The 116139-nt window shown below is 53.5% G+C and overlaps 5 protein-coding genes across 12 annotated transcripts; 4 read left to right on the forward strand and 1 right to left on the reverse strand.

Moving 5' to 3' along the window:
- Positions 1-10894: 10894 nt before the first annotated feature.
- Positions 10895-22059, forward strand: FLYWCH2 (FLYWCH family member 2). 5 transcript variants are annotated; one of them, XM_079781966.1, is made up of 5 exons: positions 10895-11097; positions 17943-18042; positions 18801-19233; positions 20132-20177; positions 21104-22059. In XM_079781966.1, exons 3-4 carry the CDS (start codon positions 18903-18905, stop codon positions 20164-20166), a joined length of 366 nt encoding a protein of 121 aa, XP_079638092.1. In that variant the 5' UTR covers positions 10895-11097; positions 17943-18042; positions 18801-18902; the 3' UTR covers positions 20167-20177; positions 21104-22059. The 5 variants fall into 5 exon arrangements, with proteins under 5 accessions (XP_079638092.1, XP_079638089.1, XP_079638090.1 ...); XM_079781965.1 differs by lacking the exon at positions 20132-20177 and adding an exon at positions 12411-12473 and having other exon boundaries at positions 10900-11097; positions 21104-22052; XM_079781963.1 differs by lacking the exon at positions 20132-20177 and having other exon boundaries at positions 10898-11097; positions 17943-18296; positions 21104-22052.
- A 5101-nt stretch (positions 22060-27160) lies between these two features.
- Positions 27161-61027, forward strand: FLYWCH1 (FLYWCH-type zinc finger 1). Of its 4 annotated transcripts, none has more exons than XM_079781787.1 (11): positions 27161-27487; positions 29361-29477; positions 45646-45745; positions 46514-46928; positions 47181-47621; positions 48838-49266; positions 49397-49660; positions 53120-53383; positions 54298-54570; positions 55444-55516; positions 59298-61027. In XM_079781787.1, exons 4-11 carry the CDS (start codon positions 46619-46621, stop codon positions 59308-59310), a joined length of 2067 nt encoding a protein of 688 aa, XP_079637913.1. In that variant the 5' UTR covers positions 27161-27487; positions 29361-29477; positions 45646-45745; positions 46514-46618; the 3' UTR covers positions 59311-61027. The 4 variants fall into 4 exon arrangements, with proteins under 4 accessions (XP_079637913.1, XP_079637916.1, XP_079637915.1 ...); XM_079781790.1 differs by having other exon boundaries at positions 47184-47621; XM_079781788.1 differs by lacking the exon at positions 27161-27487 and adding an exon at positions 27685-27813.
- Positions 61028-64679: 3652 nt separating this feature from the next.
- KREMEN2 (kringle containing transmembrane protein 2) lies at positions 64680-68017 on the forward strand (the record flags this gene model as incomplete). Its single annotated transcript, XM_079800063.1, has 9 exons — positions 64680-64776; positions 65026-65200; positions 65868-65959; positions 66057-66181; positions 66392-66545; positions 66820-67152; positions 67219-67344; positions 67429-67525; positions 67807-68017. The coding sequence occupies 9 exons, from the start codon at positions 64680-64682 to the stop codon at positions 68015-68017; spliced, it is 1410 nt and encodes a 469-aa protein (XP_079656189.1).
- A 1369-nt stretch (positions 68018-69386) lies between these two features.
- PAQR4 (progestin and adipoQ receptor family member 4) lies at positions 69387-72697 on the forward strand. Its single transcript, XM_079788085.1, has 3 exons — positions 69387-69855; positions 71234-71455; positions 71597-72697. Exons 1-3 carry the CDS (start codon positions 69690-69692, stop codon positions 72028-72030), a joined length of 822 nt encoding a protein of 273 aa, XP_079644211.1. The 5' UTR covers positions 69387-69689; the 3' UTR covers positions 72031-72697.
- A 181-nt stretch (positions 72698-72878) lies between these two features.
- PKMYT1 (protein kinase, membrane associated tyrosine/threonine 1) lies at positions 72879-84351 on the reverse strand. Its single transcript, XM_079788073.1, has 8 exons — positions 84132-84351; positions 77112-77615; positions 75725-76218; positions 74932-75038; positions 74615-74787; positions 74375-74532; positions 73205-73285; positions 72879-73119 (listed from the first exon to the last, which is right to left on the reverse strand). The coding sequence occupies exons 2-8, from the start codon at positions 77457-77459 to the stop codon at positions 73008-73010; spliced, it is 1473 nt and encodes a 490-aa protein (XP_079644199.1). The 5' UTR covers positions 77460-77615; positions 84132-84351; the 3' UTR covers positions 72879-73007.
- Between the last annotated feature and the right edge of the window lie 31788 nt (positions 84352-116139).

The raw sequence follows: 116139 nt of genomic DNA on the forward strand, positions 1-116139 counted from the left end.
CTCAGTGTCCCATGGCAATGGCTGCACTCACCTCTGAGAGAAAGCTGCCTTCGAGTTTTGCCTGCTGCCAGACAGTCCAGTTTCTCCCCGAATGAGTCTGAATACCCAAAGTCTCACCAGGAACTGGAGTACAGTGCAGTCGGGAGGTTTTGTTTCCCTCCTGAACAAGAAAGCCAGCCACGCGCTCAGCTGCCCGCCCTCTCCGTGAGCGCACGCGCCTCCTCCGCAGCTCCCCTGAGTCTCAGTGTGCTTCCTCCTGACAGTCCAGTTTCACCCCGTATGAGTCTGGGTTCCCCGAGTCTCACCCAAAACTGGAGTTCAGTGCAGTGGGGAGCCTTTGTCTCCCTCCCCATTTGAAAAAGCCAGCCGTGTATTCAGCCGCCCGCCCTTTCTGCACACGCGTGCATCTCCGCGTCTCCGCACCTCTGACCTCCGCAGCTCCTCTGAGTCTCAGTGTCCTTTTCTCTTTCCTTCTAGTTGTAGAATTTCCACTCAGCCAGCTTTCCGGTGGTTCTGGATGATGTCCGTTTTGTCTTGTAGTTGTAGTTTTGAAATTGTTGTGCGAGGTGTTTACCTATGCCGCCATCTTGGTTCCTCTCCTCCCAAGGTCATGACTTTTAAACACTTATACCCTCTGAAAAACAGCCACACCATGAACCTGGTGGCCTCTGCATCCAGTTGTTAACAATGTCAGGGGTTCTTGGGCATACCAGAGAAGGTAATCAAGAGAGTTCACCACTCACACACATAAAATATTGCCCTAGTTCAGTGGTCAGTGTCAGCCCAAGGACCGAAGGGTCGAGGGTTCGATTCCAGTCAAGGACACATACCTCAGTTGCAGGCTCTATCTCCAACCAATCAATATGTCTCTCTCACATCAATGTTTTTCTCTCTCTGTCTCTCCCCCTCCCTTCCACTCTCTCTAAAAATCAGTGGGAGTGAGGATTAACAACAACAAAAAGTAGTTCCCTGGGAGAGGTTTACTATAGCTGGTGTGCAGGAGGGAGTTAGTCCCGAGGGAAAGGAAGGATCAGCTGCTCCCAAACAAAGGCTGGGAAACAGTTTAAAAGAAGTTGAGGTGGGCCTGGCCGGCTTGGCTCAGTGGATAGAGCATCAGCCTGCGGACTGAAGGGTCCCAGGTTCGATTCTGGTCAAGGGCACATGCCTGGGTTGTGGGCTTGATCCCCAGTATGTGTGTGTGGGGGGGAGGGGTGGGGGGTGTAGGAGGCAGCCAATCAATGATTCTCTCTCATCATTGATGTTTCTCTCTCTCCTTCTCCCTTTCTCTCTGAAATCAATAAAGAAATATATTTAAAAATAAATAAAAGAAGTTGAGGTGTAAAAGATGAGGTCTAAGTATGTAGAGGGGAGGACTCTGACACTTGTGCAGTGGAACTACATGCTTTTTCTTGCATGGCATGTCTCATTAGCATGTTAGATCTCCACCCAGGGGTGTGTGTTTTAGCATTTAAATGAGGGAAGGTCAGCGAAAGGACAGTGTTTCTCGAAAGTGTGCATGTGTGAGCAAAGGGAACAACATTTAAGCTCAGGAAGTAAATCTTGCGGACAGCAGTGTTCTTCAGTCTAACTGCTAATTGCCTGTAAGAAGAAGGGAAATCACTGGGGCAAGTATGGGTTCCTGGCTTTGTGCCAGCTGGGCCCAGACGGTGACCTGACTATCTCACAATGAGGTCAGGGTCAACATTAAATATAGCTCAGTGATCTCTACAAGTATTGTTTAAACAATTAGTGATTTTAGTGTGAAAGTAGTTATGAGACTATGCAGGAAAATGCATGTCAGGGAGAATCAGGGAGCAAAAGATATTTTAGTTTCACATTTTGGTATTTAAAGTGAAATTATGTAAAATAAATGAAATTATGGATATACAAACAATTTATGAGGGGGCAACTGTAATATATCTGTCACTTTCTTGATCCTCCATAAAATTTACCATCTAAGAGTGTATACTTCTGTGTTTTTTAGTATATTTACAAGGTTGTACAACCATCATCATTATCTAATTCCAGAACATTTTCATCACCCCAAGCAGAAACACTGCACCTATTAACAGTCACTCTCCATTCCCCCCCAAACTTCCTGGGCCCTGGCAACCACTAACCTACTTTCTGTCTCTATGGATTTGACTAATCTGAACATGTCAAATAAATTGACTCATTAAATGTGGCCTTTTGTGTGTGTGTGTGTTACTGGCTTTTTTAAATTCCACATGTTTTCTGAACTCAGTACAGTTTTCTGAATGAAGTACAGATACCAGGGTGTATCTGTACTTCATTCCTTATTATGACTGAACTAGAGGCTTGGTATACAACATTCCTGCACTGGTGGGGCCGGGGGTGAGGGGATGGGGGTGGGTTCCTCAGCCTGGCCTGCACCCTCTCACAGTCTGGGACTTAGCCCTGCCCCAGGGGCAGGAGAGGCTCCCACCACTGATGCTGTGCTCACCAGCCAGAAGCCAGGCTCGCTGCTCCTTGGAGCTGCCTCAGAGGTGGGAGAGGCTCCTGCCACCACTGCTGGGCTTGCCAGCTGTGAGCCTGGCTTCTGGCTGAGCAGCGCACCCCCTGTGGAAGCACACTGATCACCAGGGGGCAGCTGCTGTGTCGAGCGTCTGCTCCCTGGTGGTCAGTGCCCGTCATAGCGACCAGTCATTCCACTGATCCACTGTTTGGTCGATTTGCCTATTAGGGTTTTATTACATAAGATAATATTGTATTGTAAGGACAGACCACATTTGTTTATCATTTGATGGGCATTTGAGTTACTTTACATTTGTTTCACTTATAAATTATTATTTTTACAAAAATGTTTTTATTGATTTTTTAGAGAGAGGAAGGGAGAGATAGAAACATTGATGATAGAGAAACATCACTGATCAGTGCCGGGGTTCTTGTTCCGGCATTAAGAAGGGTTCAGCAATCTGGAGAAAGGCTGTGTGTAACTTAAGTAAGAGTCCAGAGACGAAAGAAAATTTTGAAAGGCATTGGGGATCAGAGGAGTCTGGCTAAAGAAACCAAGTTCTCCTTGTCTCAGGACCCCTTGCTTTTTATTAACACAAATTGTCCTAAGGCAAGGTGGAGATAAACACTTCAAAGGGTAGGGTTTCATCTACAGAGTTCATTGTCAGAATGGGGAATAACCTACGGCTGTTCAGGTGTTTGGCCAGTAGGAGGCAATAACATGTAGATTAAGATGCCCTGAGCTGTCTGGCAGTAAACAATCATCCTTTTCAGGTTTGGGGAAATGCCTTTAGCTATTCCAGCATGTGATAACATATGTGACTCAGCCCTTGTTGAGTCCCCAAGTTCCATCAACCTTTCAATGAAACTCTTGCAATTATGACATGCTGGAACTGGCCTCCTCCAGGCTCACTTACTTGGGATTGAGGCTGCAGCCTGACCGGGAATTGAACTAGTGATCTCTTGGTTCCAGGGTAGAAGCTCAGTCACTGGAATCAAACCAGTGATCTCTTGGTTCCTGGGTGTAAGCTCAACTACTGAGCCATGCCAGCTGGGCTGCTATGAATTATTCAAAAGGCCTTGTGGCTAAATCCTTGTCACCTCAGGATGGGCCAAGTAGTGAAATTGAATAAAGCAAGAAGTCAGAGGATAAACAGGTCCAATTATTTAAAAAACTGGGGTGGTGTGGGGTGGGGTGGGAGGGCACAGGCGAGGACCAGGCAAACAAAACAATGTTTCACTCTTGTACACATTAGCTCTGTGCTTTTCCTGGTGGAGGTGAAGAGCAGGTCATGGTTTCACTCAGATTTCCCTCCGGAGACTTTGTGACAGATGTTCCTCCCATGCTCCTGGCAGCCAGCAGGGGGCGAGCGCGCCTGGCCCCTGTTCAATCATTCGCACCAAGGAGTCTCCTTTAGTAGAAAGTTCGCTTCCCCTCTCCCTTTCAAACGGATCTCCCTTTTGAACTCTTCATAGCTTTTGCTCTAAGTATATTTCACAGGCTTGAGAAAAGTACTGTAAGACACCTCCCTAAGACATCTGCCAGACTGTCTCCTGGAAAGCAAACTGTAACTTTTCAAGACAACCCCCCTGGTATCTGCTCACCTTCAACAGAATCCGCCTCCCTTCCTTGTCACTTAGCAACAGCAGGCCACTCTGTTCCCTTCCCCGTACTGACCAGCAGTACTGGGCCCCTTCCTCTCTGGGAAAGTAAAATAAGCTTCCTCTCTGCATCTCTTCTTTTAGTTGTGAATTCTTTCACAGCCCATGTCACCAGCCACACCCTAACAGGTAGCAATTACCTTGAAACAGACTATATAACTGAATTATTTATCATATCTATTATTTTTATGTCTCCATCACTGCTCCTAGAATATAGGCACTTAGAGGGCAGAATCTTTTTGTTCACAGAAGTTCCCAAGATCAGCGTAAATAACGATTGGACACTTGTTAAATAAATAAGTTCCCAAACATGAGACAATCAAATGGAAAAGGAGATACTTATCAAACCACTGGAAAAAGTAAAGGCAAATTGTGTTCCCTAAAAAAAAAAAAAAAAAAGTCCTGTGAATGTAACCTTATTTGGAAAAGGATCTTTGCAGATGATTATGTTAAGATGATGTCATTAGGGTGGACCTTAATCCAATATGACAAATGTCCTTATAAAAAAGGGGAAATTTAGCCTGGCCATTATGGCTCAGTGGTTGAATGTCAACCCATGAACCTGGAGGTCATGGTTCGATTCCAGGTCAGGGCACATGCCCGGGTTGCAGGCGCAATGATTCTCTTTCATCATTGATGTTTCCGTCTCTCTCCCTCTCCTTTCCTCTCTCTGAAATCAATAAAAACATATATTTTTTTAAAACATATTGTATTGATTTTTTACAGAGAGGAAGGGAGAGGGAGAGAGAGTTAGAAACATTGATGAGAGAGAAACATCAATCAGCTGCCTCCTGCACACCCACTACTGGGGATGTGCCCGCAACCAAGGTACATGCCCTTGACCGGAATTGAACCTGGGACCCTTGAGTCCGCAGGCCAACGCTCTATCCAAACCGGTTAGGGCAAAAAAAACATGTTTTTTAAAAAGGACAAATTTGGACACACACACACACAGGGAGAATGCCATGTGAGGATAAAAGTAGAGACGCCTGTATAAGCCAAGGATAGAGGCATGGAGCAGATGCAGCCCTCAGAAGGGACCAACCCTATAGACACCTTGATCTCAGTCTTCTGGTCTTCGCACTGAAAGACAATACATTTCTACAGTTTAAATCCCCTGTTTCTGGTACTTTGTTTGGCATCTTTAAAAAACGAATACAGAAAATGTCAAATATTTATCCAAGTCAGTATGGGAAGAATTTGCTAAGGATAATGTTTTTAAAAGAACAACTCTGCCCAGCAGGTGTGGCTCAGTGGTTGAGCGTCCATCTATGAAATAGGAGGTCACAGTTCAATTCCCATTGCACGGGTTGTGGGCTCAATCCCCAGTAGGGGGTGTGCAGGAGGCAGCCCATCAGTGAGTCCCTATCATCGTTGATATTTCTCTCTCTCTCTTCCTTTCTGAAATCAATAAAAATTATATTTTAAGAAAAGAAAAGAAAAAAGAAGAAACTCAAACTGGAAAAGACCATTAGATTCAACTCTAGAAACACGTTGTGGACCCTGAAAAAGAAAATACCTACTAAGAAGGGCTTCTGGTGGCTAACTGGGCTCAACTTTTAAAAACAGTGTCTAGCAGCCATTTCTACATAGTGGCCTCTCATGCAAACTGCCCTTCAGGGAGAAACCTGCACTGAACTACCTGCCTCTGAACTGAACGGCCTGCCTGTACTTCGTTTCTGCCATCTGAGCCAGCCCTTATAAAGGAGTTCCTGGAATCCTATTTCAACCAATAAGACTGAGGTTTTCCCCATCTAATCAGAGCTGCCCAGCTCTATCGTCATCAGCTTCTTCACTGACCAATCAGAATGGCTCCATTCTGACCAATCAGAACAATGCCTTTTGGACCAATCGAACTTTGAGGATTTGGAGTATCATTTGCATGAAGATGGACCAATCAGAGACCAGGGGCAGGACTTCTATCTATATAAACTAGAGGCCCGGTGCATGAAATTCATGCACGGGGGTGTGAGTCCCTCAGCCCAGCCTGCACCCTCTCCAATCTGGGACCCCTCGAGGGATGTCCGACTGCCCATTTAGGCCTGACATCCCTCTCATAATCCAGGACTGCTGGCTCCCAACTGCTCACCTGCTTGCCTTCCTGATTGCCCCTAACTGCTTCTGCCTGCCAGCCTGATCACCCCCTAACCACTCCCCTACCAGCCTGATTGATGCCTAATGCTCCCCTGCCAGCCTGTTTGCCCCTAACTGCCCTCCCCTGCAGGCCTGGTCACCCCTAACTGCCCTCCCCTGCAGGCCTGGTCCCCCACAACTGCTCTCCCCTGCAGGCCTGGGTCTCCCCCAACTGCCCTTCCCTGCAGGCCTGGTCACCCCCAACTTCCCTCCTCTGCCAGCCTGGTCACCCCTAACTGCCCTCCCCTATAGGCTTGATTGCCCCCAACTGCCCTCCCTTGCAGGCCTGGTCCCTCCCAACTGCCCTCCCCTGCTGGCCATCTTGTGGTGGCCATCTTGTGTCCACATGGGGGCAGCCATCTTTGACCACATGGGGCAGCCATCTTGTGTGTTGGAGTGATGGTCAATTTGCATATTACTCTTTTATTAGATAGAATTTGCTCCCCTCTAGTTCTGGGAGCACACTTTCTTTTTGTTGTTATTTTAAATTTTATTTTATTGTTTAAATTATTACAAATAGTAGTACATATGTCTCCTTTTTTTTCCCCATTGACCTTTCCCCGGCCTCCCCTACCCACATGCTCTACCAGGGAGCACACTTTCTTTTCCACTGGCCACTGCCTTTCCCTGGCTAGAGCTGAATAGGAGGTGAAACACTGAAGATGAAACATTGGATCTGGAGAGGGCCTGATCCCAGGGCCACCTTGCACCAGGGCCTCCAAACAGCTGTGCTATTTTTACAGCTGTGCTGTGTTATAATTGAGCTGTTTGCACTGAACAGATTTCTTCTTTGAAACACCTATTGGTGTTGAATTAATGCCAACGACCTTCATACATCTAATTCCATACCCCTCCACAAATGCAAATGCTATTTCCATCATATGTGGAATGGTAGGATTAATCTGAGTTGAATAAGAAAGATTTCTTAAATCCGTAAGAAACTGATCAACAACCTAGTAGAAAAATGGATAGCACAGAAGCTCTCAAAGTGTGGCCTAGTGACTCCTGGGGGCTCCCAAACCCCTTTCAGGAACTCCGTGATTATTATTATTGGTATAGTAAAAGGTGGAAATTTATTGAGAAACAAGCATAGACTCCCACGTGGGGAGAGGGAAAGAATCCCACTAAGTCCCTTTTTTTGTGGTTTATAAAGGCTGCAGTTTTTTGTGCCTTGATATCTCCTCTGATTGGTCACTATCCCCTTTGATTGGTCACTATAGCAACCTGAGCTCAACCTCACATGAGGTACCTGAGGTTCCCTCCTTCTTCTCTCTTATTGTTTTCCTATTCCCTTTGGGCTTTCCTCTTCTCTCTCTGAATGAGGGGCTTCCTTCCCTTTATTTTATAAATGTATACCTTCGCTGTTTCCAGCTCCCTTATTCTGTGGAAATGTGTACCTTCTGCAGCTCTCAGCTCCCCTATTCTATGGAAATATACCTTCTGCAGCTCTGTAGCCCTGTGCTTTTTCCATGGACCCCTTACATTTTTAAAATTTCCTAAACCTGCCTATTTTACCCCTAAAAACTCCTTTCAATCCCTCCTCCAGTTCGAAAACCCCAAATTCCATTGGGGACAGGGAACGCTGGTCTGTCTGTCTGCTTCCTGCTGGCAAATGGGTCATAGTTTGGGGGTGGAAGCCAGGGTCCCATTGGAAGTGGGTGATCTAAGGGCCCACGGAAGATGGATGTAGTGGCCTCCATCTGTGGTTCTTCCGTGATTATTTTTATAGTAATGCTGAGAAAACAACAGTTTGCCTTTTTCACGGTGTTGACATTGCACTGATGGTGCAAAAGCAATGGTGACTCTTAGTATGAACCAAGGTAGTGACACCAAATTCACTAGTTGTCTCTCTGTACTTCACCACCACATGCTGGGGGAAAACAACTCTTTCACTTAAGACGGTCCTTGGTGCCAGTACAAAATTATTAATTTTATTAAATCGTTGTCCTTAGGCACACATCTTTTTAATATTCTGTTAGTTGAAATGGGGGATGAGAAGTGCACATAAAACATTTTAATTGCATACCATTGTTTTCGCTGGGAAAAGGATGTGTGTGTAATTATTTGAGTTGCTAGACAAACTAGCTATTTTCATGAAACACTATTTTTACTTGGAAAAAAAAATGACCAATAGACAATCTGGCTATTCAGATTTTGGTAACTGGCAAACATTTTTTTAAAAATGAACAGTGTCTGTTACTTCAAGGAATACAATTATCAAGATTTGTTGCCAATGATAAAATTCTGCCTAGCCTTCTAGTCAGTGCGCATGTGTGAGACAACCAATCAATGTGTGTCTCTCTCACATCAATGTTTCTCTCTCTGTCTCTCCCTCTCCCTTCCACTCTCTATAAAAGTCAATGGAAAAATATCCTTGGGTGATGATTAACAACAAAACAAAATAACACAAAACAAATCAAAACAAAAAACAGGTGCACAGAGGGGAAGTAATTGCTCAAGTCATGCAGCTAGCAAATGCCAGGAGTGGGATTTGAACCCAGGCATCTGACCCCAAGCTTATGTACTTCCTTTGGCAACATGTTTTAAAAGCCTTTAAAATAGTTACCTTCTTTGACCTCTTTTCGGAATTTAAAGAAAGAGAAGTCAGAAATTTACATACAAAAATGCTTATGAGGTTCCTGGTGGTGTGGCTCAGTGGTTGAGCTTGGACCTATGAACCAGGAGGTCATGGTTTGATTCCTGCTCAGGGCACATGCCCGGGTTGTGGGCTTGATCCCCAGTGTGGGGCATGCAGGAGGCAGCAATTAGTCATTGATGTTTCTCTCTCTCCCTCTGCCTCCCTCTCTGAAATTAATAAAAATATTTTAAATGCTTATCCTATATAATAAAAGGCTAATATACACAAATTGTCCCCTCGACCAGGAGTTCAGCCAGGGGTGGGGCCCACCAGCCAACCTCCTGTGTGTCCCCCCAACCCTACCGAACCCCACCCATACACGAATTCGTGCACTGAGCCTCTAGTAAAGTAATAAAATTAGAAACAACCAGTAGTCGGTGGATGATTAGCAATGATAGGTAAATCCATGAAGGCCTTTGAGTGACACTGGAGAATGCCCAGGAAATTGTCGTGGCCCCAGAAGAAAGGACTTAGGAACCATGGAAGCCTTGCAGGCTGAACCTGGGTGGGAAGGAGCCATCTGCAGAGGCAGGGCCCAGGAGAAACAGGGAACCTCCCCGGGAGTGGGTGCGGGCTCTGCTGATATGTGCACACGGAAGAGAAAGATTGGGATTGGAAAGCGGGAGAACATGGGAGAACTGGAGGGTGCAGAGGAGACCGTGGGAGGAGCCGGAGGCCCAGCAGAATCGAACCTGGGACCTTTCAGTCCGCAGACCGATGCTCTATCCACTGAGCCAAACCGGTTTCGGCTCCTCAAACTTTTTAAACAGGGGGCCAGTTCACTGTCCCTCAGACGGTTGGAGGGCCGGACTATAGTTTAAAAAAACTATGAACAAATTCCTATGCACACTACACAGATCTTATTTTGAAGTAAAAAAACAAAACGGCAAAAACACCCGCATGTGGCCCGCGGGCCGCAGTTTGAGGACGCCTGGCTCAGGGGATGCTGAGACCGCTCCCCGCCACCTGCCGAGTGTCCGCGACAGCAGCGCTGAGGCCCCGCAGCTCCCTGCACCGGAGCAACCCTGTCCCCACCGCACCGGGCGGTTCGGAGAATGACAAGTGTGCGGTGGCTGGGCGAGGGGCGACGGCCCGACCCATGGGTGATGGCCGGACCGATGGGTGATGGCCGGACCGATGGGTGATGGCCGGACCGATGGGTGATGGCCGGACCGATGGGTGATGGCTGGACCGATGGGTGATGGCTGGACCGATGGGTGATGGCTGGACCAATGGACGAGGGCTGGGTGGATGGCGGAGGCCGGGCCGATGGGTGATGGCCGGACCGATGGGTGATGGCCGGACCGATGGGTGATGGCCGGACCGATGGGTGATGGCTGGACCGATGGGTGATGGCTGGACCAATGGACGAGGGCTGGGTGGATGGCGGAGGCCGGGCCGATGGGTGAGGGCTGGACCGATGGGTGATGGCCGGACCGATGGGTGATGGCTGGACCGATGGACGAGGGCTGGGCGGATGGCTGGGCCGATGGGTGATGGCTGGACCAATGGACGAGGGCTGGGTGGATGGTGGAGGCCGGGCCGATGGGTGATGGCTGGACCGATGGACGAGGGCCGGGCCGATGGGTGAGGCCGTACCTATCGGCTAGTGCCGGACCGATGGACAAAGGAGTGACTGGTGGGAGGGAGAGACCAACGTGCGAGGGCTTGACCCTGAGCGGGGCCGGACCCACGGGCGAGAGCGGGGCCCGCGGGCGAGGGAGGGACCAATCCGGGATGCTGCGCTGGGCGGAGCCGGTGGCTTCAATGCGCCGAACGGAGAGAGACTGGAGTAACGAGGCCTTTAAAAAAGCGCCCCCCGTCCTCCGCCGGGGTCCGGGGTCCCAGGCTGGGGGAGGCCCGGGGTCTCGGTGAAACCCGCCCGCCCGGTGCCGTGAGTGCGAGTCCGTCCGCGGACCCGAACCCAGGCCTCACGGCGCCGACGCCCCGCCCCGCGCGCCGATTGGCCAGGCGGCGCTGGTCGGGCGCCGCTCGGGGAAGACCCGGGAAAGCGGAGTTTGCCCGCGGAACGGGGCCCCGCGGCACGACTGCGCATGCCTGTGCCGTGACCCCAGCCTGAGGTGACGGCCGCTGCCGAGGCGGGGGCGCGGGGCACAGCAGCGGAGGGACCTGCAGCGCTCGGTCCCGGGAGAGGGCGGGTCCGGCACACACACGCCGGCCGGTGCCTGGTAAGGACGGGCCCCAGCGGGTCGGGGCGGGTCCCGGGTCCCAGGGCGTGGATGTCCCCCCCCCATCGCGGGGGGTCTTTCTGAGTTCCCAAGGACTGCCGATCCTGGGGGTCCCCCTGGCTCTGCATCCCAGCGCTCAGGCCACCTCCGTGCCCTTCACCAGCGATTCACCTCCTTTTCCTCACTCCTTCCCCCAACCCCACCGACCCCGGGACTGAGCCCAGATAGACACCCTACATCTGGGAGCCCCACATTAGCCTGCTTTCCTCGACCCCACCCAGTACTGCTCCCTCCCTGCACCCATCCTCATCCCGTCCCCCCCGCGTGGCGCTAGAAGTCCCCGCAGGGGTGGCAGGGTCCGAAAGTGTGAGGTCCTGGGACGGGGGACACACTCAGAGGCTCGGTCAGGAAGCGATGGACACGATGGGAGAGGACAGGAGCAGGGGCCATGGGGGCGCAGCAGAGATAGGGCTGATGTCAAATTACAATGGGGAAGGAGGAATAACAGTAACTAATACTCCGAGCCCTGGCGATTAGGGGAAAGGAAGGGCTATGACATGAAGTTCCCACTTTGGGGAAGCTCTTCCCTGCAAATACAGAGTAGCAGTTCTTGGACCATGTTGGGGTCATTGCTGCTTTGAAAACCTCCCTGTAAGGATATGTACCAGCACAGCTAAGTTGGCCCATCATCCCACCAGTGATCCAGTCACAGCCCTCCATGAAGCGCATAGGACAGTGATTGTGGGAGGTGGGGGCAGCTGTCAGTTTCACTGGGAACTTTTTTAAAAAACAACCACTTCACCCTTTCCCTATCTATTTTTTTTTTAAAAAATTTCTTTATTGATTTCTGAGAGGAAGGAAGAGGGAGAGAGATAGAAACATCAATGATGAGAGAGAATCATTGATTGGCTGCTTCCTGCACACCCCCTACTGGGGATGGAGCCCACAACCCAGGCATGTGCCCTTAGCCAGAATCGAACCTGGGACCCTTCAGTCCGCAGGCCTACGCTCTATCCACTGGGCAAAACTGGCTAGGGCAGTGGTCGGCAAACTGCGGCTCGCGAGCCGCATGCAGCTCTCTGGCCCCTTGACTGTGGCTCTTCCACAAAATACCATGGCCTGGGCGAGTCTATTTTGAAGAAATGGCGTTAGAAGAAGTTTAAGTTTTAAAAATTTGGCTCTCAAAAGAAATGTCAATCGTACTGTTGATATTTGGCTCTGTTGACTAATGAGTTTGCCGACCACTGGGCTAGGGCATCCCCCATCTATTTTTAAGAAGCCCTGCTAAATTCACCACTGTTCCCATTACACAGGTGTAACCAGCCCAGAGAGGTGTTGGTGGACATTGATGGTATTTCTCTTTCATATACATGCAGGTAATTCAGCTGATCCATCATCAGCCACCAGGCAGGGCTCCCAGCTTTCAGAATCTCACCCATAAGGGATTGGACCTCCCATTAGTTTCCTATTGCTTTCAGTAACAAATTAGCACCGATTTAGTGGCTGAAAACAACATAGCTTTGTAACAATCTTACAGTTCTGGAGTTCAGAAGTCTGATACACGTCTCAGTGGTTTCAAATCAAGGTGTGTGCGCAGGGCTGTATTACTTCCTGAGGACTCTAGAAGAGACCATCTATTTCTTTGTCTTTTCCAGTTTCTAGAGGCCTCCAGCATTCCTTGGCTCACGGCCCCCTCCCTCCATCTTTATAGCCAGCAATGTCGAATTTCTCTGACCCTGTTTCTATCAGCACATCTTTCTCTGACTCTCTTCTGCTTCCCTCTTTGGCTTTTTAGGGTCCTTGTGATTAGCCCCACCTGGATTATCCAAGCTAATCTACTTTAGTAACCTTAATTCCATCTGAAAACTTAATTCTTCTTTGCCATGTAAGGTAACACATTCATAGGTTCCAGGGGTTGGGACCTGGACATTGCTGGGGGCCATTATACTGCCTCCCAAAGACCTGATGATATCTCAGAGGCTCCTGCCAGTTTTTAACACTGTGTGAATTGGGCCTTACACCGGGTCATCTTTACACTTCTGGGGTTCCGTTGTGCAGACCAACGTCATGACAGCTGGTTGGGATAAGGGGGTGTCTGGAGGCCACAGCAATCTAAAACCACCAGGTTACACAATTAGGGGAAGGGTGTAAACCGAGCCAAGTAAGGTAACTATTAAGCTTTTTGATCTTTTTCATTCATTTCTACTTCACTTTTTAAAATTCTGTTTATTTCTTGAACCTGTACTGAGTAAAAATTTAATTTTCAAAACATACACATTTGGCTTAAAGTAGCTGCCTCTCAACCCTACCCTTTTTACACCTAGAAAATAAATTTCTAGAAGGGTGGGGATGAATCCAGAAAAGAGGCTGATGTGCATCCTAGAGGTGGTAAGTAGTATCTCATTGTGGTTTTGTTCTGCATTTCCCTTATGACTAATGATGTGGAACATTTCATGTGTTACTAACCATTTGTATATCTTCTTTGCAGAAAGGCCAATTCAGAGCCTTTGCCCATTATTAAATTGGGTTGCCTTTTTATTTCAGAGTTAGAGTTCTTTATAAATTCCACATACAAGACCCTTATCAAATATGTAATTTGCAAAATTTTTCTCTCATTCTATGGGTTATCTTTTAACTTTCTTTAAAAAAAATAATTTATTGATTTTCCTCCCCGCCCCCCCCCCCCCCCCCCCCCCCGCCACCCCTGGTGTTGATCAGTGGTTAGAAGGTTGACCTGCAGACCGAAGGGTCATGGGTTCAATTCCCAGTCAAGGGCGCATACCTGGATTGCAGATTTGATCCATCCCCAGCCCTGGTTGGGGCACATGTGGGAGGCAACCAGTTAATGTGTCTCTTTCACATTGCTCGCTCTCTCTCTTTCTCTTCCTCCCTCCTTCTCTGTCCCTCCCCCTTCCCCCCCTTCCATTCTCTAAAAATCAATGGAAAAAATATCCTCAGGTGAGGATTAACCAAAAAAATTTTTTAAATAAAAATAAAATAGTTTATTGATTTTTAAAAAAATATATTTTATTGATTTTTTACAGAGAGGAAGGGAGAAGGATAGAGAGTTAGAAACATTGATGAGAGAGAAACATCAATCAGCTGCCTCCTGCACACTCCCTACTGGGGATGTGCTTGCAACCAAGGTACATGCCCTTGACCAGAATCAAATCCGGGACCCTTCAGTCCGCAGGCTGACGCTCTATCCACTGAGCCAAACCGGTCAGGGCTCTTTTAACTTTCTTTGACTCACAAAAAGTTTTAAATTTTCTTCAATTTATCTGTTTCTTATTTGGTTGCCTGTACTTTTAGGTGTCATATTGAAAAAAGCTGCCAATCCAAGTTCATGAAGACTTACTGCTATCTTTTTTAAAAAGAGTTTTATAACTAGCTTTTATGATCTGTTTAGAGTTAATTTTTGTATATGCTGCGAGGAGGGGTTCATCGTCATTCCTTTGTATTGGACATCTAATTGTCCCAACATTCAACATTTGTGAAAAGTCTATTCTTTCCCCCGTATCAAGGGTCGGATTTAACCTTCACCTCCTAAAGGGGAAGTGTTTTTGAAATTCTTCAGAAGGATTTGTCCTTTCTCCCCCATTTATATCAGTGTGGGCTTATGGGTATGCATTCTATTCTTTGGGTTATATCCTGAGGACTTACATTGAAGTCCTGGATGCAGTTTCCTCTGTAACTGCGTTTTTCACTTTAAGCCAAAACTGCTCAGGGCAGACCATCCAGGCCTGGGTTCACATTTTGGCTCCTGGTAGCTCTGCTGTCCAGAGCCACTTACTTAAGTCCTGGAGTCTCAGTCTTCCCAGGGCAGAGTGGGGATGATGGTGACATTTAGAAGGAAGATTGTTCTGGAGTAATGGGCTGATGTCATAGGATTTTTGTTCCTGGCTCAGATCTCAGCTTGAGGACCAATAACATGGCTCTGGGGAGGTCACTTTAATGTTGGACACGGACAGGAGTGCTGGAGGGGCAGGGTGTGTGTTCTCTTCTTCTCTCTCTAGTTTAATTTTATTCATTTTAAATTCTAGTTGTTTATATTAATCTTCATTTTCTTATATGACATTATGGTGCATAGGAATGGATACCTTTTTTTCTAAGTAGTAGATTAAAAGGAAAATTACCATCTCAATAGGTGTATCTTATTTTTTAAATGTTAAATATTTTTCTTTTCTTTTTTTAAAAATATTTTATTGATTTTTACAGAGAGGAAGGGAGAGGGATAGAGAGTTAGAAACATCGATGAGATGAGAGAGAAACAGCGATCAGCTGCCTCCCGCATACCCCCTACTGGGGATGTGCCCGCAACCAAGGTACATGCCCCCGACCAGAATCGAATCTGGGACCCCTGAGTCCGCAGGCGGACGCTCCATCCACTGAGCCAAACCAGCGAGGGCTTAAATATTTTTCCATTGTAAAATTAGTTCATGCACATTACAATTTGGGGGAAATTATAAAAAAATAGAAAATGAGCAAAAATGAAATCCCTCATTCTCACCACTGCTAACATTTTGATAAATACGTCTTAGTTAGCTTTAGTGTAGCCATATAATAAAAGCCTAATATGCTAAGTGTCTGGTCGTCTGGTGACCAGTCAACTGTTCAACCAATCAAAGCGGAATGTGCTAATGATATGCTAAGGCCACTCAACCTCTCGCTATGACGTGCACTGACCACCATTGGGCAGGTGCTCCGACCGGTAGGTTAGCTTGCTGCTGTGATCCAGCCAATTGGGACTCAGCGAGATGGGCTGGACATGTCCTGGAGCCCTCCTGCGGTCCCTCCCCAGCTGGCCAACCTCTCGCGTCCCTCCCCAGCTGGCCAGCCCCAATTGGGACTGGGCGAGACAGGGCCAGACATGCCCTGTAGCCCTCCCGCGGTCCTTCCGCAGCCTGATCGTGCACTGGTGGGGTCCCTCCGCCTGGCCTGTGCCCTCTCGCAATCTGGGACCCCCTCAGGGGATGTCGGAGAGCCGGTTTCAGCCTGATCCTGAAGGCCATTCACCTCGGGAGGACGCCAGACACAGGGCTCACAGCTGGTGAGCGCTGCTGCAGCAGGGCAAGCCTCTCCTGATCGGGACTGATTTGGCGTGAGCCTGCAGCAGGCACAGTGGGACCGGGATGAGGTGCGGGTTTCGGCCCAGTCCCCGCAGGCCACCCAGAGGGGCCCCACCCCGTTCACAAATTTGTGCACCGGGCCTCTAGTTTTAATATAATTCTTTGAAAACAGACCAGAAAGCACCTGCTTTCTAAGATATGAATGGGTCAAATAAAATTAGTACATGATAAATATGACTGGAATGGAGAATAAATAAAAGGAAAGACAAGTGGAATGAGAGAAAGACACAAGACAGGGATCAAAGTTCTTGGTCTTTTTTTTTTTTTTTTTTTTGGAAAAATGCACAGTTGTTTAGCCTAGAAAAGATCATCTTTGCTAAATGTGTTCACTGGCCTTTCTAACAATGCTTTTTTGTAAACCGAATATAAACACTTTAAAACCTTCTTATATCCTTTTTTACCCCGGGTGTCCTTTTTTGTCCATCTTGGAAAAATGGTTCATTTTAAGGAGCAACATCGTTATCTTGTGGCCTTTTAGAATACTGTTGCTTAAAGTTTAAATCGAATTTTCTACAATTACAGGGTAAATTAAATTGTGTTCTGGCACTTTATAGGGGTCTTTCCATCTGGTCTCTAGGCGGGTGGTTTCTACCCTAATAAATGGAAAGAAAACAGAAATACGATTATTTGAAGGCTCTGCTTGTAGCTGTGAAAAAAATGTACATAGAAAACAGTGCAGAAATGAAAGCAGATTGTGATAGGGAGTGGGATTATGCAGATTTACTATTATTGTTTAATGAATTCAATATTACTTTTTCAATTAAATACTTCAAAATTTAAAAATAACTTCACTATAATCTATCTCATTGCTTTCCTTTGGTGAGAAAACTAAATCCGGGTAAATTAAGAGTGGTGTCAGCCGAGTAGAGGAGCTGTTTATTGTGCAGGAATATATTTTCAAATTGGTAGATCTTGGATGAAGGTGGTTTCTACAAGCATTTTTCATATTTTTAAAATTTGGATTGATGATGACCTAAAGGGGGAGAAAAAATCCATATAAGCCTATCTGGCTCCCCTGGATGGCAGGCAGAGCTTTTGGAACTGTGGTGGCATTTGTGCGAAGATCCAGCTGGCGTGAGGGCTCCTTACTGAGCAAATCGCCCCTAGTGTCATGCGCAGGCCCTGCGTGCTCCTGCCTTCCGGGAGCGTGCTCTCGGTTTGAATGTGCATGGAAGTCTGGGATCAGGACATAGAGCTACCACACGCTATGATTTATTAGGCACTTACCATGTTCTGTGCTGCTGCGGACTGAACTGTGCCTGCCCCCACACCCATGTGTCAAAGTTCTAACCCTCAGGACCTCAGAATGTGACTGTGTTAGAGATAGGGCCTTCCAAGAGGTAATTAAGGTTAAATCGTGTCATATTGGGTTGGCTTTGATCCAATCTGAGCAGAGTCTCTATATGAACATATTAGGATATGGACACACACAGGGAAGACCACGTGAGGACACCGGAGAAAGGAGACAGCGAGAACCGAGGGTGCAAGTAGGCATGTGTGGGCTTTGCCGCAGCCTGGTCCTGGGCAGGGCAGGCAAGATGTCTCCCCAGGCTGCAGCATTATTTCTGGGCTAATGCTGTAACTGGGAAGACCCGCCATCCGCTCACCACCTACTTGCCCCCAAAACAAAAAAAAAGGCCACCCCATGCTTATGCCCCCGGACCATGGTCTTCAGACCAGCCCGGTCCCCGTAATCTGTCCTTTCTGCTTCTCCAGGCTAGAAGCCAGGGAGCCCTCAGTGACCACGGATCCTCCGGACAGCTTCACAGCCTGACCCGCCCCGCTGCGGCAGCGCCAGCACCAGCTCAAGCACAAGGTCGCTGCCTTCATGGGGCCCTGGCACCTCCTGAGCGCTGGGTGCCCCCGGCCTCCCGCCTGGGGTGGGCACAGGATCTAGTCGCGAGTCCAGAGGGACACGCCTCTCAGGGCCAGGAACTCCGTGGTCTGCAGAGCGTCAGGGTGAAAGGGCGCTGGGAACTCTGGGAAGGTCAGTGACCTGAGCTCATGTCCCCAGTGCTTGTCACTGATGCTTGGTGCTCAGGAACACCAGTGACTGTCGTCCTGGACAAGGTGTGCCGGGCACCGTGGGGGGTGGGCTCCAGACCTTCCTCAGCTAGCCTCCCAGCTCTGCCGCTCCCTGGCTGTGCTGGTCGCCCTGGCAGGCTCAGTGTCCTCACCTGCAACCTGGGTCAGTGAGAATGGCGGGCTTTCATCACATGGGGCTGGAAGGTTAAATGGAAAAACCCATGAAACACATCGCTTCATGCTCAGCACCCAGGCACCTGGATTTGTAGTAACTCAGTTATCAGTATCTTAATCCCCAACAGCCTCCCCCACAGGTCGGGGCTTAATTGTAAAAGCACACTTACACGTGGGGAGGGGAGGTTTGGATGGAGGAGGTGACATGCTCACTGCTGCAAAGAGAGGAACTGGCCCAGCAGAAGCACCGGCCCAGGCGTCTCCAGCTCCATTCGTGTCCTTGCCCGTCTTGGTGCCCCATCTGCCCAAACTGCGCCCCAGATCCATTCTCCTTGAGCCCAGGCTTCACTGATGGGGGTTTGCTTTCTCCCTTAGGACAGAGCCCCAGGACTGCCAGGTTCCTTGCCAGGAATAAGGAGGAGAAATCCGTTTCCTGGAGCTTGAGTGCGGCCTGGGGGACAGGCGGTTGGTCCCAAAATGCCCCTGCCTGAGCCCAGCGAGCAGGAGGGCGAGATCGTGAAGGCTGGCCAGGAGCCGTCCCCACAGTCGCCTGAGCCGGGCACAGATGTCGTCCCTACAGCTCCCAGGAAGCCCAGGAAGTTCTCCAAGCTGGTCCTGCTGACAGCGTCCAAAGACAGTGACAAAGTGGCTGCAGCCAAGCGCAAAGGAGTGCACTGCATCATGTCTCTGGGGGTGCCCGGCCCCACCACCCTGGCCAAGGCCCTCCTCAAGATCCACCCCGAGGCCCAGCGTGCCATCGAGGCAGCCCCCCAGGAGCCTGAGCAGAAACGCAGGAAGCTGGACACAGGTGAGGCCCTCGTCCCAGCGAGCAAAACTGAGCAAGACCTCCCTGGGCTGCAAGTCCCCTGACACCTGCACAGCCGAGGGCACAGGCAGGCTAGGCTGGCTCTGGAAAGAGTTTGCCTGTGCTGTGAGCGTGTCTGATGTAGTCTCTCTCTCCACGCTACATCTGAGTAAATCTCTGCGTGTCTGTAGCCTCCATGCATGTGTGTCTAGGGTTCTGTGTCTACATATGTATTTGCCTGGGAAGATAGGTCTGTGTGTGTGTCTTTGTGTGTCCATGGCCTATTTTCTGTCTGCTCTTTTATTTTAATCCTCACCCTTTCCACTGATTTTTAGAGAATTGAAGGGAGGGAGGAGGGGGAGAGAGAGAGAGAAAAACAAGAGAGAGACACAGTGATTGGTTGCCTCCTGCACACACCCTGACCCGGACTAGGGATCAAGCCTGCAACCGAGGTATGTGCACTTGATGGGGGATCGAACCCACGGCCCTTCAGTCCAAGAGCCGATGCTCTAACCACTGAGAAACTGGCTAGGGCTGTCTTTTGTCTGCTCTTATGTATTTCTGTATTTATGTGTCGGGGGCGGGGGGCGGGGGCTGTGTGTGCATATGTCTGTGCCAAAGTCTATTTGGAGCCCCAGGCTTGGTGCCGGTGACAGTGGAACATGGGAACCTGAGGGATGCCTGGGGGAGGGGGTGCCTAGTAGGTGGGAAGGAGATGAGCTGAGGTTTCTTCCCAACCAGAAACAGGGTCTGCTGTGCCCTAAGAAGCTAGAGAAAAAAGCCACAGCAGCTGGCCCTATTTGCTGCCTGTGCACGGGCGGCCTCCTTGGAGTCAGTGAGGGCACTCGGCTTGGTAGCCAGTCCCGGGAAAGGGAAACCAAAGCGTCCTGGTTTCCGTCAGGTAGCTGGGCAGTGCCAGGGACCCCTCCTCACTGATGGAAACAGTGGTGAGTGCTCTGAAGTCAGGGGTGGGGGCCCTACTACTTCCCCAAGGTTGAGACATTAAGGCTCCTGAGACGGGGACACCCCAGCTACAGGCCTGAGGAACCCCTCACCCTCCACCCCCTGTTGGATAGGAGCTGTAATCAGGGAATTGGGGACCCTATCTCCCCAGAACCTGGAGGCCCCTCTGCAGTGTGCCCAGTATACCCTGTGAGCACTTCTACCAGCCAATTCTGGTTCAGGGCCTCCATGTGTATACCTGCTTCCTCCTGCCAGCCCAGCGGGTGGAGGGTGCTGTCCCATGACCTGTTGGGAAGCAGGATTCAGAGAGGCCAAGTGACTACCCTGAGGCCACCAGCTGATCCCTGCAGAGGGTGAAGGGGGACGTCTGGCTCAGAGACTGTCTTCCCATTCAACTCAGTGGGCTGGTCAGCTCCAGGGTCTTGTCCACCCTCTCTGAGACCTCAGCTTAGGCATCTGCCCAGGCTCTGCGGCCAGATAGGCTCTACCCCATACACGCTATTGTGAGAATTCGAACAAAAGCCACCCTTCCCCAGATGGAGAGATGGAGAGCAGAGCCGGGGCTGTCTCTCTGCCCCACAGGCTCCCTTGCAGGTGCTCCAGCAGGTCCACAACCCCCTCAGCTGCCATCCCACCTTCCTCCCCCTCTTGCTCCATCCCTGGCCAGGCACTGGGGATAGCAGCAGCTTCCTAGTCCTCAGCCCAGATTTGGCCCAGAGTTTCCTGGAAATGACTTTAGCAGCCTCTGTGGCCTTTGGGAGCGTATGTCTGGAGTTGGCAATCTTCTAAGTCGGCCGGTGGTGCCCAGACATCCCCTGGTGGGCTGAGAGCTCAGGGATTCGGGTCTGTGCCACACCCTCACCCCTCCCTTTTCCCCTGAACCCTCCTGACCCACCCCATTCTCTTCCAGAAGGAAAAGAAGACGGAAGGTTGGCAGGGGGGCCTGCTCCCAGTCCCACAGTGGGCGGGGAGGAGTCCTCTGTGGGGCCCAGCCAGGCTCCGTAACCCTGACAACTGCCGGCATGGCGTCCTTGATGGCTCAGTGAACTTGGCTGTGACTTCTTCTGCCTGGGGCCCAGCCCCAACTGATTTTCACTGACAACATTGTGTAATGTTTTTCAGCTCAAGCTCAAGTTACTTTTGTAAGAAGAACAAAAGATTAAAATAAAATAAAATAAAATATATGCTAGATCCTATCATGAACAGGTTGTAAGAATTCCAGGATTCTGGGTTCTTTGAGGCCCAACTCCAACCCCACCAGCCCTCACATGGTCCTTCCCCGGGGCTGCCTGGACTGGGCGATCTTTCACACTCAGGGGGGCTCTCGAGGGCCTCCATCCCCCAGACCCTCACACCCCGGGGCTCCTTCGATCTGGAAATCTAGCCCCTGGCCAAGAGACTAGGTGGGTCTCTGAGGTTCCCTTCCTTCTGCCATGGTCTGAAAGGGGCAGTGGGACCCCCAGCCCTGACCCCCTAGGAAGCTGATCCAGCCACCTCCCTGACTCCCTCCAGGGCGTGTCCCCTTGCTGGAGCCTCAGGAGGCTCACCTCCTCCAGGCAGCCGCACGGGACTGAGAGCCCCTTGCACAGGGGCTCTGCCATCACTGCAGCCCAGGGTTCTGCTGAGCGGGGGCTGCAGTCTGGGGGTGGGGTCCCTGGTAAGTGTGTGGTGCTCCCATCATGTTCCTTCTAGGTGGGTTGGGGGCTGAGAGAGATGACCAGGAGCCTGAACCCCTCCCTAGCCCCTGGGTGCTGCCTCTGCTGGAGGAGGGAGTGGAGGAACTCCAGTCTCCTCCAACCAGAGGTCAGGGTCCCCTGGAGGCCCCCAGCCTCAGTTGCTTCACCGCAAGTGGCCCTCATTATTTGAAAACTGCCACTGGGCACAAGGAAATGGCTTGTTTTTTAGAAAAATATATTTTTATTGATTTCAGAGAGAGATAGGAGCATCAGTGATGAGAGAATCATTGATTGGCTGCCTCCTGCATGCCCCCACACTGGACATTGAGCCTGAAACCCAGGCATGTGCCCTGACTGGGGATCCAACCGTGACCTCCTGGTTCATAGGTCGACGCTCAATCACTGAGCTACGCCGACTGGGCTTACTAGTATTTGTAAAATAGAGTTTAGAGACCTTATGTTTTAAAACACCATTTTCTAAATGTAATCAATAGCTATTGACATCATCTTAGGAGAGCTAGTTGCTCAGCACGTTTTCCTTGCCAGCTCTCCATTTCTCTATTTTATTTTTACAGCATGTTTGTCTGTAACATTTATATGCTGCAACCATAATTTGAGATGTTCTTTTGTCTTAATTCTAGATTTAAATAGGTTCCCCTTACCCACCAATTCCTCCTTTCCTCCGTTCTGAGTCATCCTTTAGGGGGGCAGGTTTTGTCTGATGGTAAGAACGTAGGAGGAGTTGCTCAGGATCTAACATCCGGGAGAAGGAGTGAAGAAGAGGAGGAAAGGCGAGGGGGCAGGCAGGGCGTGACTGCATCCCACTCAGCCTGGTGTCCAGGCAGTCCCAGCCTGGGCGGGTCAGAGAGGAATGACCCGGCCTGCCCTCTCCCCGAACTTCAGTGTGGCATTATTGACCCCTCCTGCTGCTGCCAGGGAGCTGCAGGCTGAGTGGACACTCATGTCCCCAGTGAGGGACCTGGCTGACTTGGGGGCCCCGGGAGGCTGTTTGAGGGCACAGCGAAGGCCCATCTCCCTCCTGAGTGGCCGTCATCTGCCTGGAAGGTGTTCAGTACCATGGGTCAGGAAGCCTCTGCTGAGCCAAGCCGGGGACACACACTAGGGCCAGCAGTGTCAAGATTTTCTTTAGTTTGAAACATTTCAAGTTCGTATACTAGTGTCAAAGCTAAAGGAGCAGTTCAGGGGACCTGGTATAATTCACCTAGGCTCCCCTCATTTCTACCCCCTTTCCTCTCTCCTGCCACTTTCTAACTCCTTCACTTCTTGAAGACCTTAAAGTCTGTCCAGGACAGGGTGCCTGGGATCTAGTGATAAACAAGTCACAGCGCTGGCCTCCCAGGGCTAGACAGGAAACACGGAACTTCCTGACTGGTAAGTCCACGAAAGCTGGGGCAAAGGGCTGCCCACGGTGTCTGACAGGGGCCTGGCTCCAGGGGCTCACGGAGGGCAGCCTGAGAAAGCCCCTAGAGGGAGTTGAAGGGTGAGGATAGTGGGTGGGAGGGTTGAGCCCAGGGCCCAGATGGAGCCAGGCAGGAAGACCAATAGGCAGGAATGGTGAGCAGATGTGGGTGGCTCAGGGCCTGGAGGCCATAGTGAGGGTTTCAGATTCATCACAGGTTGGGAGGTCGGGGACAGATTCATGAAGAGGAGGGACATGGTCAGCATCATTACACAAAACTCCCCCTGGGGCCATGAGGACGGACTGGTAGGGTCCAAAGTGGGGGCTGGAAAGCCATTGAGGAGGACAGGGCATGAGGGGGAGAGTACCAGCCTTCCCAGCTGAGGGATGACAGTGCCACCTACCAGGATGGGAATCCAAGGAGAAGGGTCAGGGGAAAGGGACCCATTCTGGTCACATGGGAGGCAACCGATGGCTGTTTCTTACAGGGGTATTTCTCTCTCCTGTACTCTCTGTCTATATCTCTATCTATCTATCTATCTATCTATCTTTCTATATCTACATCTATATCTCTATCTATATCTCTATATCTATATATCTATATCTATATCTATATGTATTTTAAATCCTCACCCAAGGATATTTTCCATTGACTTTTAGAGAGAGTGAAAGGAGAGGGAAAGACAGAGAGAAACATCAATGTGAGAGAAACACATCCATGGGTTGCCTCCTGCACGGCCCCCAAAGGGCCTTTGATCGTGTTAACGTAAAAACCATTCAACCCTGTAAAGAATTTTGTGAGTTTACTTGAGCCAATCTGTGGACAATTGCCAAGAAGAATCTCAACAGATTGGGATATGCTCCAGAGAATGGGGAGTTCATACTTTGTGTTTTTTGTTTTGTTTTGTTTTAATATATATTTTTATTGATTTTAGAGAGGAAGGGAGAGGGAGAGAGAAAGAAACATCAATGATGAGAGGGAATCATTGATTGGCTGCCTCCTCCACGCCCCCTGCTGGGGATTGAGCCCGAAACCCCAGGCATGTGCCCTTGGCGGGAATTGAACCTGGGAACCTTCTGTCCATAGGCCGAAGCTCTATCCACTGAGCCAAAAAACGGTTAGGGCCATACTATGTTTTTATAAATTACCATCAAAAGGAAAATACGTGAGGGAGTTACATGAAATTCATTGGTGATAGATTAGGGAGGTGGGAGAAAGCAAAGCGGGGGAACCTCTGGGATTGGGTAAAAAGTGAGATGATGGACATACACGCTTCTTTTACTTGGATGGATACAGGGTAGTTAACATAGTTAACAGTTGATGATTAACATGATAATAACAATGAGGGAGTGCCATTTGTTGTGCCCTGAGGGGTCCGGAAAAAGGGAAGTTACAAGTTACCCAGACATTTCACAGGTCTGTTATTATAGATGCAAAAAGACAAAAGGCTCAGCAAAGGATCTTTGTCAGGGAAAATACTGGCCTAGGACATGACGACCCACCATAACCTGCTTGTAGTTAAAGACTTAATTTTCAGACCATCCTTCCTGGTTATTTTAGGCCTTGAGTTTACACACCGCCATGCAGGCCTTCCCTGAACTAGTCAGGTTAGCATACGGCCCCTTTCGTGCACAACCAGAATCGAACCCGGGATCCTTTGGTTTGGTCCGCAGGCACAGGCTCTACTCATCGAGCAAACCCGGCTAGGGCTAAATTTTAGGCATATATATCCATTCTTCCTCGGGTGAGGATTAGAAAAACGGAAATAATAGCGCCCTCCACTTGTGTGCACAACTTATGCGTGTTTTCTCCTTGGGGTTGCATTTCCCTTGGTTGCTTCCCAGAGATGTCATGGGACCCCAGGTTCCCCATCCGCCGCGACTTTGCCGGGCAGCCCGGAGTGGGGGGAGCGGGCGGGAGGCGGGGAGGGCGCGCTGACTCAGCGGAGATCCAGGCGCCTCCCCAATACCCGGGCCGGGAGGACCGCTGTTCCGCAGTCTCAGTCCAAGACGCACACCCGCACCTTGAGGGTCGGGCAGCGGCTCTAAGGTGCCTTCTGCAGGGGGGGGGGGGGGGGGGGGGGGCGATGGCCCGGCAGATGGCCCAATACCGGGAGAATGAGGGCGAAATCCTAACTCCTTGTCATCTTACGACCTAAAGTCTAGCACAAATTGCAGCCACCCCTCCTCCCCGTTTTATTCCCCCCCCCCATAGCAATAAAACTATTAAATTTTTTTAATTTAAAATTTACCTTTCATTTACAGTTTACATTCAATAAGCACGTACTACTTCTAAGACAGACCATTAACCCAGTGTTTGTATCTCCTGCTTCCTGCCCCGCCCCCATAACAGAAGCTCAACGAACGTGTCCAAGGAGCGGAGCTTGGTGGATGGTGGTCTCTGAGGTGCGGGGTGTGGAGAACAGGGAGCGGGCGGACAGCGAGGTGCGTGGCGTGGAGGGGTGCAGGGCGCGAAGGACAGGTGGAGGGCAGCGATCGGAGTTGGGCGGAGCACAGGTGCGAGAGGAAGACCTGGAGGTGCGGGCGGGAGGCAGAGGGTTGGAAAGGGTGCGGGAGAACGCGGGGGAGAAAGGGGCGCCATAGAGCACGCGGAGGGTGCGGAGAATGTGGAAACCAGGAGCGCGCCGGAGACCCAGGGTCGGAGGGCCCCATGGGCCCTGGACCTCCACCTGCCGGCGGCCAGGGGGCGCTCCCAGCAGCTGCTTCCGAGCGACGCGAGCGAGGCGGAGGGAAGGGGTGTCTGAAGAGCGAGGAATTTCTTAGAGAGAAGCAGCGTCTTCAGTCTGCGAACTCCGAGGCCGAGGACGTGGTGCTGGAAGACTGGGGGTCCTGGCGGGCGAAGGGGAGCAGAGGGAGGGAGGGGTCCCAAGGGGCTGGGGAGGGTTGCGGTGAACGAGGGTCCGGGACACCGAGCCGGAGGGGAGGCGAGGCACGTTGGGACGACACGCAGGAGCTTCGAGTCTGGGGCCGCTCCTGCGGCCACTCGCCAGGTGCCCACGCAGCTCCCCACGCCGGGCCAGTCCCGGTCCCCACGGCACGGGGTGGTCGGAGAATGACAAGTGTCCGGTGGCTGTGCGAAGGGAGACCGCTGGACGGATGGACGAGGTCGGGACCAAAGGGCCAAGGCTGGACCGATGGGCGCGAGAGGGACCAATGCGGATTAGGTGCTTTCCTCCCCGGAATGTCAGAGGGGTGGATGTGTTTGTTTGTCTGACGTTTTATTTTGACATAATTCCACGCCTATAGAAAAGTTTCAAGAAGTGTACAAAGGATTCCCATGTATTCTTCACCAGGTTCCCCAAATGTTAGGAATGATGCCAGCCACAGCTGCAATATTTGTATAGATTTAGAAACAAAATGTCCAATAGGAAAATAAATTATATAGGCAATCACATGTAAAATAAGCTTATAGTATATATTTTAGTTGGCTACCTACTAAAGAAAGAGCTTTTCTTCTCCCCCATTACTTATTTACATCGGTATTGACTCATAGATTCTTACTTTATTCAAGGCTATAATCCATTATTATTATTCATTTTGAATCTCAAATTGGCCCAGCTTGGGGCGGGGTCATTTGAAGGTTCAAGGAGGAGCATGAGACACTTCCTTCTGCTCCCCCTTTGTAAGCGCGAAGTCCAGTCCCGGGGGAGGTCCGGGTTCCCAATTAACCCCGCACCCACTAGTCTGAGACCGGCGGGCTCAGGACCCCCAGTCGCAGCCACAAGTCCTACTGGGGCTCCGCCCGGACGCCGCCACCCAATCCTGGGCTTTCCCCGCCTCTTTCGCGAGCCCTGGCCCCGCCCCCCGCGCCGATTGGCTGGGCTGCCAGCTCCGCGCAGCGCACGGAAGACCCGGAGCAGCGGAATTCTTCTGCCCCGATGGGCTCCGCCGCCCGGGCTCCCCGGGAGCTCGCCTAGGCGTTCTCCGAGGCCGGCTCCCCCGCCGCCCCCCGACCGGGTGACGCGCGCTCCCCACCACCCGTGGGACGGCGCGCGGGCGCGGGCTCGCCCCCGAGAGGGCATGTGGGGGCGGGGATCCGGAGCTCGTGTTGCGCCGGCCTGAGGGGCCTGGGCCGCAAGGTGGACGCCGTGACTGCAGCGGCCGAGGCCAAAGGACCTGCCGCGGCTCGGTCCCGGAGCAAGAGGGCCCCGCTGCCTCGCCACCCGGCCGGTGCCCGGTGAGGACGCGTACCAGCGGGTCGGGGAGGGTCCCCGGTCCCATGGCGCGGACGCGCCTCTCCCCGCGGTCCCAAGGGTTGCTGCTGCTGGGAGGAGGGGGGTCCCCCAGGCTTTGGGTACCGGCGCTTAGGCCGCCTCCTTGGCCTTCGCCCGGGATTCGCCTCTTTACTCCTCGCCCTTCCTTCCCCAACACACCCCACCCTGGGACTGAGCCCTGACACCCCACATCAGGGAGCCCCACATTTGCCCGTCTCCCCCGGCGGTGTCCACCCCACCGCACACTGCCTCCATCCTGGCACCCATCTTTGCGGCTCTGGAGGTACCAGTGAGTGACCTTGCACTTTTGCTGTTGTTGCATCCCTCCTTCCACTTTTGGTTATGTAGATTGTCCACTGTGGCTTTCAACTTCTTTTCAACTTACACTGAGAAATATATTTTACATGCAGACCCTGTGCCTGTAGATGTAGACTACTGAAAGATTACTTTAAAGGGAGATATTACCCTAACTTCACATTCCATTCCGTTCTATTCTATTCTGTTCTATTCTTTCCATTCCAGAAAACTATTGCTAACCCATGAAATTGATTCTAGCACCTAATCCGTGTGACCGTGGTTCAAAATGCTTGTCTTAACCATCGGTCTTTCACTTCCGTTAGTCACTCCCTGCCTTTGGAGGACGCTGAGCTCCAATAATTAGAGAATCACGTGTAACCGTATTATTTTGACATTTCTGGTTCTCAAGGCCAAAACCATTTCCAGGACTTGGTTTGGATTTTCCGGCTTGATTCAATCAGGTTTCTCTTGTTCCTCTTCCAAAAGCCCTTAGTCAGACGGGGGGAAGAGATAGTGTGCGAGGTTGGTGCTAGATTGTGGAGCTATTAGAACAGAGACAGATGCTTTTTATTGGAGAGAGGAATGATTAAAGTTGAACTTTAGGAAGATTAACCAGTCAGCCCTGCATTGCGTAGGGAGAATTGGAAGGACCGGGAGCTGGAGGGGAAGACCATTAGGGCAGTGGTGGGGAAGGCATGGAAGGTGGCAGGCTCCGGTGTAGAGAGAATGAGATTTGAGGGCTCCTTAGGCCTGGTGAGGGAGGGGTAAAACTAGCTAAGATTCTGATGGGGGTTGGCTGTAATCTCTCTTTCTATAGGGCATCTCTAAGTTGTTTTGGAGCAGTGGTTCCCAGGGGACATTTACAATGCTGGTTGTTGGGACTTGGGAGGTGCTCTGGCATCTAGCAGGCCGAGGCCTGGATGCTTGTTAAATATCCTTCATTGCCCAGGACAGCTCCCACAACAAAGAATTATCTGGTGCAAAATACCAATGGTGCTGAGCTTGAGAAGCCCTGCCTTAGAATAGCACTTCTTAATCTTGAGCACTACCACCTTCAAGCTCTCCCGAGAATAATGCCCATATACTCCGAGAGTGGTGCATGTAGTCAGAGGAGGGCTCTTGGGCCAGCCGGTGTGCACCTGTAACCTTCATAGCTCATTAGCAGGGGAAGGTGGGAGGGCAGCAATTGGAATCATCCAGGAGCTTTTTAAAATAGTTGATTTTAGAGAGAGGAAAGGAAAGAGAGAGAAGCATCGATTCGTTGTCCCACTTATGTGTTCACTGGTTGATTCTTGTATGTGCCCTGACCTGGGATCGAACCCAAAACCTTGGCCTATCAGGCTGATGCTCTAACCAATTGAGCTACCTTACCAGGGCTCATCCAGGAGCTTCTTCAAACATCATTCTCTCTTCCCTTTCTACTCTTCAGGACCCCTATTGGGGCCTGTACAAAGAATTCCTTGTACTTGTGCGGTGGTTTACAGTTTATAGAAGAATTTGACATACACTATCTCATCTGCCACTTTTCCTGTTTCACAGGAGAAACCAGCTCAGAGAATTGGTGGGATTTGCCCCAGGTCTCCCACCCAGCAAGCCAGCGCCAAGGACCTGGGTGTTGGCACCTGAGGATGGTGGTTGTCGCTCTCTTGTATTAAGGTAATTCTGTTGATCCACCATCAACTGCTGAGCCAGGCTCTGCCTTTCAAGATCTTACTGATTAGGGCTTGGACCCAGGGATGTCTCCTAGGTGTTGGGTTTACACTGAGCCCTTTGTAACCACCAGCAGGACAGCATTATCAAAACAGGCAGTCTGAATACTGCCTTCAAATTGCTCTGTACCTCAGTTTTGGGGGAAGGGAAGAGAGGATAAGAGAGTGATCAACCATAAATTGTGAAGTTATAGCCCTAACTGGTTTGGTTCAGTGGATACAGCGTCGGCCTGCGGACTCAAGGGTCCCAGGTTCGATTCCAGTCAAGGGCATGTACCTTGGTTGTGGGCACATCCCCAGTGGGGAGTGTGCAGGAGGCAGCTGAATCGATGTTTCTCTCTAATCGATGTTTTTGGCTCTCGATCCCTCTCCTTTCCTCTCTGTAAAAAATCAATAAAATATATTTTCAAAAATAAAAATAAATAAATAAATAAATTGTGAAGCTCTTGAACTTTCCATTTACATCTGCCTGACTTAAAAACATTCCAGACACTCAAGAAATCCCTATTGAGTAAAAATTAAATACTACAAAGTAAACATTAGGGCCCAAGTATTTATCTAACACCATGACCATCCAAAGTAAAAAAAATGTGAGTCCACTAGGATAGATATACATATGTATAATAAATAAAGTTTTATATGATAATGCTCATTTTTATTACATGCAGTAGAGATTGGTATAGTCAATGTAATTTTTTAAATTGCTGACTGGAACCCAATGACCAGGGCAATGTGAAAAGCAGAGCCTTAGACCAAAACAAAGGAAATAAAACTCATAATTCCATACAGATATGAAATGAACACATGTGAAAGCTTTTACGCAACTCCTGAATCAAGGAACCAGTAAGATCTTACAACCAATTTGCAAGAGAACCCAAGGAAGATTCTAGAAGACTACAGATCAGGAATATTGAAATGAATGTGCAGATGGAGGCAAAACTGGTTTCTTCCACAGTCGGAAGAATCGTTTACGTGTCCATATTTATTTACGTGGAGAGAGGGGATTTGTTGTCTATAGACTATCAGTTCCTAGTTCTCATTATTCTCTATAATGTGCAGAGTTGTAAAAATAGCTCAAAGGTACTGAAAGGCTAGATTTATATAACCTGGAAGGGTGTGTTCTAGACAATGCATAGTTTTCCACTGAAGAACAAATTTTCCCTACAGTCTCATAATCTCAATGAAAGATATTTTTGATAATGAAACAAGGCTGGTCTCATTAGCTTTGGCTTGATTATTTGCCTAGGTGCAGTAAGTGTGTTAATTTACCATATAGGCTTTCTTGAGCTTGCTTTGCTGGAAATCTTCATAAGGAATCTCCGATTGAACGTTTAAAATCTGGTATTTGCTCTCCTGAGGTATGGAAGCCATTCCCAGGAAGCTCTACCCACCAGAATTTACCTGAACTACTTATAAATTTGCTCAAGTTCCTCTCCTCTTAAAGTTCACACAATACCCCAAAGTATCTGAAACTTGTTACATTGTTAAAGGATCATTTTTAAAAAGATGAAATCATGGCTCTCCCACTGATATAAAGTAAACACATTAATGAGGAAACCTGTAGAGTATGACATATTTTTTTATGTTTTTTATTGATTTTAGAGAGAGAGGAAGGGAGAGGGTTAGAGAGAGAAAAATTGATGAGAGAAACATTGATTGGCTGCTGCCTGCACACCCCCCACTGGGGAATTGAGCCCGCAACCTGGGCATGTGCCCTGACTGGGAATCAAACCACTGATCTCTTGGTTCATGGGCCGACACTCAACCACTGAGCCACACTGGCTGGGCCAGTGTGACAGATTTAAATGAGATAATATATGTAAAACATTTCCTGTGGTGTCCGGCAGAAAGAAAACCTCAGGTCTTTCTTAAGTTGGTCACTTAGCTGTAGACCACTTACTTCTCAAGGGCATCTATTCCATTGTGTCTGAAAGCACAGTCTACAATCTACTAGTACTTGTTCAAAATGCAGATTCTTGTTAAAAATCCAGATTCTTGAACCCCTCTCCAAAATTTTGGGTGTGGAATCTAGGCACCTGCATTTTTATTTTTATTTTTTTATTTTTGAGAGAGGAGCAGGAGAGAGAGAGAAACATCAGGTAGTTGCCTCCTGCACTCTTCCAACCTGGGATTGAATCCACAACCTGGGTATGTGTCTGGACCAGGAATTGAACCTGGGACCTTTTGGTATATGGGAAGATGCTCCAACCAACTGAGCCACACTGACCACCTGCACTTTTATCAAGAGCCCTGAGTAATTCTTATGGAGACAAGAATTACACATACAAATAATTAAAAGTTGTATGTAAACTATACTTAGCTTCATTATGTGGATGTTCTCTTTCTATTCTATTTCATTTTTAAAAAATTAAATCTTTATTGTTGAAAGTATTACATATGCCCCCCTTTTTCCTCCATTGACCCCTTCTAGCCTGCCCCCACCCCAGGCCTTCACCACCTTATTGTCTGTGTCCATGGGTTATGCATGTATGCATACAAGTTCTTTGGTTGATCTCTTCCCACCCACCCACCATCCCCCTTCTTCCCTCTGAGATTCCACAGTCTGTTCTATGCTTCTATGTCTTTGGATCTATTTTGTTCATCAGTTTATTTTGTTCATTAGATACCACACATGAGTGAGATCATGTGATACTTGTCTTTCTCTGACTGGCTTATTTTGCTTAGCATAATACTCTCCAGGTCCCTCCATGCTGTCTCAAAGGGTAAGAGATCCTTTCTTTTTTTTTTTTTTACTACTGCATAGTATTCCATGATGTAAATGTACCACAGCTTTTTTATCCACTCATCTACTGATGGGCAATTGGGCTGTTTCCAGATCTTAGCTATTATAAATTGCACTGCTGTAAACATAGAGGTGCATACATTCTTTCTGATTGGTGTTTCGGGTTTCTTAGGATATATTCCTAGAAGTGGGATCACTGGATCAATTGGCAGGGATTTTTTGAGAAAACTCCATACTGTTTTCCATAATGGCTGCACCAGTCTGCATTCCCACCAGCAGTGTACTAGGGTTCCCTTTTCTCCGCATCCTTGCCAGCACTTGTCATTTGTTGATGGTAGCCATTCTGATTGGTGTGAGGTGATACCTCATTGTCATTTTAATTTGCATATCTCTGATGATCAGTGACTTTGAGCATTTTTCCATATGCCTCTTGGCCATCTATATGTCCACTTTGGAGAAGTGTCTATTTAGGTCTTTTGCCCATTTTTTTGAAATACATCCTATCTAATAAAAGAGTAATATGCAAACTGACCGTCACTCCAACACACAAGATGGCTGCCCCCATGTGGTCAAAGATGGCCACCTCCATGTGGTCAAAGATGGCTGCCCCCATGTGGACACAAGATGGCCACCACAAGATGGCCGGCAGGGGAGGGCAGTTGTGGGAGACCAGGCCTGAAGGGAAGGACAGTTGGGGGGGGGGGGACTCAGGCCTTCAGGGGAGGGCAGTTGGGGGCAATCAGGCCTGCAGAGGAGAACAGTTAGGGGTGACCAGGCCATCAGGGGAGGGCAGTTAGGGGCAATCAGGCCGGGAGGGGAGGGCAGTTGGGGGCACCGGGCCAGCAGGGAAGGGCAGTTAGGCATCGATCAGGCTGGCAGGGGAGTGGTTAGGGGGTGATCAGGCGCAGGCAGAAGCGGTTAGGGGCAATCAGGCAGGCAGGTAGGAGAGTGGTTGGGAGCCAGCAGTCCTGAATTGTGAGAGGGATGTCCCACTGCCCTCGAGGATTCTCAGATTGGAGAGGGTGCAGGCTGGGCTGAGGGACACATACCCCCACCTGTGCATGAATTTCATGCACTGAGCCTCTAGTGTGTGTGTGTGTGTGTGTGTGTGTGTGTGTGTGTGTGTGTGTGTATCTTTTTAATTAAATTCAGAGAGGGAGAGGGAGAGCAATATAGAAACATCAATGATGAGATGCATGCCCCCTACTGGGGATCGAGCCCACCACCCAGGCATGTGATGTGCCCTTGACCAGAATTGAACCTGGGACCCTTCAGTTCACAGGTTGATGCTCTATCCACTGAGCCAAACCAGCTAGAGCTGTCCATTTTTTAATTGGATCGTTTGTTTTCCTTTTGTTAAGTTGTATAAGTTTCTTATATATTTTGGATATTAAACCTTTATCAGATGTATCATTGCCAAATATGTTCTCCTATACAATGGGTTCCCTTTTCGTTTTGTTGTTAAGAAGCTTTTTATTTTGATGTAGTCCCATGTGTTTATTTTCTCCTTAGTTTCCATTGCCCTAGGACCGTGCCCTTGGCAAACTGCGGCTCGTGAGCCACATGCGGCTCTTTGGCCCCTTGAGCGTGGCTCTTCCACAAAATACCACGGCCTGGGAGAGTCTATTTTGAAGAAGTGGCGCTAGAAGAAGTTTAAGTTTAAAAAATTTGGCTCTGAAAAGAAATTTCAATTGTTGTACTGTTGATATTTGGCTCTGTTGACTAATGAGTTTGCCGACCACGGCCCTAGGAGATGTTCTGCAAACATATTGCTACGAGAGATGTCTGAGATTTTGCTGCCTATGGTTTCTTCTAGGATTTTTCTGGTTTCACAATGTACATTTAAGTCTTTTATCCATTTTGAGTTTATTCTTGTGTATGGTGTAAGTTGGTGGTCTAGTTTCTTTTCTTTTATTCTCTTTTTCTTTCTTTCTTTCTTTTTTTTTTTGGCATGTATCTGTTCAATTTTTCCAACACCATTTATTGAAGAGACTGTCTTGACTCCATTGTATGTTCTTGCCTCCTTTATCAAATATTAATTGGGTCAATTTCTGGGGTCTCTGTTCTTTTCCATTGATTTATATGTCTGGTCTTGTGACAGTATCAGTGGCTTTGTAGTGTAACTTGATATCTGGTATTGTGATCCCTCCAACTTTGATCTTCTTTCTCAAGATTGCTGTGGCTATTAGAGGTCTTTTTTGGTTCCATATAAATTTTTGGAGTATTTGTTCTAGATCTGTGAAATATGCTGTTGGTATTTTAATGGGGAGTGCACTGAATCTGTAGATTGCCTTGGGTAGTATGGACATTTTAATGATGTTAATTCTACCAGTCCACAAACACGGTATATTCTTCCATTTGTTTATATCTTCCTCTATCTCTTTTTTCATCGTCCTGTAGTTTTCCAAGTACAAGTCTTTTACCTCCTTGGTTAAGTTTATATCTAAGTATCTTAAATTTTTTTTTATTACATTGGTAAATGGGATTGTTTGTTTAGTTTCTTTTTCTGAGAATTCATGATTGGTATATAAAAATGCCATAGATTTCTGGGTGTTAATTTTTTATCCTGCTACATTGCTGAATTCCTTTACTAAATCTAGTACTTTTTTGGTGGAGTCTTTAGGATTTTCTATGTATAGTATCATGTCATCTGCAAATAATGACAGTTTTACTTCCCCCTTTACATCAATTTGGATGCCTTTTATTTCTTCTTATCTGATTGCTGTGGCTAGGACTTCCAGTACTATATTGAATAAGAGTGGTGAAAGTAGACATCCCTGTCTTGTTCCTGTTCTTAGGGAAAATGGTTTTAGTTTTTGCCCATTGAGTATGATGTTCGCTGTAGGTTTGTCATATATAGCCTTTATCATGTTGAGATATGATCCCTCTATTTCCACTTTGCTGAGAGTTTTTATCAAAAATGGGTACTAGATTTTGTCTAATGCTTTTCTGCGTCTATTCATATGATCATGTGGTTTTTTCTTTCAGTTTGTTTACGTGATGTATCAAATTTATTGATTTGCGAATATTGTACCAGCCTTGCAATTTATCTGGAATAAATCCCACTTGGTAATGGTGTATGATTTTTTAATATATCTCTGGATCCGATTTGCTAATATTTTGCTGAGGATTTTAGCATCTATGTTCATCAGAGATATTGGCCTGTAATTCTCTTTCTTTGTAATGTGTTTTTAAAAAAAATTTAAAAAATATATTTAATTGATTTTTTACAGAGAGGAAAGGAGAGGGATAGAAAGTTAGAAACATCGATGAAAGGGAAACATCGATCAGCTGCCTCCTGCACACCTCCTACTGGGGATGTGCCCACAACCAAGGTACGTGCCCTTGATCAGAATGGAACCTGGGACCTTTCCGTCTGCAGGCTGACGCTCTGTCCACTGAGCCAAACCGGTTTTGGCATGTAATGTGTGGTTTTTTAAAAAATATTTTTATTGATTTCAGAGAGGAAGGGAGAGGGAGAGATAGAAATATCAATGATGAGAAAGAATCATTGATCAGCCGCCTCCTGCCCGCCCCCTACCAGGGATTGAGCCCACAACCTGGGCATGTGCCCTTGACTAGAATTGAACCCAGGACCCTTCAGTCCCCAGGCCAACACTCTATCCTCTGAGCCAAACAGGCTAGGACTTTGTAGTGTCTTTATCCGGAATTATGATAATGCTGGCCTCATAAAAAGAGCTTGGAAATGTTTCTTCCTCTTGGATTTTTTGGAATAGTTTGAGGAGTATAGGTGTTAATTCTTCTTTGAATGCTTGGTAAAACTCCCCTGTGAAGCTATCTGGACCATGGCTTTTGTTTGCTGGGAGGTATTATTATTATTATTATTATAATTATTACTACTACTTCCATTTTATCAGTTGTTATTAGCCTATTCAGGTTAAGTTTATATCTAAGTATCTTAAATTTTCTGATTCTTCCTGATTCAGTTTTGGGAGATTGTATTTTTCTAGGAATTTGTTCATTTCATCCATGTTGTCCAGCTGTTGGCATATAGTTAGTTGTTCATAGTATTTTCTTACAATCCTTTGTATTTCTGTGGTGTCAGTGATTACTTCTCCATTTTTGTGTCTGATTTTATTTATTTAGGTCCTCTCTCTTTGTTTCTGGATGAGTTTGGCTAATGGTTCATCAATCTTGTTTATCTTTTCAAAGAATCAGCTCTTGGTTTCATTGATTTGTTTTTAGTCTTTATGTCATTTATTTCTGCTCTAATCTTTATTATTTCTTCTACTTACTCTGGGCTTTTCTTGTTGTTCTCTTTCTAGTTCTTTAAGTTATAGGGTTAAAGAGTTTATTGTTAATTTTTCTTGTTTTTTTGAGGTAGGCCTGTTGCTATGAACTTTCCTCTCAGGACTGCTTTTGCTGTGTCCCAGAGGATTTGGGCTGTGTGTGTTCATTTTCACTTGTTTCCAGGAAGTTTTTTATTTATTTCTTGAGTTCATTGGTAACCCATTCATTGTTCAATAACATGCTATTTAGCCTCCATGTGTTTGAATGTTTTTGAGTGTTTTTACTGTAGTTGATTTCTAATTTCATTCCGCTGTGATCTGAGAAGATGCTTGATATGATTTCAATCTTCTTGAACTTGGAGAGACTTGTTTTGTGTCCTCACATGTGGTCTATCTTTGAGAATGACCCATGTGCACTAGAGAAATAGTATATTCTACAGCTTTGTGGTGAAATGTTCTATAAATATCAATTAAATATCTAGCTAATCCAGTGTGTAAATTAGATTCACACATTGTTATTTTTTTCTCTGGAATATCTATCTAGTGTTAAAGTCCCCTACTATGACTGTATTGTTGTCTGTCTTTCCCTTCAAGTCCTCTAGAAGTTTTTTTTATATATTTTTTTAATATAATTGGGTGCATATTTGTTTACCAGGGTTATATCCTCTTGTTGAATTGATCCCTTTAGTATTATGTAGTGGCCTTTGTTGTCTCTTGTGATGGCCTTCATTTTGAAGTCTTTTTTGTCAGATCTGAGTATAGCTACCACAGCTTTTTTTGGTTTCCATTTACATGGGAAGTTTTTTTTACATCTTTTCACTCTCATCCTTTGTGAGTCTTTTGTTTTGAGGTGGATCTCTTATAGACAGCATATAATTGAGTCATGTTTTTGTATTCATTCAGCTACCCTATGTCTTTTTAAAAAATATATTTTTTATTGATTTTTTTACAGAGAGGAAGGGAGAGGGATAGAGAGTTAGAAACATCAAGGAGAGAGAAACATCGATCAGCTGCCTCCTGCACACTCCCCACTAGGGATGTGCCCGCAACCAAGATACATGCCCTTGACCGGAATCGAACCTGGGACCCTTCAGTCCACAGGCCGACGCTTTATCCACTGAGCCAAACCGGTTTGGGCTACCCTATGTCTTTTGATTGGAGCATTTAATCCATTTACATTTAAGGTTATTATTAATAGGTACTTATTTATTGCCATTTTATTTTATTTATTTTATTTTTATTATTTTAATATTTATTTTATTGATTTTAGAGAGGAAGGGAGAGGGAGAGAGATATAGAAACATCAATGATGAGAGAGAATCATTGACTGACTGCCTCCCATACACCCTCTACTGGGGATTGAGCCCGCAACCCAGGCATGTGCCCTTGGTTGGAATCGAACCTGGGACCCTTCATTCCGCAGGTTAATGCTCTATCCACTGAGCCAAACCAGCCAGGGCTTTATTGCCATTTTAATTCTGTATGTTTATGTTTCTCTCTCTTCCTGTTTTTTCTCATTACAGCAGTCCTTTTAGCATTTCTTGAAGTGCTGGTTTGGTGGTGATAAACTCTTAGTAATCTTGGTTTTAGATCCTTGCTTTTCATTACTTTGAATACCTCATGACATTCCCTTCTGGCCTGTAGGGTTTCTGATGAGAAATCAGCTGACAGCCTTATGGGAGCTCCTTTGTAGGTAACAAATTGCTTTTCTCTTGCTGCCTTTAAGATTCTCTCTTTGTCTAATTTTTGGCATTTTAATTGTAATGTATCTGGTCATGGGCCTGTTTGGGTTCTTCTTCTTCTTCTTCTTCTTCTTTTTAATATATATTTTTATTGCTTTCAGAGAGGAAGGGAGAGGGAGAGAGAGAGATAGAAATATCAATGATGAGCCGAAACCGGTTTGGCTCAGTGGATAGAGCGTCGGTCTGCGGACTGGAAGGTCCCGGGTTCGATTCCGGTCGGGGGCATATACGTTGGTTGCGGGCACATCCCCCGAGGGGGATGTGCAGGAGGCAGCTGGTCGATGTCTCTCTCTCATCGATGTTTCTAGCTCTCTATCCCTCTCCCTTCCTCTCTGTGAAAAATCAATAAAATATATTAAAAAAAAAAAAAAGAAAGAAATATCAATGATGAGAGAGAATCATTGATTGACTGCCTCTTGCACGCCCCCTACTGGAGATAAAGCCCGCACCCCCAACATGTGCCCTTGACCGGAATCAAACTTGGGACCCTTCAGTCCGCAGGCCAATGCTCTATCCACTGAGCAAAATCGGCTAGGGCTGTTTGGGTTCTTCTTGCTTGGGACTCTCTGTGCCTCATTGGACTTGTGTGATTTTTTCCTTCACCAGGTTAGGGAACTTTTCTGCCATTATTTCTTCAAACATGTTCTCTATCCCTTGCTCACTTTGTTCCCCTTCTGGCACTCTCATTATGCGAATATTGTTACGTTTCATGTCCTACAGTTCCCTTAAGCTATCCTCCTATTTTTTCATTGTTTTTTCTTTTTGGTTTCTCTAGTTGAGTAATTTTTTTCTACCCTGTCTTCTAATTCACTGATCTGATCCTCGGTTTCCCCTAATTTGCTGTGCATTCCTTCCAATGTGTTCTTTTAAAAATATATATATATATTTTTTATTGATTTTAGAGAGGAAGGAAGAGGGAGAGAGAGAAAGAAACATCAATGATGAGAGAGAATCATTGATTGGCTGCCTCCTGCACACAAACCACTGGGGATTGAGCCCACAACCCGGGCATGTGCCCTTGACCGGAATCAAACCTGGGACCCTTCATTCTGCAGGCCGACACTCTATCCACCGAGCCAAACCAGCTAGGGCTCCAATGTGTTCTTTGTTAGTGCTGTGTCATTCTTTATTTCCAACTTGTCTGATAAATTTCTTATCTCCATTTTATTTAGCTCTTCTTCTGGAGAATTCTCTTGTTGTTTCATTTGGGGGTTGTTTTTTTTGTCTCCCCATTTTGGCTGCCTGTTTGGGTTTGTGTTTATGTATTAGGTATATCAGTTAGGACTCCTCATATCTGGTGCAGGACAATGTCAGATGCTATTTCTGACTGGCCCTGAATCCCCTGCTTGGAGCTATCAACAATCCACAGCTTGTGGTTTACTCTGCTGGTCTGGTTGTCTTTGGAAAGGACCAAGATGTGCCCCAGGGTCAGCTTTTCCTAGCCCTGGGCCCAGAAGGAGATCAGGCAAAGACTCAAAGCTTCCAGAGATCTGCCTCTGCCTGCAGTCTGATTGAATTCAGGTTTGATTAGCCTCAGGCTATTGATCGAAGGGTGGGGCAAGAGATCTTCCAACAGGGTGGGGCAACTGCCTTCCCCCCAGGCAAAAACTGCCTGAATAGCAAAGGTCCATGGAGAAAGATGTCTTCTGCAGCATGAGGGAATGACTCAGCACAAGAGACCGGGGTGGCTGCCTTACAAGCCCCAGCCCCAGAACCCCCAACCTGGACTCTCCTCACACAGCTCCAGTCCACTCTGCCCTCCCTCTGCCAAAGCCCAAGGTGAGTGGCTGCACACAAAATTTTGTGCATTGGCCCTTTAAGGGGGTGCCTGCATTTCCAGCCATCTCTGGATGGTGGACAGCAACCCTGCTGCTTTTCACAACCAGATGTTCTGTGGGCACCTTTCTCAGTTCTGGTGCTCTGGGCTGGGAAGCCCAGCTTGGGGTTTAGACCTCAGTGTTCTCAATGGGAACCCCCAACAGCTGAGATATCCCTCTGGACCTTCAGGTGCTGTCTGTGGAAGCCTGGCCAGCCCTTTTGCATCTCTGCGCTGCTACCAGTCTCTGTGTGGTTTCCACCTTACGCCCTTGGTTATCAGGGTTCTCTCCAGCTAGTCTTCAGTTGATTTTTCAGGGTGGTTTTTCTGTATTTTAGTTGTATTTCCAGTTTGGTCCTAGGAGTGTCAGTATAGCTTCCACTTACTCCACTGCCACTTTTAAGACCTCTATTTTATTTACTTATTTACTTTAAAAATGTATATTTTTATTGATTTCAGAGAAGAAGGGAGAGGGAGAGAGAGATAGAAACATCAATGATGAGAGAGAATCATTGATCAGCTGCCTCCTGCACGCCCCACACTGGGGTTCGAGCCCGAAGCCCAGGCATGTGTCCTGCCTGGAAATCGAACTGTGACCTCCTGGTTCATAGGTCGATGCTCAACCACTGAGCTACATCAGCTGGGCAGTCTTTATTTTCTTGTATTACATAGGAATGTTCCCTGTGAGTTATGGAGTTATAGAAAAAAATTACTAAGCAAGGAAATACAGCTTATCTTTAGAGCATTTAATATTTTTCCACTGTAAAAAGAGTTCATGTACATTGCAAACAATTTTGAAATTTAAGGAAAAATAAATCGCTATTCTTACTACTTTTAACATTTTGAGATATTTTTTCCAGTTATTTAAGGTGTGTGTTTTTTAAGTTATGAGTAAATAAACTAAAATTAGTCAATAAATAAAAAATATGACTGGAGTCAAGAAGAGATGGAAGAAAAGTGGGTTGAAAGCTAGATGTAATGTCGTCCAAATAATACTGTGGTCTTTTAAAAAAAAACACACACAAAAAAAAACCTTAGCTTGGAAAAAATAATTTTTGTTGAACTTATTAATTGGATTTTGCTTTCTAACTAGTAAGTTTTGTAAATTAAAAAAAAAAAACATTTTAGAAATTCTTCTTGAATTATTTTTGTAACACGTTGAAACTCCCAAATTCTTGTTTTGAAAACGCTGTGCCATGCATATAATTTTTATCAAGAATGTCATATACTACTTTCATTTTTAAGAGGTAACATTGCCATCTTGTGGTTTTCTAGAATATTGTTGTTGAGGATTTAGATTTTGTTTTCATAACTGTTATGGGCCTAGGTTACATAATACTTTGGGACTCCATCTGGTCTGCAGGAGGGGGCTTCCCATTCTAATGTGGAGTAAAATAGCAAACTACATGTAGAACACAATGTGTGTGCAACAGAAAATAAAGTGTTACAGGTACAAATACAAGAGTGTAAATAGCTGTGCATTCGAGTGGCAGGATTATGGGTGATTTACTACTGTTTTGTTCAGATATTAGCAACGTACAAAATATCTCAATACATAATTCAGACTGCCCCTCTCCTTTGATGAAGAAACCAAGCCCAGGAGTGAGAAATCTGTTTATGATGTATAAAACTGGTTTTTATTCAAGTGACTCTGGGGACCTGAGTCATACCTATAAGGATTTTTTTTTAAACAACTTTATTTGGATATGATTTATATACCATACAGTTCCCCCATCTAAAGTGTACAATTCAATATTTTGAGTGTATTCACAGTGGTGTGGAGGACAACCATCACTACAATCCATTTTACATTTTAATTACCCACAAAAGAACCCCCACACTCCTTAGCATCACTCCCTGATTCCTCCCCTATGTTCTATGAAACCACTAATCTGTTTTCTGTCTCTATGGATTTACCTTTTCTGGACATTTCATATGAATGAATCACACAATATGTGACCTTTTGTGCCTGGCTTTTTTCATGGAGCATCATGTTTTCAAGGTTCATCCACATTGTAATATGTGTCAGAACTATATTCCTTTATTGCTGAATAAATTCCACCGTACAGATAGACCACATACAGGCATGAGCAAGTGTTTCAGAGGGAGAACATGGTTTATGGATGGAGTGAGCCAGTGCTGATCCTGCATGGTGACCAAGAGGAGAATGGTGTCTGCAGAGTTCAGGGGCAGCTGCCAGATGATCGGGGTGAAAAGGAAGGGGTATGTGCTGTTCTTGCAAAATTAAATCATTAATTTTGGTTAATGTTTTAAGGAGGGGGTTTTGTTAGGTTTTGTTTTAGGACACAGGAGCCCTAAAAACCTTGATCATCCAAATGCAAAGAACCAGCAGAGACACAGAGATTTGGTGACCAGAGAGAGCAGGACATGAATGGTGGAGAAAGGGCCCCCTGGGGGGAGGGAGATGTGTCCAAGGAAATGGATGGAGATTGGAGACACTTCATTTTCTAAATCAGAATAAAATATGTGTGTCCTCTTTATCCAGAAAGTGAGGAGTGATAAGAGCTTGTGAAGATATCTATCCCAAATGGATAAATTGTGAAACAGATAAAAGTTGTAAAATTCTGAATCATGGAGGGATACCTTTATTTAATCAGATATTAGGTAAATGGGGCATTACTACATATAATTTGTTACAGATTTATTTATTTATTGGCGTGTGTGGTAAAATATACACAAAAAAACCCTACAACTTAAATCATTTAAAAGTGTACAGTTCAGTGGCATTAAGTACTTTCACAATGTTGTGCAACCATAACCACCATCCATCTTTTTATCATGCCAAACGTCATCCGCTATCCATTACACAACACTCCCATCCCCTATCCCCCCACCCCCTGTCAACCACCATTTGACTTTCTCTTTCTCTCTCTCTCTCTCTCTCTCTCTCTCTCTCTCTCTCTCTCTCTCTTTTTTTTTTAGTTGATGTATTTAATTTACCCAAATAAAATTATTTATCTTCTGGTTTGTTGAAGCAATAGGTCAGACAACATTTGCCACAATAATGTCTGTCAAAGCATCTGTCATAAAAACTCCTAGCAAAAGCGTCTGATTTTGCCATTCTTATCCACTGTGTAGTATTTCAGGGCAGCCAGCTTAACCTTCTTTTTCTTACACTTATTCTTCTTGGGGGTGGAGTAAGACTTCTTCCTTTTCTAAGCAGCACCACAAGGTGAAGAGTGGACTCTCTTTGAATGCTGTAGTCAGACAAAGAATGTCTGTATTCCAGTTGCTTGCCAGCAAAGATCAGTCTTTGCTGACCAGGAGGAATTCCTTCCTCATCCTAGTTCTTGGCCTTACATTTTCTGTTGTATCCAAGGGTTCAACCTCGACAGTGATGGTCTTACCCGTTAGGATTTTCACAAAAATCTGCATATTGGCGAGGATTCCACCACAGATAGCAGATCAGCATTTTATTTTCTGTCTCTATAAACTTTGATCACTCTAGCTACATCATATACTAGTAAGTGGAATCATATAATATTTTTCCTTTTTTGACTGGCTTATTTCATGTTAGGCTTTTTCAATATGTAATTCTCATTTGCTAACCTTTATACTTAATATTTCTGTTCCTTTCACTGGATTACCAGCCCTTTAATGCAATCATCTGAGGGATTTAACATCTGTGTAGCATGGCACCTGGAGTTCAAAAGCACTTTGATGTTAGATATTTCAGAACCATTAGTGTTATTCCATTCATCAAAAAGCTAAAATCCATGAGGGTCAGTCACTTGCCAAGAACTGCTGTGTAATAAATGATCTCTGATCTTACTAGCTTAGATAACAGTAGTTTATTGTTGATCAGGTAACAGATAGAGCTGTAAAATTCTGAATCATGGGGTGGCTGGGCTGGGCCTCTACTGGTGTTCTCAGGCACCTTCATGTGACTTTACCCAGCTGGAGGGTGGGCGAGGCTGAACAGTGCAAGATGGTCTTCCTCCCTTCCTGGCAGTGCCCCGACCCCTGCGTGTGGCCTCTCCTACAGCTTCCTTCCCCATTGGCCTCAGGGCCATGTCCCAGGAGGGCCGGGCTTTCCACCCCCACAGTGAGTTCCTGGCACGCTCAGGTTACACAGCGAGCATCAATCTGGGCTGGAGGCCAGTCCAGATTCAAGACCACAGTGCAAAGGGCCTGCATAACTTTACGGGAGAATTTGTGGTCATTAAACAGTCTACAATGTAAGGGCCTTTAATGGTTGAGAATGGGAACAGTCTATCAATCAAATTAAACTCTAGTCCATGGAGGCCTTTCCACAGCCGATGGTCAGCCATAGCTCAAGGTCTTTTGTTTTCCACTTCCTTTGAGACACAAGGTCCTGAATTTAAACCGCAGTTTGAGTTGAGAGGATCGCGGTGTCTCCTGGCCCGGGCTCCATGACAACGCGCACAGCTCCACGGGAGCGCGGGGTCTTTGCCATGCCGACCCCCGACCCCCGTAGGTCTTTGTTGGTCATGCCCACCCAGCTGGCCTGGAGGAGGCGGGGCTTCGGCGCCTGACCCTCTGAGGCCCAGGCGGTGGGTGAGGGTGGGTCCTGCAGCCTTCACCCCGCAGCGGGGCGGGGACCGCCCGCCCAGTCCTGTGGGAACGTGCCTGCTAGCTGGGCGGTGACTTTGGCCTGAGCGTCTGAAAGGCCTTGTGTGGAAGGGAGGGCCGGCTTCTCTGCGCTTTTTCATCCTGTCGGTGGAGGCCATAGGGAAGGCAGGACGGGAGGACTTGGCGTTGGGGACCTGCCACTTTGGTTCAGGGACCGTTCAGAGACCCGGGAGCTTGCGAGCCTTAGGGGCGGACTACGGGTGGAGGGACGCGCGCCGGAGCCAATCATACGCAGCGGGCGGCCTGTAGGCGGGGCCTCAACTGCTGCCCTTTCCTGCCCGGAGCTGCCCGGCCCAGGGACGTGCGGGCGGGTGGCTTGCTGCTGCCAGGCCGTGTTCCCCGGGTCCCCGCCTCCCCCCTCCCCTCCCCTCCCCTCCAGCGCTTTGTGGGGCAGGATGGACAGGGCGGGAAAGGCCCACATGGGAGGGAGAACCAGAGATTGGCTGGTCTGGGAGGAGCTGGACTGGGGAGAGGGATGACATCGCAGGAGGTTAGGCAGGGACTCCTACCAGATGTCCTGGTACCTGGAGGATTTGTTTTCCTGGGTCTCGCCCATACGGACCGGGCTTCGCTGCTGCCGAGGCTGGGCAAGCATGTAGCACAGGGGCTTTGAGGGAAGCCGGGGAATGCAGGGATCTGGGCCCCCGCACTTGGGTTGACCAGGGCTTGGGGAGCTCAATGTGGGCACCAGCCCAGGGAACTTCCTAGTAGGAAAGGGGAACCAGGAGGAATTGGAACCACAGAACTTGGGGTGGGGATGACCGCTCACAGTGGGGAAGCCGAAATGTGAGGCGAGGCAGCAGTCTTGTTTCTGGACTGAGAAATGGGAAAGACCCACAATGTGCCCCCCACCCCAGTCTCCCAAGAAGACAGATCACCCCACACTGATGTCCCTGCCCAGGTCTCCAGGACACCCTGGTCCCCACAGTCCATTCTTTCTGCTTCTCCAGGCCAGGAGCCAGGGAGCCCTCAGTGACCACGGATCCTCCGGACAGCTTCACAGCCTGACCCGCCCCGCTGCGGCAGCGCCAGCACCAGCTCAAGCACAAGGTCGCTGCCTTCATGGGGCCCTGGCACCTCCTGAGCGCTGGGTGCCCCCGGCCTCCCGCCTGGGGTGGGCACAGGATCTAGTTGTGAGTCCAGAGGGTCACGCCTCTCAGGGCCAGGAACTCTGTGGTCTGCAGAGCGTCAGGGTGAAAGGGCGCTGGGAACTCTGGGAAGGTCAGTGACCTGAGCTCATGTCCCCAGTGCTTGTCGCTGATGCTTGGTGCTCAGGAACACCAGTGACTGTCATCCTGGACAAGGTGTGCCGGGCGCCGTGGGGGGTGGGCTCCAGACCTTCCTCAGCTAGCCTCCCAGCTCTGCCGCTCCCTGGCTGTGCTGGTCGCCCTGGCAGGCTCAGTGTCCTCATCTGTGACCTGGGTCAGTGAGAATGGCGGGCTTTCATCACATGGGGCTGGAAGGTTAAGTGGAAAAACCCATGAAACGCGTCGCCCTGTGGGCCTCAGTTCATAGTAACTCACAGTTACCAGTATCTTAGTGCCCTGAGAGCCCCCCCCAACCCCCCCCTCCGCCCTCTCCCCTCCTAGAGCCTTGTATTTGGCACATTCACACGTGGAGAAAGTGAGGTTTGGATGAGGGAGCTGACATACTCACTGTTGCCAAGAGAGGAACTGGCCAAGCACAAGCACCAGCCTGGGTTTCTCCAGCTCCATTCGGGTCCTGGCCTAGCCTAGTGCCTCGCTGCCCCACCTGCCCCCCGGATCCATTCTCCTGAGCCCAGGCTTCTCCACTGATGGGGTTGGCCTCCTCCCTTAGGACAGACACCCTGGACTGCCAGCTTCCTTGCCTGGGAGGAGGAGGAGGAGAAATCCGACGACTCGGGCCTGAGTGTGGCCTGGGGGACAGGCCGTTGGTCCCAGAATGCCCCTGCCTGAGCCCAGCGAGCAGGAGAGCGAGAGTATGAAGACCGGCCAGGAGCCGTCCCCTGAGACTGGCACAGATGTGGTCCCCGCAGCCCCCACAGACCCCAACGAATACTTCAATCTGGTCCTGGTGACGATCTGCAGTGGGGACGGGGATGGCGTGGACTCCCTGCCCAAAGAAGTGCACTGCGCCACGTGCCCCGACACCCCGGGCAGAACCCTCCAGACGCTGCCAGCGGAGGAGCAGGGAGGGCCAGCCCAGCCGAGCCCCCAGCCCCTTGAGCAGAAATGCAGCCAGCCCGACACAGGTGAGCTCCCAGCCTGCTGACCCTGACCCTGCATGCTCAGACTTGGGCCTCCGTGCACGCCCCCCTTTCCAGTGGGGTGACTTTGTCCCATCCCTGCTCCAAGCCAAGCCTCCTTATCTCTAATTACAAACCTGTCCCAGGCTGGTATGTTCTTCATCCCTGTCCACCCTCGCTCCCCCCGACCCTCCCATCCATGTCCCTGGTGTCATGTTTACTCCATGTCAGCTAACCCAGGCCTCTCCTTGCCCTTAGCAGCCCCCAAGCCCCTGGAGTTCCTGAGGACCCCGTTCGGGGGCCGCCTCCTGGTGCTGGAGTCCTTCCTGTACAAGCAGGAGAAGGCCGTGGGGGACAAAGTGTACTGGAAGTGCCGCGAGCACACGGAGCTGGGCTGCCGCGGCAGGGCCATCACCCGAGGCCCGCGGGCCACTGTCATGCGGGGCCACTGTCACGCCCCTGACGAGGAGGGCCTGGAGGCCCGGCGCCGGAAACAGAAGCTGCTGCGCCTGCCGGAAGGCTTGGGGAGTCCCCAGGTTCCCGGAGGCCAGGTGGAGGAGCCACTCAAGGGGGTCGGCCCAAGGCTGTGCCCCGAGGAGCCAGAGCCCGCCCCAGAGCAGTACTTCCGGCGAAGCCTGTCCATGCTGACCTTGCCTCTCAGGAGCTTGCCCCTCAAGAAACGCCGATTACTGATGTTTGGTGAGTGTCTCCCCACCCCAACTCCACTCTGGGGCAGGCATGAGCCCGTGGGCCCTTTCTCATGCCCCAGTAGAAATGCGGGGTTCTACACATTTTATAGAATGTGTTCAAAGTTAAAACGACTTTTAAAAATATTACCGTGTCCCCGTAGTCATTAAGCCCATAGGATAGAAGCACAGCTTCTAACCCAGTGGTCGGCAAACGCGTTGGTCAACAGAGCCAAATGTCAACAGCACAACGATTGAAATTTCTTTTGAGAGCCAAATTTTTTAAACTTAAACTTCTTCTAACGCCACTTCTTCAAAATAGACTCGCCCAGGCCGTGGTATTTTGTGGAAGAGCCACACTCAAGGGGCCAAAGAGCCGCATGTGGCTCGCGAGCCGCGGTTTGCCAACCACTATCCTAAACCAAGGCGTCCCAAGTCCGTGCGGAATTTTCTGACCCCGCAGGGTCTGGTGTGGGGCCCAGAATCACGAGTTTTAATGGGCTCCATGTGAATCTGGCAACCCGGGCAGTTTGGGAAGGTCAGCCTGGCGGGAGAATGTTGAGCTATGGGTCCCAGGTTCAAGTCCCAGCCCCATCTCCTGTAGCTGGGTAGCCTCAGAACATTTGATGAATTTCTGCAGTTTGGGGGCTTTGTCCTAGGACGGATCATAGTCTAAATGTCAGGGCGATTAGGTGTCTGACATGTGGGCAGTGCTCAGCACGGGCCCAGCATGCGGTGGCTCTCAGGAACTTGTAGATGGAACTTTTGTGCAGTTTTTATTACCCACAACTGGGTGGTGGGCTTGGTCCCAAAGGCTGGGTGCCCCCTAACCTGGAAAGGAGTCAACTGCTGTTCAAACAACTGCTGTTCTGAGTCCCCGGGGCAGGGCGAGAGAGAGGGGCTTGTTTTACATTGTGTATCTTATGGTACCATTTGTATTTTATGGCATGTGCAAGTATAAATCAAAAATTAGGTAATATTTTCAAATAAACCCTAAGAAAAAGTATGGCCTGGAGTGAGCGAGGGCATAGGCTGTGGAGTCAGAGCCAGCGTGGACCACCTGGGCGTGTGATCTGGGGCGTGGCCGCCTCTCTGGCCCCCTTGAGTTGCTGGGTGGGGGTTCCGTGGGATGCATGTGGACAGAGCACGCCTGGCCACTCATTCCACTAGCAGCACGGCCTGACCGCCGCCCCTCTGACCCCTGTGACTGCTGGTTCCTTCTCCAACAGAGCGCCCGCCCTTCGAGTTCCTGAAGACCTGCTATGGGGGCAGCTTCCTGGTGCACAAGTCCTTCCTGTACAAGCGGGAGAAGGCTGTGGGAGACAAGGTGTACTGGACGTGCCGCGACCACGTCCTTCACGGCTGCCGCAGCCGGGCCATCACCCAGGGCCAGCGAGTGACCGTGATGCGCGGCCACTGCCATCCGCCCGACATGGAGGGCCTGCAGGCCCGGCGGCAGCAGGAGAAGACCATGGAGACACAGAGGGCCCGGCCAGGCGGCCCCGGGGGCCAAGTGGACAAGCTGCTCCAAGGCGTGGACAGCCTGCTGTACCACAGGGGGCCCAGCGCCCTGACTCTCACCAGGCCCCGGCCCAGAAAGCACGCGAAGCCACAGGCCCTGCAGGAGTCTCCCCCCCGGGACCAGGAAAGGGGCCTGGGTGAGTCCTTCATGCCCACTGGCCAGAGCCGGGGCCCCCTCAAGTCTGACACCCTGAGGGCTGGGAGGCGGGAGGGGGTGGCACAGGCCTGGCTCAGCCTTTGCTGACCGCCTACCCCATTTCTCATAAGGAGGCCCTGAGTTCCTGAGGACCCCTCTGGGGGGCAGCTTCCTGGTGCACGAGTCCTTCCTCTACAGGCGGGAGAAGGCCGCCGGCGACAAGGTGTACTGGACGTGCCGGGACCAGGCCCGCATGCGCTGCCGCAGCCGGGCCATCACCCAGGGCCAGCGGGTGACCGTGATGCGAGGCCACTGCCACCCCCCTGATCTGATGGGCCTGGAGACCCTGAGGCAGCGGGAGAAACGCCCTGGTGTCGGCCAGAGGGGGAATTCAGGTAAGCAGACGGGGAGCAGGCCTGGGGACGGGCAGGGGATCAGCCAGCCTTTCCTTTTTGACCCCCATGTCCCTCAGTGAGCACCCTCCGTACCTTCCCAGGAGCCCTCTGGAAGGAGTACGGCCCTCTCCTCTTGCTTTTCCCTTTCCTTGCCTCCACTCCTCCACCACCACCTCACCACATTCCCTGACCAGACTCGGGGTGACTCTAGGTAGTCCCACTCACTCAGGTGGTAGTCCTCACCCTCCTGCTTAGACCAGCCCAAGCTGCCCCCAAATCTCCACAGCACGTGATCAACCCAGGCTTCCTCTCCTCCTCCTCCTCCTCCCTTTTCTCTCTCAGGAATTCATAGAGGAGCCCTGGCTGGTTTGGCTCGGTGGATAGAGTGTCGGCCTGTGGACTGAAAGGTCCCGGGTTCGATTCCAGTCAAGGGCATGTGCCAAGGGTTGCGGGCACATCCCCAGTAGGGGACGTGCAGGTGGCAGCTGATCAATGATTCTCTCTCATCATTGATGTTTCTATCTCTCTCTCCCTCTCCCTTCCTCTCTGAAATCAATAAAAATATATTTTTAAAAAGAATTTATAGAGGAAGCTAATTGCACACCGCCAGTTTCTCACTTTTATAGTGTGATTGGATAATACAGTATTGAGTAACAAGCACATCCTACAGACCACGTGATTAAAGACGGACGGTGGTATTTTCATGTAATTAACCAACTACTCTCCTCCAGCTCTTCTCCATAAATATCTATCATCTGCCCTAAGGGAGCCATTGACGAGGGTCGCAGCCCCTCTCTTTCCATCTTTGTCCGCTGGGTCAGCCCCAAAGGGCCTGGGTTTTGGACTCTCGCAGGCATACACTGTAAACAACGTGAATGTTCCCGTCCTCACCTTGCTAAGAAGAGCAGCTTTGGTCCTGCCTCTCTCACTTACCCAGCTTTTCACTCGTGTGAGAGACACCTGCCTCTCTTTCAGAAGTTACCAGTTGTATCATTTCTGAATTAGGGACTTTTTGGCCCTAGAGTTCTCTCAGGTTTTCTGGGCAGTTGATATTTCTGATTGTATTTCTTTCTGACTCTTTTTCATGGCAGCCCCGCCCTACCCTCACTTCCAATTCCCACCCCAACTAATAATTCCGAGCTCTTTCCCTTGTTTCTTTTATATTTTATTATTTTTTAGAGAGAGAGAGAAAGTGAGAAACATCAATAGGCTGCCTCCCACTTGTGCCTGACTGGGGATCAAACCTGCGACCTGGGCATGGTATGCGCCCTGACTGGGAATCGAATCTGCCACCCCTTGTTGTATTGGACAACACTCCAACCACTGAACCACACCCACCAGGGCTACCCTATATCTTCTGCCATTATCAACTGCTTCTTGAATCTCTAGTTGATTTATTTTTTTATTTTTTATTGATTTTTTTACAGAGAGAAAGGGAGAGGGAGAAAGAGAAACATCAGTGAGAGAGAAACATTGATCAGCTGCCTCCTGCACACCCCCTACTGGGGATGTGCCCGCAACCAAGGTACATGCCCTTGACCGGAATCGAACCTGGGACCTTTCAGTCCACAGGCCGACGCTCTATCCACTGAGCCAAACTGGTTAGGGCTCTAGTTGATTTCTAAGGAGAGAAAGTGTTGGTAAAGATAGAGAAAGATTCAGCTGTTACCTGCTGCCCCCATCCTTTCAATGCAGTTACTGCAGTTTTTTGTTTTCGCTTTATTATATAAATCTGTTCGCACTGATCTGGGAATACATTGCGATTGTTTCTTCCTCACACAGCTCTTTGTTTTCTGGGCAGTTGAGCAGCTGCTTTATTTGTCCACCTAGTGTTCTGTGCGCCCCTCACTCCTCTTCCTCACTCATCTCTTCCTCACCCAGCAGCGGGCAGCTCACCAGGCTTTTTGCTCCAGTCTGGCTGGGACCTGCCACCCATCTCCCTGAGGTCCCCTAGCTGGACCCTCATCTCTAGGTCTCTCTCTCTTTCTCTTGCTTGGTTTTACCCCTTGTCTTTTAAAGTCCCTCCTCTAGTTACTAGCCTGGCAAGCGTCCCTGCAGGCCGCACTCTGAGACCATGTGTGTCTGAAGGTACTTGATGGAGAGTGTGGCTGCTGGCAGAGCCCCAGGCTGTAAATCCTCCCTTGGTTCTATGGTCTCTGGTACTGAGTGACCACAGCTTTCTGAAGTGATCCTACCGATGCAAGTGATGGGCCAGTGCCCACAGGGAGGAACCTCCCACAGTGGTCCGAGACTGGCTGCCCCATTCCGGGGCTGGGGCATGGAAAATGAGCAAGAAGGGTCATGGTCCCGATGCACTTCCTTTTTCCCCGCCCCGAAGCTTCTTCCTCCCCAGGCGCTGGCACCCTTATATCGTTGTTCTTCATACAAACAACCCACACCCAGGCCCCTGCGTGGCGCTGCCCTGGACCCACCTTCAGAGGGATCTCAGGCCGCCCAGACTTGGCCACTGGACTTCACGTTGTCAGTGGCTCCCCCTGCAGGCTGCTTTGCCAAGTCTGTGATCACAGGCCCCGGCCCCACCCCTCCCCCCAGCCTCTACCATTCTGTCGGTGTCTCTGCTCTGCGGCCCTCTCCTCCCCTCTCCCAGTTTCTGTCCAGGTGCTCCGTGCCTTCCCTCCTCAGGGCACATTTCCATCAGGTGCCAGAGGAACAGAAACATGCCCTGAGGTCACCTAGCTCCATGCCACATCCAGACACCCCCACCCTCTCCAGGGCGTTCTCGCCCCCCCTTGACTTCCTCTGTTCTCTGCGTGAGGAAACAGACTCCCGGTCTGTCTCCAGCTCCTCTGCGTGGTCCCTGTCCCTGGACAGAGGGAAGGGAGTTCTTTGGGCAGAAGGGTTTAGCTACCTCCGTCTCAACACATCCCACACATTCACACTATTGCTGGCCTCCTCCTGCTGCCCTAGCGTCAAATCTCCACCCAGCCTGGCTCCCTGGAGAGTCGATGTGCACTCCACACTATGCCTACTGTACTCGGATTACTTGTCCCCCAGAGTGGCCCTCCACTTCTCCCTCCCACTCAGCAGGGACTGCATGGCCAGTGTGCACCCCATTGCAGGCACCTGGGATAAGCTAGGAGAGGTAGCAGACGCCCCTTTCCCATAGGCACCATGAGATGGAGGGACAGCCCTCTGCCTCCAGGGGCCTCCACCTCACCAGCCTCTCATCTCCCCTCCCTGCCAGGCTTTGGAAAGGAGCCCCTGGGAGCTAAGGCTAGGCTGGGTTTGAAGCTGGTGGGGTGGGTGTCTGTGTCCTGGGCTCCAGGGCCCTCTAGCTGGGAGGAAGAGGTACAGCTTGGAGCGGAGCTTGTGGAGGTCACTCCGCGAACCATGTTGCTCTGGGTCTGAGAACAGGGCCCCTACCCACCTCATTGCTCTGTTCCAAGGCCTGGGCTCCGGGCTCTCCCTCCCCTGACTGCTTCCCCCATTTCTCCCCAGGAGACCCTGAGTTCCTGAGGACCCCTCTGGGGGGCAGCTTTCTGGTGCACGAGTCCTTCATCTACAGGCGGGAGAAGGCCACTGGCGACAAGGTGTACTGGACGTGCCGGGACCAGGCCCGCATGGGCTGCCGCAGCCGGGCCATCACCCAGGGCCAGCGGGTGATGGTAATGCGCAGGCACTGCCACCCGCCGGACCTGGGGGGCCTGGAGGCCCTGAAGCAGCGCGAGCCGTTCCCCACCCAAGCCCTGAGGGAAGGTTCAGGTGTGGGCGGGCGCTGGGCCCTGGTCTCCCTGCTGGCCTGGCAGCCCCTGGGGCCAACCCCAAAACACAGGCTGGAGCTGCCTGCTAGGACCTCCCACCCATGGCCCATGTCCAATGTGGTCCAGCCATGCATGTCAGTCTGTCCACCTGGCTGAGTTCCCTGAGGGCAGAGGCTACAGCTGGGTTCCCCACTCATGTTGGGCCCAGTCTGAGATGGGTTGTCAGTAAGAGAAACCAGCTCAGACCACCGGAGGAATGCGGGTGGGCCAGGGTGGCATTATTGTGCTTGGCACCCATGTATGAGGCAATGTGCCTGCACCTTGGGGACCCTTTGTCTCCACTCTCTGGGCCTCTTTTGTTTCTGTTTTCCTCTGTCTCTCCCTTCCTCCCACCTCCCGCCCCCTAGTTCTCTTTGGCCACCTCAACCTCAACATGCATGACCTTTCAGTTAAGGTTCTTAAAAGTCTTAAGAGAGTTGATTGGTTGCCAGCTGGCCAAAGGGAGGGTGGACAGGGAGCTGGGAGGGCTCTGGTGCACACGGTTCAGACCAGCCATGGGCCTCCCAGAATGTTCCAGCTCAGCCCCTGTCCTGGGGCACTTGCCATCAAGTGTGGAGTCCAAGCCAAGTCAGGAGAGGCTTGCAGGAAACTCGGGATTTGGATGGCTGCAGAGCCAACCTCCCCAGGCAGCACCAGAGCCCTTAGAGACAGCCAGTCTCCACTTGAAGGTGTCAGGGCTGGTGACCCGAGCTTCAGCCCAGGCCCCTGAGGCACAGACGGGGGTAGAGAGCAGGGACCAGAGTGGTCCTGCAGGGGGATGACAGTTTCCCAGGTGGCGCAGGCTGGTGGGAAAAAGGAACCAGCTTCCGTCTCTGGCACCCAGGCTCCCTACTCACAGCGTGATGTTCCTTCTAGGACCCCCCCAGCCTCTGGAGTTCCTGAAGACGTCCCTCGGGGGCAGGTTCCTGGTGCACGAGTGCTTCCTCTACAGGAAGGAGAAGGCTGCTGGTGAGAAGGTGTACTGGATGTGCCGGGACCAGGCCCGGCTGGGCTGCCGCAGCCGGGCCATCACCCAGGGCCAGCAGGTGACGGTGATGCGCGCCCACTGCCACATGCCTGATCTGGTTGGCCTGGAGGCCCTGAGGCGGCGCGAGCGGCTTCCCATTGCAGCCCAGCAGGAGGATCCAGGTACCAGCAGGGAGGGGTGGGGGGTGGGGGGGGAGGGGTGCAGAAGGGATTAAAAAGACCTGTGCGGTTTTGGTCTCTGCCAGCCCAAAGTTCAGACACCTTGAGGGATAGGCACTGTCTGCCAGGGCATTTCTGCCTTTCCAGAATTTTCTGTCTGTCCTCTCTGTTGGCTTCTTCTCCTGAACCTGAAAACACACCTAAATCTGTCCCGTCCTTACAAACTACAATTTTCTCTTTCTTTTATTGAAAGAGGTCTTAATTTTTTACTGATTGAAAATCTGGTGAAAAAATAGAGACCACCCAGAAGAATGTACTAATGTGTGTGCACATGCACACACAGGCATGTAAAGTTTTGCAAATAATGAACTGTGTGAACCGAAATGGGTTCTCTGTACATAAACAGAATGTAAACCCAGTCTCTAGAAAGCTGTGTGTGTCTCATATTAATTCATGTAAATATTATCTTATAAAAGACAGAAATGAATCCAAGTTCTATAAAATCACCAAAAGAAACTTGATTTCTACCTAAAACAAAAAAGGAGATTTCCAAGAGAAAGCCACTGCTTGGTTTAAACAGGAAGTAGACATTATGGCGTGCCTTTGGCATGGTAAGGGGTGGATCATCTTTGATATCTGGTTGATTCCCAATCTTTTTGATGAGGAGGGATGCAGCTTGACTCTGAGAATCTCAAATAGCTTAATTCACCAGGCACAGGTAATTTGGGGCTTCCCAATGACTCCCCAAATCAGCATCATTTTACCTGGTTTTCATTATCCTCAAGGCTTTATCATTACAAGGTGTGTATCATTGGCTCTAGCAGCTTCAACAAGAAAAAAAATTATTAACCTAGCTTTTCATTTTTTTTTCCTTAGAAAAGATAAAACTGCTGACTAAAGTTCAACTGTGCTTCAAGAGTTATTCTCCTGAAAGCCAGCAGATTAATGGGTAATTATACTCGTTATCTAACTCTGTGTCACAAATTAACCCCAAACTTAGAGGCTTAAAATGACAAATATTGACTATCTCCCACCGTTTCTGTGAGTCACGATTTCAGGAGTGGTTGGGCTGGGTGGTTCTGGATCAGGGTCTCTCCCAGGCTGAAGAAGAGGTGTCAGCCAGGGCTGCAGTCCTCCGAAGGCTCGAGTGGGGCGGGAGGAAATCGCTCCAAAATGGCCTGTTCACAGCTGTGGGCTGGAGGACTCAGTTTCTCACCATAAGGAGCCCTCTGGGGGCTACTTGAATGTCCTCAAACATGTCAGCTATCTTCCCCCAAAGTGAGTGAGAGAGCAGAACAACGATAGCAGAGTTCTTCTCAAACTCATATAGAACATTCTCCAGGATAGACCGTACCTGCGTCATAGAACAAGACTCCATAAATTTAAAAGGATTGAAATCATACAAAGTATATCATCTGACCACAGTGGAGTGAAACCAGAAATCACTAACTAGAAGGAAATGTGGAAAACTCACAAATATGTAAAAATTAAATAATACACTCCCAAATAACCAATGATTCAAAGAAGAAATCACAAGGAAAATTAGAAAATACTTAGAAATTAACAAAATGTAGACACAGCACACCAAAACTTATGGGATACAACCAAGCAATGCTTAGAGGGAAATTTATAGCTATAAAACTTATATTAAAAAAGGAAAGTCTCAACTCTATAACTTAAACTTACATGTTAAAACACTAGAAAAAGAACAAAGTAGCCTGGCCAGCATGGGTCAGTCAGTGGTTGAGCATCAACCTACAAACCAGGAGGTCACAGTTTGATTCGTGATCAGGGCACGTGCCCCGGTTACGGGCTCCATCCCCAGTGTGGGGCATGCAGGATCGATGATTCTCTCTCATCATTGATGTTTCTATCTCTCTCTCCCTCTCCCTTCCTCTCTGAAATCAATAAAAATATATTAAAAAACAAAAAAGAACAAAGTAAACTAAAGAAAATAGAAGGAAATAATAAAGATAAGAATAGACGCCGAAACCGGTTTGGCTCAGTGGATAGAGCGTCGGCTTGCGGACTGGAAGGTCCCAGGTTCGATTCCGGTCAAGGGCATGTACCTTGGTTGCGGGCACATCCCCGGTAGGGGGTGTGCAGGAGGCAGCTGGTCGATGTTTCTCTCTGATGTTTCTAGCTCTCTATCCCTCTCTCTTCCTCTGTGTAAAAAATCAATAAGATATTTAAAAAAAAAGATAAGAATAGAAATTAAATAGAGAAGAAAAAATTAACTAATCAAAACTTGGTTCTTTGAAAGGATCAACAAAATTGACAACCTTTATTTAAATTGACCCAAAAATATTTTTTAAAGGTAGAGAAAATTCAAATTCTTAAAATTATGAATGAAAGGTGGGACATTACTATCTATCTCAAAGAAAAAGGATTTTAAGGAAATACTATGAATGATGGCATGCCAACCAATTAGATAACAGATAAAATGAAAAAAATTCCTATAAAGACAAGCTATCAAAACTGACTCAAGGAAATCTAAATAGGCCTATAATAAGAGAATGAATTAGTCATTTTAAAACTTCCCATAAAGAAAAGCCCAGCCGAAACCGGTTTGGCTCAGTGGATAGAGCGTCGGCCTGCGGACTGAGGGGTCCCAGGTTCGATTCCGGTCAAGGGCATGTACCTTGGTTGCGGGCACATCCCCATTGTGGGGTGTGCAGGAGGCAGCTGATCGATGTCTCTCTCTCATCGATGTTTCTAACTCTCTGTCCCTCTCCCTTCCTCTCTGTAAAAAAAGCAATAAAATATATTTTTTTAAAAAAAGAAAAGAAAAGAAAAGCCCAGACTCAGATGAATGACTTCATTGGTGACTTCTAAAAACATTTAAAGAGCGCCGGCCAGTGTGGCTCAGTTGGTTGACCATTGTCCCATGCCAGTTCCGTTCCTGGTCAGGGCACATGTCGGGGTTGTGGACTTGCGGAGGGGTTGTTTCTCTCTTCCTCTCCCTTTCTCTAAAATAAAAACATATTTTAAGAAATAAAATAATATTGCCTTAAATAAATAAATAAAAACAGTTAAAGCCCTGGCCAGTCGTCCTGTGCACCAAAAGGCTGCTGGGTCAGTTCCCCGCCAGGGCACGGGCTGGGCTGTCCCTGCTGGGCTGTCCCTGGGCTGGGCATGCAGGAGGCAGCCCAGGACGCTGATGGATGTTCCACTTTCCCTTCCTCTCTAAAAAATCAACAAAAAATAATAATGTAAAAAAAAAACCAAACATTCAAAGAATTAACACCAATCCTTCACAAACTCTCCCCAAAAATAGAAGTGGAGGGAGAGGACTTTGGGGTAGTGAAAATGTCCTAAAATAATTATGATAAAGGCTGCACAACTCTGTGAATATGCTAAAACTGTCAGATTCTGTACTTAAAATGGGTGAACTATATGGTATGTGATTATAACTTAATAAAGCTGTTTGGAAAAAAAAAAAAAGAGCCCAGCTGGTGTGGCTCAGTGGTTGAGCATCAACTTATGAACCAGGAGGTCATGGTTCCATTCCCAATCAAGGCACATGCCCTGGTTGCAGGCTCCATCCCTAGTAGGGGGCATGCAGGAGGCAGCCAATCGATGATTCTCTCTCATCATTGATGTTTCTATCTCTCTCTCCCTCTCCCTCTCTTTGCAATCAATTTTTTTAAAAAAATAAACAACATATTTTAAAAAGCCAAAACTGCTAGGTCACTTAAAAAAAAAAAAGAAGAAGAAAAGAAAAAAGGAAGCCCTGGCTGAGTAGCTCAGTTGGATAGAGCATTGTCCTGATACGCCAAGGTTGCGGGTTTGATCCCCAGTCAGGGCACATACATACAAGAATCAATCAATGAATGCATAAATAAGTGGAACAACAAATAAATCTTTCTACCACCCCCCCCTTCTTCTCTCTCTCTCGAAATCAATAACATAAATAAATACAAATTTGACCAGTCAATTATATTTCCAATAGGCTACTTTCCTTTATTTTTATTTATTATTTATTTATTTAATATTTTTATTGACTTCAGAGAGGAAGGGAGAGGGAGAGTTAGAAGAAACATCAATAATGAGAGAGAACCATTGATTGGCTGCCTCCTGCACGCCCTGCTGGGGATCGAGCCTGCAACCTGTGCATGTGCCCTTGACTGGAATTGAACCCTGGACTTTTTGGTCCGCAGGCCGACACTCTATCCACTGAGCCAAACCAGCTAGGCGGGCTGTTTTCCTTTAAAAAAAAAAAACGGAAGGAAGGAAGCCACAGTGGCTTTATGACCAGTGTCACATCCCGTCACTCTTGCTTTACTCTGTTCATTAGAAGTCAGTCACCACACCCAAGGGAAAGGAATCACGCTCTTCCACTGGGAGTGAGGAATATCAAGGAATTTGCAAACATTTTCTAAAACTATCGCAGTAACAGAGGAAAACTGTCTTTCCTGACAGAACCTTGAAAAGGCCCAGAGACTCCAGAGCAGGACACGGGACTTCTTAGGCATGTTGGTGTTTCCTCCCAGGACACGCTAGTGTGGAAAGCCGGGGATTCCCAAGTTTTATGGCAATGGAGCAATCTCATGTTTTAAAGGAATTGATATGATGTGTGCATATATGTGTGTATAAAAATGGTCTAGTTGGTGGTTTTTCTCTAAGGAAAAGTATTACAGGAATCCTTAACTTTCTATGTTATCTGTTTCTGCAATGTTTGGGTTTTTATAATGAACATGTGTTTCTTTGTAATCACATAAACCCAACAGCGAGTCTCAGTGAGGCCAGTCTCCTTTCCCACCGGTGTCGCCAGCATCAAGGATGCTCCATGTCTATACAGGACCCTGGCATTTCCCACCAAATTAGCTGCTGCTGGAAAAAAGCTCTTTTTCACTCTTTCAAAGCATCAACAGCCATCACACTCCTCAAGAGGCCTCCCAGGAGGAACACTCTGATGGTGTCTTCATGCAGGCGAGAAGAGTGCCAGAGCTGGCAGCCTGAAGGTGTGCGTGATGTGGGGAGGCCTGGCCTCCCAAAGATCTGAAGAAGCATCTTTTTACAAAGTCTTCCCTGCTCTGCCGCCCCGAGCCACAAACACCCATCTGTTTTCAGAGCGCGAGACTTTGCCAAGGACTTTCTAGTTGGGTGTGGCCCTGCTTTGGCCAGGGCACGTTTGGGGAACTTCTTGATTTTTGGAGCTTAGCTGAACTGCCCTGCCGAGCTCCAGCCACTCAGGTGTTTTCTGGGCAGGTGCCACGTGGGCCTTGGTGCGCCGTGGCCACCTGCTGCTGGAGCGCAGCCATCCCTCACAGTTACAGAGCGGCCAAACCAGAGGCCCCACTACACACTGTCAGACTTCTTTCCCTCACTGTTTTCCAGTCTAAACCCAATGTCCATGATCCCCATGGCAGGGGTCGTTTCTGGCCGTGGGAGCCAGCCCGGATGTCCACGGGAAGTCAGCATGGAGCAGACTCCGTCTGGTGAGGCCGCGGTGCCCTGGGGCACCCACATTCATCTGGGGCAGGAGGAGAGGCAGAGCTGGATGGCGGAGGGTGCATCGCTTTCTCCAGCCTGGTCACGGCAGAGAGCGGGCCTAGCAGGTCCAGGGGAAGCAGGGGCTGCTGCTGGCTAATAAGGACTTGTCTTTGGCAGCAAGGCTCCTGGCCCTCATCCTCTAATTGCAGAGGGAGCTGGCCATGGAGCCCGCCACCCAGCCATGGGACAGTGACATCTCAGTGTCCCCCACTGTCCCTCTGCCTGTTCATTTCCCTCAATAAACCTTATTTAATAACTCACCATGTAGAGCTGGTGTGTATATCCACATCCCCTTTGCAACAACAGAGGCCATCAAAGCCACGCACTCCACGTATCTCAGTGGCACACGGTCGGAAAATGGAGTTTGGCCGGCACCTCACACAGGCCTGAGGTGCCTGGTGAGAAGCACTGAGCCACAGCCATTGCCACCTGCAGCGCCTGCACTGTGCCTCCAGTGGGGTCTGCGCCTTCCCTAGTCCTAAGCCCCACAGCTGTCACCTTGGCTGGGCTCTCTGCACCCAGAAGCTGGGGTGCAGTGTGAGAAGAATCTAAAGAGGATGCAGGCCTCTCCTCCTGGACGTTCACATTGATGGAGCCAGTACACCCTTACTCGTCGCCACACCTGCTTTGACCTCAGAGGACAGATGGATGGTCCATGTTGCTCAGACTAAGGATGCCAGATGGACATAAATTTGCACAGTCCCATCACCTTGGGTGGCCCCATGGCCACTTAGCTACTGAACTCCAGAAGTGTCTTCTAAGTCCACTTCCTCCATGGCTCTGAAGCCACAGAGATGTCCCTTGCTCCATCGCTGTCACAGAGCCAAGTGCATAGGGCGGACCCCTCTCTTGGAAGCTGGTGTCCCCTCTGCAGACAGCGGCATCTCAGAGGCATTGTGCTTTTCCTCCCTCTCCCACTCTGCTGCTAGTTTCCGCCAATAAACCTTATTCCATTATGGCTGCACCATGTGGTGTGGGTGGTGTCTCTGTGCCCCTTTGCATGACAGTCCACATCGACGTCTCAATTATAAAATTTAAAATAAAGTTCACGAGGATTAGTGAAATTATCAACAAGGAACTCAAATTTTAAAAGTGGGGAGCAGTGGCTGGCTGTAGGACAGTCGCTGTCCCCAAGGTTGTAAGGTGAGCATCATAGAAATGTTTCTCATAACCACACTCCCCCTTCTGGCCCCAGCCCAGCCTCCTGTCCCCATGTCCTCTGTCAGGAAGACTTCTGTGGGGTGGAGCTAAGGACCTCCTTTTCACTAAAGTCAGCAGATGCTTCTCAGCTCGCCCTCTGGCACTGACCACCTCCTCCTTGATCCCTCCTCTGGGCTCACCACCCCATCCCTGCATTCCCTCCCAGTCTCCCTCAAGGGATTCTCTGCCCCTCCACCCAACCTATAAGCCTGGAGGTTAGTGTTCTGGAAACTGGACCTCAACCACTTTCAAGGTTCATGGTTTGTCGGTCTGCAGCACCAGCTTGGCCCTCCTTTCTGCAACCAAACCTGTGTGTCCTGCTGCCTCCAGGGCTCTGGCCCTGGGTGTCCGGTGAGCACCAGAGGCAGGCAGCAAAAGGGAGTGTCTACCTGTTGTCCTCCTCACCTGAAGGCCCCAGGACACAAGTAGAACCCAGAGCCATCCTTGACATGATCCTGCCTGTCCCTAAATGTCCCATCAGTTGTGTCCACCAGTGCCATCCTGCCTAGTTCTTTTTTTTTAGTAAAAGCTTTATTGAAATACTAGAGGCCCAGTGTACAGATTCATGTACCCATGGGGCCCCTCAGCCTGGCCTGCACCCTCTTGCAATCCGGACCCCTCAGGGGATGTCGGACTGCTGGTGTAGGCCCTATCCCCGCAGGCCAGGCCCTGTGGGGATAGGCAGAAACCAGCAGTCCAACATCCCCCGAAGGATGTAGTAGTGCCGAAAGTGGCAGGTGGCCGTTGAGAAGCCCGAGCCCCGGCTGGGCGCTATGCCGCTCCCGCTCATCCAGGCCCCACTGCAGCTGCCACCCAGCGCCTGGCACCCGAAGGTCAGCTGAGCGGCGCTCCCACGGTGGGAGTGTACTGACCGCCAGGGGGCAGCTCCTGCATTGAGCGTCTGCCCCCTGGTGGTCAGTGCACGTCATAGCGACCAGTTATTTGGTCGCTCGGTCACTTAGGCTTTCAGATAGATAGATAGATAGATAGATAGATAGATAGATAGTCTACATACCATACAACTCAGCCATTAGGTCGTAGCAGTTGTAATTAGTTAAGATGAGGTCATCCTGGAGTAGTAAGAGCCCTAATCCAATGAGTGGCATCCTTATAAAAGGGGAAATTTGGGCACAGACGTGCACACAGCAAGAATGCCATGTGAAGATGAAGGCAGAGATCAGGGTTATTGATGCTTCTGAGAGCCCAGGAACAGCAACGATAGCCAGCAAACCACCAAAGCCAGTCCCGAGGAATGGAACAGGTTCTCCCTCACAGCTCTCAGAAGACTTCTAGCCTCCAGACTGTGAAACAATCAATTTCTGTTGTTTAATTGCCCGGTCTGTGGGTCCCCTCAGCAGGGTCAAGGGCCCTGACCTTCCTTCGTTGGAGGGTCCGTGAGCCTCCTCTCAGAGCCTGAGTCCTGGAACTGAGCACCCCCTTCCTCTCATCCCACCCACCCTTTGCAGGAGACTGAGGCAGGAGGGAGTGGAGTGGGCGATGGAAGAGCTGTGGACCAAATGGACAGTCTCTCTTGGTCCAAGCTCCCTTCAGGGAAGGGACCAGTTCCTCTAATCCCCCACTGGGCCCCATTCTTCACATGGGCACCTGGCTGTCCCATCCCACACTCACTCAGGCTGTGACAGTAGGTGGGAGGCTCTGAGTGCACCCCCATCACCCTGGCCCAGGCTGGCGGCCCTGGGATGCTCCCCGTGATGCCACCGAGCCTTTGCAGTGACGGTGCTCACAGGCAGGAAGGAGGAGAGGACCCAGGCCACGGGTGGCTGGCTACCAAGTCACCAGTTACCAAACTCCTAGTCAAGTGCCTGAAACTAGGAGGCGAGCCCTGGCCAGCCTGGCTGCTGACCCGGCTCCCGTGCCAGCCTTGCCCCTCGGCAAGCCCTCCTCCTCTGAATGCTCCCTGTGTGCCACCCCACCCACCCGCCCAAGAGCCTGCGTGGGAGGCACTAACTGTGAGGTCTTCTCCTGTCTCATCACAGACAGCTGCATCTTGGCCTTTCTAGAATCTTCCCTGCGCCCCCCATCTTGCGGGGGGGGGCTACTCACCTAGTGGAGACAGGTCCTCCCAGGATGGATAGCCTGGTGTGGACCCGGTGAGGGGCTGGGTGGCTAGACTGAGGGGCTAGGGTTCTGGGAGGGACGGATCCGTTCTGAGCCTCCAGCCACCACCCATCTCCTCCCTGTCCCCTCCCTCACCCTCCAACGCACCTGCGCTGGCCACCCCCCAAGCCCTGGGGGCAGCCGGCGGGCGGCGCTGGGAGATCAGAGAACTCAGAGGAGTTGGGCCCAGGGGGAGGGGGCGGGGAATTTCCCCCCACGCCTGCCCGGGCCTGTTAACCTCCCCCTCCCTCGCCGGGGGCAGGGGGTACAGCTGGGGAATTCCATCGCGCTGCGATGGCTCCGGCGAGCCTGGGCTGGGGGGTCTTAGGCGAAGAAGGGGGAGGAGAGAGAGGGACAGGCTGGGACGGGGCGCAGCTGCCTTCTTCCCCAGACACCAGCTGCCCCTGCCTGTCCAGGGCTGAGTGTCCACCATTCCCGCCTGTCTGGAGGGTGCCGGGCAGGGAGCGGCACTCCTCCGTCAGGGTCAGGCCGGAGGCGTGGGGCCCGGGGAAGCGAAGGGCGCGAGGATCTGAAAGCGGGTACGCGTGTGTCTGACCAGTGACTGGTGACTGAGTGGGAGGAGGGCGTGCATCTCATTTAAGGGGGCTTGTGAGCGGGTGTCCCGGGGCGTGCGGCCCGGGAGAGGGTCCTGTACCCCCCCCCCCCTTAGGGTCCGCCTCCACACACTCCCACTGGAACCTGCACTCACCCTGAGAGGGGGGGGAGGGGAGGGGAGGGGAGGGGGGAGGGGGAGGGGGAGGGGAAGGGGGAGGGGCGCGCTCCTGGACGCCGAGGGTCCCAGGGCAAGTGAGGAAGGCGTCCGGACCTGCTGTCTCCGCTCCAGTCTCGGGCGGGGCTTCCCGGCCGCGGGGATGGGGGGAGGAGGGAGGGACCCAGGAGGGAGGGACCCGCGGAGGGACACGAGGGGGGCGGGAGCAGCGCGTTGGTCCCTGGGCTGGGGAAACAGAGAGCGAGGTGCAGCGGGAGGCGGAAGGTGTGGAGGCCGAGGCAGGACCCTGCGCTCCCAGAGCCAGAGGCGGGGAAACCCTGGCCAGAGGTCCCCTGGGCGACCCCAGGAGGGACAGGGCAGAGAGAGGCCTCCAGGGGCAGAGACCCTGGGAGGCAACCCCCCCGGGAGCTATTTCCCCGCCCCAGACGGGAGTGCTGCCCAGAGTGGGACCAGGATTCAAGGTCAGAGGACAACGCCTCCCCCCAGGTCGCCTGGGAGACCCCGAAGCGACCCCGGGGGTGGCACAGGCCGTACGCAGGCCTGGGCGACCTCCCCTAGGTTGGGGGCGATGGGGACAGGAGCCCCGCAGAGCCTCCTCCTCCTCCTCCTCTTCCTCCCCACGCTGTTGCCACGCGGGGCCTCCGCGGGGAGCCTGCACAGCCCAGGTGAGTCGTGGCCAGATGACTGGGCCTTGGTCAACACTCCCTCCTTCGCCTCCCCGCCCGGACCCGGGTCCCGAGCCTGGGGAGGGGTCAGAGCAGGTGGCGGGGGCAGCTGAGCAGCCCCAGGGCCCCGGGGCCACCAGGGGCGCTGGCTGCGGAGCCAGGCAGGAGGTGGCCTCCGTGGGGAGAGAGGGACCCTCAGGATGTGGGGCGAGGCTCCGAACCTCCCAAGGCCCTGCCATCGCCGTGCAGGCCTGTCCGAGTGCTTCCAGGTGAACGGCGCCGACTACCGCGGCCGCCAGAACCACACGGGCCCGCGCGGGACCGGCCGCCCCTGCCTCTTCTGGGACCAGACGCAGCAGCACAGCTACAGCAGCGCCCGGGACCCCCAGGGCCGCTGGGGGCTGGGAGCGCACAACTTCTGCCGGTGAGGGGGCGGGGCGTGGTCTGTCGGGGGCGGGGCCTGCTGTGGGCGGGGCCTTGTTAGGGGGCGGGGCTGAGCCCACTCTTTCGGGCGTGGACCTGAGGCAGGGCCGGGGGCGGGGAGGGGGGCGAGGAGGCCTCCGTCGGACCGGCCCAGCGGAAGGGTTTGGGGACCGGCCTTGGCCTGCGCTGGGCGCTCCAAACATTTTCTGACGTGGGTCCGGCCTTGGTGCCCACTTCTGCACAGGCCTGGGTACTGAGGGGCCCGCGTGCACGGGGCCAGCAAGCAGTCTCTGGAGGGAGGGGCCGGGCACCCACTAGCGGGGACCGAGGGACCTGGGGTCAGAGACACAGCTGCTGTCTGGAGCAGCAGGGACCGAGCTGAGCGGGAGCACGCGTCTCTGCGGATACAAGTCACCACTTCTGCTTGAAAGCGGGGTTCTCAGGGAAGGCAGTGGCCGAGGCCCGCGGCGCGGCGGGGGGAACACTGCAAAGGCACAGACCTCAGCTGAACACCTGACATCTGCCCTCGGGGCCCTTTAATAGCTTCCCGCCCGCCGTCCACTTGGAAGACTACACGCAGGACGGGAGTTGCTGTACCACGGGGCGGGAGGCGGGGGGAGTTTGGGGTTTGCGGGGAGCAGGATCTGGACCCCCTCCCCCGCCCGCAGGAACCCAGACGGCGACGTGCAGCCGTGGTGCTACGTGGCCGAGACGGAGGAGGGCATCTACTGGCGCTACTGCGACATCCCCACCTGCCACAGTGAGCGGCCCGGCCGGGCACGGGGTGAGGGGCCGCCTGGGGGCCGGTCACGTCTGAGGGCACCAGGCAGACCGCGCCGGGTCCCCTGCCTCCGCAGTGCCCGGGTACCTGGGCTGCTTCGTGGACTCGGGAGCACCCCCGGCCCTCAGCGGCCCCAGCGGCACCTCGACGAAGCTCACGGTGCAGGTGTGCCTCCGCTTCTGCCGCATGAAGGGCTACCAGGTACTGCCCGCGGGCCCGGACCGGCGGCCCCTGACCTCGATTAAATCAGGACCAAAACCAACTCCCGACCCTGACACCAAACCTTGATACTGTCCTCCTCTCTGGGCCTCCCGTCCACTTCCCACTTCCCAGCCCGAGCCCTGCTCCCACCACCCCACCCGCGCCCCAGGCCCTGGCCCTGCCCCTGGCGTCACCCCATCTGCCTCCCAGCTGGCGGGCGTGGAGGCTGGCTACGCCTGCTTCTGCGGCTCCGAGGGCGACTTGGCGCGGGGTCGCCCAGCGCCGGCCACCGACTGTGACCAGATCTGCTTCGGCCACCCCGGCCAGCTGTGCGGCGGCGATGGGCGCCTGGGAGTCTACGAAGGTGGGGAGTGGGCGAAATGGGGGGGAATGTGGGGAGGGAGGGCTGGGGGCGGGGCCTGAGGGCGGGGCCTCAACTGGGGACTAGGCCGAGGGCGGGGTCTGGGACGGAGCCGGGTTGGAGGAGGGGATCGAGTAAACAGGGAAGGGGCCCGAGGACCCCCGGGGTCAGCCTGGGGGCGGGGCCTGGCTGGGAAGGGGCGGGGCTTTGGCGTAGAGCTCCGCCCCGTGACGTGGCCCGAGGGTCTCCGGGCTCTGACCGCCGGCCCCGCCCGCAGTGTCGGTGGGCTCCTGCCAGGGGAACTGGACGGCGCCTCAGGGCGTCATCTACTCCCCGGACTTCCCGGATGAGTACGGGCCGGACCAGAACTGCAGCTGGGCGCTCGGCCCGCCGGGCGCGGCTCTGGAGCTCACCTTCCGCCTCTTCGAGCTGGCAGACCCGCGCGACCGCCTGGAGCTGCGCGACGCGGCCTCGGGCAGCCTGCTCCGCGCCTTCGACGGCGCCCGCCCGCCGCCGACCGGGACGCTGCACCTGCGCGCCGCCGCGCTGCTTCTCACCTTCCGCAGCGACGCGCGTGGCCACGCGCAGGGCTTCGCGCTCACCTACCGCGGTGAGGCCCCGCCCATCCCCCCTGGGCCTGCCCCCCAGCCACGCGGCCTCACACCCTTCTCCACAGGCGTGCCGGATGCTTCGGAGAACCCGGTGCTCCCCAAGGGCTCGGCCCAGACCCCTGCGGTGCTCCCCTACGGGACCAACGTGAGCTGCAGCCCCCGGCCTGGGGCTCCGGAGGCCACAATGGGGGGTGAGGCAGGAGCTTGAGGAGGGCGGGAGTTTGGGAAGCAGCGCTCTTTGGAGCCCTGTCCTCACCGCACCTGTGTGCCCACAGCCCGGGTCTTCTCGACAGTGATGGCCATCTCAGTGTTGCTGCTGCTGTTGCTGCTGCTGTTGCTACTGCTGTCGCTGCTACGCCTGCTGCGCCGACGGTGCGCACGCTGGGGCAGGGCCTGAGGGTGACCCAGCTGGGCAGTCGGGCATCTGATGCTTGATGCCTCGGTGCCCAGGCGCGTGGTGGGGGACTGGAGGGGGGGTGAGGGGACGGTGGTCTGGTGGGAAGCTGGGACCCAGATGAGGAATGGAGCTGAAACTCCTAGGTTCTTGAGGGACCTTGGGTCTACACAGGAAATAGAGCCTGGGGTCACAGGCGAAGCAGGATGCTGGAGGTGAGACCGGTTGGGTCTCTGGCTGATGTCTGCTCCCTCTCTAGGAGCTGTCTACTGGCTCCGGGGAAAGGGCCCCCGCCCGTGAGGCCTTCCCAGGGCTCTGGGAGAAGTTGGGCCGTGTGGTACCGCCGTCCTGGAGGGGTGGCACTGCCCTGCCCTCCCGGGGACTCCCAGGCTGAGGGTCTAGCCTCGACTTACCGCCCCCTGAGCGCCTCCAGCCAGAGTTCCCTGCGTTCACTCATCTCTGCTCTCTGACTCAGGACCCCCAGGGTCCACTGGATCCTCCAACGGTGTGATGGACACCCGAGACTCTATGCCGCACTCTGCCTTGGCCTTCCACTTTCTTAAGGGCAGTTCTGCCTCTGTTCATCTCTCGGAGGTCAGATGTCGGACAAGAAGCATCTGGTACTATTATTGGGAACTTGGCCTAACTCTAGGTGTCCAGATGGTCCAGGCCAAATGGCAAGAGGAATCGGCTCCCCTCCTCATAGACCTTGCTAAGGAGCTCTCTGATTTCAGGGTCTTGGAGCCCCTCGGGGGGTAGTCCTGGACTGCTGCCCTAAGTGAAATGTGAGAGATCAACAAAAGTGGTCAAAAGACCAGACACAGACTCTGAATAAAGAACCTATTTTGGTATAGGGCTCTGCAAATTCTTAAGGGGTGGGAAATTATCTTGATGACACTGAAGCAAAGGGTTGGGTGAGTCCATGCAAATTAAGGGCGTTCCACGCAGTTTCTGGGCGCCAGCTGAAATGCAGAGGGCTGAGGAATCGCCCCGGCGGAAGGGTGGGTGGGCGGGGTCCTGGAGAAGGGCGGGGGAAAGGCCGGCTGTGAGGCTGTGAGCCAGATTAAGCGGAAGAAGAAATGCCTTCCTGGGCCCCACCTTAGTACGAACCGAGGCAGGGAGTGACCTTTCTTCCCTGGCTACTTGCCCTCTGTCTTCCCCTCCATTTCCGGCCTGTCTGGGCGGGCGGAAAGTGTACATTGTGGGCGGTAATAGAGAGTGAGTTTTGTTGAGCTCGAAGAAGACTGTCCAAAGGGTAGGGCCTCTCCCGATGGCGCCTGGAATGTCAGGAACACCCGCAGGGGCCTGGACATCCCGGCGCGCCTTGCTGCGCTCCAGGGGAGCCAGGCCTGTGGGTAGATCATCCCTGGAGTGGGGAGTGCCGGCTCTAGACCTGACCTGTCCGAACGGCCCGGGTTGGCAGCACCTTGGACAGAGCCCAGGCTGCGGGGGTGGCGTTGGGTGTGGGGCGGTGCTGGGGAGGGTGGGCGCCCAAGGGTGCGTTGACCTGGGAGTAGTTTGGAAAGCCCGGGCGCGCACTGCGGGGCGACGCAAGGCGCTGGGGTCACTCTAGCAAAGCCACCGGTTCCCAGAACGTTGGGTCCCAAGTCAACAGCCACTCCATGCAAATGAGACGGGCACCGCATATATTAAGCTAAGAGGGTGATGGCCTGGGAAGCCTCGGGGCGGGGCCTCCCCCACCAGCTGCACCTATTGGCTCTCACAGCGTCTAGATCTGGAAGCTCAGCGCGCGAAACGTTGGTGGGATGGAGCGGGTGGTTAGTTGGGGCGGAGCCTTGCGTCCCCTCCCGCGTCCGGCCGCACCCTTCCTCAGGGCTTCAGAGGACTACTGGTCGCTGCTGCAGCTGCGGGTGATCTGTCCCTGCCGGCGCCGGCACCGGCGGAGCGGGCCGCACTGCGCTCGGGAGGCCAGCGCGTTCCCAGCCTCCGCCCTGACGCGGGGGCGCAGGGCCCGCGCTTGCGCAGCGCAGGAGGGGCACGAGCAGGGACCCCCGGACCGGCGCGTGCGCGAACCGAGCACTGGACCGTGGGCCGGCGCAGGGATGAGCCTCGCGCCGCTGCAGCCCCACTGAAGAGGCCCAGGGTTCAGAGGTGCGCGGGCCGCCCGCGCTTGGCCAGGCCATGGCGTTCCTGGCCGGGCCGCGCCTGCTAGACTGGGCCAGCTCGCCGCCGCACCTGCAGTTCAACAAGTTCGTGTTGACCGGCTACCGGCCAGCCAGTAGCGGCTCAGGCTGCCTGCGCAGCCTCTTCTACCTGCACAACGAGCTGGGCAACATCTACACGCACGGTGAGCTGCGCCCGCATCCCGTACCCGCGGTAGCTCTGCCTGCGCCGGGCCGGTGGCCGGAAGGCCGAGGAGCGCCCCAGTGACCAGATCCTGGGCTGCCCCGGCCCTGGCACAGCCAGGAGCCGCGGTGACAAAGCTGCCATTGTCCCGGACGGCGCTACCTGCTTCCGCTACCCCGGCGGGGCCCCCGGGCAGGCAAGGGAAGCAGAGTGGGGGATCCAGTCCACTTAATCCCCCTGAGCCCCGGGGAGAAGCAGCCTGGTGTACAGCCCCTTCGTAATCCCGGCCCCCTGCGCATCTCCCGCCCCTTCCCACACTCCAGCCTGCACCGTCCGGACCTGGGTGCTGGGTGTCGACTTGGGACCTGGGTGTTGAGTTGGGTAAGAAGTAGTCCGGGAGCTAAAGCCAGGCCCCGGCCCCTCCCCGCGCAGCCGCCCTGCTACCCCATCAGAGCAGCCCAGTCTTGGGGCTCCGCCTGGTGGCAACACCTCCCCCCTCCCACCCCGCCCCACAGGCGTCAGGGCCCCTCCTCCGCGGCCCCGTGCTGACACAGCCTTGTACGTCCTTGGCCTGTCCTGGCCGAGAGGGCCCCTGAGCAGGCTGGGCCCAGCCTTGGTACCTATCCCACTGGGGGACTGTGGCCTGGCCAGACCCTGCCGATAGTGGGCAGTCAGCGGCCCCAGCCTGCAGTGCCCACCTTTGACCCCTGTGAGGGCAATGCTAGAGTGCCAGCAGGGAAAGGTAGGACGTCTGGGCTGGGAGGAATTGAGCTCCCAGAAGAGGTGCCTGGGGAGACGGAACCAACTCCTGTCCGCCCCCCTTTCCCTGCCTTGCCTGGCCCCTTCTGGAAGACAGAGGGCTCAAAGCCTTCATTCGTCTGGTCACTTATGGAGAGGACATGGGGTTGGGAGGAACAAGCTCAGTTGCCCTGGGATCTGGTATCATTGCCCACATGTTCTTTTCAGAACTCAGCTTGAATCACGCCTCCTTCTGGCTTCTGCTGACACCCAGGCCAGGTTGGGGGTTTGGGGCCGTTGCTTTCCGGGAGGTGATGTAATGTGGCTGCAGGGGTGAGAACAGCGTGGGAGTGAGTGCCTGGGCTCTCTCCTACTCACCTGGGACAGTTTACTCAGTTTTCTCACCTGCGAAGTGGGGATAATGATCTCTTCTACTTCCAGAACTGTTGTGAGCCTGCTGCGTAAGTAACGTTCCGAACACCCAGGGCCTGCCTGTCCCGGTCTGGCAATAGTTGTCTATCACTGTTGTCAAGACCTGTCTTGCTCTCATTCCTTTCATGTTGTAGACTGTGGACACCCTGAGGACATTACCTGTCCTCTCTGCTGAAGCTGTGTGATGGATAACTGTTTCCCTCCCCCAGGGCTGGCCCTGCTGGGCTTCCTGGTGCTGCTGCCAATGACCATGCCCTGGGGTCAGCTGGGCAAGGATGGCTGGCTGGGGGGCACACACTGTGTGGCCTGCCTGGCACCACCTGCAGGCTCTGTGCTCTATCATCTCTTCATGTGCCATCAAGGGGGCAGCCCTGTGTACACTCGGCTCCTTGCCCTGGATATGTGTGGGGTCTGCCTCGTCAACACCCTCGGTGAGCCAAAGGATGGGGCGGGGGGCTAGAAGAATGGAAGCTGGGGGGGCAACTGGGGAGGGGGCAGCAGGGGACACTCACATGGAAGGGCAGGCAGTCCCCAAACTGATGTGCCCTCTCCTGCCTCTCTCCTCTGTGCAGGGGCCCTGCCTATCATCCACTGCACCCTGGCCTGCAGGCCCTGGCTGCGCCCAGCTGCCCTGGTGGGCTACACCATGCTGTCGGGTGTGGCTGGCTGGAGGGCCCTCACCGCTCCCTCCACCAGTGCCCGTCTTCGAGCTTTTGGTTGGCAGGCCGGTGCCCGCCTCCTGGTGTTTGGGGCCCGGGGAGTGGGACTGGGCTCTGGAGCGCCAGGCTCCCTGCCCTGTTACCTGCGCATGGATGCCCTAGCGCTGCTTGGGGGGCTCGTGAACGTGGCCCGTCTGCCAGAGCGCTGGGGACCAGGCCGCTTCGACTACTGGGGCAATTCACACCAGATCATGCACCTGCTCAGTGTGGGCTCCATCCTGCAGCTGCACGCTGGCGTCGTGCCTGACCTGCTCTGGGCTGCCCACCACGCCTGTCCCCCAGACTGAGCCATGGCCCACACACAATGCCAGCCTGCCCAGTCTTCTAGGGCCAACACCACCAGGCTTCCCTCCTTCTGCTGGTCTGCAAGGGACTGGCTCCTTGGATGCCTCCCAGCTGTTCACCCATTCTTCCCTATGGACGAGCCTCTCCTCCTACCCACATCTCGGAGCTCCAGCTTCCTTCCCTGCCTTCTTCCAGGGCAGTGTCTTCCTGTGCAGCTAGAAGGAAACCGGTCCTTCTAAGGGCCTGTTTACCCTCTATGACCTGTGAGGGTTGGGCCAGAGGGACGTTGGGGTCTGTCTTGCTCTGATGGCTGGAGTCCTGCCAGCCCAGGGCCATAGCCCCATCCTGCCCCTTATCAGACCCTTACATAAGGTACCTCATAGGTGGCTGGCCCGGCCACCAGTCCATGATTCCTCCATCTTTTGGCCCTGCATGGCAGCCCATCCAGCAACCTAAGGCTCACCCACCCCTTCTTCCTTCTGTCCAGAATGGAGTGAGGGGTTTGGACAGCAGGACTATCCATTTATCCCAGGACCAAGGGGCAGGAGGACTGCTGCTGATTTTCCCAGGCAACTGGCACAGATGTAAGAGCTGAGTGGCCCTGGACCACTGGGCTAAGGGCCCACCCTCCACCTTGAGTGCCATGTTCTGAAGGCTCAGCCAGCCCACCGGGGACACGCCTGCTCAGGAAACCTCTGGTCCACACAGCATGGGGCTCCCAGCTGCCATGTGCTGGCCTGGAGCTCTGCAGCCAGCCTCAGCCTCAGCCCACCCCAGGGCCCTCAGACCCAGGGCGACGTCAATAAAATGGGCAGGAAGTGCTGTGTTGCCATGCAAGCAAGCTTGGGTGCTCCCAAGATTCAGATATCTTTTATTAGACATGGCCAGGCAGAAGGGACCACTGGATGCCCAGAGGGACCTCAGCCTCCAGGATGGGGGGAGGAGCTAAAAGGTTAAAAGCACCAAGGCTGCAATGGGCTCAGGTTGGGCCCAGTGAGTCCTCAAACAGGCTGAGGAGGTTCCGAGGCTCAAAGGAGGGGAAGGAGCCATGAGGGGACTCTGAGTCAATGTCACTTAGGTCCAGGTCATCCCTAGGAGGTAGGAAGAGAGAGAAATGACACTCAGGATTTGAAAGGACCCTCCCACCTCCCTACCTCTGACCCTGGGCCTACCCACCTCAGTGCTGGCCTGCTCTGGGGAGTGGAGGAGGAGCTCCTGGCAGCCCTGGCCAGAACGGCCTCTGGAGAGAACGAGGGTCTGCATGGGTGGGCGAGACAAGCAGGGTGTCAAAGCGGAGGTGAGTGCATGGGGAGGAGGCTGTGGGAACAGCACAATCAACCCTGTCCCTGTGCAGGTTCCTACCTGACAGGCAATGGAAGTGTGGTGCCCTTTAAAAGAATCATTCGCACAACTTTTAAAGTCTACCTGTCACACTCAGAGTCACCTAGGCCCTTTTCAGAACACAGGGCTTCAGTTGAGCTGGCTTTGATGTGAACCTGTGGTAAATGAAGCTTCTTTTGCACTGCACTTCTGCTATAAAGTGTCCCTCTGACAACAGGGTGACATTTTCTTTTTAATTCTCACCTGAGGATGTTTTCTTTATTGATTTTTTTTTTTTTTTGAGAGAGAGAGAAAGGGAAAGAGAAACTTCAGTGTGAGAGAAACACAAACAGATTGCCTCCCATAGGCACCCTGACAAGGGATGGAACCTGCAACCTATGTATCTGCCTTGACCAGAAATCAAAACCACGACCTTTTGGTATACAGGACAATGCTCCAACTAACTGAGCCAGCCAGCAGGACTACAATGTGATGACACTTTCATAAGGAAGGGGTTAATGGGGTGATTTCTCCGGAGAACTGTCTGCCCTGAGCATGTGGTTTCCCTTTGCCACAGTTTCTTAATTATAGCCTCTCACTTGGCCACCAGGCGTCTGGGACTAAGGAATTCCTCCCAGGGTGGGGGCTCGCCAGGCCCTGGGAACTTTGTCCCCTGAAAAGGACAACGCCTTGTCCTTGGGCACTGGCGGCCTGGACTGCGGTTGGAGCTGCACCACCTGCCTCTCCCTAGTGGGGCAGTGCCTAAGTGTGAAGTGGCCATTCCGCTGTGCTCTGCACAGCAGCCGTTCCACGTTCTGAGCTCAGAAGAAACAACTGCATTCAAACCAGGCCAGGCTGTACCCCCACCAGCCTTGGTGCCCTTCCCAGGGCATGATGGGGGCCAGGTTTATGGGAGAGGTCCCTATGCACCACTAATCCCCAAGGAGCCTGGCCTCTGTATGGGGTTTGGCCAAGCTGACAGCCCATCTCCCCACCCCCACCCATCAGTCCTGAGCTCTCACCCACCCTATGCTGTCGTCATCCCAGTTGCTGGAGTGGCTGCTGTCCAGGAGGAAGCTGCAGGGCGGCGAGCCAGGCGGGGTGGCTGGAGGCCTCAGGGGCTGTAGCCAGCTGGCAGGGTGAGCCAGCCCATGCCAGAGCCAGCACAGCAGGGCAAGCAGGGCCTGTGGGGACAGGGGGCCAAGGGAGGCTGGGCAGAATCCAGGGCCAGGAAGCAGGGTAGTCTGTTACCTTTACCAGGCTTACCTGCCAGAGGGCCCACCCTCGACTCAGGGCTTCAGCAGCCATGTACCACAGGACACTCCAGGGCTGTGGCTGCCTGAGCATAGGCAGGGCCAGCAGGGCCTCGGCTGTGGCCCGCAGCTTGGGATCAGGCTCCAGCATCATGATGAGGACAGACCGCAGCTCAGAAGACAGGCCTGTCCACAGGGTAGGATTATGTCAAGGGTGACTGGGCTCTGAGCCCAGCAGTCTCCTCACAGCCAACTGTTCCCTCACACAAGTCTGTAGCACCATGTCCCCTCTCATCCTTGACCCCCGCCCCCCCCCTCGCCACTACTCACCGGCAGTGAATTCAGGGGGCAGATAGCCCTGGCGCAGCTGCTGCCAGCCCTCTCCACCATGGGGCAGCTCCATGTTGCATGCCACTTCCAGGATGGTGAGACCCAGACTGGGGGTAGGGAGGGAGGGTGGGACAGAAGACAGAGAAGGTTAGCCTTGGGCCACAGATCCCAGAGCCCCAGGATGCCCCTCAGAAGAGGGTGGAAAAGAGCCGCTGTCTTCTACCATGAGCCAGGCAGGTGGGGAAGGAGTGGCTGGGGGCTCTGAGAAGGCCCCAGCAGAGCCAATGAGGGGAACACATTCATGAAGCATGGACCCAGTGTTCAGTGCAGCCCACAAACCACTGCGATGAGTCCTCCTGCACCCCCGCCAGACAGACACTATGGTTACTAGTGTAGATATGGCTGGATAGACTGTGAGAGGCAGAGCAATGGTTACTGACATGGACCATGGAACCCAGTGCCTGGTCCAGTCCCAGCTTCACCACCTGCTAACTGTGGACTCTGGGCAAGTCTCTTAACCCCACTGTGCCCATTCCCCTATAAATGGAGTAATAGTCCCTCCGTGGAGATGTGGCGAAGAGATGGGTGAATCTAGTAAAGTAACTCCAGATGATTTGCTGCTTAGACAGCCCGACTGTATACTACTCTCAACTAGAGGGTGGCGGCTTCACCCTCTCAGGGCCCTGTCTCCCAGCCTGAGGCCAAATCTCCCTGACTTTGGGCCAGGATGGCATTTCCCTCCCTCTGCTGACTGCGCCCAGCCATGAAGGGCCTCCCATGGCCCAGCCCTTACCTGAACACATCGGCTGCTGTCCCATAGGAGCCCTGCAGCAGCTCGGGGGCCATGTAGCGGGGGTCTCCCTCCTGGGCCTCACCAGCTCCAGATTCATCCAGCTCCACCAGCAGCCCAAAGTCACCCACTTTGCAGCGGCCCCGGGGCCCCAGGAAGATGTTGGCAGGCTTGATGTCAAGGTGGACCAGGCCTTGGCCATGCAGGTGAGCCAGAGCGAGGAGGGTATCCCGCAGGTAGCCCCAGACCTGGGCCTCAGGCAGGCCAGTGCCCCAGGCCTCACAGTGCTGCTGCAGGCTGGGCCCACACAGCTCTGTCTGCAGGTACAGGATGCCGCCCTCCTCCCAGGCTCGCTCCAGCCGCACACAGCATGGGTGCTGCCCCACCTTCTCATGGCCACTGACCTCAGCCAGCTTTCGGGCCCGGTCCTTGGGGCCCCGGAATGGTGACATGGAACGCTTTATTGCATAGAGCTGGCCATCTTCCTTGGAGCGCACCTGGAAGGGAGATAGTACCTGAGGTGGGATGGGAAGTAGCACACCATTTAGCAGAACGGCAGGTTCTATTAAGATTTCACACGTGCGGAAGGCGCAGCATGGCATCCACCTTAGAGACCCTTGCACATGCAATAGCAAGACCAGACAGACTCTACCCCAGGCTCTGGTTCACTGGAGACCCAAGCAAGGAAGAGACAGGGCAGACCTCTAGGTACTGATCTGGAGGGTCTCTCCAACTATTATGAAATAAAAAGCTGGCTTCAGAATACAGGCAGCGTGGTCCACTGTGTAGAATATTAATGGGTTTGTTTCTATATGGCCAATTCTAGAGATGTATAGAGAGAGTTCTGGAAGGAAGGATGCCCACCTGAGACGCCCAGTGGTTTCCTCAGGAAGAAGAGCTAATCTAGGGGCCCACGTTGTTTGTAGTACTTGTGTAAGGAATACTACCATTTTGAAGGAAATATAAATTATTGGAAAATATATTTTAAGAAAAAAAAAGGTGGTGTACAGGGTATAGCCTAAGTATCTGCAGCCTGGGGGGTGGCAGGGGGCAGGGTATGCTCTGCACTCTGGGGGCTGGCTCTGGGGACCAGGCAGAGCTTGCCAAGAACAGCTGGCTCCAGGGCGGGAGGAGATGGTGGCCAGGAGCCATTGCCAGGCTCTGGACAAAGGGAGAGTGTGCACCGAGGGGGCCCTCGAAGGGGCCTGTGTGGGGGTTTATGAGAAAGCAGCCAAATCAAACACTGAGGAGGGGTGTCTGTCAGCCCAGGAGAAGTGGGCTGTCGGGAGAGAAGGGGAGCAGGCTGCCCAGGATACTATCCCATCCAGGCAGAGGGAGGGAGGCAAGGGGGCACCCCCAGACAGGCCCATAGCACTGTCACTCCACTCACCTTGAAGACCTCTCCATAAGAGCCACGGCCCAGGCGGCCAAGCCTCTGGAAACTCTGTTGGAAGAAGGACTCCGGCCGGCTTGGGTCATAAGTGGGGCTCTGCAGGGTCCCAGAGGCTTTGCCTTGAAATGACACCTTCCGGGGTTGGGGCTGGTGCCAGCCTGGGGTCCGAGGGAAGAGGCGACTGATGGGGATGCTGCCCTTGGCAGGGGGCCGGGGCGGAAGGCTCTGACTAAGCCCCCTGGGCCTCTTGAGGGAAAAGCCAGGCTCTGCATGGCGGAAGTAGGCTGGGACTGGGGTGGGGGTGCCGCTCAGGGTTGGTGGGGTGCCCTCTGTGGGCACAGGCATGGCCAGCACAGGAGGCACCGAGAGGTCGAGTACAGAACAACGTGTCCACTCAAACAGTTCCTTGTCCTGTGGCCCCAGAGAGGCTGTGGAAGAAAGCCGCGTCTACTCCTCACACATGTTCTCCTTTAAACATGGAGGCTGTGGAGACACGAGCACCTGGTGGGACAAGGCAGAGGACAAATATATACACACCTGCACACAGCCAGTCGTCTGGACCTGGAGGTCCTAGAAACACAAACTGAAATGCATGGGACCATGTCCCAGAGGCTCCCACAGTTCAGCAGAGGTTAAGTCAAGGCAGGTTCTGGAGCCAGACCCCCTGCCCATACATCCCTGCCTTGTCACAGCTGCTACTTGACCTTAAGATACGCAATCTCCTCCAAGACGGTAAGGGGAAATATTCACACAGGCCCACACTCCCTTCTCTCTGATTTCAAAGTCTAAAAAGGTCTGATTCCAAAAGTTTCTTGCTCTCTTTTTCATAGTTGTGATCCTAAAACTCATGTAGTGGAGTTCCACTTTCCATGTTGCAAAGGCTAAATTCCAGCTGGCTGTAGCCGAGAGGCCAGGGCTCCCCCCTCTCACCAGCCCCTACGCAGAAGGCGAAAGCTCTGCCTTGGGTCCAGCAGGTGAGGAATACAGCCCAATCGCTCAAGCCCCAGCTCATTCCTAGGAAGGAGGATCCACACTGGGCGAGGCAAGCTGAGGCCACAGGCTGCCGCCCCCATCCTAAGGCAGCGGGGTCACTCAGGGAGATGGGCTTAACTGTCCCTGCCCGCAGCTCCAGAGCTGTAGCTCAGACATTCTGCCTTGGGGGGAGGTAGGTTATAAAACAGACAGCTCTGGCCGAAACCGGTTTGGCTCAATGGATAGAGCGTCGGTCTGCGGACTGAAAGGTCCCAGGTTCGATTCCGGTCAAGGGCATGTACATTGGCTGCGGGCACATCCCTGGTAGGGGGTGTGCAGGAGGCAGCTGGTCGATGATTCTCTCTCATCGATGTTTCTAGCTCTCTATCCCTCTCCCTTCCTCTCTGTAAAAAATCAATAAAATATATTAAAAACAAAACAAAACAAAAAAAAACAGACAGCTCTGAAGCTCTCCCTATAAACAAACAAACAGACTTTATTTGAAACAGAATATGGGAAGTTCAAGTTTAAAGGTGCTCTAAAAAATCAATAACAGAATGGCTACCATCAACAAATCAACAAATGACAAGTGCTGGAGAGGATATGGAGAAAAGGGAACCCTAGTGCACTGCTGGTGGGAATGTAGACTGGTGCAGCCATTATGGAAACCAGTATGAAGTTTTCTCAAAAAATTAAATATGGAACTGCCATTTGACCCAGTGATCCCACTTCTAGGAATATATCCTAAGAAACCCGAAACAACAATCAGAAAGAATGTATGCATCCCTTTGTTCATAACAGCACAATTTACAATAGCTAAGATCTGGAAATAGCCCAAGTGCCCATCAGCAGATGAGTGAATAAAAAAGCTGTGGTACATTCACACCATGGAATACTATGCAGCAGTAAAAAAAGAAGGATCTCTTACCCTTTGAGACAGCATGGAGGGACCTGGAGAGTATTATGCTAAGTGAAATAAGTCAGTCAGAGAAAGACAAGTATCACATGATCTCACTCATATGTGGAATCTAATGAACAAAATAAACTGATGAACAAAATAGATCTAGAGACATAGAAGCATAAAACACTGGGGAATCTCAGAGGAAAGGTGGGGGAGGATGGGTGGGTGGGAAGAGATCAACCAAAGAACTTGTATGCATACATGCATAACCCATGGACACAGACAACAGGGTGGTGAAGGCCTGGGGTGGGGGGCAGGGGTGGGCTAGAAGAGGTCAGTGGGGTGGGGCGGGGGGGAGGAGACATGCAATACTTTCAACAACAAAGATTTAATTTAAAAATCAATCAAGGTTTGGGTGGTACACAAATAGGCCGAGGCTGGTGCCTCCATTATTGCAACCAGGTAATTTACCAGAGAACCAGGTAAAGAGATAGATACAAAGAGCCTCCCTGGGGTCAGAACAAACCTCAGACACTGAACTCAGAAGCTATCCTGTTAAAGGAGCCTACATTTAATTGGACCAGTCAACGGAGCAACTGATGCTCCAGGACAAAAACAATAGAGAAGACAGCTGGCAATTGGGGGAGCCCAACAGGTGGATATGTTTAGGGAAAGCAGTCAAAGATAGCCCCCCTTAAAACCTCGGGGTCCCAGGTTGACTGTGTAGATGTTCCAGGTTGGGTCCTCTGAGGAGCCATGTCAGAGACTTCATACTGCAGAAAGACATGTCACTACAATGGTCCAGTCAGTCACTAAACAAATAGATAAGGAAAAAAAAAATATCACAAGCCCCGGGGGGTCGAGGAGCCAGTACACACAGTTGCTAAAATGTGTAAAAAAAAAAAAGTCCAGTTTTTGCTTGGTTGGCGTGGCTCAGTGACCTATGAACCAGGAGATCATGGTTGCAGGCTAGATCCCCAATGGGGGTGTGCAGGAGGCAGCCAATCAACGATTCTCTCTCATCATTGCTGTTTCTATCTCTCTCTCACTATCCCTTACTCTCTGAAATCAATAAAAACATATAAAAAGTAAAATGTCCAGTTTTGCCGGCCGGTGTGGTTCAGTGGTTGAGTGTCAACCCATAACCCAGGACGTCTCAGTTGGATTCCCCCTCTGGGCACATGTCCAGGTTGCAGGCTCAATCCCCAGCAGAGGGCATGTAGGAGGCAGCCAATCAATGATTCTCTCTCATCCTTGATGTTTCTATCTCCCTCTTCCTTCTAAATCAGTAAAAACATATTTGTTAAAACTTTACCAATCTTTAAAAAAAAACTCCAGTTTTCAACAAAAAATTACAAGATGTGCAAAACACAGGAAAGTGTGACCCCCACACAGGAAAGATAAAATAACATAAAAGGCAGCCCTGGCTGGCTGGCTGGTTTAGAGCTTCATCCTGATACACCAAGGTTGCAAGTTCCATTCCCAGCCAGGGAACATACAAACCAATGAACGCATAAATAAGTGAACAACAATTGATGTTTCTCCCCCTCTCTCTTTCTCTCTAAAATCAATAAATAAAATAATGTTTAAAAAAATAAAAGTAAAAATATCTTTAAAATTTAAATAAAAATAACAGGCCACAGAAACTACCTGTAAGGAGGACTAGATGTCAGATTTAACAAAGAAAGACTTCAAAGTAGTCTATAAATATGCTCAAAGAACTAAGCTAATAGTTCAGTTTGGCTCAGGGGATAGAGCGTCAACCTGTGGATTGAAGGGTCCTGGGTTCAATTCTGGTCAAGGGCATATGCCCGGGTTGTGGGCTCAATCCCCAGTGTGGGGCCTGCAGGAGGCAGCCAATCAATGATTCCCTCCCATAATTAACATTTCTCTCTCTCTCTCTCCCTCTCTCTTCCTCTCTGAAATCAATAAAAATATTTTAAAAAGCAATTGTATGAAACAATATGTGTAATTGTATTGTTAGGCATGTAACATAAAGAAATGTGATATACTTGCAAAAACAGCACAAAGGAGGTGGGAGAGAACAAAACTGTACTGGACTAGAAAATGACACCAAGTGGCAACTTGAACAAATGAAGAGAACCAGACATTGTAAGTAAGAATGTCAATAAAGCAAACATTATGCATATATACTTTCTTTCCTTTCTTCCCTCAGCTTCTTTAGGAAATTAAAGACAACCTAAATAGAGGGTGGGGCAAAAGTAAGTTTACAGTTGTGAGTATGCAAAATAGTTTATTCTTATATTATTATTTATGAATTATTGTATTATTTTCCATTCAAACTGTAATCCTATTTTTGCCCCACCTGTAAATGGAAAGATATTACATGTTCATAGATCCCAAGATTTAATATGGATAAAATGGCAATACTCTCCAAATTGATCTACAGATTCAGCACAATCCCTATCAGAATCCCAGCTGGATTCTTTGTAGAAATTGACAAGCTGATCCTAAAATTTATATGCAAATTCACTAGACCCAGAATAGTCAAAACATTCAAAATGAAGTTGGGAGGATTCTACTTCCCAATTTCAAAACTTACTACAAAGTTACAATAATCAAAACAGTATTGTATTTACATGAGGATAGACATATAGATCAATGGAATAGAATTGAAAATTCATAAATAAACCCTCACATTTATAGTCAATTGATTTTGACAGGGTGCCAAAACAATTCAGTGGGAATAGTTTTCTCAACAAATGAGACAATTAGGTATTTACGTAAAACTCATTTGGCAATAAATAATAAATACCTCATTTGGCAGAAAAATATGGTCTGACCTACCTTTCCTCTCTAAGTGTGAATATTCATATATTTCTTGACAAAAATATTGAAGTATTTGATTATTGAATGATGTCCCAGACCCATGGGTGGTGTTACATATAAATGTTACATGCACCCTATTAGCTTTCTAAAATCTGACACATTTTGAATTCCAAAACACTCCTGGCCTCAGGATTTGTGGACCTGTAATAATAATCTCAGGGAAGCTCAGCCTCGTGTCTGGCATGCAGATTCCTCAATAAATGCTGTTAAAAGACACACAAAGCTACGGAGGCCCCACAGGTATAAGTAGCTTTGTGTGTTGGGGCAGAGAAGGCTTTTTGTGTTGCTATAATGTTGTAATTGAAACAAAAACAAGAACACAAAAGGAGGGGAATTTAATTTAGAGAGGAAGCCACAGTGTATCAAAAGGTGCCATACCCACCATGGCCAGTGTGGCTCAGTTGCTTGGGCATCGCCCTCTGCACTGAAAGGTTGCTGGTTTGATTCAGGTCTGGGCACATACCGGGTGGTAGGGTTGATCCCCTGTAGGAGGCAGGCAGGAGGCAGCCAATCGATGTTTAGCTCTCATCTTGTTAGAGAGTAGGAATTTTTGAGCACTCCAGAGAGGCCGTGGACTATGCCCCAGATAGAGTTGTCAGTGCTGACACCAGGCCAGGCCTTGAGATATGGTCTCATGGCCCCTTCCCAGTTGCACCTCACAAAATAGCCTTGCAAGACAGAACACTGTCAGCTTTCTAAAGAACAGGATAACCCTGTAAATAACATGGTCGTCAATAGCATGGCCCTGACATTATTTGGGAAAAACTATTTTGTCTTGGGTTGCTTACTCTGCAAAAACAGGATGTGGTTAATGTGCTTAAAAGTGGTGTTGCACAAAGGGTCATGGCTGCTCTCTGAACTCCCTGCGTGGAGAGAGAACAGTCACCGGGCGGCAATTAAAGGCTCCCTAAATTTTAATTTGGTCTGGACTCCAGTGGTCATTTACTCGCGTTCGCTCCACAACAATCTCACATCGATGTGGTTTTTTTCTTCTCTCTCTCCCCCTCTCCCTTCCTCTCTCTAAAAAAAATAAAATAAAATAAAATAAATCCATTAAAAATATATATTTTTAAAAAGGATGCCATACCTAACAAGGGGGGAAAGGGGGCAGTTAGTAATTGAAACAAGAAATGTGCCCTCCAGCCGAAACCGGTTTGGCTCAGTGGATAGAGCGTCGGCCTGTGGACTCAAGGGTCCCAGGTTCGATTCCGGTCAAGGGCATGTACCTTGGTTGCGGGCACATCCCCAGTAGGGGGTATGCAGGAGGCAGCTGATTGATTTTTCTCTCTCATCGATGTTTCTAACTCTCTGTCCCTCTCTCTTCCTCTCTGTAAAAAATCAATAAAATATATTTTAAAAAAAGAAAAAGAAAAAGAAATGTGCCCTCCAGTCCCTGGGCGAGTGAGGACTGAGGGAGGGTCCCCCATGGCGCCTCCTAGAAGACTCACCCTACAGGTTGTGATAACCCTTCCTCTGCCTCTTTCACCCCAGGAAGCCCACTCCAGGGTTTCTCCAAGTGAAGAACTGGGATGCCAGGATCCCCCGGGCGCTGATTAGAAGTACGGCCTCCAGACCCAGCCCTGTCACATCCAGAGGCATGGACAGCCGCATCTTAAACCAGTTCTCGGACCATTCCAATGTCCCCTACATCCTAGCACCTCTGGCCTGGCCAAACAGCTGTTGGGGAGGGGCAGGGTGGGTAGAAGGAGCCAGGCGAACCCAGGGCGGCCGGCCTGGTTTCCGGGACGCCAGCCAGAGGCCTCCGCTCTCCTTGGGCGGACACATCTGCTGACGGGTCTACCGCGCTGCCTGCGCGCTCCCAGCAGGCGGGGCCGCAGCCATCCACCTCCGTGCGCGCGGGGAAACCCTGGCGCAGAGTCGAGTGGACCGGCTGTCAGGCAGGAGGGGCTGTAGCTGGAACGTGGCGGGGCTTTTCCCGAGGAAGGACAAGTAACCGGGGCGGGCCGTCGCCGTGGGGCGTGGTGCCCAGATGAAAGGGGACAGGCGCTGAGGAAGGACGCAGGAGCCGCAGGGCCGGCCCCCGGAGCGGCGGGAGCGGCGGGGGCGGGGCCGCCCGGGGCCGGGCCGCGGGGCAGGGCTACCGAAGGGTGAGCAGAGGGACGGGGACGGGGCGGGACCCAGCCCGACGAGGAGGGGAGCCGGTCGGAGGGCGATGGGGGGGAGGGGGAGGCTGACCCGGAGGAGCTCTCAGAGGGCTGGGGGCGCCGCAGCAAAGGGAAGCAGAGGGGAGGGAGGTCCGGCCGAAGAACGCGCAGGGCCCGGCCGGGGCTCACCTGGAGCAGGTGGGCGGGGCGCCGCTCCGCGAGGTCCCAGATTCCGGGTCCGCAGAGGCCGCGGGGAACCCTCGGAGCGGTCCGGAGGGCCGGGGCTGCCGTCGGCAGCTCTCTGCGCCGGGACGAGAGGACCCTCTGGCGGGGGAACGGCCCGTGAACGCCCGCGGAGCCAACTCGCGCCAAAAATTCCAAACCGGCCTCGAGTCCCCGCCCAAGAACTCCTCTTCCCCCGCCCCTTCCCCCGAGGAGCCCATCACAGGCTCCCAGCCTTCCGGGCTCCGCCGCTCACGTCCGCGGAAGCGCCGCCGCCCCGCCCCGCCCCGCCCCGCCCCCACCCGCCCCGCCCCCACCCGCCCCGCGCTCTCACTGCGCAGGCGCAGTGCCACCTGGCGCCGGCCTGGCGGAGGTGTCTCCGCCCTGCTTCCCGGGGGCTGCGGCGTTACAGCGGGTCTGAAGCCGACTTGGATCCCGCCCGCCTGGTTTCCCGGACGCCAGCCGACCTCCAGACCCCGGTCCCGTCTCCCGTGACCCGCGCTAGGCTGACTGTAAAGGGAGCAGTCACCGCGTTTTGCCCCAGACGTGCAGGCCCAGGAGGCGATCACCTCTGGGCAGGGCAGGAGTCCCTGCGTCCCCTGGGATCCCGGCGGGGCGATGGCAGACACGCATTCCTCAGACTCGCGGGACGCCTGGCTTTGGCTTGGGGAACCAGAAAATGCTAACCCTCCCTGCAGACACCTAGGCCGGAGCCTCCGGGCCTCAGCCTCCGCGGCAGCAGCCCTCCCCATTCATTGGATTTGAAACTTGAGCTCCGCTCACAGCTCCCTCAGCTCCTTCCGGGCTGAACGACCTTGGGAGCGCACCTGGGCCTTTCTGAGTCTGCTCTCCTCTGAAAATTGCGCTGACAAAGCCTTCCTCATGGAGCTGGAGTTTCAAGTGAGATGATCCCCTTAAAGTACTTCGCAGGAGGCTGGCTCAAAGCAAGTGCTGACTCCTAACATTAGTGCGGCCGGGGCTCCTTCACGGAGGGGACCTTTTATCCATTCAACAGAGTGGAGGGGAGTCACTCTTCCAGGCCACCCCCCTAGAATGCTCTGCATCCCATCACATATCCCCACCTCACTTTGGTATTGCACTTAACTCTGTCTAAAATTCTGTCCTTTCTGTTTATTGGGTTACTTGTTGACTGTCCCATTTCCCAAGACTCTGAAAGGTGTCATGGGCTTCAGGGCTCCCAACCCAATGCAGTGCTTGCCCTTCAGGGAACCTTCTCCAGTGCACCCCAGGTTAGGCCCAGAACTTCTCTGGGGGGGATTCAGCCCCCTCCCCACTCCTTGCTCTCTTCCTTTGCATTAGCATCTCTGGCAGCCACAGCCCCTATGACTCACCCTGGATCCATGTTAAAGACCCCAGGCTTGCCCCCAGGAGGCCGGGGAGCAAGCATGCCTCTCTCCAGCTGTCATCCCCTCTGCCAATCCCATCTCCAGGGGTCCTGGATTCAGGCCTCTTTCCAGCTGCTCATTCTTGGAAGTCTAATTCGCAGTGACTTAAAAAAAAAAAAAAAAAAAAGGGGGTTTTTTTATTTAAAAACATTCTTCCACCCAGCCAGCATGGCTCAGTGGTTGAGCATCAACCTATGAACCAGGAGGTCACTGTTTGATTCCCGGTCAGGGCACATGCCTGGGTTGCAGGCTCGATCCCCATTGTGGGGCCTGCAGGAGGCAGCCAATTGATGATTCTCTCTCATCATTGATGTTTCTACCTCTCTCTCCCTCTCTCTCTTTGAAATCAATAAAAATATTTTTAAAAAAAAATCAGTGAGTAAATAATAAAAACATTCTCCCAATGGACATTTCACTGTGTGGAAGGGATATAATGTAAAGTTAGGTAGAGGAGCAGGTAAGAGCCTGGGCCATGGAGTCAGGGAAATCGGGGCTCCTCTACCACACAGAAGTTGCTTTATGTCTCTGGGCCTGTTTTCACATTGGTAAAATGGGGATAATGATAATAGTTCCTACCTCCTGGGGGGTTATGAGCATTAAATGAGCAAATGCATGTGAAGTGCTTAGTACAGGGCCTAGCACACAGTAGGAGCTTACTCATTGTTTAATAACGGTAGCACTGCCTCGTTTGCACAGTGTTTCGCCGTTTTCAAAGCAGCCATCTGGGCCAAAAGGAGGAATCTGGAGGAGAGGGGTCAGGACCTCCACGCCCACCCGGCGTCACAGGGACAGAGGCCACAGGGTTTGAGACCAAAGCGCTTGGCTGTGGCTTGGTCCAGGAGCAAGCCCCCAAGCCCTGCTCAGCAGTGGGATTCCCAGCCCAATATCTAGGTGTGTCCCCGTTGTTGTCATCGTGTAACAGTGCCAGGCCCACTCAGATTTTCTCTGGAAAGTCTCCAATGTGGCCACAAAACAGGATAAAGTGAAGTAAAAAGGCAAGGAAACGGCCACAAGTGCAAATGTGGCTCCCCTGGCAGGAAAGAGGAGACTGTGAGGGGCGCTTCTGGGGAGCTAGCTGGCTGTGTTCTAGTTCTTGACCTCTGTGCCAGCTGCACAGGTGATTGCTTTACAGGTATTTGTTATATTGTACATTCCTCTGTTATGCACACTTCGGAGTGTACCCCTGTTTCACACTGGCATACGGTTTTAGTAAACTGACAGGTGAGTGAGGAGAGGGAGCTACTACAGTTCAGCTTTGCACAGAGCCAGTGCCTGGGGACGCCTGGGAAGGTGTCCCAGAGGCTCTGACTCAGAGATGGGGCTGAAGAGCCGCCACCAGAGGGTGGAGAGGGTGACCTGAGGAGGCGTTAGCACAGCTGCAGGTTCGGAAGGTGTCTGCCCTGCAGGCGCCTGGCCGCCCTTCAAGCTCTTCTCCCCAGATTCCCACCCTGGCAGGCGGCGCTTCCGTGAGCAGGTGGCTGGGAGTCCACGGGCACGGGCTGTGTCATTTTAGGTGATGCACTTCCTGGGCTTCTAGCTTCCACTGTTAACACTCCAGCTGTCCCCTTGCCCTGGGCTTCTAGCTCTGGCCCTCCAAGTTGCTCCTCTGTTCAGAGGCGGAGCTGTGTCCCCTCAAGCCTGGGGAGCAAAGGGTAGCCCAGGCCTGGGCTCCATCAAGAACTCTGTCAGCCCCCAAGTGGCCCATGTGCTCGCAGGCCCTCCCTGCTAGTGTGGGGCTGGGGGAGAGCTGAGGGGACTAGCTGTGCTGGGGGTAGGGGTGGTGGCAATGCAGGGGCTGCCTGGTCCTGAGCAGCATCAAGCTGGCCCGAGGCCCCCAGCTGGCTGGCATCTCCCACAGGCCCACGTCAGCACCCAGACAGCCTGGCAGAGGTGGTGGACATTGGCATTCCCTCTGGCAGTGACCAAGCAGGCACCTGGCCTTTACCTCCTGCATTGCCCCTCCTAGTCTCCCCGCCTGCCTCCTCCCGGGCCAAGCTTCCCTGGCGCCCTTCGGGGTGAGCTGAGTGTCTGTGTGTCTGGGTCTGTATAGGGGACCCTCAGCTACCCAGGTCTAAAGCAGGGCCCAGGCTGGTGTGGGGCAGGCAAAAAGCAATGCAGTGTCTCAAGTAACTGGGCCTGTTGCTGCCAAAAGTATGTGGAGTAGCGGAGAGTGGAGGACTGTGGACTGGGGTGGGGGTGGGGGTAGACTGCCTGGCTTCAAATTCCAGCCCCGCTGCTCAGGAGGTGTACAATCTGAGCCAGGTCCCTTCTCCACTCTGCCTCTGTTTCCCCATCTGTAAAACGGAGTATGAAGTAGCTCCCTCAATAGCCCCGACACCATAGCATCATCATTTTAGAGGAGAGTGAACAGACTCAGGGAGGTCAGGTACCTGCTCAAGCTCCCCAGCTGGCTAAAGCAGATGCTTACCCCAATCCGAATCTGAATCCAGTACCCAGCCTGCTAACCATGAGGCCACTCAGCTGCCCTCCATGAGGAGGCCAGTGAGCCGGTGCTTGTTGCCGTGGGGAGGAGCAGGGGGCAGGCAGGAGAGCCCTCCCCAGGGAGCCTGAGTGACCCATCCCAGCGATCCCAGGCTCCTGTGGGTGGCTGGAGCCTGGGGCCACCCCTGAGCCACTCCCAGCAGCCAGCGGAAGGTCCAGCCTCCAGGACTCCAGGTCACAGCCCTCTGCCAGGCAGGGCAGGAGGTGGGCATGTGGGATGCTGCGCCAGGGCACTGGACTGAAGGGACCCAGCAGGAGCCTTGTGCAAAGGTGGGTCTGTCGGGGGAGATGGGTGCCACAGGCGTGTGTGTGTGTGTGTGTGTGTGTGTGTGTGTTCGCGCCCAGGCATGCTCAGGTAAGCGTGATCCCTGGGTGCAGGCCCTCAGGTGTGAGGAGAGAGAGCAGCAAGGGGGGTGGGAGGGGAGATGCAGGTAAAGGGATACTTGGAGAAAGCCCTGCAGTCCACTGGAGACTGGAGCTGTCCTGTTAGGTGTTGTGGGCTCAAAGGCCTCACATAAGAAGCAAAACCCATCCCCCACTGCCCCCTCCTCCCTGTAGCTCCTCTCCAGGCCCTCGCTGCGCCAGCCTGCTTCGTTTGGCAGACGGACCCCTTAGCCACAGGTGCTGGGGAGGAAGGAGCTGACAGGGCAGGGGGCAAGCCAGCAGATAGACAGGGTGTGGGGCCTTCTGGACTAGGGTGTGGGGTCTGAGTCCCCGCTGTCCCCACAGCCCAGTGGGGTCCACAGACGCCCTGGAGGAGGTGAGGGCGGGTGTCCAGACCCTTGACTCCTGACATTTCCCAGGCCTGCCTCTCCTGTCCTCTCATACTCTCACCAAGCCCCCTTCACTGGCCCGATGCCATCTGCCCGCCCCCTAGGAATGGAGTGGTCACTAGCCCCCCAGGTACCCTCCTTGCAATCTTGCCCCCACCACACCCTAAGAAGTGGCCCCCTAAGAGTCTGTCCCCCAAAACTAGAGTCAGTGTTGCTGTGTTTCGGCTAGAGATGGAGGTGAAACTGGGAGGACCTCCGGCAGTGGGTGGGCCCTCGCAGAGCCTTCGACAGTGAGGCCTGGCCGGTGTGACTCAGCGGGTTGTGCTTCATCCCGTGCACCGAAAGGTTGCAGGCTCCATTTCCAGTTAGGGCACATGCCCGGGTTGCAGGCTCCAATCCCCAGTAGGGAACGTGCAGGAGGCATCGATGGATCGATCCGTGTTTCTCTCTCCCCCCCTCCCTTCCTCTCTCTTTAAAATCAAATTTTAAAATACTTTTATAGAGTTTTTCAAAACATATTTTTATTGATTTCAGAGAGGGAGGTAGAGGGAGAGAGATTGAAACATCTATGACGAGAGAGAATCATTGATCGGCTGCCTCCTGCATGCCCCCTACTGGGGATTGAGCCCGCAACCTGGGCATGTGCCCTTGACCGGAATCGAACCCAGGACCCTTCCGTCCACAGGCCGATGCTCTATCCACTGAGCCAAACCGGCGAGGACTAAAAATATTTTTACAAAAGAAACCCTTGGACCTTTGGACAGGATGAGCATGGGGTAACCCGTCCCTGTGATCACCATCCCTTGTGGAAAGGAGGCTCGGGCCCTGTGATCACCATCCCTTGTGGAAAGGAGGCTCAGGCCCACGCTTGCAAGCCCAGCCTCAGGTGGGGACAAAGGGCCATCTCCCAGTGTCACGCCTGCCGTCTTCCGGGTTAGATGGGATAACTTTACCTCGCTTCTTGTGGGCAAGTCTGCATGTCAGATACCGTGCACTACATTGTTCCCTGGCCATAGGCCTTTGTAACACTGTAGCCTCTGCCTCCTTCCTTCTCTCTATCTCTCCAAGTCACACAGTAACTCTTGCTGCGTCCCTCCTGTCAGCCACACCCACATTTCTGGGCCCGGCTCCCCCCTCTCCCCAGCTGTGTTTGGGCTGGGCCTGGGTGCCCACAGTGCCGGCCTGCTCCTCACCAGCTGCTGGGGTAGCATCTGAGCCCTCCAGGCCTGGCGCCAGGGTCCCAGACCCCGACAGGAGCAGAGGAGCCTCATGCGCCAGGTGGGGGCCTGTCCCAGCTGTCAGCACCCATGATGGATGAGGCGTGGGGCAGGGAGAAGGCCAAGGACTGGACTCCTGCTGCAGAGGGAGGTGGGGGTTGGCCCCCTGGGGTCTGCCAACGGAGCCTCTGTCACTCACAGCGGGGGGGCCTGGGTAAGGGCCTCCACCCAGCAGAGGTGTTTAAAGGCTCCAAGGGTGTGTGCCCTCCACTCTGCCAGGAATCATGGGCACCTGGGCCTTCCCCGCAGCCCTTTTCCTGCTCTGCCTGACTTCTGAAAGCCTACAAGGCGGTGAGGGCAGGCAGCAGCGGCAGCTACAGGGTCTGGGCAGCTGGGGTTGGAGCTGGGGGTGTAGGTAGAGCATCGGGTCAGAGGCTGGGGCCCCAGAGAGGGAGGATTGGGTGTGTGAAGTCTGGGTTTTGGGGGGCTGGGGTATATATGCATGGGTCCTGCCCCTCTCTGCCTCTGGGTCCCCACTCTGAGTCAGCACTCCCTGCTCCCCAGGGCTGCCTTCATTGTCTTCTGGCCTAGGAAAAGGTGAGTGGACCCTCCCGGCACTGGGGTTCAAGAAGAGGACCTGGTCTCTCCCCCCCGGGGGTCTTGGAGCTCTCTGGGGAAGAGCCCCAGATACTCCCCAGCTCTGGGGTCCAGACGTGGAGCCCAGGAGAGCACAGGGTCCCTCGCTGTCTTCCCGGCAGTCAGTCTTGTCCAGGGTCAGCTCAGGTGTGGAAGCACAGATCCGAGCCCTTAGAACAGAGTGAGATAGGGCAGAATTTCAACTCTGGGCATGAGCACGTTGGAGCCCAGAGGGGCTTGGAGCTGGTCTGTAAGGGAGGGGATCTGGGTTATAACAGGACAGGGGAAGGAAATCTCTGGAAGCAAGAGGGTCGAAGGCCTGGAGGTGGGACAGGAAGGGAGGAGAGGAGGCTGGAGCTTGGGGAGGGGAGTAGGGGGCTGAGTGTCACAAAAGGGTCTTCACTCCAGCAACCTGTGGCATCTTATGGGCGGGAGAAAGGGTTCCCTCCAGAGACCTAATGTGTCTAAGCTGCTGGGGAGAAACTTTGAGGGACAGGGGTGAGGAGGGGTCCCAAAGATGCTCCAGTAAGAGTGGAGGGAAGAGGTACACACATCCCTGAGGAAGAGGGCATAGGGGGCCTGCCCCCAGGCACAGCCCAGACACCCCCTCTTGGCCACCAGGCTGCTCACCTGGTTCTGTCCTTGCTCCTCCTGTGACCAGAGTAGAAAGCGAATCCCAGGGAGGAGGGGGTGCACTCTTGCTCTGCAGGGTGGGAGGGGAGCATCTGGCCCTCCTTGCCCCTCCTAGTTACGCCCTTCTCCCTGACCTTGCAGGCTTAGGGAGCCCGAATGGCTACAGACCAGGTAAAGCTGGGGGGTGGCCAGCTCTGTATCCTCCAAATGAGGACCAGAGCTCCTGGTCCCTCCTGCCCCCTTAGGCCCAACACACCATTTCTCCCCCCCAGCTATGCACGCCCCCTGGCCAGGGTAAATAGGATTTGGGGGGGCAGCCATCTCAGAAGTACCTGACACCCCTCAGGCGGAGAAGCCCACCTGAGACCCCTTCCAGCAGGCGCACTCCTTTCCCTCCTGCACACACTGCCCCCCACCCCCCAAGAATCCATCAAGACTGTTGTGGTGTCATCTAACGCCCCGCCCCTCACTGCATGTCCCCTAGGCCAGTTGGGAGCAGGCTTTGTGGGGTGGGGGGGAGGTGAAAGGGGACCCTGGGTTCCTTACCTGCTCCCTGAGTCTCCCCCAGACTTCCTGGGGTATTAAACTTCAGAGCCCTGCCCAGCCCCCGCTCTCTCTCTCTCTGTGTCTCCCCATTTTTCTCTCACACCCCTCACCTCTATCTGTCCTCCCAGGATTTGGGGACAGGAATGGCCTGGGAGTCCAGCCAGGTGAGAGTGATGGGGTCTGAGGTTGGTCCTCTCCCTGCTCCCTCCCAAGCCTCAGAGGGGAGGGGGAGGGTTGGTGAATGATTGGGGGTGGGGGGGGGGAAGAGGGAGATTGGGCGCCTTCAGGTTTGCTGTTTCTGGCTGGGTCCAAGGATCCTGCACCCACACCCCATCTAGGACCCCAAACCTCCCAGATCATTCCTCCCTCCCCATAGGCCCTCCAGCTCAGAATGGCTACAGCACTGGTAGAGGTGGGCTCAGAATGTGTTTGGGGGAATTGGGACCAGTATTTTAGGGGCACCCCTGAAATGGGGTCTCTTCAGACCCTCATGTGATCCATCTCCTTCTCAGGTGTTGGAGGGGGTATAAAACCCCACAAGCCAGGTGAGCCCTCCCCACTCCTTGTCTTGTCTCCCATCTGTATGCCCTGACCCCGTTGTCTCCTCGCTGACCCCTCCTGCCCTGTCTCCTCAGGGTTTGGGAATGGGAACGGGCATGGAGCAGGGGCCTTCCCAGGTGCCGCAGCCCAACCAGGTGAGGGGGGCGCGGGGGAGAGGGCTGGGTCGGCATTAGGGGGTGCTTATCCCAGGCTCCCCCCCCCCCGCCCCAGGGCAGAACTGGTGACTCACTGGAGGCAGAGGGTAGGACCTATGATACCTGGTTTGAGGACAGCAGAGCAGGGTACCCCTGCTTCACCCTCACCCCAGCTGGGACCCCAAATGCCCCCTGCCCTGCCTCCCAGCTCAGCATGGCCATGGAGCCCTCGGAAGAGACTGGGCCCCTGGGGTCCCCTCATCTCCCGCATCTCTGTCCTCAGGCTTTGGGGGTGCTGTGAAGCCCCAGAAGCCAGGTGAGCCTCCTCCCCATGCCCATCCCTCTGTCCACCTCACACCGGCTGGATCCCTTTGAAGCCGCTCCTCCCTCCTCTCTCTCCCCTCCTGGCTGTCTCCCCAGGATATGGAAATGGACTGGGCGCTGGTGCCTTCCCAGGGCCGGGGGCCCAGCCAGGTGAGGACACCCAGGCACCACCCTGCGGTCCAGGGAGGGGAGGTGGGGGCAGAGCTGGGGTCCAGGAACCAGTAGGCGAGAGTTGGGGGAGGACAGCAGGCTCAGCCTCTCTGCGGCTCTGGCCTGGGCGGGGGAATGAAGCTCCGAGGCGCGGTAAGTGGAGAGCCAGCCCCGTCCCGGTCCCGGCGTGTTCACCCCAGTTCCTCTGTGTGCCCCAAACCTGCCCACCTCAGGCTACAGCCCCCACCTCTGTGTCCCCAGGATTCGGGAGCACAAATGGTTTAGGAACCAGCACTTTTCCGGGGGCAGGATCCTGGCCAGGTGAGGGCGACGGGGGCGGGCAGAGGAAGGGGGTCTCAGGGTCATGTTCTGCATTCCTGGGGGGCGGGGGGGTCAGTGACCTCTTTCTCTGTCTCTTCCTAGGCCTGGGAGGGGGGAAACCTCAGAAGCCAGGTGAGTGGAGGCCACTCCCTCTCACCCTGTGCCAAGCTCTGGCACCATTACCCTCCCAGGGCCGCTCCCTTCACGGGGCTGGTCTTGGGGAGGGTTTCCCAGACTCCCAGCCCCTTCTCACACGGGCTCCCTGAGAACTGTCAGGGAGGGGGGCACCGAGGTCCTGGGAGAGGACAGCACAGGTGTGAGCCCACACCGGCCCACTCCAGTCTCTGCCTTCCCTCTCCCCACAGGCCCTGCCCCTCAAAATGGTGGCCAGGGACCAGGTAGGCGATGGGGTGAGAGCTGGGGGCACCTGCTTCAGTTTGGGGGGTCAAGGGCGCACCAGGCTCCTCTACCTGGTCCCCGTCTCTTTCTCAGGAATCGGAGGGGGTGTGAAACCGCCAAAGCCAGGTGAGCCCTACCCAGTGCCCAGGTCCCTGTAGTCGCCGTCTTCCATCTGCCCCCCTTCACCCCCTTCCATCTGCCCCCCTTCACCCCCTGCCCCTCCCCCGGCTTAACCTTAACTCCCTCCTGCTCTGTCTCCCCAGGATTTGGCAACGGGAATAAGATGGGAGCCCAGGCCTTCCCAGGAGGTGGAGCCCAGCCAGGTGAGGACACCTGGGCCACACTGGGGTCCCGGGAAGGAAGAGGGGGAGGAGCCAGGGGGTCAGGAGGGCAGAACATTGATTTCCGTGGGGTGGGTCCACGCGGCTCAGTGGCACTTGGTCTTCCCCAGGCTTGGGCGGAGGCATGAAGCAGCAGCCACCAGGTGAGCCAGTGAGCCCGCCCGCCCGGCCCACCTTCTCCATTCTATCCCTTCCCATCCCCAGACCCCCTCCTCACACTGCCGCTTCCTGCCAGGATCTGGCCCACTGCCTAAGCGTCTGGGGGAGGGAGCTCAGAGAAAGAGGCCCGGATCCGGGCACAGCTCCCCAACCCCGGGTCCCAGCAGAGGGGCTCATTCCTTTCACTCACCCTGAGCCAGGCCCCAGGGGGCACAGCAGACACTGGTCAGCCTGAACTGAGCTGACGACTCCCTAGGCTCAGCCCAAAGCCCAGAGCCACACGGGCCCAGTGGCATCTCAAGGACGGTGGTCAGGACTGTCGGGGCGGGGACCCATGGGAGCTGGAAAGGGAGAGGCCGATCGTGAGGCTGGCAGGGAGCTGGAGGCCTGGGTGAAGCAGAGAGTGAAAACCCCAGCTCCGGGAGGCTGACCTCCTAGGGCTGGGCTCCCTGCACGTCTGGCCTCGAAGGAAGAAGCAGCGGAGTTTACCACCTGAAAGTGGGCCCGACATGGAGGGCGGCTGTGGGGAGGGGCCTGGGGCTCCGGTTCCTCCCTGCCTCGGTCCCCCTAGTCCTTCCCTGACATAGGACACAGGCCCCCGCAGTCACCCACCCCCTTTGTGAATCCAGCCAGGCTGAATGGAGGGGAGGCCAGGGGTCCATGAGGCAGGTTGGGGAGGCTGGGGGCCATTTCCCCGCCAGCAGCACCCAGCCTTTCTGTGTCACCCTCCCCCCACAGGTGTCGCAGCACAGAATGGCTTTGGACCAGGTAGAGGAGGGACAGCTGGGGTGTGAGGGCAGAAGCTGCTTCTGGGGCAGGCCCAGAGGCGGGATTTCTGGGTCCCTCACCCGCTCATCTCTCCCCCAGGCTATGGAGGGAATGGAAAGCCCCAGAAGCCAGGTGAGCCCCACTCTGTCTAACGGCTCCTTATCTGTCTGCTCCACCCAAGTCCCCGATCTCTCCTCACTCCCTCCTGCTCTGTCTCCCCAGGATTCGGGAACGGGGCCTTCCCGGGAGCAGGAGTCCAGCCAGGCAAGGCCCTGGAGCTCAGGAGTAGGGGTGTTGCTGGGGGGGTGTCTGGTGTGGGTGCCTGACCCCCCTGCTAAGGGAAGAGGAGGAGCGAGGTGGACTCGCTGACTCAGGGACGGTGCCTTCTCTCCCTCAGGTCTCGGAGGACTGAAACCTCAGAAGCCAGGTGAGCCGCACTCCGCCGGTCCCACTTGGTTTCCCACAGGAAACACTCATTGAGCAAACATCCGGGGGCCAGCCAAGTGCTGGAGACAGGCCCTCCCAGAGCCTGGGGCACATGGGCAGGCAGAGGCAGACAGGAACGGAGTGTGAATGCAACGCAGGGGCCAGAATGCCCACTAGAGGGCGGGGCCCGCTGCAAAGTGAGGACCAGGGAGGGTGCAGGCGCTGGAAATGGCTGGGAGGCTCTGGGGCGGGAGCAATGCTGAGAGCTGGAGCGGAGAAGGAGGGCTCAGGTTCACCCTGCTGGCTGGTTGGCATGGGTGCCGGCAGTGACACCTAACCAGACGGACCAGGCAGCTAGGTCTGACATTCAGGCTCTGGAAGGAGGCTGGGCTCCAGGGGGAAGCCCAGGACCCAGCTGGGTGAGTCCAGGTCTGGGGTGAGCGCTAAAGGGGCCAGGCTTAGGGCAGAGCCTCAGAGACAGGCTAGTAGCTAGAGCCCCCTCTCTCCTTCCACCAGGCCCTGCAGCTCAAAACGGCTATGGACCAGGTAGGGGCACCCTAGGGCTCTGGGGAGGCACAGAGATGGGGCTCAAATCCCTCACCTGCTCCCTGACTCTCCACCAGGCTTTGGAGCCGGTATGAAACCCCAGAAGCCAGGTGAGCCTCACCCCAGTCTTTTCTCTCCACCACCCCCAAACCCTGAGCTCCCCTCCCCTCATTCTCACCCACACCTGGATCGGGATCCCCAGGATTTGGGAAAGGGAATGAGCGCAGGCTTGGAGCCCAATCAGGTGATACTTAGGGGGGGGGTCTCTATGTCTGGGTGTCTCCTGTCTCCCTCCCTCCATCCCGGGCCTCGATGGGGCAGGACTGGTGAATAATTGAGGGAGCACTAGTTGGAACCCACTAGGATCCCAGCTTTCTGACTTGGTCTAAGAGGGGGCCCCTTTACCTCTACCTCAGCCAGACCCCCGGGCCCTCAGCTCACCCTCCCTTTCCCCCAGGCCCAGCAGCCCAGAACGGATTTGGAGCAGGTAGGAGGAGAGCGGGTAGGCACCTGGGGGGCCCTAAGAGGGGCTCCAAGTCCCTCACCTGCTCCCCAATCCTTTCCAGGCTTCGGGGGAGCCATGAAGCCCCAGAAGCCAGGTGAGGCTGCAGGAGCCCTGTCTCTGCTCCTGTGCCCTCTGAGCCGGGGCACTGCTCACCCCTGTCTCTCCAGGCTCTGCAGCCAGCTGGGCCCGCTCTGGGGCAGGAGCCCCGGCTTCTTAGAGGGAGGGGGGGGTAGGGACTGGGGTGGGAGAGGCAGAGAACTAGGTGCCCTGTAGTGGGGAGATGGAGGGTTGGCCTGTGGCCTGGAAGGGGGCGTGAACCCCCAGAAACCAGGTGAGGGAAAGACCCCCCACATCCCTGCCTCTTCTCTGAGGCTGCCTGACTCTGTCCTGCTTCTTCTGACCCCTCCACACAGTGTCCCTCACGCCCACCCCTGTTTTTCCTCCCCAGGATATGGTCATGGAAATGGACTGGGAACCCCAGCAGGTGAGGGCAGCGGGGCTCGGTCCTGAGGGGCTGGGCGGTGAGGGGTGGGGAGGGACAGGAGCAAGGGCTGGAGGCCTGGCCGAGCTGTCAGCCCCTCTGCCTCCCAGGCCTGGAAAGGGGTGTGCAGTCCTGAGCCAGGTGAGGACAGCCATCCTGTCTTCCTGTCTGTCAGCCCCGCTCTCTCTCACCACCGGCCTCAGCACTAACGCATGGAGCGGGGTCTGCACACCTCCAAGAAGAGGGGCCACTCCCTGCTTCAGGAGTGAAGGGTGTCAGGGCGCCAAGGACCACGGGGAGGAAGTGGGAGGCCAGACCAGGGCACCCCCAGGGCTGGCCTCAGCCCCTCAGCCCCACAGCCAGCTCTATCATTCCCCCACCTTCTCCCACAGGCCCTGCAGCTCAGAATGGCTATGGACCAGGTAGGGGTGGGCCGGGCTCTGGGGAGGCGCAGGGATGGGGTCTGGGGTCCCTCACCTGCTCCCTGACTCTCCACCAGGCATTGGAGCCGGTATGAAACCCCAGAAGCCAGGTGAGCCTCACCCCAGTCTTTTCTCTCCAACACCCCCAAACCCTGAGCTCCCTCCCCTCATTCACACCCACACCTGGATCCTGATCCCCAGGATTCGGGAAAGGGAAGGGGCGCAGGCTTGGAGCCCAATCAGGTGACACTGGGTTACAGGGGGGTAGGGAGGGGGGCGTCTATGTCTGGGTGTCTCCTGCCTCCCTCCCTCCCAGGCCTCAGAGGGGCAGGACTGGTGAATAATTGAGAGCCCTCGCTGGTTTGCTCAGTGGATAGAGTGTTGGCCTGTGGTCTGAAGGGTCCCAGGTTCGATTTCGAACAGGGCACATGCCCTTGTTGCGCCTGGGTTACGGGCTCGATCCCCCAAGGAGGGGGCATGCCGGAGGCAGCCAATCAACGATTCTCTCTCATTGATGTTTCTATCTCTCTATACCTCTCCCTTCCTATCTGAAATCAATTAAAAAAATAAAATAAAATAAAGACTTTAAAAAAAAAGAAAGAGAATAATTGAGGGAGCACTAGCTGGAACCCTCTAGGATCCCAGCTTTCTGACTTGGCCTAAGAGGGGGCCCCTTTACCTCTACCTCAGCCAGACCCCCGGGCCCTCAGCTCACCCCCCCCCCCTTTCCCCCAGGCCCAGCAGCCCAGAACGGATTTGGAGCAGGTAGGAGGACAGCGGGTAGGCACCTGGGGGGTGGGCCTGAGAGGGGCTCCCAGTCCCTCACCTGCTCCCCAATCCTTTCCAGGCTTCGGGGGAGCCATGAAGCCCCAGAAGCCAGGTGAGGCTGCAGGAGCCCTGTCTGCTCCTGTGCCCTCTGAGGCCGGAGCACTGCTCACCCCTGTCTCTCCCGCTCTGCAGCCAGCTGGGCCCGCTCTGGGGCAGGAGCCCTGGCTTCTTAGAGGGAGGGGGTGGTTAGGGACTGGGGTGGGAGAGGCAGAGAACTAGGTGCCCTGTAGTGGGGAGATGGAGGGTTGGCCTGCGGCCTGGGAGGGGGAGTGAACCCCCAGAAACCAGGTGGGGGAAAGACCCCCACACCCTTGCCTCTTCTCTGAGGCTGCCTGACTCTGTCCTGCAACTACTGCCATCCTGTCCTCCTGTCTGTCAGGCCCCGCTCTCTCTCACCACCGGCCTCAGCACTAACACAGGGAGCGGGGTCTGCACACCTCCAAGAAGAGGGACACTCCCTGCTTCAGGAGTGAAGGGTGTCAGGGCGCCAAGGACCACGGGGAGGAAGTGGGAGGCCAGACCAGGGCACCCCCAGGGCTGGCCTCAGCCCCTCAGCCCCACAGCCAGCTCTATCATTCCCCCACCTTCTCCCACAGGCCCTGCAGCTCAGAATGGCTATGGACCAGGTAGGGGTGGGCCGGGCTCTGGGGAGGCGCAGGGATGGGGTCTGGGGTCCCTCACCTGCTCCCTGACTCTCCACCAGGCATTGGAGCCGGTATGAAACCCCAGAAGCCAGGTGAGCCTCACCCCAGTCTTTTCTCTCCAACACCCCCAAACCCTGAGCTCCCCTCCCCTCATTCTCACCCACACCTGGATCGGGATCCCCAGGATTCGGGAAAGGGAAGGGGCGCAGGCTTGGAGCCCAATCAGGTGACACTGGGTTACAGGGGGGTAGGGATGGGGGCGTCTATGTCTGGGTGTCTCCTGCCTCCCTCCCTTCCAGGCTGCGGAGGGGCAGGACTGGTGAATAATTGAGGGCCCTCGCTGGTTTGCTCAGTGGATAGAGTGTTGTCCTGCGGACTGAAGGGTCCCAGGTTCGATTCCGAACAAGGGCACATGCCCGTGTTGCGCCTGGGTTACGGGCTCGATCCCCCAAGGAGGGGGCATGCGGGAGGCAGCCAATCAATGATTCACTCTCAATGATGTTTCTATCTCTCTATCCCTCCCCCTTCCTCTCTGAAATCAATTTAAAAAATAAAATAAAATAAAATAAAGACTTAAAAAAAGAGAGAGAGAGAATAATTGAGGGAGCACTAGCTGGAACCCTCTAGGATCCCAGCTTTCTGACTTGGCCTAAGAGGGGGCCCCTTTACCTCTACCTCAGCCAGACCCCCGGGCCCTCAGCTCACCCTCCCTTTCCCCCAGGCCCAGCAGCCCAGAACGGATTTGGAGCAGGTAGGAGGAGAGCGGGTAGGCACCTGGGGGGGCACTGAGGGGGGCTCCGAGTCCCTCACCTGCTCCCCAATCCTTTCCAGGCTTCGGGGGAGCCATGAAGCCCCAGAAGCCAGGTGAGGCTGCAGGAGCCCTGTCTCTGCTCCTGTGCCCTCTGAGGCCGGAGCACTGCTCACCCCTGTCTCTCCAGGCTCTGCAGCCAGCTGGGCCCGCTCTGGGGCAGGAGCCCCGGCTTCTTAGAGGGAGGGGGGGGGGTAGGACTGGGGCGGGAGAGGCAGACAGAGAACTAGGTGCCCTGTAGTGGGGAGATGGAGGGTTGGCCTGCGGCCTGGGAGGGGCAGTGAACCCCCAGAATCCAGGTGAGGGAACGACCCCCCACATCCCTGCCTCTTCTCTGTGGCTGCCTGATCTGTCCTGCATCTACTGCCATCCTGTCCTCATTTCTGTCAGGCCCCGCTCTCTCTCACCACCGGCCTCAGCACTAACACACGGAGCGGGGTCTGCACACCTCCAAGAATAGGGGCACTCCCTGCTTCAGGAGTGAAGGGTGTCAGGGCGCCAAGGACCACGGGGAGGAAGTGGGAGGCCAGACCAGGGGACCCCCAGGGCTGGCCTCAGCCCCTCAGCCCCACAGCCAGCTCTATCATTCCCCCACCTTCTCCCACAGGCCCTGCAGCTCAGAATGGCTATGGACCAGGTAGGGGTGGGCCGGGCTCTGGGGAGGCGCAGGGATGGGGCCCGGGGCACTCACCTGCTGCCTGACTCTCCACCAGGCATTGGAGCTGGTATGAAACCCCAGAAGCCAGGTGAGCCTCACCCCAGTCTTTTCTCTCCAACACCCCCAAACCATGAGCTCCCCTCCCCTCATTCCCACCCACACCTGGATCTGGATCCCCAGGATTCGGGAAATGGAATGGGTGCAGGCTTGGAGCCCAGGCAGGTGATGCTGGGGGATTCGGGGCGGGGGGCGGGGGGGTGCTGGCGTAAATGTCTGGGTGTCGTCTGCCTCCCTCCCTCCCAGGCCTCGGGGGGGGCAGGACTGGTGAATAATTGAGAGCCCTCGCTGGTTTGCTCAGTGGATAGAGTGTTGGCCTGCGGACTGAAGGGTCCCAGGTTCGATTCCGAACAAGGGCACATGCCCGTGTTGTGCCTGGGTTACGGGCTCGATCCCCCAAGTAGGGGGCATGCCGGAGGCAGCCAATCAATGATTCTCTCTCATTGATGTTTCTATCTCTCTATCCCTCCCCCTTCCTCTCTGAAATCAATTTAAAAAATAAAATAAAATAAAAGACTTTTTTAAAAAAAGAGAGAGAATAATTGAGGGAGCACTAGTTGGAACCCACTAGGATCCCAGCTTTCTGACTTGGCCTAAGAGGGGGCCCCTTTACCTCTACCTCAGCCAGACCCCCGGGCCCTCAGCTCACCCTCCCTTTCCCCCAGGCCCAGCAGCCCAGAACGGATTTGGAGCAGGTAGGAGGAGAGCGGGTAGGCACCTGGGGGGTCCTGAGAGGGGCTCCAAGTCTCTCACCTGCTCCCCAATCCTTTCCAGGCTTCGGGGGAGCCATGAAGCCCCAGAAGCCAGGTGAGGCTGCAGGAGCCCTGTCTGCTCCTGTGCCCTCTGAGGCCGGAGCACTGCTCACCCCTGTCTCTCCAGGCTCTGCAGCCAGCTGGGCCCGCTCTGGGGCAGGAGCCCCGGCTTCTTAGAGGGAGGGCGGGGGTAGGGAATGGGGTGGGAGAGGCAGAGAACTAGATGCCCTGTAGTGGGGAGATGGAGGGTTGGCCTGTGGCCTGGGAGAGGCAGTGAACCCCCAGAAACCAGGTGAGGGAAAGACCCCCACATCCCTGCCTCTTCTCTGAGGCTGCCTGACTCTGTCCTGCAACTACTGCCATCCTGTCCTCCTGTCTGTCAGGCCCCGCTCTCTCTCACCACCGGCCTCAGCACTAACGCACGGAGCGGGGTCTGCACACCTCCAAGAAGAGGGACACTCCCTGCTTCAGGAGTGAAGGGTGTCAGGGCGCCAAGGACCACGGGGAGGAAGTGGGAGGCCAGACCAGGGGACCCCCAGGGCTGGCCTCAGCCCCTCAGCCCCACAGCCAGTTCTATCATTCCCCCACCTTCTCCCACAGGCCCTGCAGCTCAGAATGGCTATGGACCAGGTAGGGGTGGGCCGGGGCTCTGGGGAGGCACGGGGATGGGGTCTGGGGTCCCTCACCTGCTGCCCGACTCTCCACCAGGCATTGGAGCCGGTATGAAACCCCAGAAGCCAGGTGAGCCTCACCCCAGTCTTTTCTCTCCAACACCCCCAAACCCTGAGCTCCCCTCCCCTCATTCTCACCCACACCTGGATCGGGATCCCCAGGATTCGGGAAAGGGAAGGGGCGCAGGCTTGGAGCCCAATCAGGTGATGCTGGGGGATGGAGGGGGGGGGGCGTCTATGTCTGGGTGTCTCCTGCCTCCCTCCCTCCCAGGCCTCAGAGGGGCAGGACTGGTGAATAATTGAGGGTGCACTAGCTGGAACCCTCTAGGATCCCAGCTTTCTGACTTGGCCTAAGAGGGGGCCCCTTTACCTCTACCTCAGCCAGACCCCCGGGCCCTCAGCTCACCCTCCCTTTCCCCCAGGCCCAGCAGCCCAGAACGGATTTGGAGCAGGTAGGAGGAGAGCGGGTAGGCACCTGGGGGGCCCTGAGGGGGGCTCCGAGTCCCTCACCTGCTCCCCAATCCTTTCCAGGCTTCGGGGGAGCCATGAAGCCCCAGAAGCCAGGTGAGGCTGCAGGAGCCCTGTCTCTGCTCCTGTGCCCTCTGAGGCCGGAGCACTGCTCACCCCTGTCTCTCCAGGCTCTGCAGCCAGCTGGGCCCGCTCTGGGGCAGGAGCCCAGGCTTCTTAGAGGGAGGGGGGGTTTAGGACTGGGGCAGGGGCCTGGGGTGGGAGAGGCAGAGAACTAGGTGCCCTGTAGTGGGGAGATGGAGGGTTGTCCTGTGGCCTGGGAGGGGGAGTGAACCCCCAGAAACCAGGTGAGGGAAAGACCCCCCACACCCCTGCCTCTTCTCTGAGGCTGCCTGACTCTGTCCTGCTTCTTCTGACCCCTCTACACAGTGCCCCTCACGCCCACCCCTGTTTTTCCTCCCCAGGATATGGTCATGGAAATGGACTGGGAGCCCCAGCAGGTGAGGGCAGCTGGGCTTGGTCCTGAGGGGCTGGGGGGACAGGAGCATGGGCTGGAGGCCTGGCCGAGCTGTCAGCCCCTCTGCCTCCCAGGCCTGGAAAGGGGTGTGCAGTCCTGGGCCAGGTGAGGACAGCCCTCCTGTCCTCCTGTCTGTCAGGCCCCGCTCTCTCTCACCACCTTCCTCAGCACTAACACACGGAGTGGGGTCTGCACACCTCCAAGAAGAGGGACACTCCCTGCTTCAGGAGTGAAGGGTGTCAGGGCGCCAAGGACCACGGGGAGAGAAGTGGGAGGCCAGAACAGGGGACCCCCAGAGCTGGCCACAGCCCCTCAGCCCCACAGCCAGCTCTATCATTCCCCCACCTTCTCCCACAGGCCCTGCAGCTCAGAATGGCTATGGACCAGGTAGGGTTGGGCCGGGGCTCTGGGGAGGCACAGGGATGGGGCCCGGGGCACTCACCTGCTGCCTGACTCTCCACCAGGCATTGGAGCCGGTATGAAACCCCAGAAGCCAGGTGAGCCTCACCCCTGCCTATCTTTCTTCTTTCTCCACCTCTTCAAAACTCAGAGCTGCTGGCACCTACTCACACCCCACTTAGATATTGCTAGCTCCCCCCTCCTCCTACTAACCACCCCCCCCCCAGCCTGTATTCGGGAATGGGCTTGGAGCCTAGCGGGGTATGACTGGGGGGTCTGTGGTGGGCATCCGCATCTGCGTGTCCTCTCCCACCTCCCTCCGGGCCTTTGAGGGCCCGGATTGGTAAATGATTAAAAGAGGTCAGGGACAACCTCCATGTTCCCTGGTTCTGGCTTGGCTACCTGCCAGCCTTTACCCCACCGTAGCCCGCGCCCCAAGTCTCCTGTTCATCCTTCCTGCCCCCCTGGCCCCTGCTCAGGATGGCTACAAACAGGTGGGTCCTGAGGGGCTGAGAGAGGCTGGAAAGGAGGAAAGGAGGAGCCCTTGGAGGGAGGAGGTGTCCTCACCCCAATCCTGTTCTCAGGGTCCTCTCAGGGGCTCCACCAGAACGGAGGTGGCAGGAGGCAGGAGGCAGGAGACACCCCAGGGCTTCTGGTTCCTAAACTGGGAGGAGAGGCAGCTCAGTGCCAGCCTCCTTCTGCCTCTCCCTCTCCTGTCCCCACAGGCCCTGTGGCTCCCATCAGCCCCGGACCAGGTAGTGGAGTGGGTCCCGGGAGCCTGATGCTAAGTTCTGGAGGAGAGGCCGGCGGGTGGGTGAGGGGTACCTCACCGGCTCCCATCTCTTCTCCAGGCGGTGGTGAGGGCATGAAGCCTCAGAAGCCAGGTAAACGCTCTCTTTTTATCCACACCGTGATACAGCGATTTATAATAAGAAATATACATTTGGTCTTCTCCCAATCCTGGCACAGAGCTGGCTCTCAAAAGCCTTGGAATTTCCTACGTTCTTTTGTTGTGTTAATGAGGCGACTTTTGGGAAGCCCCCAGGTCACCTAAGGGTGGGGACTGGTTGCCGCCTTGTGATTGGAGGGTTGCAACTTTTAACCCCACCCCTCTACTTCTGGGAGGAGGCGGTGCTGGAGACTGAGTTCAGTCACCAGTGGCCAATGACTTAATCAATCGTGCCTGTGTAATGAAGCCTCTATAAAATCCCAAAGGACAGGGTTGGGAGAGCTTCCCTCCAGGTGGGTGAAGGGGGCGGGTGGAGAGAAGGGTGATGGGCTGGAGCGTGGAAGCTCCGAATGCCTTCTCACATACACACCTTATCCTACACATTTTGTTCACCTGGCTGTTTCTGAGCTGTGTCCTTTCATAATACACCTGTGATCTAGTGCCTGTTTCCCTCAGTTCTGGAAGCCACTCTGGAACATTAATTGAACCCAAAGAGGGGTCATCGGAACTTCTGACTTACATAGCTGGTTGGTCAGAAGCACAGATGACAACCTGGATGGGCCACTGGCACCAGAAGTGGGAGGAGGAAACAGTATTGTGGGGCTGAGCCCTTAACAGGTGGGGTCTGATGCTGTCTCCAGGGAGATGGTGCCAGAATTTTAGGACACCCAGCTGGTACCTGGAAATTGCTCGGTGATGTTGGAAAAAAAAAACACCCAGAATTGAAATTAGTGTCCGAATCGGACCCCCCCCCCCTACTCTCTACCTCCAGAAACTATCTATTCCCTTCATCTGTGACCCCTCAAGCCCCCCGCCTGTCTCCCCCGTTTACAGAAATGGGCTGGGAGCTGGATGGAGCCTTTCTGAGGGAAGGGGCCCAGCCAGATGAGGGAGGCAGGGAGGCAGGGAGTTCTGGAGGTGGAGGGAAGAGGTGTCACAGGGTCCCATGGGGCAAAGAGTCGGGTCCTGGGAAAGAGATGGGGCAGAACGGCGTCCATCTGTCACTCAGCCTCCATCTGTCTCTCCCCAGGCCTAGCAGGGGGCATGAGCCCTCCAAAGCCAGGTGAGCCCACCCTGCCCCTCGCCCACCTCCACCTGACGTCTCCCCCACCCCAGCCCCAGCCCTCACTCCTGCTCTCCCTCCCAGGGTACACACCAGGAAATGGTCTCCCACCTGGTGAGTACGACGAGGGTCTCAGAATCGGGTAGAGAGGGCTCACCCTGGGGCGGGGCTGCCCCTCTGAAGCTGCCTCTCTGTTTCTCCTGCAGGCCTGGAAGCGGGTGTGAAACCTCAGAAGCCAGGCAAGTGCGAGAGCCCCCCGTCTGTCCTGTACCTTCTCCTGTCTCTCCTTCCAGGACCCCCGGCCCCTACATACCCCTTACTCCCCTGCTTCTCCTCTCCAGGATATGGCAGCAGAAATGGGCTGGGGGCCCCGTCAGGTGAGGCCCCAGGGGCTGGGGGGTAGGCTGAAAGGCCGTGGGGCTCGGTGGGCAAACAGCAGAAACCATGCCAGGTGGCTGGGTCACCTGGTCCCCGGAGCAGGTTGTGGCCCACAGGAACTGGGCTTTTCCCGGCCTGGCCAATGGGCCCCGCTAGAAGCTACTGCAGGCCGGTGGACTGGCCAGACCCCGCCAGTCTGGGCCCACTGCCCTCTCCCTCCTCCCATCTAGGTCCCTGCAACGGGAAGGTTCCTCCAGTGCTTCTCCCCAGGCTTCCCACCCCAGGAGGCCCTTCTGACAAAGCAGGTGGCTGGGGCTCCAAGTCCCAGCCCGCTGCCCCAGTGCAGAATGGCAAGTTCCCAGGTCAGTGTGGAGTGGGTGGCAATGGGGGGGCGGTGTACCTGGTCCCAGAAGGGGCTGGGCCTGGCTGGGCTGCTCAGAAGCCCCCATGCCCATTCTTCAACTGCGATTGAGGCTTGTTGTGAGCCAACTGAGGAAAAGCCTGAACTCCGGCTCTGAGACCCATGTGACCCCCACTATGGCAGCCCCCCCAAGCCCCTGGCCCCCATGGCAGGCTGGGGCAGCCCCAAACTGCCTGGCCCTGGGCTCACTCCTGTCCCCGGGTTTTCTTCCCAGCACCGACGCCAGCCATCCAGTGGGGGCTGAAGCCTCAGAAAGCAGGTGTGAGTCTGTTCGCCTCTGTCCCCATCCAGATCAGGGTCACGCCCCCGTGACCCTTATTCCCCGGCTGCCTCAGCTGGTCAGGCCAGGACGGTCCCTCCCAAGTCTACCCTCCTGCTCTCTTGCTGCTTTCTAAACTCAGTTATTCTGATTCCTTTCCCTGTGGGTAGAAAGAATCCCTTCCTCCTCCTCAAGAGTTCCTAAGATCCATCCTTGGGAAAGTGTGGGTCCTCCCCACTGATCTCAGTTCTCTTCCCAGCGTACCACCCTTCAAATAGCTATGGACCAGGAGCAGAACTGGGTGAGGAGGCCCTCGTCTGAATTCTTTTTTTTTAAATTTCTTTATTGATTAAGGTGTTACATATGTGTCTTTATTCCCCCATTACTCCCCCTATGCCCCCACCCCCCTGTTGTCTGTGTCCATTGGTTAGGCTTATATGCATGCATACATTGTCTGAATTCTTTTTCCTCCCATTCCATCCCCACCCTTGTGGCCATTTCTGACCCTCCCCGCCCCCATTTCTGACCCCCGTTTCCTCTACTCTAGGCTTTGGTGATGGCCTCAAACCTCAGAAAGTTGGTAAGCCCCCCTCAGGGCCCTCATCTTGGGCACAACCTGGCACCTCCTTCATGATGAGCCCTCCTTGTTGCTATCTTTGTCATGTCTGTCTCTTCCCTTATTCGCCCAGCTCACGTTTACTATGCATTGGGCTACAATGGTGGCCAGAAGCAGGTGCGATCTTATTCCAGGCGAGGGTGGAGGGACGGACTGAGGCCAGGAGGGAAGGGACGCTGCCCAGAGAGGAGTCAGGGAAGGCTTCCAGGAGGCTGAGCAGGGTTAGCGTGCTGAGGGTGGGGGGATGTGAGAGGCCCGCTCTAGGTGACCTCTGTGTGAGTCGGTCTGTCTCTCCATGAGCTGGTCACCCTGGCTTCCCCACTGCTGTCCACCCCACCCCCATCCCAGCCCCTCTCCAATCTGTCTCCTGCAGGTTTTAGTTACGGGAACGGTGGTCTGGGCGCTGGGGTCTTCGCCGAGGCCCTCCTGCAGCCAGGTGCCTAGGGGTGGGGCTGGGGAGGTTGGAGGGGCTCCTGGCTCAGGGGCTGCTCATGCCTCTGACCTCTTTCCTCCTCAGGGTTCCCCGGGGCCAATGGCTTTAGAGACCGTGAGTTGGATCCAGGGGACAGAGTGCAGGGGGTGAGGGGAAGGGACATCAAGGTCTGGTCAGGAATGAATCACGTGGGTCTCTTTCAGGGTACGGCGAGGAAGCACTGGTGTACCCCAAAGCTGCAGCTCCAGCCTCTGAAGGAAATGGTAAGAAATGAGAGTTCAGGGAGCAGAGTGAACCCTGGCAAGGGCTATTGGGGGTTGGGGGGCTCTGAGGCCCAGGGAGGACTGGGGCATTCTGGATGTTCAGGCTCAGTGGCCAGTGGTTCCCACAGAAGCTCTCCTCCTGCAGGTCAGACTGAGGCTTTGGGGGGCTCTCCTTGGCCCTCCCTCCAGCCTTGGGGGGCTGCCTTGAAGCCTGGATATGAGGCCGGAGGTGCATATCCAGGGGTCGAAAGCCAGCCAGGTAATGGGGTGTGTGGAAGAACAGTGAGGGGGGGATGAGGGTGGCTTTAGGGAGCTGGGTCCTGGGCCCAGGCCCACCCCATAGCCCCAAGGAGATGGAGGGGACATTCATGGCGGAGGAAGTATGAGGGGACGGGAATGAATGGGACCGGAGGAGGGAGAGGTAGAGCAGGGGGCCCTGAGCCTGAGCTGGAACCTGGACTAAGAAGAGGCGGTGACAGACCAGATCAAGGGCCATCAGGGACGCAGTGCTCCCACCTTCCATCCCTATCTCCAGGGCCCTATGAGCAGCTGAGGCCAGAGCTGGGCCCCAGACCCTTTGGTGAGTGGGGTTCTCCCCAGGCCTGGGATGAAGCTGGGGGGCAGCACTGAAAAGTTCTGTGACCCGGGTCCCCGGGCTTGTTTGTACCTTAGGAGGCCCTGAGGTGAAGCGAGGCAGCCGTGGCCCGCTGGAGAACGGCTACGGAGGTGAGGGGAGCACAGCGGCCCTGTTCCCCTCTCCCCATGCCACCATTGCCACCCTATCAATGCCCCCAGCTCTTGGGAGGGATGGCAGGCTCTCAGACCACCTGTAGTCATCTGCTGAGTGACTGACCTCAGAGACCAGAGGCGGGAGAGGGCTCGTTTCCCCCAGGAGGCGAGGAGGGGGCACCTCACCACAGCCCTGCCCTACCTCTTCCCAGGCCAATGCCCTTTTGGGAAATGCTGAGCCCCTGAGCTGATCCACTGTCATCCTGAGAGCCTCTTACCAGCGCCTGGTCTGCTTGGCAAGGACGGCCAGACCTTGGGCTTGGTCCCTGGCCTGGGGTCTCCTGTGGGCTGGAAGTATTAATAAAGGCTATGTGCTTCTCTGTTTGCCTTTGTGTGCCATGGCAGGGGTGAGGGGGTGGGATTGGCTGCCTGGGGTTAGAGCCCCCTGGGCCTACAGTCTCCACTCTGCTCCTCATTCATTCATTCATTCATTCATTCAACAAACTGTGGCTGTGTGCTAAGGGCTTTGCTCTGATGGGAGAGACCATGAGAACAGAACAGATTCAGGCCTGCCTTCAGAGAGGGGGCATCACTTGGCAACAATCTATTGGGGGAGCCACATCCATGTTAAGGAGCTTGTGTATTATTTGTGTTTTAATTTATAACAACTTATTAAACTAAAATCTCATTTTCCTTAAGGCTTTACACTTGCTTCTGGACATCATTTTACTGATTAATCTTATAATTTGGATATAAAATTCACTTTCACATTCTTTGATTAATGTTCCATTATATTATAAATTTGACAGATTGATGCCCCCCTAAATATTTTACTTGTCTTACAAGTCTGATTAATTCAATTCCTTTAGGTATTTCAAACTATTATATACAGATAATCTACTTGATCTCTTAATGGAGGGTGGGGTCAAATCTAATCAGTAATATCTTCCTAAGCACTCCTGGAAATGAATAAATGAGACATTTGTTATCCCAGATTACTGAATGTTTTCAAACATCTTACAAAGCCAGTTACTAATCCACTATCAGTATCAATACTACTGGATCACTTTATTTTCTCATGTCATGATTACAAATTGACTCACCCAGAAATGCAATACAAATTACTCTCCGAGGCTGGGTCTGGAGTGGAGGTTGGGAATTGACCCCCTATTCTGAACTTTGACCCAGTTACAGGATCATTCTCTATGAGCCTCTGTGTTCTGAGTCTTTCCAAACCCACACCTCTTCTTGCAACCTGATGAAGTTTTAACTGAAGAATTCAAGTTGGCCCAGCCAGCATGGCTCAGTGGTTTGAGCATCGACCTAAGAACCAGGAGGTCACAGGTCATGACTAGATTGAGGGCTCAATCCCCAGCGGCAGCCGATCCACATTTCCACATTTCGCTCTCATATTGATGTTTCTTTCTGTCTCTCCTTGTCCCTTCCTCTCTCTCTAGAAATTAATCATATTTTTTAAAAGAGAAAAAAATGCATTCAAGTTGAATAGAGTTGATGGGACTTGGCACTCTATGAGGAACTCAGTTCACCTTTACGGCCTGGTTTACGATAACTTAGGTGGAGATCAAAATGTTACCGCAGTATGCACAATGTTTGGGGATCAACCTTTGGGAGATTCTGTAAACATTGGAATTCCAGCCTAATTTCCCTCATTTGATTTTGCTGTATTTGAGAATCATTATGGACTTTTGCTTTTTCACAGAACTACTGATTCTTTAAAATATCCAAAATGTCCCCTCATGTATTTCTCTTCCCTGAGGTATGGAATAAACCACATCATCTCTTTACTGGAGAACAGGATTAGGAGCCAACATCTGGGCACAGGGGCCACTGAGAAGGCTGTCTCTGAGGGCAGTACCCAGCTAGAAATGTTCTAATATTATAAAGGTTTCTATATAAATAAATTGACCATTTTTTATGATTTTCACCCATGTCATTTACTATTCTTAGCAATATTAACAAATGCTACATGTCAGTCAAGCTTTGCTATTGAATTAATATAGTTTTAATTAAAAAAAAAATCCTCACCAGAGGATATGTTTTTCATTGATTCTAGAGAGAGAGGAAAGGAGGAAAGAAAGAAATTCGACTGCCTCCTGTATGCATCCGACTAGGGATCGAACCCACAACCTGGGTGTATGCCCTAACCAGGAATCGAACCCACAACCCTATGGAGTCGATGCTCTAACGCAGTGGTCGGCAAACTGCGGATCGGGAGCCACATTCGAGCCGCGGTTTGCCGCTCTGTTGACTAATGAGTTTGCCGACCACTGGATAGGGGCTTAATCACAAGGAACAACAACAGCCTGTAATTATTGGAATCGAGAGTAACGGAAATCTAATCAGTAACATCTTCCTAAGCACTCCAACTGAGCCATACCGGCCAGGTCAGAATTAATATCCTTTTATCTTTTCTATAAGATAACTAAGTGGAAATCTCCATAGATCTTGACCCACATGCAGGCACTGATCAGTCCGGAATTACTAAGAACATAACCAAAAAGAGGAGAGCCACACACTCTCCGCTTTGGCAGCTGCAGGTTGGGGGGCGGTGTTGGTCGAGGGGCTTGCAGCGGCTCAGTGGTCCCTCAGGCCAGGAGGGGGCGCCCCTCGTGCGTGTGCAGCGCCTGCTGTCAGGGAAAGCAGGCGGTGGAGCGTGCGGCGCCGGGGACGCAGTGATAGGCTGGACCGGCGACAGAGAGCGCTGCTGCCTCTGATTGGCTGCCAGGGATAGCGAGTGCCGGGAGAAGATGCGTAGGCCGTCAGGACACTGTCTCTTGATTGGCTGGAACGCGTCGGTGCCCGGCTGCGATTGGCCGGGCGGTCCCCCATACACTCCGAGGCCCCAGCCGGAGGGAAGAAGCGCATACGGGCGGCACTAGCGGGGCCCCGGCGCAGCGACGACTTTCAAGCTGGCGACGCGGTTCTCTCGCTCCCGCTCGCACCCGCGGCTCGCCCGCGCCCGCTCACGGCCGGGCCGGGCCCGCGCGTCGCTATCGCTGACCCCGCCGCCCGCGCCGACCCTGCCGCACCCGCCGCTGCCTGGCCTTCCTCCCGACCTCAGGCCCGGGCCGCCGCCGTCTTCGGCGCTCGCCCTGGCTGAGCTGCCTCCGCTGCCCTCGCTCCCGCTGCGGCCCGAGCCGCTGGCGCCCTGGGGCCCCGGCGCCCACCTGGCGCTGCCCGAGCTGCCGCCCGAGGCTTGCGTTCCAGCGCCGCCCGCCGCCGCTCTCGCCCTGCAGGACCTACCCCGCCTGCCTGCGCCAGCGCCGCGACCCGCGCACCTGCCGCTGCCGCCGCTCCCGGAGACGGCGATCGCTGCCACTCCCGGGCCGGTGGGCGCCCGCGGCCGCCCGCCGCTCATAGCCGAGCCGCCCCCGCAGCCGCTGCCGCCGCTGCCCGCGCGGCCCTCGCCCTTCAACCTGCTGGCGCCGCCCGCGCCCCGCGAGTCCTGGCCGCTCCACCCTTTCCCCCCGCCCCTGCCGCCTCCGCTGCCGCCACCGCACTTCTTCCTGTTGCCGCCCTATTGACGGCCCGGCCCTCCTGCGGACGCGTGGGCAGACGTCCCTCCCTGGACACAGGGCTGTGCTCCTCGCCGCCTTCCCCACGGGCAGGTTCAGAATGCGTGGGTCAGCGCCCTGGCTGGAGAAGAGGGGAGTGCCAGGGGAGAAGCCCAGGTTTGGGGGAGAAAGCAGCATGTCTGAAAATAAAGTCATTTTTTCCATTTTCTCTTCCTGCACCACAGCAAGCCTCGTGCCTGGTTATTTGAGAATGTAACTCATTCCCTGTGCTGATAAGCTGGCTGGGAATCAGGGCGAGTGGGGCTCGGGGCCCACACACAGCACGTGGTTTGAGGAATGAAACAAAAGTTTAAAATGCTTTAGTAAAGGTACCCAAAATGTCTCATTTTCTTTTCTTTCTTCTTAAGCTGTGAAAAGCTTTTTTTGTTTCCATTTGGTCCAATGCATGGGAGAGGGCTCCAGGGTGGTTAAAGGGATGCTTGGTGGTTTCAGGGAGTGGCTCAGGCAAAAGACAACCAGGGGATGCAGAGGGGCCCCTCAAAGGCTTCAGCTTCAGAAGCTCCTAGTGATGCTTGAGGGGGAGACTTTTGAAGAGATACTTGCCCAGCCCAGCCTGGGGGCCGGCCAGCCTGTGGGGTTAGTGAGGCGGTCACCCATCTTCTTGGTGAGTTTCGCCTCCTCATCCAGGAGGTGGTTCTCCAGCAAGTCACAGATGCGGGTCTGTGCAGGTAAAATGCAGGACATGCAGGTCCGTGGAGCTTGGTTTGGGTTCTTCTCCAAAACCACGGTGTCTTCCATGGCATCCTGCGTTTTGCCCATCATCTTCGGAAGGCTTCAGCACCTCCTAGCAGATAACTCAGCAGCTGCACTGGTTTTGCATCTTCTAAGAGACCCTCACACCCTAGCCGGTTTAGCTCAGTGGCTAGAGCATAGGCCCGAGGACTGAAGGGTCCCGGGTTTGATTCCAGTCAAGAGCATGTACCTTGGTTGCAGGCTCGATCCCTGGCCTTGGTTGGGGTGTGTGCCAGAGGCAACTAATCCATGTGTCTCTCTCACATCAATGTTTCTCTCTCTGTCTTTCCCCCTCCCTTCCATTCTGAAAATCAATGGAAAAATATCCTCTGGTGAGGATTAACAAACAAACAAAAAAAAGAAAGGTCCCAAGTTTGATCCTGGTCAAGGCCATGTGCCAGGTGAAAAAGGGGGTGAGGGGGGCTGGATGCCCTAGCTGCTTACAGTGGCCCTGGAAGAAGAAGCAGCAGCGAGAAAAGCGGGGGACAGCAGACATTGACCTGACACTAGAGCTGCCCGGCTGCTGCCCAGTGAGTAAGGAGTGTTTTACAACAAGCAATACAAGACCTAGGCCTTTGGCTTGCTGGCTGCAGCAGTTAAACCAGAAGCCAGTGACTGCTACTGGCCTTCCGGCAGCCCCAGGAATAGAGCAGCAGGCCCGGGATCTGTAAAAGCAGCAGATAGAGCTAGTGAAAGCTCCCTGTTTGCAAATGTACTGAAAGGGTCGCTGCTGCTCTCTGGTCTCCCTGCGTGGAGAATGGCAGAGCAGTCGCCCGGCCTGGCCAGCTAATAAAGGCTCCCTAAATTTTAATTTGGTCTGGGCTCCAGTCGTCGTTTACTCGCCTTTGCTCCACAACATTTGGGCCACTTCTTCCCTGAGTTGTGGGTTGGCCGAGGAGAAGCTCAAGGGCGCCTTTTAAAAAATAACTAATTTTTTGTTGTTGTTCATCCTCACCCGAGCATATTTTTTCATTGATTTTTTTTTTTTTTTTTTTTTTTTTAGAGGGAGAGAAGCAGAGAGAGAGAGAAACATCAATGTGAGAGACACATCGATGGGTGGCCTCCTACACGGAATGAAGCCTGCAACTCAGGGAAGAAGTGGCCCACCCCTTCCAAAGCCACACTGTCCTGGCAGAAAGAGAGCCCAGAGAAAGGCAGGTGTGGGAGGCCACAGTCGCAGGTTGGCCAGACAGTTGACGGCAGCCTTTACCTCAGTAGAATAATTTGGACCATGGGAACTCATGGCTGTTCAGCAGTGAGGCAAAAAATGGTGCTGGCTGGTCTGGGACGCTGAGGAATCTGAGGTGGTTCTGAAGGCGGTGACTAGAAAAGAGGTTGGAGGGTGGAAGAGGCATCCCTGTGTCTGTTCCGTCCAAACTGTTGAAGCAAGAGACAGATCAGTGGACTACTAAGGGCACTGCCTCATTTTCTTTTATAAAATGGAGGGTTTGGATGCCACCGTTAAGGCCTTCCTCTACTTAGGTGTGTATGGCTTCTTGGAAACTCAGATCTTGCCTTGCAAATCTTAAGTCATACTTTCAACTGAAATAGATCCATGGGTCCCAAGGGCCTGGGTGCACCAGGAAAACAGCGGTGTTGACGGACAGTCGATACTGGACCCTGGAGCAAGGGCTGTGAAGTCATCCCCACGGAATAGGAAAGCTCCCAGGATGAGTCATGAGAGGAAGCCCCTGTTCTTTCCCCTTCTTCACCGGCTCTCCACTGCCACCCTGCCAGTTTCTGCCCAGCATGCTACAACTCAGAATAAAGTTCTCTTTGTTACTCAGGTAGCCCGGGCTCAGGTAACCAGGCAGACATCCTATCTCAATGGGCTCTTCTGTAGCAACTCAGGAGCAGTATCAGGAAGCCAACTTGACCTTGGGGGACCTCTGAGGTCCCGGGACCTACCAGCAAGAAAGGCAGCGTATGAGTTTCCTGTGGCTGCCGTAGCAAATCACCACAAGCTGGGTGCCTTAGAACAACAGAAAGGTATTCTTTCCTAGCTCTGGACGCCAGAAGTACAAAATCAGGGCTGTGCTCCCTACCAAGGCTCTAAGGGAGGACCCTTCCTTGCCCCGTTCCGCTGCTGGTGGCTCCTGGCCTTCCTTGGCTTGTGGCTAAATCACTCCAGTCTCTGCCTCCATTTTCACAGGGCCTTCTTCCCTGTGTCTGTGTCTCAAATCTCCCTCTTTTAAAGAAAATACATATTTTATTGATTTTCCACAGAGAGGAAGGGAGAGGGATAGAGAGTTAGAAACCTCGATGAGACAGAAACATCGATCAGCTGCCTCCTGCACACCTCCCACTGGGGATGTGCCCGCAACCAAGGTACATGCCCTTGACCAGAATCGAACCTGGGACCCTTCAGTCCTCAGGCTGACTCTCTATCCACTGAGCCAAACCAGTTAGAGCTTTTTTTTTTTTTTTTCTCTAATGACACCTTTTATGGGATATGGGGCCCACCCTAAGTCCAGATGATCTCATCTTTCCAGTCTTAACCTAATTACACGTGCACAGACCCTTTTTTCAAATAAGGTGATACTCAGGTTCCAGGGTGTCGGGCCACCCAATCCATATAGGTAGTGTCCCTTTCCCTTTGGGGCTGGCCCATCTCCTGAGCTGTCTTCCCAACTGTCCTTACTGTGTTTTAGGCTCTACCCCTCACTGACCTGGAGCCTTGGCTGCCCTTCGAGTCCCCAGGCAAGAGCCTAAGGTACGAGTACCTTGATGACGCTCTCACTGGGCCCGGAAGAAAATAGAGTGACGGTCTTTCCCCTTTGTCGGATTATGGCCGAGTTCTCACTCCTGCTGGCCTGCTGCTTCCTCCACCCTCTATAGGTCCTGTCCTCTCCCTCCCCTCTCAGCTAAGGGTCAGGCAGTAACCAGGAAGGACAAGACCCTGTGTATCTTTCAAGAAGGCAACCCCACCCTCAAAACTCCAGCTGGATAACTGCTGCTGGTTGAAAGCTGACAGTTACAACTGATAACAAAGTCAATTGCTGCCCAACCAATGGAGTCTGCCCAGGTTGACAAGTGGAGGCACCTGACATTAGGGTAGCTGTGTCTTGTCCAGTGAATCCCTAGGGTGGGGTTGACCCAGAGTCCAGTAAGCTGCCTGCTGCAGGTGGTGAGCAAACACAGGTGCTCTCTGCATCAGGTACACAGACGTGGGGAAAGTGAGCCAGGTGGAGGGTGGTTTCAGATCCAGGTGTGACGCTGCAGAGACTTCCTGGCACAGGAAGTGGGGGGAAGGAGAGGATAGCTGACGCTGGCTGTGAGGTTCAGCCATGGGGCTGTCCTGCTGAGCTGCGCTCAGAGCAAAGCACCAGGAGGCCCAGCTTACCCAGCATTCCCCTCTGTGCTGGGCAAGGAGCCTGCTTTGAAGTCAGTTCAGGGGCTGGGGTTGCGTCAGGCTTGTGATGTTTCACTCACATACACCTAGGCCAGTGGTCGGCAAACTCGTTAGTCAACAGAGCCAAATGTC

Source organism: Cnephaeus nilssonii, assembly GCF_951640355.1.
Source record: "Cnephaeus nilssonii genome assembly, chromosome: 2".
Classification (NCBI taxonomy): domain Eukaryota; kingdom Metazoa; phylum Chordata; class Mammalia; order Chiroptera; family Vespertilionidae; genus Cnephaeus; species Cnephaeus nilssonii.

What these genes read in the sequence shown, in the direction of transcription:
- FLYWCH2 (XM_079781963.1), top strand. Translation starts at nt 18,903, where the DNA reads ATGCCCCTGCCTGAGCCCAGCGAGCAGGAGGGCGAGATCGTGAAGGCT. An exon ending in ACGCAGGAAGCTGGACACAG is followed by an intron (nt 19,234 to 21,103) that starts GTGAGGCCCTCG and finishes ATTCTCTTCCAG; the next exon opens with AAGGAAAAGAAGACGGAAGG.
- FLYWCH1 (XM_079781787.1), top strand. Translation starts at nt 46,619, where the DNA reads ATGCCCCTGCCTGAGCCCAGCGAGCAGGAGAGCGAGAGTATGAAGACC. An exon ending in ACGCCGATTACTGATGTTTG is followed by an intron (nt 47,622 to 48,837) that starts GTGAGTGTCTCC and finishes CTTCTCCAACAG; the next exon opens with AGCGCCCGCCCTTCGAGTTC. An exon ending in GGACCAGGAAAGGGGCCTGG is followed by an intron (nt 49,267 to 49,396) that starts GTGAGTCCTTCA and finishes ATTTCTCATAAG; the next exon opens with GAGGCCCTGAGTTCCTGAGG.
- PAQR4 (XM_079788085.1), top strand. Translation starts at nt 69,690, where the DNA reads ATGGCGTTCCTGGCCGGGCCGCGCCTGCTAGACTGGGCCAGCTCGCCG. An exon ending in GGGCAACATCTACACGCACG is followed by an intron (nt 69,856 to 71,233) that starts GTGAGCTGCGCC and finishes TCCCTCCCCCAG; the next exon opens with GGCTGGCCCTGCTGGGCTTC. An exon ending in CTGCCTCGTCAACACCCTCG is followed by an intron (nt 71,456 to 71,596) that starts GTGAGCCAAAGG and finishes TCCTCTGTGCAG; the next exon opens with GGGCCCTGCCTATCATCCAC.
- PKMYT1 (XM_079788073.1), bottom strand. Translation starts at nt 77,459, where the DNA reads ATGCCTGTGCCCACAGAGGGCACCCCACCAACCCTGAGCGGCACCCCC. An exon ending in CTTATGGAGAGGTCTTCAAG is followed by an intron (nt 76,219 to 77,111) that starts GTGAGTGGAGTG and finishes TCTCCCTTCCAG; the next exon opens with GTGCGCTCCAAGGAAGATGG. An exon ending in CAGAGCAGGCCAGCACTGAG is followed by an intron (nt 73,120 to 73,204) that starts GTGGGTAGGCCC and finishes CCTACCTCCTAG; the next exon opens with GGATGACCTGGACCTAAGTG.